Below are 129654 nucleotides of genomic sequence, written 5' to 3' on the forward strand. Positions count from 1 at the left end.
ATGTACCGTGCCCACTAAACTGCATATAGTGTTTCACAATAAAAAGTATGTCATGCCTGTTAGTGATCAGGCTTCTGCTTTAAAGCTAATCAGCTGAAATTAGGTGATAGCTGATAAGGACTCAAAGGATGAAGACACTGCAAACTGAGAGAATAAGACATTTTTGCTTTTTTTTTCTTTTCTTTGTTTTGATATTTGGGGTATTTTTCCTGAATGGGAATGCAACCCAGATACAGCATTTTGGAAAAACAGAGCAGATAGAATCATCATAACTGCTTTCTTTCACCACTGTGGCACAGTAGTTTAGTGTTATTGCACTGAATCACCGAACATGTTCAATGGTATTAGTAGCTCTGTAAAGATAACGCAACGACCAACAAAAACATTATCCTTATTGAAGGGAATTAGGGTAGGGTTAGTTGTTATGTAAAAACTGGATAAATCTTTCTCCTCATCAGCACAAGAAGAGGGAGAAGAATGTTGACCTTCTACATATCAAACTAAGCTCAGAGGGACTACATACTGGGGTTGATGTCCTATACTTACCCTAAAATACAGTTATTTATTCACACAGTAGTTTTTTAGAAGGTAACTTCTCTTTTTATCCCTTGCTGGTTGCTTTCTTACAGCATTTGTTAGGAAAAAAAAGTTCAGAAAATATTCTTCACTTTTCTTCTTTACAGTGTTACCAGGGATTCATCTCATTTTCACATTTTATCTGCCACTGAGTATTGTACAGTTGAGCTAACATTTTAGGAAATAGCATTTTTACACACATTGTACTCATGTAATAATCATTCCATCTCCCATGTTTGCTGCTTCTGTGATGGTCTGTTTCGCATCAATTAGCTCAATTAGCAAAACATTCAGCAATAGGTTGATCATACCTTTGTTTTTCTTGCGAAGTGACAAATCCCATTGCTATTATTAGTTTAATTACAGTCACTCTTCAACATATATTGGTAGTTTCTCGGCCTTATCAGTACTACCCCATTAACATGGCCATATACATTAGTACATTTTAAAATCACCAAATTAATACCAGTTAGGCGAGTGGTGGCAAAATGTAACTACTGTAGTCTTTTGTGCTACCCAATAGGTATTCTTCACAGAGGGTTACGTACATAATAAACTAGCCATTATGTGGATATTTGTGATGTTGCATATTATTAAGAATAATCACTCTTCCCCACAATACTATTTCAACCCACTTCAGGTGACAAAATTAAATTCCAAGATATCTAAGCTGCCTACTTAGCATGAGTACCACTGCTGAGTTTAACAACTGACGCCAGCAGATAATATTTGCAGAAAACCAACCGTGATACAGGGAATGGTAATGCAATAGCAAGACAGAGACAACCTGAGCCCTTTGTTTAAGAATGAAGTAGTGTTTACTGTCTTGTTCTCACTCTTTCTCTCTCCTCCTCATCCACCACATCTATATAACAAAGTGAAACTACATCACCTGTATACATAATTCTCATTCCATTGCTTTCAAATATTGAATAAGCAATGCTGAAGAGCTGTGCCACCTTTTTTGAAAATGGCAGCTAATCCTATTCTGAAGAGGAAACAACCCAGCAGCTGTGGTTTGGCTGTCTTTCCAGCCCTTGAGCAGCACAAAAAGGCTGAATCCAGATTTCTCAATCCAATTTTACAACTCTATGCCATCTCTTTGAAACTATGTTTTACAGGTGATGTTGTATCATATATTCTTTTCCAAGATCCTTGTAAGTTTCATTTCCTGAAAGAAATGCAATTCAAATACACCTCCACTATGTATGACAATAGAGTCAAAATCTGCACTATTTCTACACAGTTCACATCTATGTGCTTTATCATAGTCCCTCTGGGAAAATTAAAAATAAATAAATTTTAAAAAGGCACATTTTTAAAAGTATGGAAGTTGTTAGAAGCTACCCAGTTTTCTTCATTAAGGGCACATCAGGCACAAGTTCTTCTGTAACAGAAATATTTCATCTGTAACATAAATATTTCGTATTGCTACTTCAAATGTATACTTTCAGGGCATCATTACAGGAATACAGTTTTTATAGGTCTACTGCAACCTACTAGTAGACAATAAGTCTTTTCTTTTACAAGGAGAAAAAAAAATATGGCATAAGGCTGAGAAGTTCATATGGCTCTTGGATTCTGTATTGCACCATTTACCAGCAAGAATGGAATACATCAAAAAGAAAATCATGTGTCAGAGGCTTTTACAGTTTTCATTTAAACTGATCAGAGAATGACCTGACATAGACTGATGCAGTGTGCTATATTTACAGTATGCTGATGTTCAATTCTTCATCAAAGAGCAACAACATTCTGTTAACATATGGACATGTGGTGCTCCACTAGCCTGGAGTACTGGCACATTTGCTACAGTCATATGCCACTGAAGAAGGTTCCTATCATGGAGAGAATCTGGGACATAATGCAGCAGCAGTACCTGTCAGTACTGCAGAAATCATCCTGCTGCTCACTGAGGTACCTCTAGAAAAATTTGATGATGCAGCTGCAAGACCAGAGCAGATACTTTTTTTTTTCTTTTAGCAGTGACAACAGAAGGACAGCTGTCTGCAAACCAGCTTCAGCATCACAGAATTGGATAACACACAGGCAAAAAGCAGTTCTCTCATTAACTTATCTGTAAATACACCCTTTCAGAGAAGAGGATGTTATAGCACAGAGAAGGTTTGGATACTGCACCTATTTGTCCTTAATTAATAAGCATAGCAAATTAAAAATTAAATCTGGGGAGTTAGCTTATAGATACCTCTTTTGTTCATGCTGGCATGGAGGTCTGTATAGTCTGCATAGATGTGAACAAAATACATAAGATTCCAGTAGATGCTTCTCAAAAATATGTAACATACTTCTTGGCTTGGAAGGGCTGAAAAACTGGAAGAGGCATTAGAAAGGCATTACTAGAAGGAGGTTAGATAATCCATATGTTGTTTCCATCAGTAGCTTTGATTCTTGAGCACATGAGAGATGCACTGGCTGTATTGCCAGAGAAATCACCAGGTGGTTTTGTAGTTGTGGTTTTCTAAGAAGCAGATGAGAAAACCATTGGGAGGCCTGCACTGCCTGAGAGAACAGGTTGCACTTGCCAGCTGCACAAACAAGAACAAATGGAACAGGAAAGTGAAGATTCACCCTTGGTTCCTCTAAAACTGAAGGAACCCTCCCTGGAGCACAGGAATGGTGTGAGGAGAAGCAGTAGAAAGAAACTTCCAAGTACTGAATATATCCCCCTTCTCACGCCCCACCACCCCTCCTGTGTCATGTGGAGGTATGGGTAGAGGTGTTGGGACTGAAGAAGAGAAGTTAAGCCTGGGAAAGGAGGGATGAAATGTGTTGTGTTAACATTTGTCCCCATGTTTCTCACTAACTGAATCTACTGAATGGTCAGTAAACTAAAATAAGTTTCCCCAAGTCAAGTCTTGTTTGCTTGTGCCAGTAACTGTTAAGTGACCTCTCTGTCGTCTTCTCAACCCTTAAGTTTTCTCATCCTTGTTTCTCCTAACAGCTGAAAAGGAGGAGAAGCAAGTGAGCAGCTGGGTGGGTGCCTGGCCCTTATCCCAAGGCTAACTCTCCACACATCCATAGGCTTGAAGAGAGGCCAAAACCAGGGCTCTGGTCAGGTGTCTGGGTCAGTAAGCCTGTGCAGAGGCTCAGCAGAAACTGCTTCTTGAATGAATGACTTAATGCAGTACAACTTGTATTTTAGGCTAACTTTCAAAGAGAAGCCCCTGTTTTCTTCTTTGCTGATAATCTTTACTATTGCTAGGTTTGTCTTTTGTTATTGATTATGACAGCATTAGCATCTAGCCTCTTGTTGCTCAGTTCCAGTATATGTCTGAATAATGACTTTGCATTTTTTTCTTTCTATGCCTTTCTTCCCTAAATTCATTAGCAGTGCTCTAGAGTGGACTCACTTTATTAGACACACATTGAAAGACTTTTCTGCCAGGCACATTCTTGCATTTTACGTTATGCACGCTATTAAAATTCAAGGTTATAATAATGAAAACATGTTGACAATGTTAAGAGATGAGGAAATCAATCCAACACTGGTGGAGAAGTACTGAGAGTTAACTTTATTCTAGTAAGCAAAGTGTAGATACCATAGAGAAGATTCTTCTGACATGCCCAGGAGAAGCATTCTTTGAATTAATTTCTTGCTGTAACGGCTGCCTTCTACTAACAGTAGCTGGTCATTTTCACATTTTTCAGAATACCTTCACAGCTAGAAGAGTATCTTACCATGTTAGAAATTATTCACATCTCTCTGATGAGCACAATACACTAACATGGCTAACACTAAGATATGACAATTTTTGCATTGCGAATTAATATATGAAATTTGTTAATGGCTCATTGAAGTTCCAGAGATTGCTTTTCTCTTTTGTTTAATTCCCAGGGATCATCTTTGAGGTTGGAATGTCCCTATGGAGTTTAAGATGTTCAGAATACACATTCTGGTGAATATTAAAGAGAATGCCATCCCCTTCCCTATTACATAAATATGGACATTGAAAGAGCCCAGAGGAGGGAAAAATGTCACTTGTAGACAGGTAACAAAATGACTGCAGTTAGAAAGCTGATATGTCAAGCTGAGGTGAAAATATTCATACATTGAACAACAGGATATCCATTTTAATGACAGCAAGTTGCAAGAAGCAGAAATTCAGTACATCTGGCGTTTTACCCTACCCTTGGCACTTTCAATAAACACAAGACAAGTAAACTAAATACACAGGTGCATCACACCAGACTTTTCCCAGACAATCAAACCAGAGAGCTATCTGAAAGACTGCATTAGCTTGCCGTTGTCTTCCATGCTACTTCAACAAAAACAAGTTCTAATATAATTCCTAAAGCCCACTGAGGTCTCTACAATTGTTTCAGTAGTAAAGCTATGAAGGTTCACAATTTTTGCAAGAGAAGGATTTACACTGGCAAAAAAAGAGTACCCATAGGAAACAATACAATTCTGAAGAAGATACAGGCTTTTTTTAAAAAAGTCTACAAAATTAGTTCATCATTATGTATTTGGGCATACTTTCAAATAGACCACATATAGTTAATTATAACATCTAAAAGGAATGTTTCCACAACTTCTCACTGCTGTACACAAAAGAATACCACTAATGGATAAGCCACAAAGAGGTATGAAGAATGCAAGTAGGACAGAATTTCTCAGTGTTCACTTCTCATATCACTCCACACAGGATAACAACAACTGTTCCAGTTCAGGATATCTTATAAATTCATCATTATGACATCTTTCTATCTGAACTGTCCTTAAATTTTGTTGTTGTTGTTGTCAGAAAAAAGGAATCTCATGTTTAATTATTCTACTAAAGTATTCGTTCTTGCAGTTCAATACTATGGAAATGAAGAATAGAGTATCTGAGGATCATCATCAGGTGTCCCCCACTTTACTTATCCTTAAGCTAAACATGATGAAGCTGTTCAATCTTTCCTGAAAGATCAGGCTTCTAGACATCTTGAGGGAAGAGCCATTCCCCTAGTTTGTCAAAACAGTTTTGAATTCCACCCATATCCCAGTATGTTTGTAGCTTCTCCTAAATTAGTGACATTGGCAAATTCACCAGGTACATTCTCATTTCGCTATCTTTTAGAGCAGTTCACAAGTTTAGCTTCTAATCTCTGTGTTGGAATTCAATTCTGGTTGTATAAATTCTGAGTTAAATAAGTCCTCCGCTCTTTGAGAACACAATTTGGGATACAAAGGTGAAAAAGGGACAATATTATTGAGAAAAACAGAAAAATAGATCTATACAGCTTGGGTGGTTCATGAAAAAGCTGACTGTTTTCTTAATCACTGGGGATCCAAATTAAACAGGTTACTTCAAATATGCATGTGGGAAGTTTCACTAGAGTCACTAAGGTTGCTCAATAAGTATTACCTACTGAGAATAAAATTCAGTTCACAAAGTATAGCCCTGACTATTCTCAGCTAGACTATCACATAAATGCTAATAATTAATATTATACTTCATACTTAATGATAAAATATCTTAGAAATTAGGGCTCTCATTCAGGAAAAATGAAAACAAATCCTTAAATGCATTAATGAGGATATGTGACAAAGTGAATAGAACCTAGCTAATTTCAGGTACTACATTTTCAAAGTGGTATATGAAGAGAAATATGGTCAATGAGATTCTGTTAAAGAATCTCCACGGCACAAAGGAAACACTGTCCAACTGACATTTGATGTTTCCAAAAATGCCCAAAGGGCAGAGACCAACTATATATAATCTGTACAATTTTTTAAAAAGTTCTAGACCTATGTGTTTTCTTGATAAGGTGAGCGGAATTGAGCCCAAATTATGGATGAGACAACAAGGAAACAACAGCATTAAGAATACAGCTATGCATTACAATGAAAGTACTGCACAGAAATAGCCAAACCAACTTTGAATAAAGTAATTTCAGAGAGTAAAAGTATAAGTGCTCTGCCATTCCCAAGCTAATTAACCTGCTAAGAGGCAGCATAATATTGCTGTACAGGGGCTGTAGTGTATTAGCATGGTATTTGACTGAGGTGTCCAGTTGGTGCTGAGCTAGGGATTTCTAGCATGAGACTGCACGACAAGTTGTAGGTGTGTGGTAATATTCCAAATCTGCGGGAGAACCAGCATCGAAACTAGCTAAAAAGTGTGTGGGCTTTTGTTTTTAAGTGCTAAATCCTCCATAATTTCTCCTTTTTTTACCATTTAAAAGCCAACTGGCCAACTGTCACCCTGTCTATGCAGGGTGATATGCTATTCTATTCATGATATTCTATTTTTCATCTGAATACAAGGTCAGAGAAAGATATTTCACCAAATACTGAAAAACAAGTTTTATTGCACTGACTTTCTGTATTTAGTGTTGGTTGTTGTTTTGGGGTTTTTTTTGTTGTTGTTTTGTTTTTTTAAAGTATTTTCATCATGAAGAATAAGCTACAGGAAAAAGGCACATTATGCTGCTGTATTTTAGTATTAACGCTTTTAAATAGAGTTTAAGTACTCAGCTTATAAGAAAAATATAAATATATGTTATCTTTTAATCTCTAAACGTTACCTTATAACATTTCTTTGGACTTCATGTCATTGGTATTAGCATTTAATTTCCATGTGTGGCTTATTTATGACATTCATTGGCATTTTTGTAAATACCTAATGCTTAAAACCTCTGATCACCAATACTGTTAAGGCCTCACTACAATTAGGACCAAGCAAGAAAAATGAAAATACCATTGACTTGATTTGCTAAAAAGTTTCCTTACTTATTTTTTCTTCTCTTGAAGACACTAAAGAGTGTATACTTTGGGGGAAAAAAAAAAAAAAAGGCAATATTGGCAATTTGTTGTATTTTACTCTGAATCAGAAAATACTGCAGACTGTTTGATTGTCTCATGATCCAAACAGGCAACAAACAAGCCCACAAGATGGAAGTCCTGCTTTTTCTTTGTAGAAACATTGAAGCTGAATGCCTCAGGCCTCTTTTGGTTGCACCCATACTTCATTTAATTAGGATTTTTCTGAAGTACAACAGTCAGCTATGATGCTGTGTATGCCATCATCACACACCTTTCAGCATATAATCCACTTTGACTTGGCTGTCTCAAGCACACCACTGTAACTCCTTCCAATAAGCTGTTTAAAGAAACCATGTCCAATAAAGTCCCTAGTCTCTTCTCTGAACTCCCAGCAGCACATTTGTCCATGTTGCATTAGTGGAAAAACTTGGGCCTCAATTCCTACCTCCTGCCATCTATACCCCATACATGACAGGGCAAAGTACAGACAATTTATTAATAAACAACAAAGATTCACAGAAGAATTTCAAGTGGTAGATACCAAGGGACAGGCCTGATATGAGCATTTCAATATCACAATGATCATCAGTCTGCTGCAGTCTGCACAGCAAACAGAGACCTTGAGTGACCTCTTCTACCAGAAACACACACAGCAGCACAGAGCCCTTCACAATCCTTACATATAACTTAACACAGCCCTAAGCCAGAAGAAGTATGTAATACCCATGCTCAATTTTTAATAAAAGCCATACATCAGTATACCCCACATGCATTTGATAATGTGTCTTGTGCTAAGCCCTGTCAAGATTTGTCACCTCTGTTGGATATACAGTGCCAAATGCCACCTGTTGCTGCTGCTATGCATAAAAAAATTAATTTTGTCAAGGCATTGTTGCTCCCTATTTTGTTGTCTGGGTAGGTGCCGTGTCTTCACAAACTTTCTTGGCTACCCTCTTTAAGAGGAAGAAAATATCCACACCTAGTCCAGAGATCAGGCCCTGTTGTGTGACACTGATAATTTCTAGCAGAAATTCTCCCTAGCTGTGCAGCTATGCAAAAGTAGACAAAGGAGGCTTATTCGAGGGCCTGTTAACAGCCTCTCCCTCCCACAAATCACAATCCATAGAGCTGGTTATTCCAGACGGTTAGATAGTGCCTCCACTGATCACATTCCAAAACACAGGTCCTTACATTATCAGTAAAGAACCTAATTTTCACTCAAGTTGAGGTTTCCAGGACAGATTGTACCACTAGGGTACATGACATTAATGAAAAAGTCAGAAGGAAGGAAAGGCCCTGTCTCAGGTTCTATACTCAAGGCTAGCGTGGTCCTTTGGAGGAGGGAACATCCTAAAACCATGCCTCATGTGGGCGTCTGGGAATGTCTCACAGTTGAAGATCCCAAGCATGTTGGACTAGTACAGGCGTATGTGTTGAGCTGCACAAAAAAAACAGTCATGGCAGATATTTTTAGCTTTTAATCGTATGTCAGTGCTGTGTAGCCTGCCTCTGCTTGGTGTGTGGAAGTGTCTGATTATCAGTCTTGGCACTTGGGACAAGCCAATCTTGACATAGGTAGTGTTAGATAAAAAGTGATCTGGCCAGACCTGAACTCCATTTCTCACTCAGTTTCTTGCAGACTATAAAGAGGGTAGTAATCTCCTGGCCTCTTCAATACCAAGACTCTTTCTGTCCAGCAGTGAAAAATCAGCAGATTACATCAATGCACTCTGTAAGAATGGTGTTTGTACAGCATGATGCCAAAGGTTCATCTGGCACAGCATGGTGCATGGCACAAAGCCTGCTGAGATGATATGAAAGAGCCATGCCAGACGGAGCATGCCAAAGCAGCACAGCCTTATCAGTTCTACTAATTGAGGGCATTTTAACTGCCAAATCATACCCAGGGAGGGCATTGGGGAAGGCTTTGGTTGGCATACACCAAATTCATGCCAAGAAGCACTCTGTTTATTAGCACAGATGAATGTGTGCCAATGCCAGAAACCATTAATAGCACACTCAGAGTCACGTGCACAGACAAAACCATGACACACTGATAACTTGAGCCTACTCCCATGTGTCTTCTCATGTTTTCTCATTTAATCTCAGAGTCCTCAGGTTCCAGAATTCCTCTCCAGGTTCATATTTCTTTGGTTCATTTCACACAAAGATTCCAGAGGTTTTACATTTACTGTTTATCTAGTTACACTACTTATCTAGTGCTTCTCTCTTGCATGGGTTTTGTACATTGATTTCAGCTGGTAGAGGCTCTGAGTTTGCAAGGCTCATTCTGATCTAATGATGCATTCTTATTTAGGAGATAACATTTATTTTTTTTCTCACAATGTGGGAATGGATTTTTAAAAATTCAGGATGCAAATAATTTTTTTTTTCAGTATTTGGAAAGAGAATAAGAAAGTCAAAGCTGCAGATGGAAGAACTAGGTAATGTATTATCTTTGCAGAGTAAAGTAATGGCCTACAATTTGCCCTTGAAATGCAAATTTACTTGCTTAGATGTAGAAGAAAGTCTAAGTCATCAAAACCACTGCTTTGCAATTACAAAAAACTGCATGATATGTAATTTATAAACTGATCAAATTTCAACAGAAAGTTGACTAGAGGCTTGCTTCTACTACATTCCTCAGAATCAGAAACCTTGTCAATCCTGCCTCCAATAGAAGCTGTTGTCCAAAGTTAATTAATGGGCAATTTCTACTCTGCATTTTTAGAGATGCAGTTCCAAGGTTTAAAATGATGGAAAGTCCTTCAAGGAAAGGATTTCACCCCTATTCACATGAATGGTACCTGAATCCTGACCAATTCTGTTATATACAACTAATTTAATTAAAGCATGACTTAGTGATACTCTTAAACAGAACACACTAAAAATCTTAGTGCCTCTATGTTAAAGTAAATTAACATTATAGAATCATATTGCAAGACAGAGGTTACCAAAAAGTTCAAAGTGAATGGTGACATAGCTCTAAAACTGTAAATAACAGCTGGACTTCTGAGATTAGTGACTGTGAATAAATCAGTGGTAGATTAAAATACTAAAGGTCTTATTCTAAGTGGCAGAAAATAATGTTTTACTGCCACTTGAATGCACTTCAGTCTTTCCTTTTGTATGCACTCATTAGATTTGAGACCTTTTTATTTCTCAAAAAGAGTCATTTCAGTCACTTTTTAAAGCGCCTAAAATGCATGTATAACTGATAGGCCATAATGAATTTTTTTTCTCAAACCATTATAGACTACAGAGTAAATGTGTATTTTTGAAAAAGGATCTAAATGTTTATTAACTCAGTTGATTACAAATTCTACAAATGACTGTCATACCAGTTCATATTCCCCTAAAAGCTTTGCTCTTTTCCAAGCTGATCATTAATACAATGCTTTCAAAATGAAAGAAAACTCAGAAATCAGAAACCATGCCTACAGTATGCAATGCAGAAAGAAAACAGCTAGTTATTTACAGTTAATTTTGTTTTGTGGTTTATATTTTTATCATGCAACATATGTAAAGATAACAACTGTAGGATAAAATTCATATATTTGCTTGCATTTTGTGAAGTTTAGCCTTACCTTCAGCATCAGCTGCTTACAAAACTTAATCATTCTGCAGATTATCAGAGTGGACTACAAATTACTGATAAAGTTAAAAAAAAATGGTTTATTTTGCTTAAATAACTTGCCATGCAGTATCTGTACCTTCTTGGTACTAGTTGTTTGTAATATCGTTCTTGGTAGTTTCTGTTACAGAAAGACAGAACAAAGGAATTCAATCTTTTAGCTACCTGGCATCCTTCATTTACACTTGCATGGCCTTGTTCCAAACCTGGGAAAAACAGGCTATTACAACTTCAGAACTTGTACCTTGTACCTCTTTGAAATAGCCTCGTAATCACTTTCTTTCACACCATGCTTACTTTTGGAACATATTTATACACACAGAGTTCCCCGAGTCCTTGTATTAATCGGGTTACCCTTTATTATTTTTCCACAGTTCTAGAATGCTTTCATTTTATCAAAGTACACATCAAAGCATACCAGACTCCAAATGCAGCTTCATGAGACTAATGTTGCCATGTTATGTTTTATATAGCTATCTAAGTAGCCTAGAATTTTCTTTGCTTTTTGCTGGTATTTGATGAAAATCTACTATACCCTCCTCTTGTTTAACATTTGCATCACAATCACAGAGCCTATATTTTCTCTTTTTCCTTGTCCTTATCTGTAGTTCTATCTGACCGCTTTTTTCTTTAAATTGCATAAACTTCATATCTACATTCATAAAGACAGGCACCATCTTGAACTATACAGTTTTTGCAAGTAGTTTGCATTACCTACTACCATGCTTTGCTCCTGGCTGCACACACAAATGGCACAGGAAAAAAGGCAAAAGTCTAAAAACATGTCTTATGATCAGTGGGAAAATTTCCCCAGAGAAAAAGCTTCCAGTTTCAAGCTAATTTTGAGACATGGCATGATTATTCTTCTAATAGCAACTGTGTGGCAAAAACCTTAGTAACACATGTATATTCAGTAACAGCAGACTTCCACTACAGTATTTGCTCCTTTTTTTTAACACAAACCTACTTGAAATGTCCCAAAGTCATTCACAACAGCAGAAGGAAAAAGAAACAGGGAGCTGCAAAAACATACAATGATCTATAGCATGGCTCTGTCCATAATTCAAGAAACTACTGCTAACAGTTTAAAGCAGTCTCAAGATCCAGACAACTCCACACTTGAACATGTGCCTCTATGTATTTTTCCAGATTTTGGTCCACTGTCTTCAGGACTACCAGTCCAGTTTCTTTAAAAAAACACTGAAGTAGACTTACACACAGGAATCCTGTGTTAACAGACTATCTATACCTTACTGTTTACCTGGACTGCTTACTTAATGCCCTGCTTAACAGTCCTTTCCACACCAGTCTTTCTACAGCCTATACATCTACAGCCTGACTTTTCACTTCCTATTTTGCCTACGCTGCAAAACTTTTTTTATGCTGAGAAGATAACAAGGTCTATCATAAATGCACAAGCCTGTCACAGGACCTACATTTATAACTGTTACTTTCACACACAGTACCACACAGTATTGCTATGATGGTGCACCTGAAAATGAAATTTACAGTCTCACATGTCTGGACTGAATATTAACATCCTCCCAACCAAGAGTAAAGAACTGATCATTCTAATTAAAACAAAGCTACGCATCTATAAATAATGAACACAAACACTGGTACAAATGTATCTACGTTTGCTCTCTATGAAAAGTACAAGTTAACTGTATTCTCTTCTATTTAATCATCAGGTTTTGTAATTCCATAAGACTGGAATATTTCACAAGAAATTTCAATCAGATCTATTTTCCTTGCATCAGATTATAACAGCATTTCAAAATTCATTAGATATTGTACTAGTTATCAGTTCTGCACTTGCTAGTATGCCTGTTACTTCTGTCTTCACTTTGTCTAAAATAAAAAAAAAAATCCAATACTGTCTTCAACTAATACTATGTGCATCTCCATTCATAAGAATGTGAGAAATCATAACTCTCCATAAAGAAGAGAGTTAAAATGAACTTCAGTTTTCAATGACTGACTGACATGAAGATATAAAAAGGCATTGCATAAAACCATGGAAGTTATATAAAAATGAGTTGTCTTAATACGCTATTGCAATCTTCAGTGTTCCTTCCATATTCTAGATATTGGCCACTATTCAAAACACAGAATACAGCTCATAAACAAGGAGAGGTAGAAAAAGATAGACACACTTGTAGCTTCATATCTTTCATTGCAAAATAGTATTTAGCAACTAAGATGCATATTATACTCCAACAATACTGTAGTTTTCCTCATCTATGACTACAATCACTTTTCAAAATTTCTTACTCTTGTACACAGTACTATGTCATTCTTTCATATATTTCATTTCTCAATTAATTTTAAAATAAGGATGACATTTGAAAAAAAATAGCCCAAGATACACACAACATCTACAAATTCATTTGCAAGTGTTATTCCTGTAAACACCAAAGAAAATGTAAAACTTAATCTGTATTTTTTACACCTACAGTCCTATCTCACATTTTAAATTAAACTTCACCCTTTACAGTAAGGAGAAATTCAACTGCACCAGCTATAGACAGTGTGTTTAATTGTATCTAGTTTATTTCTTTCTCTCTGTAAGCATCTCTGCTTTTGTAACTGAAGTCTAGGTCTTTTACTTTGCCCTTGGACTTCAGTTTCTCTTCTTTTTGATGGACTGATAGAGAAGATTTTCTGAGGTTTGGGGTGAATTTTTAGTGTATTTGTTCAAGTAAGGAATTGATAGTGGTGGTTAAAAATGCCAGACGTAGTACTAGCAGATGTCACACAAACTTCCCTGCAGAGCTCTGTGAATGCATTTCAGTCCTGACCTATAACACCCCTGCTATTCTTGATCTGGACCTCTCCTGTGCAGGGACTGACAGAACCTATGTGGCATTGTGGCTCTGTGATTTGACCCCAAATGTCATCTTCACTTGTTCAATAAGCCAGTTTTGTGATCAGATCTAGATTATGCAAAAGTTAATAGTAATTGTCATGAAACAGTAAATATGAAATTGTTTTTCAGCATCTGGACAGGCTGTGAAAATGGTAAAAACAATTGACTTTAAAGGCTATTCACAAACACACACACAAAAAAAAAATTAAAAGAAACCCATACTCATCCCCCAAAAGGAAAGGCATTTGGAATTAAGGCATATAAAAGCAATATTTTTTTCCTGCAGCTATTTGGTACCTTTACATTCTGCATACAAAACACCCATGGAAAGTTTCAGCTTGTGCTTACAAATGACCCATTGCAAGAAGTCATTGGTGTACCAGTACTGTTTACACAATGTGTGAATTATAAAATATTTTAGATTATTTCCTAGCAGCAGAAAAAAAAAAAAAAAAGTTTCAAAGTGCTAGAAGCTATACATAAAGCATTACTGAAAAATAATACTGTCAGGAGTGTTAGTTTGAAGTGAGCTTGACAGCAAAGCACCTCACCTCCTGTCCAGTGTCTGTGAGACTGTGGAATACGTTAGGGAGAACACAGAAAATATCTAGAAACAGACCAGCAGCATATCTTCACTACTGTAAGCTGCCATAGATGTCTTGATGTCAGAGCAATGACAGCTTACACTTGCTGAGAATTTGTACCTAGTGCAGTAAGCAAAATACAGTGCAAGTCAGGAGAAACAAAACAGATCCCCAGATGCTTATTATGTAAGTGCATGTTTACGTTATTTCTAGAAATGCAAGTTAAGCACATCTAACCTTTTGTCTCTGTTATCTTTGTAATATGGCACAGTTTTGCACTTAAAGATATAAAATTCAAATAATGATTTAGCAGGTTTCAAAATCCTTAATGAACATGTGGCCCTTTTCCTTGGGAATAATATTCTATTCCCACATTCAAGATATGAATACTAAATTTCTTTAGATATTATGTTAATGTCTAACTTATAAACCTTTGAAAACCTTTTGCCAGCAAAATAACAACACAGTTTAAGTTATACTTGTGTGAACAGTGTCACTGCAACAGAAATTACAGTTTTAAGTACACTTCTTTCAAAACAAAATAGAAAATATTGAAGAGGTATTTATAGCCAATACCTGTATAATGAAATACAAGATGCCGCCATGGGCAATAGAGGAGATACTAAATTTGAGTTATTAGTTATTCTAAAGTACAACAGTAAGGTCAATCAGTAACGAGTGTCCTTGATTGATCAATACAAATAGAGCAACTGGAGTGAAACCTTACACTGAAGACATGCTTTTAACTCTGTGTCAAAAGCCAGCTGATGCATTATAACTCCTAAAATGTATGCAATACATTTAATTTTTTTTTCTTAATCTTGTAATCTTTGAATATAGAAAACTGTCACTGAGATGGCAAGAAATGTGTAAGCAAGAGGGTGATACCGTTTGTACCTCAATAGAATTAATGACAAATATGAAAAGTTTTCAAAACTATTTGAACTCTATTTGCATCCTGATAGTCCCACACTAATATGAAAATATTTACTCTATTTTTTTTGACAGTATAGCTACAATCCAATATTTCAGGCACTTACCTGGAAAACATGTATCATGGAGTAAGTCTCTTTTGAAGTACGAAAAAATGTTCACAGAAAACATGGTAACATTACATAAAGAGAATAAATGCATTTCTGCACTTAGAACATTATCTTATTTCCCTTAGTTTGGGGCCTAGACAAATTCAGACAGCCTGGCAGCATTCCTACTCAATTCTTCATACAATTCTTGTAATAAAAAGCAAATCAATATTTATATACGTAATAACAATCTCTGAAACCTGGAAATACAGAGCTTCATAAAAGATTCTGATATCTTACCATGTGTAGAAAGACAATGAAGTACCGACAGCCATTTAGAAGTGATAATACTTTAAAAGCCCATAAAGGAAGTTATGGTGGGCTGACCTTGGCTGGTAGCCAAATACCGACCCAGCCACTCTTGCAGCCTTTCTCAACAGGGTGGTGGAAGAAAATAAGACAGAAAAGCACATGGGTCACAATAAAGACATCATGGGCGAAACAGACTCAACTTAGGGAAAAATATGTTATTGACATTTATAATAGAGTGGATTCTGAGAAACAAAACCAGAAAGCTAAAATACCTTCTCCTCAGCCTCCTTTTCCTCAGGCTTATGGTTGTGACACTTTATTATGAATAATGACAAATTTGAGAAGTTTTCAAAACTATTGGAACTCTACCTGTGTCCTGTCAATAACATGTCAAGATGAAAACTCCTTCAGTCCTGCATTCTCAGGTTGTCTAGAACTCTACCTGTGTCCTGTCAATAACATGTCAAAATGAAAACTCCTTCAGTCCTGCATTCTCAGGTTGTCTAGGAATGGGGTTTGTGGTCAGCTGATAACAGATCCTCTCTGCCACTTCTTCCTCCTCACATTTCTCCCTCCTCTCCACAGGCCACAGTTACTGTCAGGAGAACCTGCTCCACTGTGGGCTCTTCATGGACTGCATCATCCTTCAAGGCATCTCCACCTGCTCCAGCATGAGGTCTTCCAAATGCAGCAGCATGGATATCTGTCCTGCATGGTCCTCCACACATAGCAGGGTAAAAACAACTCCAGTGCCGAAAGCACTTTCTTCTCCTCCTCCTCCTACTTTCATCTTCGTGCCTGTAGCACTGTTTCACATTTTTTTCCTCACTCCTCTCTGTCACACTCCGCTGTACAGCATCTTTTACCATTTCTTTAAATTCCCACAGAGGATCTGAGGGGCTCAACCACACCCTGCAGTGTATCCACTGGAGCTGGCTGGAACCAGCTGTGTCCAGAACCAGACAGTCCTAGCCTCTCCTCACAGAGGCCACCCCTGCAGCCACCCACTGTCACTACCAAAACATGTATTCATATGCCCTACACAGAACTGAAAAACGTAAGAAGACAGCATTTCCTCCGATCTCACTATTCAAACAAAGAAACAAACAAACAAAAATACTACACACAGAAAGAAACAACAGAGTATTCAACCTTCTGACAGCATCTCCATCAACAAGCACACTTAATCAAAGCTTTTCTGTATGATATTGTTACATGTAGTGAGGATTCAAAACAAAAAGGGACTTTAAGCCTATTCAGCTTTGGATTACCCCTAGCTTGAGCTTGAAAGTTTTTTGCATTTTTCCCAGCTTGTTTTGGTTTTAGGTATTTACTCCTTTTTAGCCTTAGTCCTTTCATATCTTCCACTTCATCTTTGCAATCCATAAAGCAAGAGCACCAATCCATCTCTAGATGGATAGCACAAATGCTAAAATTTCTGAAGAAAAATAATTACAATTAGCCAAGTGTCTTACCCAGTAAGCTGCTGTTCATGAAACACTGTCTCCAGGCAATGGTCTTGAGAAGTATATTAATTTCAACTTGAAATCTTTATGAATAGCGAAATGGATTGGCATTGTAAAACCACCATTTCCTTCCAATCCATTGTCCAGACGTTTGTCACACACAGTATGAGCAGTAAAGAGCATTTTTTCCATCAAAGCCTTTAAGGAGGCAAGAATTAGGAACTATACAGCATGATACAAATATGAAATCAATAACAGGAAAACATAACTTGCCACCTACATATAAATGAATCTTACTCCTGGCATCTGCTAGTCCAAAGAAAATACTGAAATACAAATATACCATACAGGTGAATTCACCATTTTTTTTTTTTTTTTTTTAATTTGTTACACAAATTAATGACAAACATTATTTTGCTGAATTGAATATACAGTTTACATCACTGTTCAAGATGATACAGGACATTTATTATTTGTACATGAGACTTACATTCTAAATTTTTAAAAGTTAGAAATAGCACACTGTGATCATTACTTTTAGACTAGTGTCGTGTAACAAATGTGTTGCTACTGTTAGTAATTTGTAATGTTCTAAACCATGAACTCAGGTGTTCAGAAGGATATGAAAAATTAGAAAATCATTGGTTATGTAACTGGCAAAAGAATTTCCCTGTTTAGAAGAAGAATTTATGCACATATTTAGCTTCAAATATGTGATTTATTTCTGATTTGTCTTCTCAATTTTATTACTTCTACTAATTTTCATTATTTATCTAGCATGAAGCGTGCTACATTTTCTGTATACATATTAATTCAATCTGTTTCCCACTTCAGTAAAAAATATAATAGGTTCATGCGAACTCTGCTTTTAAATTACCTGACCTCAAAAATAGAAACTTGGCTTACAATCACAGGTCTCCAGTTGAGAAAAGATTTCTTTACAGCTTTGTGATACAGCATCCCAGAAACCGTTTTGCTTCTCCTTTTGTATCTTGTTTTCAAATGTGCAAAAGAACACCTGATACAGAATGCTGAAATCTCCCTTGTATTTTGATTCAAAAAGAAAGCAAAACTCATGAGAATAAGAAGCATCCAGTTCATTACATTCAAAACATTAGGAGAAGTTGCCTGGTAGGATATCGGAGAAGTAAGTAAATACATTTTCTTTCAAAGTTGAATTTTAGCCTTTGTGAAATGTGCTGTATGGAATGCTGGAGATGAATCATCCACACAAACTGTAAAGAATAAGTACAGTTTGAGAAACAGCAGTGAAAAATTTCCTGGGTGTTCAAATTCCGTTCTAGACAGAGTGAGATTTTGTTATTTTGAGACTCAGGATTTTGACAGAAGTGTATTAACATTAAGAAAATACCAACACGTTAAATAACATTATTGAATACAGGTGATTAGGACTCCAAGATGCAGTATGGTTACTGGACAATACATTGCTAATATTCACATAAATTGAAAGAAATGGTGGGAACCAATCATATACAGAAGTCTAATCTACAACAATAACTTAATAAACAAAGTCCAAAAAAAGAGCATACTGAAGCTTACATTATTGATCAATATTGTTGTTGTTTACTAGCCAACTGAAAGCCTACTTTAAATGTGCATGTGGCCTAACCAGTTATGTAATACAAGTCAAATCTAAATACCTGCACTTTGGTGAAAGCCACTAGACATCTCAGAATTCTGAGATAAAATACCTAAAAGGCCAAGTTAATTCACCACACTATTCAAAGACACTTGCCTTAAAATAAAGAGTAAAGCAGGAAAACTCTTTTTGAAGAGCTCTATCTTCCAGGATAAAACAGAAAACTCATATGCCTCAGTATGTGTGTAAGAAAATCTATAGACACGATACTGCAAGAAGCACCTGGAGCCAAGCAGAATGGCCAGTGCTTTAATACATATCAATTCAACTCCTCATGTCAAGCCTTCCCTGGAGTTTGATCCTACATGGATGACTCACAGGAATTATTTAGCCAGTGTAAGAAAATGTAATACTAATAAAGGACAGCATCTGGGTGCAATAGCTGGTGTTAGGTAATGTCAGCCTGTGTCCAGGCTTTATCTTATTGAACTATTGTACTTCTATAATCAAGAAGCTTGCATAACCATGAAAGGGCAGAACTATTGAGTGACTTGGTATATTGCTTCTTAAAGAACTTGCTTAGAAACTGCTATAGAACGTGCTCATCATAACTCATTTAGCTGTGAACTTTCACCTAGATATGTCTTTATCTAGTTAAAAAAGATGAGCCCTCAGTCACTTCAAGCCAAAAAGATAGGGGAGCTATGATTGTGTGCTGGTTTCACTGAAAATGAGTTAATTTTCTTCATGCAGTTAGAAACCTTTCTTTTTCATAGCTATCACAGTACTTAATTAGACTTAGTTTGAGAACAAGAAGATAACACCCCAGCACAGAGTTAATATTTTTAATTGCTCTGGTCTGAGAGCCAAGGATGCTCTGAGCATTCTACCCAGATGTGTGAGGCATCGAGGAAGGGGGGGCATGGATGGGGCAGAGCTTGACTGACACCCAGAATGATCAATACGGGTATTCCATCCCATTAGCACCATGCTTCATATTTAAGGAGAGTTTGGATCTTCCAGTCTCTCTTGCACGTTCTCTCTTTTCTTTGCTATTTCAGGGGCGAGGGGAGTGAGCAAGTGGCTATCGTGGTTGTATTACTAGCTCAGGTTAAACCATGACAGACTGTCAGCAGAAGCTGCATCCATCCTTAGAGGTAAGAAAAAGAACATCTAGAGACAAGCAACAGCAGACGTTAACTAGTTAAAGTAATTTATCTCAAAAGACAAATAGCAAACACTGCATTTCTTATTCTATTTCAGAGAGGATTTGTCTTGAAAATCACCTTCTTTTTTTCCTTACACAGGTCACTGGTGCAGCTAGAAACTCAGATGAAAAATCAGCTAACAAACAGTCCCTGAGACACATGTGTTCAAAACGTGCTTCATCTTCAGTTGCCACCCAAGGAGACACTAGTTAAAATCTTGACAGATTCAACAAATGGTGGCAAAGTATCTTTTGTTGGCAGTGCTGTAAGCTGCTATGTGTATCAGTCAGCAGAGGGGGAAAAAAAGCCACTATTGGCTCCATGTTAGAAAAAAGTGTCAGATACAGAATGTCAAAAGTTCATTAAACCAAATTAATTAAAAAAAACCTCTCAAGCAAATCTTAGGTATCTATGGAAACATATATACTCTAAGAGTGACTTTATGTGTCATAATAGTTTTCACATCAGATAAAAGGACAGATTCTACAATTCATATTGCTTACCTCCAGAAGAGTCAAACTTAAAACAGCATTCCAGAATGGTCATCCTACAGATGCAGGAAAAGAAATAAGCCTATTTAAAAAAAAAAAAAAAAAAGTTTAATAAGATGACAAACAGTATTATATGATATGCTCAGACATCATAGCAGAGGTCTGTACTTGATGATCCAAAGAGTTATTTTCAATCCAATTTCCTACATTGCACTAACATATATTAATGCAAGAAACATCCAGGACTAATCAACTACAAGTGGATTGGATTTAATGGAGTATGGATTGGAGACTCTGAATACAAAAAAGGGTGTGTTTGCAAGGTATCTGCAAGCATAATAGGAAAAAAAAAAATAAATAGTAATAGCCTCTCCAATATTTGCTGTTTCTTCTTGATCTTAGTTCAGGTCATAAGCAAGTTTTCTCAAGCTGAACATCAAGACAGGTGTTTCTCCTACTTTCAAGATCTTCACTGTCTTTAAAACCATTGGTCACAATCTGTCTTAACTATAAATCAGAAGTTGCTCACTTTGGGCTGTCCTTGTACCAACAAACTTTGAATTGGCTTGGACTGAAGATGTTCTTAAACACTTGGCCAATGTATAATTAAAAAAAAAAAAAAAAAAAAAGGCATGTCTGTAGGGATTATGAAAGGGCCTGTGAGTATGTGGCACATAATTTCACTTCACAATTTTTCTTCCATAACCCTCTTCAGAAAGAGAACAGATAAACTGATAATCTAAAGACAAACAGAAATGTCCTACTCTATTCACAGTTGCATCAAAGACCATAAGCCTCCCACAAGGCCATCAGAACTGAAAAGGAACAAGGTATGTGTGATTCACCTCAGTTCTGTTATTCTGATTCAGAAATCCAGATTGTTCCATGTATAGCATGCACTTCTTTGTTCTGGTTTTAAAATGTTTTTTTTCATGGTTAAAGATTCTCAATCAGTTCATTATCAGTCCATTTCCTTTCATTATATGTATGAAAAAATGGAAAAAATTGTATCAGTACTGCAATGAGTCAACAAACTTGCTTGCATTTCTTTGTACTCACAAATTATACACATTTATGCCTTACAGCAATCCAGCATACTTTTTGTTCCAAAAAGTAAAAATCTCCAAAGTATGTTTTAAAGTTCTTTTCAAGAGACAGTTTGACTTACTCTCTTTTCAAGTTCTATTCTACTTCCTGTCTGCCAAGGTATTCCAGCTTACCTGCGTGCTGATGTACAAGAATCCAAGCATTTGACAAAGTAAAAATGCTTCAGAAAATGCATGTGGCATTCTACAGCCACAGAACAGATATGCATATATGTGCAATTACACAGTGAGTATGCCTTCAGACTAGACAGGTCATCTGATGGACAGCAACCATAGTGCCCACCCACTGCCTTGGAAATGTACCCTCAGCTAACCTTCTCTGAGCTTGGATTTCTCTGTGAGAGACACAGGCCTGGCTGTAGTAAAATAACCTGGCATCTTTCAGTTCAGAAACAGTCAAATAAACAGAGAAATACTGTAGAGCTGTGCTGGGAATGTGTTACAGTCAATCTCTGTGTCAGAGAACAATGAAGTTCAGTGTAAAAAGTGATCCTCACAGTCACAGCATAGGAACTTTACAAGTTTTTCTTCTGGAAAGAGCAAAGATGAGTACTTGTGAACACCATTCCTTTCTGGAGGCAAGTCTGAAAATTAAAGCCTGTTTTCCTATGTCTAATTCCAATCTCACACTAGAGAGAAGACAATAACTGATATTTTCCATGAAGCTGTGAAGAATCCACACCTGAAAAAGACAGTCACTCTAAAAAACATAGAACAGTAGGCATGAGGAAAGACTGGCTCGATTCCAGGTTCCACTTCTAACATAGAGTTCTTTTAACTATTATATAATGGTATTACATTAAATGGTCTTGTAGCAAGTTTGAAATGGGTATTTTAATTCAAAAACAAGTTTAGTGAAGAGAGATACAAGTCAAAAATATTCATCTGCCTCTCCTCATTAAACATAAGACAGTTTAGATGCTCTGACCATAGGCATGCTTAATAAAAACAATGTTAGCAATCACAGGAATTATCTGGTTTTAACAATTTTTGTAATTTTTAAATTTTCAAATAAAACTGATAACAGGTGTGTTCAGAAAAAAAAAGGATGCTTTTTTTTTTCTACATAAACCTTCAAACTGTGTTGTCAAGGACCCACAATACTCGATCTTGATACCAATCATCACAATATTAAGTCATTAATTATATTAAAGGAAAAATATTTTTAATTCCTTTACCTTAATCATGGTTTTATGGAATTACTACATAATTATTCATCATAATCTTTTATTCATTTACTATGGCTGAAATTTCTTACAAGGAAAACTAATTATTTCACTTCTACAGCATCTTACTTAAAGATCTCAAAAAGTTTAAAATTGTCAGCTAATTAATTCTAATAACATTCACATACTTTGGCAAAGGTTATATAATATAAGCATCTCTTCAGCCACCTCTGATGTAAAATGCAATAGCTGACTGAAAGGTCTCAGCAGAATAATATTTTGGGTCTTTTTCTACCATGTGCTCAGCAGTTTCCATTATCCATTTGTAGATTGTTAAGGACCTTAAAAAGACAGACATTAAATTACTTTAGAGAACACATACCTTTATGTAGAAGGGGTCAAGAAGCACACATGGCTCTCTACAGAAGGTGTAGACTTAAAAAGTTAGCAAAATGACTTATCTGTAGTGTTTGTTACTTTTATATTCTGGGAACTTTTAGTGCAATTATTGCACTAGTAATTTAACTATTACACCATCAACTTGCAAATGCTATCTAAAATTTCTAGCACATAGCAATATCTGAAGGTTTATAAAAGACATGATAAGTCACATGCTTTTGGCAAACACTTCAAAAAAACAGGTTCATTAAGCATACATTTGGCACAGCCAATTATAGAATTAACTACACAAAATACAGGAATGCAACAGATTACATTCTTGAACCATCCTGATTTGCACTGGGTATAAACTCCAACATATCTCAAGAAATATGGCCAACAAGCCATCCTCCTTCTGTTAAATAAATAAATAAATAAAACACTAAGAAAATAACTGTCTGCAAAACTATCTCAAACGTACCAAAACTATGGAATTTCTTATAAATCTAGAACCACAGGTTATGATTCTCAGTGATACCACAGACACATTGCAGCATCACTGTAGCCACAAGCAGTCACTACCCATTTTAAATGATAGGCTATCTTACAGGCCTCAGGTCTACTAAGTTGGTGCAAAAGTTTTTGCCTTGTTGAAATCTACTGTTTCATATTGGATACATTCTTAAATAAATGTGGTTATGTTATACATCATTTTAATGCGCTTTTCTCACTTTAAGTTTTTTTGCTACTGACTTATTTCAGACTACGGAAATGATGTTAGACAAAAAGCAAATTCGAGCAATTTCTTTATTCAAGTTCAAAATGGGTTTTCACAGAATCACAGAATGTTAGGGATTGAAAGGGACCTCAAAAGATCATTTGGTCCAATCTCCCTGCTGGAGCAGGAACACCTAGATGAGTTTTAAAGTAGTGGAGACAACTCACAACATCAGCAACTCATCTGGCCCAGGACCTGCTAACGAACATACAGTGTAGTGGTAGTTCAAGAAGTTTCACAAAGGAAACAGGAGCCTTGAGGATGAGAAGCACAGTGGCCGGCCATCAGAAGCTGACAATGACCAACTGAGAGCAATCATCGAGACTGATACTCTCACAACTACAATAGAAGTTGCTGAGGAATTCAACCATTCTATTGTCATTCAGCATTTGAAGCAAATTGGAAAGGTGAAAAAGCACAATAAGTGGGTGCCTCAAACAATCATCATTTTGAAGTGTCTTCTACACAACCATGAACCATTTCTCAATGGTATTGTGAGGAGTGATGAAAAGTGGATTGTATACGACAACTGCTAATGACCAGCTCAGTGACTGGACCAGCAAGAACCTCCAAAGCACTTCTCAAATCGAAACTTGCACCAAAAAAAGGTCATTGTCATTGCTTGGTGGTCTGCTGCCAGTCTGATTCACTACAGCTTTCTGAATCCTGGCTAAACTATTCCATCTGGGAAGGATGCTTTGCAAATTGGTGAGATGCACAGAAACCTGCAACGCCTGCAGCCAGCATTGGTCAACAGAAAGGGCCAAATTCTTCTCCAGGACAACACCCAACTGCACATCACACAAGCAACGCTTCAAATGTTGAACAAATCGGGCTACAAAGTTTTGCCTCATCCACCATATTCACCTGACCTCTCACCAACCGACTACCCCTTCTTCAAGCATCTGAACAACTTTTTGCAGTGAAAACGCTTCCACAACCAGCAGGATGCAGAAAATGCTTTCCAACAGTTTGTCAAAACCCAAAGCACAGACTTTATGCTACAGGAATAAATGAACTTATTTCTCGTTGGCAAAACTTTGTGGATTGTAATGGTTCCTATTTTGATCAACAAAAATGTGTTTGAGCCTAGTTATAGTCATTTAAATTCATGGTCTCAAACTGCAATTGCTTTTGCACTAACCTGATAGTTTACAGCTACTTTCAATTTTGTTCCATGCCTAGATCTGGCACAGAAGTCCTGAAACATCTAATCATTTCTTATGAAGAGAAAAAAGCATAAGTTCTTCATTTGGGACAAGCTGAATCCTTTGTCCTAAGCGATCTGTGCTGTTTTCTGGAGTGTATAGTATACTTTCTGAGAGGAAAAGAACACAGGAAAATGTTTCAGATGTCTTTTGGTCATGCTGCATTTTTAATTGCTCTAATATAAAACATCCTCTCAATGGTACTGCTGGAGTGCACAACATTACAAAGCCACACAGACACCGCCTTTCATTCTGTCTTCAGTCTCTTCCTTTTACTGACTCTCTGATTTGAAATTGTATGGAGAAACTACATGGAATAGATTATATATATTCATATAGCTTATATATATTCATATAGCTTACTATATTCAATTTAGATATTGTAGTTACTGTGGCTTTTCAGAGTTTGAAAATTGTACACTGTTTAGGCCTCATACTATATAGGAATGGCAGACCGTGGCTCCCTAGAAATACAGTCTGAAGGTCATTAAAGCTTGATCAGTTCCATAATCACAGTGCAGTCCGTTCTCTGAAAGAATAACTCTCCCCTGTACCACTTCAGCTCCAACAGCCACACAACGCAAAGATCAGAAAAATGACCTCTATAGTGCATAGGTCTGACTCAGCCCCTGGGCCAGTTTTCTAAAGTGCTGTCAGGGTGTGAGCCACTTATTAAGATCCTGAAAAACACTGTGCAGGGTGATCATGAATCATCATGGCAGTACTAAGCAAAAGACAAACAGTGTGAAGCAGGTGTGAGCAGGAGAAAGATGGAAAGAAAAACAAAACAAATACAAGTAAACAGGTGAAAAGCGTATTACTGCATTCGTTTCCCTCTCTACTTTTTCCAAAATGACTTTTTTGGCAGCTGTTTTCCTGCTATTTCGTGCCTCCTAAACCACTTTAGTGCTAATCTCAACATGAAAAAATATGCAGAAAATCTGCAAAAGGACAACCTTTGCCTCTTTTCAGGAAGGACAAAGAAATACTTTTTCCCTCCACACTCCAACCAGGGAGGGAAGCACAGCAGTGAAGAATTTTCTTGAGACTTCTTCAGTTGTTTTTCTAATATAATGAAAATGTGTCTCTTGCTTTCATCTTCTCTATCTCTACTCCTTCCCAATGTTTGCTATGTTGTTGTGATAAAATGGTGCATATCATTAACAGTCTTTAACGGACTTGCTATATTGTTTTGTTTTTCTTTCTTTCAGTGCTGCAGTATGTACCTGCAGCTGTTTACAAAGTACTTCAAACAAACTAAAACAAGTGGCCTAAATGATTCAAGATTATTGGGAAGGGTACGCAGAGCCTTTCAACTCCATAAGAAACAATAAAATGCAACATAAGAGCATAGTGAGGAAAACCATAAGCAGTTATGTCCTGAAGTTTTCTATTAAACAGATGTGGTATGCTCAGTGATCTGTTCCATATTGAGAAACTCACTGCTTGTGGCACTGGTTAACAGGAGTTGCCAGTCTCTGAAGAATGGTTGCAGAACTAGTGGTTTATTAAATGAATTGCTCTTTTAGCCCTGGAAGAAGCGCTTTAGCTCAGAATTTACACACTGCATAATGATGTGTTAGGTAAGCCTTTATTCAAAGGGGTAAGGATGTGGACGAATTCCATGACTGCTTAACTCTTTTTTGGTGCTCAGAGTTCTCTGTGAATTTTAACAGTAGGAATATTCATAGTACCAGATGGTCTGCAATTTAACTACATTGAGGATGGATTGGGAGGGAAAGGAATAACCTCTACCTTCACCAAAATAATAAAACTATATAATACAGTTTAGTATGGGGTTGTGCTTTTTGTTGGCTTTTTTGTTTTGTTTTGTTTAATTTTGCTTCCTTCTTCTTAAAAAAGTCACTGCCAGCAGGCAGCCTTGATAACTGGCTCCAGGAAAACAAAGGTGCCAAGGCACACAGAGAAAGGTGACCTGCTCTTGGACTGAGCCGGCAAAGGGAAAGATATAAATACAACTTATGCGTGCTCAATCCATCTGGCCACAGGTTCCTCACAATTACGCTTTCTGAAAATGTTGTAGAAAAGAATACATGGAGATCATCTCAGTCCCTGGCTGGTTATTGCTACAAGCCCTCACACTCTTGAACTCATATATGCAATCCTTTATAGCTGACATCCACAGGTCAAGGGTATTGGCCTCTGAAGAATACCATAAGAAAATGAGCACTCCATGTAGCCATACATTTCACATATCCTCCAGCTGGTTCTGGGCATATGTCTTGCTTCCACCAGAGACCCTTTAATTAGTTGCAAGACAGAAAATGAAGTATTAAAAGGTGTCTGGAATGCCTCATATCAACCAGTGTAAAGACCAAAAAATCCGCTAATAGACAATTTTTGCTCCTAATTTCTTATTTCATGTGTTTCTGAAACTCTGTGCTGGTTTGACTGAAAATGAGCTAATTTTCTTCAGGCAGTTAGAAACCTTTCCTTACCATAGCTAGCATAGTCATTTTTTTAATTTAGTTGGAGAACAAGAGATAACACCCCAGAACAGAGTTACTGTTTTTAATTGCTCTTGTCTGAGAGCCGAAGACATTCTGAGCGATCTGGCCACGCCGGGCAGGGAGCGTCATGCTTCATATTTAGGAGAGCTGGGATCTTCCAATCTCTGTGGTGCGTTCTCTCTCTTCTCTTCGCTCTCAGAGACCTGTTTGGGGGAGTTCTGTTTGGGATTTCATTAGTTCGGCCTTTTGCCATCCTGATGTTTTCAGAGGCCTCTGGGCCTTTCTGCCTTTTTCCTCTTTTCTCTCTTTGGGATTGGCTGTTGGGACCAGGTGCTGCTTCCTGGGACTGGCTTCTCAGTGCAGATGGAGTTCCTGAGGAATTGCACTGCGTATCTTTTCTATCATATTCTATTTATATAGTATATATATATGTATATGTATATTTAACAGCAGTGTATTAATATTTTGTTATTTTATTAAACTGTGTTTTTCTCAATCCAAATTTCTCCCTTTCCTTTCAATTTTCTCCCATATTTGTGGGGAGAGGATGGGAGTGAGTGAGCGGCTACAGTGGTTGTATTGCTAGCTCAGGTTAAACCACAACAAACTCAAAACTAAATTCAGAAAAGCAACACCATTCAGAGATCAACACCACAAAACATGTACTTAGACACCATCCAGGAATGAGGATCAAAACAGCCACACTCTATAATTCAAATTATGCAGTAATTTAAAAAAGGTAGCGATCCTATTCATCATCTGCTATTACACTTCCATTTTTCATTTTATCAATGTTCCCTGCAACACCTGCACTCCCATACCTATTAAAAGTGAGATTCCCATGGAAGCTGTATAAGTAAACTCTAATCATTCAGTAATTAGCCATATTCCATGCAAAGTGCCTACAAAGTTCAGAGCACAAAAGGAAATATAGCTAAACCTATCATAGTCAATTAAATTCTTCTTTGCTTCCAGTGCTCTTAAGGAGTGTTAAGCATATTTTAGGCTTGCAAGAATAAACAGTGACATCTTGTTTTTCAGAGTATTTGGGTAAAGAAAGCTATCATTAAATCCACCCAGAGTACAGTCAGCTGTAGAATCAGACATTCACAGGAATGCTCTGGGAAACTTTGAATGCTCGTTGAAATCTTAAACATGCAAGGTTCCTCAGACATGTTTTTCTGGGCTCTTGTAGAGCATGGAAGTAGTGAAGGACTTTGAACCCCCTTTTTGCTATTCCTGTGCATTGTGCACCCTCTAGTGGGAAGAAAAAAAAAATATTAATTGTTCCAACCCTTTCTTGGCTTTACTGTCAATGCAAGGAAGACCTTTTATTAAATATATCTTTACCTATTTTTCCCAGGTATTTCAGCGCTCTTTCATTTTGTGTCACACAACAGCTGAACACATTTATATGACTTTTAAATTAAGATATTAACACCTTAAGTAGATTGTCACAATGCTATTATTGTGCAGGTAGTATGTGATTTTATGAGAACTCCATTGTAATCAAGGTCACTTATGCCATCTCTGTATTAACATGATACTTACTTCCCCATAAGCAATAAACGGCTCCCTTAGGTACTTGAAATCTCAAAGCCCAGTCCATTTGCTGCAGACGCACCATGATATCCCTTAGCTTAGCACAATTTCAATGTAGTTTGCACAATACTGCATAGGATTTTGTCTGGATTTTTGGATGTAATTAGAACACAAAGTAATGATAACCAGGAAGTCCAAAAGTTAGAGAAAATAAGCAATAAACAACTCACCAAACAGGAACTTGTCCTAACCATACAAAGAAAAAAACCCATTATTATACCTTAAAAAGTAGTTGTAAGCAAATTCAGAATTCTGGATGAGATAGAACCAACGAAAGCAAAATTCTAACTACTGCTCCCAATTAGATGAAGGTATTCAGAACAAATATATCCTCACCCTAAGCCAAAGGGATTGGCAGATGTCTTACAGAGGGTTAAGGGATGCCTGCATTCAGGTATACACAGAAAATCTTGCAGCTGGTCTGCAGTGTGTCTGCGTCAGACAGATGCATTCTGAGAAGGCAGAATTCCTGTCAGTTCTATATAACATCACATCAAAACAAAGAGACTATATCCAATTAACTTTTACTAAAGCTTGTTAGTAGTCATATCGTGCTGTTAATTTATATTAATGGGACACAAAGGCCTAGTTTTAGAGGTGTACGTACTTAAAATGAGTTGACGAATACATGCACACTTGGCACCTCCCTAGTAAAAGAAAATATTTTGCTGATTTCGACAAGAAAGGGTGTCTTTTTCACACTACTACGAGTTTTTCAACAATCTGTACCATGAACTGCACGCAATTATTTTTATAAAAGTATTTCATTCAGAAGCAGGCAGCATTTTTATTTTCAAAAAAAAAAAAGAATTAAGCCCGTTGTTTGTTTTGAATATATATGTGTTTAAATATGTGTTCCCATAACAATTGGTTACAACGTTGTCTTATAATAGTTAAAATGGATTATCATTAAAACGAATTTACACCAACTCAAGCATTTATATAGAATTTATAGAACTGGGCCTGATCCTAGGCTTTTATGAGTAGCATTGTTCCCTGTACGTCCATATCAATTTACTGAAATCTCACTGTGAGACAGACATGCTGCATTGAGTAGTGTTAAGCAGAAATGAAGCAAGATTTTGGTGACAACAATAGAATTAATTTGCTTTGTCGCATATGGTTGAAAAAATATTTTAGCAAATATCACATGTATTAATACTGTTAAAGCTACTGGTTTTGCATTATATCATAATGACTTTATGTACCTGAAAATTATGAGTTTTACTTGTACATATCATGGTCCTAAAAATAAGCTACATTCTCTCCCCTCTTATGTGTGCTATAACATTGTTATATCTTGCATGTGTGAGAAAAATTATAAGCTCTTGGACTCATGAGCAAAATTCTTATACTTTGATGCCTAGGTTTCTAGTTACAATGTCTATCAACTATCTGGAATGATTTCTTTGCTGCAAAATAAACAATTATGTAAACATTTATTAATTACTGATTATGCCTTTTTTTTAAACCAAAAACCTCATCTCATTTGTACCTTCTTCCACAGTCATAACGATGAAAACACCTAACCTAAATTTCTTCATGCTTTTTAAGTATAACTGGAGATTATGTGAATATTCACAGGGTACATTAACTTGTTTTCTTCCTGCCACTTTTCCTCTCGATCTTTTGCAAATGTCTCTCCACAGAAATAAGAATGAGAAGTTTTCCCTGACAAGTACTGTTTGCGTCAGATTTCAATAAAACAAATCATCTAAACCGACATTTCAAAAATGAAACATAATTTAGTATTTGCAAAGAAAGAGAAAATCACACTCAAGATAAGGTACTATTTAGATTCTTTACATGTTTAAGATAGTGACTTTAAACTATAGGTGACAAATTTGGAACTAATATATGTACCCAAAGCAAATACATATCATACCTCTGTGTATACAGAGATAAACACACACACACACTGCTTTGCTGTCCTTTAGCCTATTTTGCTTGCTTTGTAGGATGAGAAAACGCATACACAAGTGTTCTTGGTGTCACTGTCTTATACACATACAAAACCACATAAATGCATACTCCATAGCTTCTGTATTGCAAACCATGATTTTTGTTATAAAATGAAACCAGCACATATAATGTCAAAAATTGATTTTTTTACACATGGAACACTTTTATCTGGGATGTTATTTTTGTTTGCTTTAAGCAAATTTCTTCAAAAGTTACACTAATCCACTGGTTTGTACTATTGCAAGTCTCATGGGCACCCTATATTGTCTGAGGTTCTCAGACCACGCTGCTGATTTGCAATGGTGAATAATTGTTCATATTTTTAACAGTCCCCTAACTTGTCCACACATAAACAAAAACACATAATTAACCATTATTTTTTTCCTAATGATTCATTTATACTGTTTGTTGCTAGCATTCCTTTAACATAAGTATGTACTAGCATCCAAATTGTTCATGCATCCCAAACATCAGTTCAATACATGTTGCAACACACATAGCATAGTACTATCACATGTGCTCTACCGCTAGGTTACACTACCAGTTTTAGAGGAGCTAGTTAAAGTACTAGTGGTCTAACTGAAACCATGTTTATAACCAGCCAGTTTAATCTAGCTTTCAGCTGGGTATGGCAGCTCCAATCAAGAGTTTACTAGTGCTGCTACTTTAAAAGCTGGGAGTACCTAGAAGGCAGTATAGGGAAACACTGCCTGCACAAAAACACCACTAAAGAAATGAGTAAAAACCAAGAGACACTCACTGTAAGCAACTTAGTATTTCTGTGAAAACCTTGAAATTCCTTAAATCATCCATTTTTTTCAGATATTTAGTTAAAACACCTGAAAAAGTTTAAATCAAAATACAGCATACCCTGCTTTCTCACTTACTGTATTTCATACAAGAAAAAATATCTTGGAATACATTGGAATACATTTTGTATATTTTTGCTTTAACTTACATTTCTACCTTTTAAACTCAATTTCAACCTAGTGAAGAAGCCAACAAATATAGATTTAACTATACAGAAAAGATGCTTTAACTGCAGTGCAAATTCAATACCAAAAATCCAAAGAAAGCAGCCCTGCTTGAAAAGTGTACAAATCAATTCATTATATTGATTTGAAAAGACCTGTGTTTTAATTTAATACAAATATTACCAAAGGCCAGAGTTTATAAAGTCCTATATTTTGGTGGGTAAGCTTTACTGAAAAACCAATCATCTGTAAGACATCTCTTTTTTTATTCTGTAAATGGCACAGCCATTAGGTTCCCCTTAAACTGCTATTGTTAATCACCTTAAACTGTCAACTACTGGAAACTTGAAGACAATTTGAATTCAAAGCAGAATATTAAGGATCATCTGACATTTTACAAAAACCTTGAAAGATCGTAAACACTGGCTGATTACACACATCAGAAACAAAAATCTTGCTAGCACTGACAACTGCTGTTGATGTTAATTTTGTTTCCTGCTCAACAATTTTAAACCACCAATTTTGTATGGCTAATTTCACCTAAGCCATAAGACAGATAAAATCAATATTGATTTTTTTAGCCATTTTAAACACTTCTCATTGTTACAGTTTCTGCCATTAGCAGGTGCAGAATTACCTTCTTTTCATGCTTTTTAAGCACACAAAATAATCACAATGAAGAAGTAAAACCTTCTGTCTACTTTCAAGTTGTTTGTTTAGGATCTGTATGTGTTTCTTAATAGATTTTAAAAGAATAAAAGTTAAAACCAACTAATTACAAATTTATTAAAATCACAGGTTATTTAGTTTTTTAAACCCCACAAACCTAGCACAGAAAGGCAAGAAATGTTAAAGAAATAGGTTCTACTATTATTTGGAAAGTAGACCTTCTAAATGTGTATCATTATTTCTTAAGTTAGGCCTTCAGTTCAACACCATCAATAGGACGCTGATACTTTAATCTGAGGCAGCCATTGTCCAACAAAACACAGTCTACTATGTGTTTCCTTTGCAACTGTCTTTGGAACTATACTGTTTCTGTATAGACAAACATACAGACAAATTAAAGAATAACTTTATTTCCAAAATTCAAACTTTTCAAATGTACATTCTTTAGTTTTATACATGTGTTTGTGTTATTTCATTTTTTTTTATAATTACATATATATTTAATGTATATATATTTAAACATATAATATGATTCTAAATCTACTACTAAATTTCAGGGGGTAGTAGGTTAGCCATGCTAGCCTGATGGTTGGCCTACACTGTTCCTCAGAATATAGAGTTGCAAGGGAAATCTTCCTTTTCCAGTGCCTGGTCTTGAAGGCTGAATTCCAGGAAAACGTTCATCACTAAAATTGTTGAAAAAAGATGGACTGTAGGATAAACACCAACTGACAATCTTTTTTGGGCAGATTTGGGGAATCAAACTGAGGATTTTTTCCTACTGCATATGTCATCTCTTTCTTCTAGTCACTATGCTAACTGTAAAGAACACTTTAGGTATACTACTTCCCCTACACAGACCAGGAGTTGCAGAAAGATGGCAGAGGGACTGGGCTGACACAACAAGAACATTGGCAATGTTAAGACATTACGGGAATATAAGTGACATTTAAGAAAAGAGTAGATTAAGCAGCAAATATGGTTATGATAACACTCAGCTTCAACTATTTCTTATGAAGAAGAGACAGTGAATACAACAGAGCTGTACTATGCATGGCATGAAATAGGTAAATGAGAAATGACTGTTCATTCTCTTCCAATACAGTAAGAATCAAATGAGAGTACTAAGCAGCAGGTTCAAAGTGAAAACAACAGTAAAAAAGAGAACATTTTTTCCAAACAACTTACAGTTAAGCTGTGGAGCTCGATGGCTACAGTAAGAGTATGTGAAAGGTGTCACCTTATTTAAGGGTATCTGTTCAAAGACGTTTTTGAATGCAACAAGAGAAAATCAGGAAATGAGGAAGCCATAAACAGGAACATCCAGGGACACAAACCTGACCAGTAAATTATAGCAGAGGCCATGATGAGAATCAGATCTGGTCAATCACACAAACTGATGAGGGCAAGTGAGAGTGCAGGAATGTTCATTCCAGCAAAGTTATCTTGACTGTAGACCTAGTCAACTGGGAAATCAAGGGGAAAGCTAGAAACGAAAATACACCAAGACATACACCTGACAAAGCAAACATAGAGACAAAGACAAAAAACAAACCTTGTCAGTCACACTAGCTGATGAGCTATCAAGAAACTACAGCCACAACTTTGGGGAACATCCACCTCGAACTTGCAACTGTTAAGTTTGCAAATCCACATGCCCTAGGCTGTGAGGGTGCAGGAAACTATAGAACTGCACAGACCCATGGAGGGACACACAGAGGAAAACTGGAGCAGGAAGGAATGAAGAGGGGGCAGATGGAAAGGGGTACAAAGGGGTCCAGTCATGTGTAAAATAGGGTTGGTCAGTACACTTGTCTGGCAGAGCCCCACACCTGATTGGCACAGTCTGTCCTCTTCTTACATCTTCGTATCAAAACTTTTCTTAACTACCTCTCTGTGTAAACTCACACTCTATCCCATGTATTTGAGTGCTGCAAGGACTAAGTGCCAGATGCTGGGGGGGATCTGTGTGTGCACCAGTGGAATGTGGTGGCAGCCACTGGAGTCAGATTGAGGGTGTGGACACCCCTGGCCTGTTGTGTCAGATACTGGAGAGAGTGGTGGTATCCCAGTGTGAGCTACTGGAACAAGTAGGGGTCTTCAACCTCCGGCCATGGGGCAGGAACCATGTCTGTTCGCAAAATCAGCTACTGGAGGGCACCGGTGTAAGGCAAGTGAGGGCTCAGTGCCAGTGGCTGTAGTGGGACTATGGGTCACAGCTCATGTGCCTGGTGTCAGCTGCATGGGAGAGTCTGTATCCACACCAAACCTGGTGCACATGAGGTGTGCGTGTGTAATCACCAGCAAAAGTCAAACTGGACAAGCCAGTGAGTAGGGGATGCCAGTACTCAGGAGATCTGCCAACAGGCATATGCTGCACTACTGACTGTTGCCCCTGCTAGCCCAGGAGGTGGAGGGCACTGGACACTCTGCCCTTACAGTTGTGGGAGTCCTCCATGGGGTGCTGTTGGAAGCAGCACCGCCTCTATAGCAGTACAAGTGACCATCTGTGTCAGTGTCCTCTGTGTATTCATGTATGTGTCTCTGGGACATGTGCTCAACTTCCTTACTGGGTGAGCCTTCAACACACAAACATCACCCTCATACCTCTGTCTGGGCAGAGACCCTGGGTCCCCAGCTGGGCAGAAGGCCTTCACTGGAGGAAGCAGTAGTACTCCCTACATCACTTAACAGTTGTCTCAGATAGCTCTTCCAAAACTGAGCTAGAATTATTTCCCTGTTTATAGGGAGTACCCAGTGACTAAACTGTTTCTTTCTGATGCCAGTCCATTCAATAATCATCTGCATCATCAGTTGAGACAGCAAAAATATTTCTGGTGAATCTTAAGGTGCCAACTCTACTGGTAAAAATACAAACAGTATTTTTTTTTCCACTTCTCCAAAGAAAGAATAAGCTGAGCTTCGCAAGTTTCACATATAGATACAAAACCCCCAAAGAAACAAAAACCCCATCATGAGATTTGAATAGTGTGAAGCAAAACACTAAAACTAGAAAGTGTCATAATTAATGACACTTTAATTTATCATATATATCGTAATAGGACTCCCACATGACCACATACCCGTTTTTCATGGCAGTATCTTTGCTACAGTATGTGTACATTTCTGTGTGCTCTGGGAACAAAATGAGGCTTTGTTTTGGAAAGAGAAAATAACTTGCATGTTTCCTGTGCCATATATTTTGGAAATAGATGGTGAATATGATGAAGGCAGAGAATTAAAGCAGAGAAGGAACAGTTTATGAAAGCTGCTACAGAGAGCTCAATCTTTATCCTTGTACTGGTTCCACCATATCCCACAGATACCTAGCGAGCCTAGTTTTTCCCAAAACAAGTAAAAATAGTTTCCTAAACTCTCCTTTAATATAAGTGAAGTCATCCTTTGGATTCAAAACAAGGTAATTATGCATGAAGGTAATGATAATGAAAAAAAAATAATTTGCAGGTATCAGTTAATTTCAGTTAAAAAACCCAGAACACTATAATATGATTTTAATACTAACTGTGGCCTCAGCAAGTAGTCTACAGAATGAGGAGAGTAACAATTTTCAACTGAAAATTGCTGCAAATATTTCACTACTTATGAGGAAGCGCTTGTAAGCCAGACACTGACATATTATTAAAACCACTCTTAATAACTGACCCTCATTAAACAATTCAAACACCAATGTAGCCACCACCTGAGAAAACTGATAAACTAAATAACCCTGTCTAGTACTCAGGGAGCCATTCTGCCCCATTCATAAGCAATCAGTTAAATGCAAGTGGTTAACAAAATGAACCACATCAGAAAACTGAAAACACAAGAATAATTTGAAGAAAACTAAAAAAATCTCCAACTGTCAGCCACAAAACATACATAGTAATCTTACCCATACCCTATCCCCCTCCCTGCTCTTACGATATTACTGCTTTTTTCTGTAGGCTTATCATAGGCTAAGGGACTCTGAGGAATCCAGCAGACTACTCTACTGTAAATGTTCTTGCTGCCTCTTTGGGTTAGATCTTTGAAAAGGTACATTTTTATTGCCTTCATCTTTCTCCGATGAATCAATATTAAATAAGTAAGGTCAAGGAGAGAAAAATGGGCTAATGGTCAGGTGTTTGGTCTGACAGATGACGCAGCTGGAACCTTTCAGAGCAGTGATGCCTTCTGAAAAGCCACTTGCTGAAAAGCTGACACCCCCGCAGCTGACAGTCCTGATTACCATGCTCCTGCCTTCCAGTCCTCCACATAGTGCATACTATCCCTGCCAATTTAACTCATGCACATTTCTTAAGTTTCTGCACTCCTCTTCCTTGCCCCCAGTAACATTATCTGGGAGAAATTTGCTTCACTAACCACCATGTCACAAACCATCCACTTTTCAGGAACACATTCTGAGCAGATTGGTACTGCTGCATTCCTTTTTTATTGTCAGGCACAGCACATATTGCAGGACATATCATAGCTAAAAACAAACTTTCTGTAAGACAATTTAGCTGACTGAAAATGTTGAGTTGAAAGAACTCTGGCCCTGCAGACTGCTAGCTGAGGTACAGGGTTAGTATTAAAAACAGTTAATAGTGTTTTGGGGGTTTTGTAACTGAAATTAACTGATACCTGCAACAGATTATTTATTTTTAATAATAATCATACAGCTTTGCCACAACTCTTTCCTTCAAGAAAATGAAAATTCCCATCAAACTGGCTCCATTTCTTCAGCACCAAAAGACTCTTATTTATGCCAATGGATTCCAGGTCAGGTCCTTTAGCATTTGTCCAAACAGTTCTTAGCAGTGACTTCATGGAAATGGATCAGGAATACGCCTGAGGCTGGGAGGAAGTTAGATTGTGACAAAGGCCTGGTTGGAAACACCAAAGGAGGCTATTCTGGAATGCTGCAGTGCCAATTCAGGCAAACTTCTCAAATAATACTGATTTATGCTTGACACATAACAGTCTTGAATCCCTAATATAAGCTACATGTGCATTAGAACTTTATTTTGGAGCCAAGAAGTGCTAAAAGCTTAATCTACTATAATGCACAGAAACTAAAATGTTTGTCAACACTTTCCTTTGACACATCCATTTGTTACTGCTGAGCAGGGCTTACACAGAGTCAAGGCCTTTTCTGCTTCTCACACCACACCTCCAGCAAGGAGGCTCTGGGGTGTAGAAGTTCAGAGTGAATACAGCCAAGACAGCTGACCTCAACTGACCAAAGGGATATTCCACATCACATGACATCGTGGTCAGCATATAAAGCTGGGGCAGGAAGGAAGAGGGGGACATTCAGTGTGACGGTGTTTGTCCTCCCAAGTAACCATTACATGTGATGGAGCCTGGCTTCCTGGAGACGGCTGAACATCTGCCTGCAATGGGAAGTGGTGAATGAATTCCTTGTTTTGCTTTGCCTGTGTGGCTTTTACTTTACCTATTAAACTGCCTTTATTTCAACCCGTGAGTTTTCTCACTTCTACTCTTTCAATTCTCTCCCACATCCCACTGGGACAGGGAGTAAGCAAGTGGCTGTGTGGAGCTTAGTTGCTGATTGGGGCAAAACCATGACAACAACCTCCATAAAACATGTGGAAATTAAGAGGTAAGAATGGAGTACAGGCTCAAATAAAAAACTAGTAAGCCTTCTATGACATTGCTACTGTTCTGTTGAGTCTGAAGAACATTAATAGTTATTCTTGTGTGCAATCTAGCCCCAAACCTAAAATGGGATCAATCCCAGTTCTCACTCTAAAATAATATGAGGAGTTTTTACACTGTTTTTTAATAAATCTTTTAACGTAAGTAACTAAGCTAGTAGTTTTCCCTAGTCCAGAAAGAACGGATAGCTACTGAAGTCCTTCCAGACACCTCCCTCAGCACAATTCATTAATTCAAATAAAAATACTTAAAAGGTATCTCAGACCAGAGCTACATTGCATGATAACATGGGCTTCAAAAACAGATACCTCATTTCTACGTCCTTCCCTTTATTCCAATTTTTTTTAAAAAAAGCATTACTGGCCTATTTCTTTACAGATGTTAGCTGCTTAGGCAGAGTTTATCTCTGAATAACACTTCTTACATGGTCAGACAGCCCAAGGCTCATTAGGCTTAAGAAGGCAGCACAATCTATTGAAGTCAAATCATAGGATTAAGTAACAAGTTACATTCTCTTTACTCTTGTGTACTTCTGGTTTGCATATAGGTTGTGGCTTCTACAGATGCAGTATCTTCATAATGCCATCTGCATACGGGAAAGCAATAAGTCCTTCAGATTCACAGCTCTTTAAGATCTCATGTTTAAGGACAATACATTGCAAGTCTCAGATCCATCTTTCCCAGGGTGCATAGTCTCAAAAGTATTACAGTGTCAGGCACCTAATTTCTACGGAGTTAACAGCCAGGCATCAAAACACCTGCATCTCACAGCAAGGTCTGATTACCACGACCCACCACAGAAAAACACTTGCTGCTTGTACGTGAGATGTGACAGCATGCACTAATCCCCAAAAAAAGGTATTCCGAATTCAGTAGTCCATAATGCCATTTATTTTTGCAGACATCTTCTAACAACTAATTTGGAAGAGACACACACAGGCTTTGAGAGTCTGAAAGAGTAAGATTCCAGAGATACTGCTTCTAAGAATGTTCAGTGAGGGAGGGTCACAAGCCACACATTCAAATGTTATTTTTCCTTACATATGCCACATCCACTTCAGACAGAGGAAGTTCAGAGTATTTTCTTAAACCCAAACTTACAGTAGCTTCTGGTTCGGAGAGGTCTCTTCTGCAACTTCTCCATAGTACTACTAGCTCTAAGAGCCTGTTTTCAAAATACCTGTAAATTGCTAAGCTTTTGCAGGTAAGTTTGCAGGTAACTGGGAACTGCTTCTCTCCCTTTTGTATTATCATTTTGCCATCTTTTAGGCTAACAGAAGCAGTGCTGTCTCACACTTCTTGCAGGCACTCCAACTCTATTTTACCCACACACTGCAGTGCTCCCAATGGCACTTTGGTACATTCTTTACAGCACATGCAATTTTTTCAACAAGCTGCAGCAAAAAATGAATAGGGCGTCAGGGCATTCAGATATTACTCCCTATTTGCTGCCTGGAGCAGTCAGCAAGCATTTTGAAAATCCTATCATTAGTCACTATCGATACAGAGCCACCAGAGCCTCTTTCAGGATGAGAGTAAATTAGTGGCACGGCATTCATTTCCATTCTGACGACCTTGCTCAAAATCAACAAGTCTTACAAGTACACCTACAACAATGCTTCCCACTACCGAAGAGCTAACAGACTAAGTAAAAGCCTATACAAGCCAATATTCATTTATTTATTACAGAATTCAAGAATCAAGGAACACCCAAGCCCAGCGCCACTTTAATCTTCTCAGTGAGCTTTATCTACTATAGATGTTGAATACATCAAAGGAAAAAACAGCTTTTAAAGCAAATTACCACTGCATATTTTAGAATCACAGAATAACTGAAGAGAGACCCTCAAGATTATCGCGTCCAAACATAACCTAACTCTAGCACTAAACCATGTAACTAAGACCCTCATCTATATGCCTTTTAAACACCTCCAGGGATGGTGACTCAACCACTTCCCTGTGCAGCCTGTTCCAGTGCTTTATCAGCCCTTCCATGAAGAAATGTTTCCTAATAACCAATTAAACCTCCCCTGGCACAACCTAAGGCCATTTCGTCTCATCCTGTCACTTGGTACTTGGGAGAAGAGATCAACACCCTCCCTGCTACAACCTCCTTTCAGGTAGTTGTAGACAGTGATAAGGTCTCCCCTCAGCTTTCTTTTCTCCAGGCTAAACAGCCCCAGTTCTCTCAGCCGCTCGTCATAAGACTTATGCTCCAAACCTTTCACCAGCTTCATCACCTTCCTCTGAATTCTCTCCTAAGCAACTCAATGTCTTTCTTTTAGGGAGGGGCCCAAAACTTAACACAGTATTAAAGCTGGGGCCTCACCAACACTAAGTACAAGGGGGACGATTACTCCTCTAGTCCTGCTAAGCACAATATTCTTCATGTATACCAGGACGCTGTTGGCCTTTTTGGCCACCTGGGCACACTGCTGGCTCATGTTCAGCTGGCTGTCAATCAACACTCCCATCTCCTTTTCTTCCTGGCAGCTTTCCAGCCACTCTTCTCCAAGGCTGTAGCATTGCATGGGGTTGTTGTGACCCAAGTGCAGGACCTGGCACTTGGCCTTGGTGAACCTCATACAACTGGCCTGATGATCCAGCCTGTCCAGATCCCTCTACATAGCCTTCCTATCCTGAAGCAGATCAACACTCCCATCCAATTTGGTGTCATCTGCAAACCTACTGAGAGTGCATTCAATGCCCTCATCTAGATCACTGATAAAGAGATTAAAAAGAACTGGCCCCAGTACTGAGCCCTGGGGAACACCACTCGTGATTGGCCACTAATAGGATTTGACTCCATTTATCACAACTGTTTAGGCCCAGCCATCCAGCTAGTTCTTTACCCACTGAAGAGGACACCCATCCAAGTCATTAGCTGCCAGCCTCTTCAGGAAGCTCTGTCAAAGGCTGTACTGAAGTCTCAGTACACAACATCCACAGCCTTTCCCTCATCCACTAAGTGCATCACCTTGTCATAGACGGAGATCAGGCTGGTCAAGCAGAACCTGCCTTTCATAAACCCATGCTGACTGGGCCTGACCTCTTGGTTGTCTTGTATGTGCTGCGTGATGGCACTCAGGATTATCTGTTCCATGACCTTTCCCGGCACCGAGGTCAGACACACAGGCCTGTAATTTCCCACATCATCCTCAGCCTTCTTGTAGATAGCTGTCACATTCACCAACTTCCAGCCAACTGGGACTTCCCTGGTTAGCCAGGACTGCTGATAAATAATTGGAAGTGTCTTGCTGATCACCTCTGCCAGCTCCCCCAGTACCCTTTTAATTCTAAAGAACCATTAAATTGCTCTCAGAAAAAGCTGCTTTGTGATTATGTGAAGTTCTACACATTCACAAGAACTTGTAAAATTCTATCCAGCACAATAACTAAACCTGTTAGCAAAACAAAAACATATTCAAACTCATGAGTTGGTACGTTATGATCATTTTAAAATCTCACTCAATTTTTTTTCATTACAGTCACTGACACATGAAACAAGGGGTATGTTATTTTTGCAGTGATGCACTGGGAGATGGTGCAAATTCCACTTCAGGTATTTTCAGTCATGCCATTTGGGGGCTGCTGAGATGATGCCAAGACACAGAAAATGTATCCTCCCACCTGTGAGAAAAAGATTGCTTCCTTTATTTCTGATCATACATTCCCAGCCTCACGATTGAAAAACGACACTTTCCTTGAATAACAGGTTCGCATGTGCAAGCAGCAGGGGAACAGCATCACACACCCCCTGATATTTTAAATATTGTCATTTGTGTAGTACACAAATTTAGAAAAGGCACATGGTTAGGGAAATGGCCACACAAAAATTTCAAAATTTAAACCACTACACCAAAAAAAATTAGTGTCCTGAACAGCCTCCACTTTGCAGAGTCACCAGCTACAGTGTGACCACACTAGCAGTTCACACACAACACAATGCTGATCTGGTGAGGAACCACACGGCTGGTATGGACTTTTGGGTGACAATACATTGAAACCATAACCAAATCAAATTTAAAATGACAAGGCAATATATAAATTTTAATTAAATACTATTCACTGGGAAATATACTGCACAGTAACAAATATCAACAGAGAACAGACCAGGACATGGTTTTGCTCTAAGGTTATTTAACAGTAGAATTTATAGCTTAATGGCATCAAAATCTCAAACTATTTCCATATTTCCACATAATTTCAATCATGTGCTTAGAAAAAAAGCACTCTTCTACCTACAGATCTAACAAAGATTAAAACTAATACATATACATAAATTTCTCTCTCCAGCTAAAGCTCTGTTTCTAAAATGAAAACTTGATGAGTGGGTACATCAAACAATCTGAGATACACATTTAGAAACAAGCTAACAAACAATAATTTTATTTAGTATTCGAAAACATAGTGAACAATTTAAATAAAACATTCAAACAGAGATCCTTGCAGGTTAGTTATTCCTGTTTAATGCAAATGAAAGTGACAAATCCAAAAATGTGATACAGTTGGGAGAACTGGATTTAGCTTGTGTGTCCCAAATGAAGTAACTTGAATCAATTTTGCAAGATTTTACTGCAGCTGTATCACTATTGTATTTTGACTTCTCAAATAGTACCTTCTCTTTTTCTTTTTAACATATGAGAAAGCACATGGGGAAGAATTAAAAAAATGAAGTTATACAATTTTTGTATAGCAATTAATTTGAACTCATTACACAAATTACATATTCTAAATAACATGAACTTTGCTCTGTTGCAAAGGGATTTTTCTTCCAAAATGGAATACACAAGAAGGGTGGGGGGAAAAAAAAAAGTATTATCCACCTTGTACTGCACTTCTGGAGCATGTACAGTACTCTGGGAAAATTAAAAACAGGAACTCTTCTGTCCAAACAGTTTATCATCCAAGAAGAAAATCATGCTTCACATTGTGCAAATTGAGAAAGCCTTCAACAATACTAAAGCTATAGCATTTGTTTCACCACGCAGCAGGATACAGTAACTTGCTGACCAGTGAACAGTGCCAAATTCTTGGTATGTATATAGTTTATATATAAGCAACTTATAAATACATCTCATTATCTTGAGTATGAATGTCAAAGATATGGCATATACTTTACCTCATAAAACCATCAAGTGATACACTTCTTTCTGAATCCCAAAACATCCACTTTTCAGCTCAGCCCCCTCCAGGCACACTGTCTACAATTCAAAATGCTTTGCTGCTTCTTGAGTTTTACACACAAGGAAAACAAGTTTCAAAGCTGTTAACAGGGTACCCTGAGTTAGTCAAGTAAAGAACACAAAGACTGTATTAGCCCACCTAAGAAAGCAGGGCATTCATTACAGAGATCAGGATGTAAGTCTCAGCTGTCATAACTTCATAAATGGCAGACTTAAGACATTGCTAAGAAGCAGAAGAATTGTGCCTTTGTCTATTACAGGGATAAAGCTCTGCTCTTCTTCAGCCATGAATCATTACAGGAAGAAAAGAACTACCATGGACATTAGCTATTGAAGGGCTGATGACACCCCTTCACCAGGTGGAAACAATTGCTTATGGGTACCTGGCTCAAATCACAGAGGATATGGCTATTTTTCAGCTGAGTGAATACCATTAAACCCACATACCTTTTTCACTTGTTCCTATCTGGAAGAATATTCTTATCAATTCTTCATGCAAATTCACTGGTTTGCATAGGCAAGTTTTACCTCACACAGCTGACCTTGTCTTGAGGAAGATTTAATAAGAGTAGAGAACTTAAGAACAACCATGGACTTTAAAGCTTGCTTACTGAGGAGTGATAAAGACCCCACAATACATGCATAAACTTTATTGTTTATTATGTTTAACAAATCACTTACTATGATGCATGAAAGCTAACTTTTAATGGTGGCCATCTAAAAACACGTAAACTGCACGTGCTGCAAAAAATAATTTACATGAGGTTTATAACCTACAAAAATAACACATAAAACCAATCACTTATTATTATGAGATTTATACATTAAGGATAGATCAAGCTTTCATATCTATGACTGAGATATAGCAATTAGATGTGCCATTACTGGGACTGACAAGACCCAGTCACAATTTCTCTCCTCCTCTTCAATCAATACCAGAAATATATAGCAGTATAGTGTGAAAAATGCAGTTGTGATTCATGCTAAGATGTTTAATGTTTACAGGTATAACCAAACGAGGCACGGACTCTGAACTTGGAAAAGGGAAAGGTGGTTAAGTTCTATGTAAAAAGTTATGAAGCTTGTTTAGGAAGTTATATTGATATTGGGAACTAACATTTTAAGGGTTAAGCAACTATGTAATAAGGGCCTACTAACAACCTAACATTTTAAACCACATTATTAATATCTAGTTTAGAGCTGTATGTAAGTAATTGTGCTAAAAAAGGCAGGACTTCATTAAATGCCGAGATAAGAAGTTTTACAGCACCAGCTGCAACCTTGAGGAGACAAGATAGCCAAGATTTACAGCAAAAAGGGGGCGCCAGTCTGGTTTCAGTTGGTTTGGTAGCTTGGGTTCCAGCCAGTTCCTCCTAACGAGCCAAAGGTAAAAAGTCCACTGTGACAAAGCTGAAGAAGCCTTCATCCAAAGACCCCTAAAGACCCTTCCTTAAATTCACCAAGTGACATTGCGCAGGCGCAACAGGGGAGGGTCAAGGAGGGGAATATGTAAATGGTTATCTGAGACTCATTTTAATAAAAAGCGGGAAAGGTCATGAATACGTATAGGCGTTTCTGGGGTCATTATGAATATGCAATACCATACTGTATTTAAGCACTCTTCTTATTGTTAAAAGTGTGCGTGTTGGGCGGAGTGAATCTCCCATGCACCCAGCGCTGTTTTGCTTATGCTTTAATGAACACGTTTAAAGAATACAATTAAGGAATTGGATTAAACGTTGTTTATCCATAGAAAAAGCGTAAGTTATTTATTTCAATAGCAATATATGAATTTTGAAATATGTTTTCATAAAGCACCAGGAACAAAAGCTGTACAGTTCTTCTGTTTTTGAAGATACATGGTGTTAAAGAAATTTGGAGATGTGAATCATTGTACCTCAAAAATTCAACGGCAAGTAAAAATAAATACCAGTATTTTTGTATTTTCATGTAACCAGATTCTAAAAGAATAGGGTTCTTCTTCTCTGAAAGTTCAAGGCCAACATCAAGACTTGAGACTACCTCGTGCTGGACTATGGTTTGCCACTTGCTAACAAGTTTTGTAAACTACACACAAAGCTTCTGAAGTACTCACCAGAGGTAAATATATTGAAGTAACAGTCCCAAGTTCGTTTCTCTAGTACTTGTACAGCCTTGATTTCCCCAAGCATTCCTTAGGCTAATGCCACACAATATTTTCTGGCTTGTATAGTCACCCTAACTTCCCTGCTAACTATTCTCTCCTGCCATGTCATCTCATTTGCCCCAGTTTTCGCACAAGCACTTGAATATTTTGTGCTGTGTTTGCCTTCCCCTAGCACAGTGAAGCAAAGCAAAAAGAGTATGTTAGCTTTTTGTAAACACAAAATTTCCTGCCTGAAATACAAAACTGTTCTTTGCTCTGTAACCCGTCCAGCACGTTGGCCTAACTGACAGCAGCCCCCAGGTAACGGCTGGCGGCCCGCCCGCTCCCGCGGGACACTGGCCCCCAGGAAGACGCCGCCATTGCGGCCCAACGGCCACCGCCTACCTCGGGCGCTGCAGCAGCGCGCACAGCCGGACAGCGGGGCGGGCCTTCCGGCAGCCCGCCGCTCGCGGCACACCCCCGGCACCGCTCGCGCCTCGCTCCCTTCCGCCGCAGCGGAAGAGCGTACAGAGCGCAGTCTTCAACGTAGGCTGCGCCGACCCGGCCCTTCACGGTAATGGGGCCCCCTGCGGGAGCCAGGAGCTGCGCCAGCGGCCAAGCCAGCAGCTCCTGCGCGGTCTCGGCGCTGCCCGTGACCGCTGCCCCGAACGCTCGCTCCGCCCGCTGCGGCTGCTTGGGGCGCAGGACGCAGCACAACCGCGCTGCCACAGAGGGCGCAGAGAGGCGCAGCGTGCGCCTGCGCGGCAGCTGCGTCGACACTGCGCATGCCCGGGCCACGGAGTCAGTGGGCTGGTGCTGGGACGTCGGGTGCGATGGAGGAAGTGGGGTCTGTTTATGCGTGTCTTTAAGGAGTGACCGTGCAGAGGGCAGTGCCTCACTGCGGAATGTAAACTTATGCTTTGGCGCGGGTGGCGGGTGGCAGCAGCGGTCACAGCAGCCCGGCCTCGGACGGGCGCCGCCGGAGGCGTAGCGGAGGTTCCTGTAGTGATCTGGTACTGCTGGCGGAGTCCGGCAGCCTGCAATGGGATTTGCCCCCTTGCGGTTATTTTTCATCCTTTCCGAAGCGTCTGATACTCATTTCTTGGAGTTTTGTACTGTTCTGTCTGGCGTGTTCGAGAAGCCAGAACGTGTTTTTCACCTTTGAATAAGCTTCATTTTCATAGAAATATCTTTCTCTTCTTAAGCCTATTTAAAACTATATTATTAGGGTAAAGTTTCACTGTATTTGGAGATGTGTGGAACTGTGATTTGATTGGGAATAACAGTATCATCATAAGAATTTAACTGTTGTGTCCGTACTTTTGGTAATAATGTTGGTTAACTGTACAGCATTAAGCTTAATTCTTAAATCATTTTACTAATGTTGCCTATGTTTTCAGGCTTTTTTTCTTTTTTGCTTAGTTAACATGATGACAGACTTTGAAAAGAACCTCCATCAGGACATGATTACTCAACTGCATAATTGTGCTGCTGTTGGAAATGCAGCCAGACTGAAAGCATTGCTTAGTCATTCTCCGTCACTTATCAATGCAGCTGCAGATAATGGCTGGACAGCTCTCATGTATGGTGCCAGAAATGGACACCTTGATGTTGTGCAGATTCTTCTGGAAGAAGGGTAAGCTGTTTAGCAGATCCTGTTGAAGAGCTCTAATCTGAATCCATTTCTGCTGATTTCAGCTTCATCTCAGAAAAGTAAATTTACCTGCCAGACAGTAGAAGAATTTTCAGGATTAAAACTAAGGAAAATATGCTTTGTGTCTGTTTATCACTTGATTCTGCTATTGGTAAGAAACTCTTTAAAAATCTTGAGCATCTCTAAAATTATTCCTTTAATCTTCAGGGATATAATGTCACTCCTCCTGGCGACCAACAGAGTAGAATGAAGTTTGTGTCCCATTCCAGCCACTGCACTGAGTATAAATTTGGTATATTTAATTTTTCCAGTTAGACTTTTTCTCTAAACTTTACTTGTAATCCACTTTAGTCTATGTTACAGTGGAGAATGTTTGGTGACATGCTGGCTGTTCAGTAGGACGTGACAGTCACACCTTTACCAAAGTTACTGATTGATGGGTTTCATTTGTCTATCCTTTTAACAATTCACTTCCTCATTGAGTTGTCACATTATTTTCTTCAGTCAGTATGACATGCACATGTTCATTGCTTGTTAGAAACTTGCTATCATGTTGTCTGTCTTCAAGTCAGCTGTTGTAGTTTGTCAAGACACTTGGAAAAACCAAGAATGCTTTGGAGTTCTCCTTCAGAACCCAAAGAAGATTCTTCTGAAGCCTGAATAAAGTCAGGATCCAGATATTTCAAATGGAAAACATTTCAAAATGAAGGATGGGAGTCAGATGTTGTGGTTCAACTGAGCTCTACTTTAACAAAGCCCAGTCTATTCCTTTCTGCACCACTAGTTGCAGAACCAAGCAAGTATAGTTCATTCTGTAGCTGTGAGGAATCTCAGGCATAGCATTTCCCAGCCTCTAGTAATCATCCCACCCTTTTTCAGTCATGCCCAGATTCTGTGTTGTCTGCTGTGGCTCAGCATGGAACACTAGATGAACTGCAGTTTTGTAGCATAATCAGTACATTCCAGCAAGTAGAGGAGTACCTCAATGCCAGTTTTAGTGGATTGAAATCATCCATATATTGAGGAATCTTTTGATATTTTGGGGAAATTGCCAGTTCGGTAAATAGGATAACTGCTTTTTTAAGTTATGCTTGCTATTAAAAAAAAAAAAAAAAGAAGAAAGAATATCCAAATTTAAATGTCCTTTTCAGGGCTGTTCTCAGGCAGTTTATTGTGGCTGCTGAGGGGATACTGTGGCCTCATCGATCTCATTTTAGTTATGCTTAATCACAAAAATCATTTGGACAAATACAATTGCTGGATATATAACCATGAATGTCTAAGAATGTAATATTACATAACATTCCAGATGCTAATCCTGGAAAGCCAGTTTTTTGTTTTGTTTTGTTTTGTTTTTTAATACTCATCTGTGTTTGAGAAAACCTAAGGGGAATGTTTATAAATGGGAAAAAAAAATGTTAGTGACCTAAACAGTTCATGTTACTGGTCACAGTCTGCTTGTACCTCAGCAAATAAAAGGTGGAAGGCAAAACCAAGACAAAATTCAGTGGCTGAGAGGCAATTAAGTAGAAAATTAGGCAAGATTTTGCCTAAAGGAGACTTAATATTTAAATATAAATGGGCAATCATAGTCTGTTTTGCACCAAAAATGTGTAATTCAAGTTTTTAATGCTTTTCTAAAATGTACTCACACTCTCTCAAAAAGTATTGAGGTTAATATAAAATCTCAAGTAAAAACAGTCTTACCTGTGGTACAGTTATCTGTGTATCAGCAACTTGGATATATTGGTATCTTCTGGTTTTAAAAACTGATGAGTCTGTCCCCACATCTACTGTGTAATTTGTAGTTTACAGTGAAACTTCTGGTTTACTTATCCACTTGAGTTAAAATTGACAAAATATAAAAGCTCACTATTTTTGACCTGTCAGTCAACCCTAATCTCTTTCAGACTTGCTTTTTTTTCTGGTTAATATTTAAATATATATCATGAGGCAGTGTTCCTTTGTATGTGTCATTTTCCAGACATTTTAGTTTCAAAGAAGTCCCTGTAGGTACCAGCACTGCAATTGTAAGGGTGTTATTTCTTTCACTAATCAGAGGCTGCATTCTTGATCCTTATTCAATGATATTTTCTTGTGAATGTTTTGATGCTGCTTTCAGTCACTTATTTTTTTTATTACTGGTTATTCAGAAGAGACCTGTAGCCTGGCTTTCCAAGTGCTATCTGTAAACACCTTCAGCCTTTTTTTTTTAGTGATGCGCTATGTGAGAATTTAGTTAATTCACTGCTCTTGTAATACTGCTTGAACCTTGGTAAGTGTTACCTAGAGTAGATCAACAAAGATGTGGGATCTGGCCTTAGCAAAAGAAAACAAAGTATGATTACTTTTCATTAACATAATTCTAAGTATTTAGCCTAAACAGTGTGCCAGTATTGACAGCGTCTAGAAATTCTTGCACATTAATACTGTCAGATATATATGCTGGAAGTAAGAATAATATGGCATCAATACTCTCCTCGAGCATATTTACCCTGGTAACCACTGTTTTCTATTTCTCTAGGTGTGACAGGTCCCTCATTAATAAATCAAGGCAGACAGCTCTGGACATTGCTAAATTTTGGGGGTACAAGCACATAGCTAATTTGTTGGCTAATGTAAAAGGTGGGCAGAGGCCTAATTTTCTGTCAAATGAAGTGAAAGAATATGAAAATTATTTTGGCTTGACACTTCTGGACAGAAGAACTGAAAAAAGAACAGATTCAAAATGGCTAAGCAAAAAACAAAGCCATCCAACTACAGTATACATCCTCTTCTCAAATCTAAGTCCTTTGGTTACTTCGGGTAGGGAAATAGAGAGCTCCCAGCAGCCAAAAGTAAAGCTTTGCAGGCTGCACCACAAGGATGTGGAGCAATATATGAACCAAACTGAAGAAGACATCTTGATTTTTCTTGGAGTTGAACTTCAGTTCCACATGAACCTGCCGATTGCTTGCAATGGAGGAGCTTTGCAAGAAGGTGAAGAGGATGGGTTAGTTGCTTGGTTTGCTCTTAGTGTAGATTCTGCTTCTGCTGAGAAATTTAAGCAAAAGCATGAGGACTGTTACTTTCTTCACCCACCAATGCCAGCACTGCTGCAGCTACCTGAAAAAGAAGCTGGTAAGATACATAAAATTCAGCAGTTATCAAATGTGTAATCACAAGGATATGCTTTGGGATTCACTAATTCACTAATGCAAGGACAAACCACTGCGAAGGAATTGAGTATTTTCAGTGGCTTTAGAAATGTTTTAATTTTAAAAGCCAGTGAGTGGTTTTGTGAAGAATTTTGTATGTAAGAACGTTTGTGGTTGCAAAGCAGTATCATCTGCAATGGCAAGTATTAGTCTTTAAAACCTGTTGGTCATAATAGTTTTATAAATGGTACTATTTGAATATTAATGTGTGCATGTTAATGTTCTAAAACAACCAAAAAAACCCTGTGATTAGTGAGCTTTCACTGCAAGAAATAAAACTAAGTCCTTAATAAGACTGTTGGATAGCCATCTGAGAAGGGAACTGTGAGCAAGTCTTGGAAAGTCAGGATCTGAAAGTGAATGAAAGTCATTATGGACAGCTGGTGTTGTAAGAATGTTGCTTTTATGGAAGGATAAAGGGCAAGCCTGACTTGCACCTGAAGTTTAAATGGAACAATGCATTATTACATCAGTACCTTAGTAGCCCTAAAATGGTCATCTGTAAAAAGTGTCATATATAGTTCTGGCACTTTTCCCAGTCAAAGTAACTTTTCTGAGAAACAGGGTCTGTTGATCCAGATGAATTTGTTTCTTGATACATAAATTGGTCTGTAGCTACGTAGCACTGTGTTCTGTTGAATGTGCTGTGCTACAAGTAAAAGTATCTGAATAACTCATATTGCTTGATTTTTCTTGTAGTAAATTACAATTCAAGCCATAATCTTACTTTGATTTTTATCTTAAACTTTACGACTTGCCTTTTCTACACTGCTAAAAGCTTACATGAATTGATATTTGATTGTGTATATTTTCAATGTATTCTTTTAAAGGAGTGGTAGCCCAGGCTAGATCTGTTCTAGCGTGGCACAACCGCTACCGATTCTGCCCAACATGTGGAAGTGCAACCAAGATTGAAGAAGGGGGTTACAAGAAAATTTGCTTAAAAGAGGGTTGTCCCAGTCTCCAAGGTGTTCACAACACATCATATCCAAGAGTTGGTGAGAATATTGTAGGATAAACTTGGTCAAAAGTAACTTGTTTGTACTACTATATAGATGTAAATCAGTTTCTTTGTAGTTATTTCACCTGCTTGCTTCTATTTCAGGTCTGTCTTGCTTATCTCTCCCCTGGGCATGTGTGTCTCGGCTTTATTTAGGATTAAGTAGTTCGGGCTTCTTTCTTGCAGTAGTCTATGACAAAAAATTGCTGTGAAAATACGAATTTGTATCATTTAGAAGTTTCAAGAACATAGATATTAACAAGACAAAGTGTCACATTTTACTTTTTTTTTTTTTTTCCTCCTATGTGTTGTTTTCTCACCTTCTGCAAGCCCTTTGAGCTTGAAATAGCTCTCTGTCATATTTGGCCCTGGATCAAATTTCTGATACAGTTCTGATTTTTCCTGTAGAGCTACTTTGATTGTATTAGCCATTTTCACTGTCTTCCACTATTCATTGTCAGTCACAAACTGCCAGGCTTATTTCTACTCAGAATATAAGCTTGTACAGACAGTCTTTTATAGCTCCTTTTGTTCATATGTTGCAAAGGAAGTGTACTATGTCATTGATGGGGAACCCAGGAAGGAAAAGCAGCTTTCCCTTTTTTTCCTGGATCATTTCTTGTCTCTTTGACCATCTTACCTTCCCCTACCCCGCCCTCTCTTCTGCAGTTGTAGTTCTGAATGTTGTATATGTGTTGTGTTTCTGAATTTCATAATCTATTACATGCTCTAGATATATATTAGTAATCTAAGTAATTCTGCCATATTCTTCTGTCTTACAGACTATAGTGAAGCTTGCTAAAATACTAGAGGCCATTTTTTTACATTCTCTAGCACAACAAACTTAGAGAAGAAATGGGATTATATAGGGAAGACTGATGAACCAGCATCTAGTGATGTCTTTCTCTGAAGAAAGTCTGTAGACAGCAACACTGAATATAATATGCTGTGCCTGTTCCAGGTGTCTTTGTGCAGGACAACAATCTTTGAATTTATTCTTTATAGTGGTTGCTGAATCAAGGCATTTCATCGGAGAAAATACAGTGTTTTGGACAAAAAAAAAAAAAAGAGCAAGAGAAAAAATATATACAGGCAGAGTCAGAAAAAAAAATAAAAATACTGAGATACTTAAGAGCTAGGTAACAATAAAAAAAGGGGAAAAGATCGTAGATGAACAGTGAACAGGAAGGCATAACAGAAATAATTATACCAATAAGGAGAAAGTATTAAGCAAGAAAGAAAAAGATACATAAAATGACTAGAAATGAGAAAGTAGATAGAAGTGCAACATCAGATGAGAGATTGATAGCAAACAGTCAACAAAGTCAAAAATGGAAAGTTTAGTCAGTATTTACATTTTAAGTGGAGTATGTGGCTCTTCCTTGGTATTTCATTCAAAAGTAAATTCTCAGACCTGTGGGTGTAGACAAGGTGATAATAAATTGGTTTTGCTGCAGAAATTATTGCTATCTGCTGGATGTGTAGCTAGGTTAGTATTGCTGATACTTTTACCAGACTGTGTGCTTTGGTTGCAAGTAATACATGTCCTTCATTTCAAGCCTTGGCTAGTGAACTGCTTCTGCTAAGCATGTATGTTGCAAAACAAAATAAACAGATACCTTGCAGGGAAAAAATTACACAATTCTGATTTCAGTCACTTAATGGTATCTTGTTTGTATTTATGTGCATTGGTATCGAAAAGGCTGAACTTTGTTACTGCTTTTAAGTCCTTCAAATGTTGAAATATATTCTTTTTATGTCCCTTGCAGATCCTGTTGTGATAATGCAGGTCATCCATCCAGATGGGAACCACTGTCTTTTAGGAAGGCAGAAGAGGTTTCCCCCAGGAATGTTTACCTGTCTTGCTGGATTTGTAGAACCTGGTGATTAATTTTGTTTTCTTGTACTAAATGTTTTTTCTCAGATATTAGTATTGTACATTGAAAATAATATGGAAATATGTTTGATGTTATGTCAAATGAATGCTTCTGCTTCTTGTTAGGTAAATTATTGTAACAAATATGCCTGGTTTGTACTTGCCAGCAACTAATTTATAAAAAGTTTGGAGAATTGTCTGTGTCTGTTAAGACAATGAAGAATGAATCAGGTGAAGTGAATAATACAACTCAGGAATGTTTGCAAGTCTTCTTTAGTCTCTATTTCCTTACTATTGTCATTTAAAATACTGATTTTCAAGTTTTATTATATGCTGTTATACTGAAAATCTAGAAAGTAACAGTGCTATTTATAAGTGAACAGAGCAGTGTTTCAAAAGTAATTAAAAGAACAAGGTATGTCCTACCAAGTTTTTGATATTTTGAGTGTGGTAATAATAGTTTGCATGTATGATAAATTATTAATTCTGTAAATAAACTTTATAATGGAGAAATCATCATACTTTATTTTCAAAGGTCCATTATGCTTTGGTGACTAGTTTTACCTTACCTAGACTACTGTATCTTAATGTCTGCGCCCTGATCTGTGAACTAGATCTCTATAGATAATTATCTAGGGCAGTTTCAAATCTTTTGAGTCAGTTCAAAGCACAGAACGTAATCATTGCTCTGAGTATTTTCATCAGCTGCTTATTCTTTGCTCTTTTTGATTAGGTGAAACCATAGAAGATGCTGTTCGAAGAGAAGTAGAAGAGGAGGCTGGAGTCAAAGTTGGACGTGTTCAGTACGTCTCCTGTCAGCCATGGCCAATGCCGTCCTCCCTAATGATTGGCTGCTTAGCTGTTGCAGTGTCTACAGAAATTAAAGTTGACAAGAATGAAATAGAGGATGCACGCTGGTTCACTAGAGAACAGGTAAAGTTCAATTTAATTTCCTTCTTGTATTGATTATTCTGTGACTGTGTATAGATACTTGGTTTTTTCAGCAAGTTGAATTAGTGTTTATGGTCTCCGTTTTATCATACTACAAGTGCATTATATTGTTGTTGTAGATTACACACAGCCAGAGAAAGGCAGATATTCACGGTAATTCCTGAGTCCATTTTATGACATTTTTGCCAGTTAGCTCTTCAGATTTTTCTTTGGGGAGATGTCCAAGGTATTGTTATTTTAAGTGACTTTCTTAGCAAGCTTGTGTATTCTGTTTTGAAAGAAGTAGTATTTAATAGCTTTCATCATCTGAGTTTCTCCAAACAGCCATGCTGCCAAATTTGCTGGCAGTGGGGAGGTTTAGGTAAAATGCTGGGAATTCATTAGTTTGAACATCTTTTTTCTGCAGTACTACTTTAATACTCTGGTATGGAATGCAGTTTACTATGCATTGATAGGAAATTCTACTACTTAGCTTTCCTGAGTATTTAAAATATAGTAAAATAGAAGAAAAAAAGATTTTCACAGAAAGAGAGGTTTAAGTTCATAAGTGGAAAAAGGAAGGGCTGCTTACAAAGTCTTCACAGGTTTTTCCACAGGCTGCTTAGGAACTAAACTTCTGGTAACACTGTACTTCTGCCTAGCAGTTGCAAGTCAACTGTTTTAAGTCAATTTGAAGGTAAACTTGGTCACCTACAATCTCATACTGTATTCCTGACAACACTGAGAGCGTTGTTTTAAATGCATATGAGTTCTGACTACAGGTAGTCAAATGCATATTGTGTTACAGTTGGAAATAAATGTATCTGAGAAATGAACTAAACTAGAAGTGCACTCTCATGTTCAAAGTGCTTCAGAAAACCAACAAAACACATTTTCCTCTGCACTTCATGGGAAGCGGAGAGGAAGAATTATTTATGGAACAGTGCAGAGCACCATCTGGTGGTCCTTACCATGGAGAGGCTTCACAAAACCATTGTTACATTAACAGTAAATCTCCACGATATTAGAAAGAAAGTATTTTTTGAGGCACATTTGAGGTAAAAAATGTCGGCATCCACACAGAATGCTGTGTGTGTCTTTCTCTGCATCTGTGATGGAGAATATGGTATTGGGTTAATAGCTATGGTAATGATAGACTGATTTATCATTGTAAGATTATTTCTGCATTGATATTAGATTCCATATAGCTCATAATATTATATTCTAAAGAAAAAAACTTTCTTTATTGCAGGTCGTGGAAGTTCTCACTAAAAGAAGTCAACGTTCTTTCTTTGTGCCACCAGGTCGAGCTATTGCACACCAGCTAATGAAACATTGGATTGGAATGAATCCTAATCTTTAATTCAAATAATTCATTTCTTTAAGTTAAATTACATCTTCTAGTGAATGCTAAATTAGGGATAAATTAGAAAGAATTGTTTATCTAGGAAGTGTGCAACCATGTGAATTTTTGAGCCTTTCCTTTGGTTCCTGAGCTAAACTATACAGACTTTTGTAGGATTTTTCAGATCTGAATTAAAACTGAACAACAACACAGTGATTATCCCAAGCAAGCACGCAAGAAATAGGTGAAATTGGTGCCTTGTTAACCTGTCACCCACTGGAAGAAGTCACAGCATTACAAAGAGGCCTGACCTTGCCTGCTGTTTGAATTCTGTATTTACATCTTCCTATTTTGTCTTAATAGTTTCTTTCTCAATTTTTCCTGTCTCCATTCTTTACATTCTGTCTGGCACAAAAATCAACATTCAGTGCTGATAGTCTTACCAACAATGTTTATTTTTAAGGTAATAGCATATTTAAATGCTGAATATTTAGTATTTTGTATCTTTTACATTAATAGCCCTTTAAACTGAGTATTTATTCTTCTAGTCTCATCTGGCCTGCACTTACCAATTGTACATCAGCCTGAATCTAGAGTTATAATGCAATATTCTGTTTCTGAAAAAGGTATTGGCGAATCGTCCCAAAAAGCCTAAATATTAATATTAGATGTTTTTATAAGATATTTTACTCTAGGCAGTGAGTTATTCCATTCTCTGGTAATCAGAAATGAAACTGTAGAGTAATGGAGGAAAGAAATAGATTAATCAAACAAGACAACATCTCAAAATTTGTACAAAGTTATTTTATGGAAATGGAGACGCTAAGATTGTTAGTGCTATTAAGAATTTTACAGTTGAAAGATATACATTAACCCTAGCTGTAAGACTGGGAAAGCAATATATGAATTAAAATATTTACTTGTGTATATTTAATGGTAAAGTTCAAATTTGTGCCTTAATTTATTGTGTTACTGAAAATAATGTTAATATTATTTCAAAATTTAAGGTTGTGAAAACGTATTGGTTTTACTATTAATGTCATTATGTAGTGGTTCAGTTGTCTGTGATTACAGTCATTCCAGTGATACAAAAAAAAACGCAAATGACCAGAAGGAAATACAATGATAAAGTAATAAATATTAATATACTATCACATGGTGATTTGTTTATTCAGATTAATTTGAACATTTTTTTAAATCAATTAATTCTGTCAGATTTGTTTCAAAATTCTCTGCAAACTGGAATCAATAAAAATGTTTTAGAAATCCTAATAGTTATTTTTTCTCCATCCAGTGACATACTTTCTTAGGCAGTGGATATCAAACGTTAAAGCAAAAAGAATTTCTTAACAGAGCTGGAACAGCTGATAAATCATTACATTGCTTTATTCTCTCCCTTGTTTCAGCTCTACGTACAAATGAAGAAAATCAGGTGATCAGTTGAGCCATCTGGAAATGAGAAGATATACACAGCTTCCCTTACAAATTGCTTTTGCAGAGAAGGGGAAGTATGAAAAGTTGTCATGGGCTAAGGCTACCAGCAGGCCTGCATATTGTCAGTGGAATTAATCTTCAAAAACAAATGTTGGACAGAAGGAATCGTAGTTTCAGGTTGTTCATACAACTAACGGGAGAACATTGGACAGTATGCAAACAGTGTTGGAAGATGAACAAGGAAAGAATGAGGAGCAGATGGGAGAGCATAAAACAAAGAGCAAATAAGGTAACATAAAGATATTGGCTTGGTGCAAAAGTAATTGCAGTTTTGGACTGTGAATTCTAAATCACTATAACTAGGCTCAAACACATCTCTATTAATCAAAATAGGAACCATTACAATCAACACAATTTTGCCAACAAGAAATAAGTTTGCTTATTGCTGTAGTGTAAAAATCCATGCATCAGAATTCAATGAACTCTTGGAAAGCATTTTCTGCATCCTCTGGTTGTGGAAGTGTTTTCCCTGCAAAAAGTTTTTCAGATGCTTCAAGAAGTGGTGGTTACTTGGTGAGAGGTCAGGTGAATATGGCAGATGAAAGAAAACTTTGTAGCCCAACTCGTTCAACTTTTGAAGTGTTGGTTCTGTGATGTGCAGTCAGGTGAGTGCGTCAAGAAAAATTAGGCCCTTTTCTGTTGAGCAGTATGGGCTGCAGGTGTTGCAGTTTTCAGTGCATCTCATAGATTTACTGAGCGTACTTCTCAGGTGGAATGGTTTTGCCAGAATTCAGAAAGCTGCAGTAGATCAGACCAGCAGCAAAATGATGATTGTTTGAGGCACTCACCAAGGTTTTTCACCTTTCCAATTTGTTTCAAAAATGAATGACCATAGAATGGTTAATGTTGAGTTCTTCAGCAACCTTTTGTGTAGTTGTAAGAGGATGAGCTTCGATGATTGCTCTCAATTGGTCAATATCAGCTTCCAATGGCTGGCAACTATGCTTCTAATCTTCAAGGCTTTCGTCTCCTTTGCAAGACCTCTTGAACAAACACTGCACTGAACGTTTGATAGCAGTTCCTGGGCCAAATGCATTGTTGATGTTGTGAGTTGTCTGTGCTGGTTTATGGGCCATTTTGAACTCGAATAAGAATATTGTTCAAATTTGCTTTTTGTCTAACATCATTTCCATAGTCTAAAATAAAGACAAAATAAACAGCAAGTAATAAGTCAGTACCAAAAATGTAAAGCAAGAAAAATGCATTAAAATTATGTATGACATAACCATATTGATTTAAGAATGTATCTAATATTCAACAGCAAATTTCAACATGCATAAACTGCAATTACTTTGCACCAACCTAATAAGTAAATTACGACATCGAGGTAGCTAGAAAATAATAGTATTAGGATGAGACTTATATAGGTTTTCATGTAGGAAATAATGGTGGATTGCTGTAGAGATAGGTTTGTAACTGCATAATTCAGAAGTATCCATAACCAATACAGATACTAAGAATCAGACTTTTTTTAAATTGAAAATCTGTATAAATAATACATATCTGCATTTACAATGCTAATAAATAATTTGGAAATTTTCATTCTGCATGAAAAAAGAAGAAAAATGGTAGTTTGAAAAAGAAGACAACATTTCTATAATCTCAGAGTTTGAAAGTAACATTTGTGTGATCTTTCAGTACTAATAAATTCTGGTGTTGCAACAATTTTTAGTATATTATACATTTTTAAAAGCTAAATCCACAGTCCTTCTTAAGCTTGCTTTTCTTTTTTCCATCCCCAACAGATTAATCATTCATAGAGAAGGTGAAAGACACCCCTTGTTTAAGAAAATGAATTTGATAATTTTAATCTCCTATTCAAAGGAAGACTTTTCCTGGTTTTTTATTGATTAATTTGACCTGCTTGTAGGTCATAGCATTGAGCGATAGCTTGAAAACACCACTGCACAGAAATTTTCTGAAGCAGAGTTATTTTTTCAGATTACATAGAGAATATATAATTGAACAGACTTATTCTGTAGCTATTTAGCAAATAGAACAATTTCAAAAAGTGCCAGATTAAGTTTAGCAACCATTAAAAAGATAGTGGAGTGATTCTGACTGGAATATAATTAGGGCAAAACTTTGTAAGATTTAAGTTGTATGCCTTATCCAAAAGACTGAAGCTCTGCAAGTAGGCTATTTCTTACCATTAAGTTAATGCAATACATTCAGAAAATTGTATTTCTTAAACCACTAGAAAGAGAGTTTTGTTCACGTTGTGTAATATTAGTGTCTCACTCTTTTCTCCCTTGTACAATAGTACCAGAGCAAAAAGAGTACTTATTACATGTAGATGTACAAGGCAGAAAATATTCTAGAGATTCCTTTTATCCCAATTTACAGGTACACTAATGGGAGTTAACTTCTGTTCAGTATATAATTTGTAAAGAATCTGTATTTTATCATTTTTGAATTTATTATAATTTACAAGTAATAGAACCAGTAATTTAATAAAGTGGAAAAAAATAGATAAGGTGTTTAAACACTAAACAAAATTGATACAACTAACCAAGATGTAAGCTTCCAGTTTTGATACTATAGCATGACCGTTATATTTTGTGTAGGAATATGGTCAAGATGGTGAATTATTATCTTGAATTGTACAACATGTGAAGGAAAAAGAGGTGGGTATCAACAGGCTGATTAGAGGTAGACCAGTCATAATGCTTCATGGAATTAAATATAGTAATCAGATTCTGAGCTTAGGAGACAGAAATAGAAAAAGAAGTGGAGCAAGACTGTGAACAATGTTGCTCCTGCTTTTATCTTACGACTTTTCAGGCAAACCTGACATTTTGTAAAGACCTGGTAAGTTGAGTTGTTATTTTTCTTATCTGCTTTAGTGATTAAGAGTTAAATAACTAGTAGTCCTTTGTTGTTTAAGTGGTTGGAAGGATATACGTATACAGCATGTCATTGCTGACCAGGATTGACAGTACAGAAGTGGCTAAGTCCAAAGGTAAAAAAAAAAATAAACTTGTTATCCTATTAAGCCTTAGTAAGACAGCCAGCATATCCTTCATGAGGTTAGAAAAGCAAACTATTCACAGGGAGTCCATAATAGCAAGCAAGTAGCTATCTGAGGAAAATTAATATTGGCTCATAGTAACAGTAAGTAAAAGAGGTTGGGATTTTTTTTAAATGACATCTTGTCAGGTAGTATTCTGTAGATACTAATTGTTGTAACTCATCACAGCTTTTATAAAATATGAGATTTCTGCAGGTTTCTTACACAGTAGATACAGTTTAAAAATTTCAATTACAGTTCACAATATAGTTTAGTTTTATGAATAAACAAGATTGATAACTGCCTAAATTGAAGGGATTTTTCAGATTTTTTTTTTTTTTTAAAGTAAATAAGAATGTTTTCCTAAATAACAGGGATTTCTAAGATTTTTTTTGATCCCTAAGACTGTATCTGTCATTTTAGCACATAGGGACTCAAAGTGTTGTAGTATGTAATTTTAGAAGTGAAAGCCTACCTGAATGTACTTCAGTTTGTTATTTGTACTGTCTTCCTGCAACTAATTTCAGATGTGGAATGTGAGGAATGCTATGATAAGGCTACAGGATTATTAATCAAGAAGGGATATATATATAATGGAGTAGAGAAGCTTACAAACTCAGTTTGCAACACTTAAATAACCCTGAATGGTAGTTTTGTTCTCCCACTGTTTCATTGTCCTCAATGCTAAGCTACCTTTGGGGAAGTATTTTCTTATTGCTCTTGAAGGAGAGAAGCATTCTAACACCGGAGCTCTCCCAGGTTAGTGAAGAAATGTAGACATTTTCTCAATATAGACATTTTTACCTGCTAAACTAAACTAAATTTTTACCTGCTAAAACTAAAAACCTACAAAATATAAAACATCCAAATTTTTGTCATTATAAGTGCAAATTACCCTGATTTTATGCAGTATAAATTGTTCTTCTGGAGAAAATGACCCTGGAAACTGCATAGTCAGAAAATACAGAATCTAAGTTTCCCCACTTTAGATGACGTAAATCAAATCCTACAAGCTAGGATAGGGTGATTTGCCCTTTTTGCATTCTATGAGAAATTTAAGATTTTTCTTACTTAAATGTAATTTGCATTTTGTAGCCATAGCCATTTTCAATTAAAATGTTACAGTGTACAACTATTGTGCAGGTTTCTTTTGTTGAGCTGAGTTTCAAGGGTAATCAAAGATTTTGGATTTACCTTATTTGTATTATGGATGCACAGTTCTGAAGCTCAAAAAAGTTGAATAATTCAGCTTGACAAGGAATTGTAGTACTTCATTGACAGTATACTATAGAAGGTATATTTCATTATTGGAAATGGTCATGTCTTATACTGAGTTTTCTATTTATTTCATGACCAATTGCCACATCATGACAAAAGGATATTTCACTTACCTGTTTGATGCTTACAAAGCATGAATTACATGCCAAAACAGAAACAGAAGTGACTAAAATGCAAGATGTCACACCAAATATCCGAGTGACAAATTCACTGACAAGAAAAGGATTAATCCAGCTAACATTCAAATTAACAGTTTTTCCTTTGGTCTCTAAAACAGGAATAGCAGAAGTCCAACAACAGAAGAAGAAATGGCAATTAATGGGGTTTTTTTTACTATATTTTCTGAACTTTTGATGCAGACAGAATGATCTTACCCAATATAATGAAGTTATAATGCAAAATAAAGTATGTTCTCTATGCCAGTTTTTTAAAGTATGCTTTTACATACATGACAATAAATACATGAATATCCGTTCCGTTAAACTGATACCACTTGAGAAATCTGATCAGTAAGTACAAATAATTATGATGTAGTACTTGTTTTAAACTCATCATGTGATCTCTTACAGCACAGAGGCTACATAGTGGTTCTCCATTTTGTTGCAATGGAAAACGGTGCATGCCTTTAAATTAGGGTTGTTGCAGAAATGAAACTTCTCCAAAATATGAACTAAATGCTTGTCCTTATTAATATATTATTTCTTCTTTTTGTGGCAAAAGCTCAAATAATTAAAATTAAAACAAGGTTAGCTTAGTAAGTAGACAAAAGCTTTATAAGAAGATGAGTTTTATATATGATTTTGCACAATTTAAGAACTGAAATCTGGACCTATAACTTGTCTTTTCCTTGGGAAGGAAGAAATGCTTGTGCATGTACAGCCCATGATAACTATTAACCATTCTTAAAACTGAAGTGAAGAGCATGCTGCCTGTAGGGAGGTATCTTTAACATAATAGCCAGAACAGTATATCCACCATTCCTTTAAAAAAGAATGCTCGAAACCTACTTAACACTTTGTCTGTTGTCAGTTGTTGCTTATACAAGAATCCAAAATAATGTAAAATCTAATTGCATGGGTTTTGGATTTCCTGGATATGCTAATTATGTCATAAGTGATGTTCTTAGTTGTGTAGACAGTAATCTTCCTTGAGAATCAGAACTGTAGAAATGTTACTGACCGGTGTTTGCTATAATACCTTCTCATTAACTGAAAAAGCAAGATCATTATTCAGTGTGCTCATTAAAAGTCCCACAGCACATTTCATTAAATAAAATGGTTAATCACTGAGTCTAGTACAATACTTGTTGCAAATTAATTTCACTTACCTGTGCTTTTCTAAGTGTTGAATTTGGATATGCTCTTCTTATAGCTAACTGCATACTGCCAGATAACTACTGAGTTCCATTTGAATGGAATCTAATTATTTGCAGTGATATAATTCATGTTTTCATTAATTTCGTAAAATTCTTTAGGGTCCTGCTACAGGCCCTGTAAATGGCTGCCAGCTTCCTTTGGTCTATACATTTTGCAAAGACATTTTTAGAGATTAGTATTTTCTCAAAAACATATAGATGAGTATTTTCTGGAAAATATATAGGTTAAACTATAAAGAAATAAAAGTAAGATACATACCAGCTGAGGCAGAGATTAAGAACCACTACTAAGACAGGCATTTTTGATAACACATTGCTTTTCTTGCACATTTTTCGCATAAAATTTGTTATTTGGCAAGAGTACTACAGAAATATATGATCAGAAATTATTCAAATAAGGAAACAGTGGGAGCTTGATAAAGAGATTTGGAGCATCTTTGTAGGAAAAAAGGCAAAAATTGAAGGTACTTCCATAAGATATACCTGAATGAGCTAAATAAGAGATAAATGAGCCCTTTTTGCATACTCCATGGAACAAGTAGGCTCTCACACACAACTCGTTCTAATGACATTGTCTCTGTTAAGAGCAAATAATCTGTGGGGCATCTGCCTCCATGCATAAAAGCTAACACAGGTAATATGCCACAAGTAAGGAGGGTAAAGGAAAAATTTACAAGGATAAAACAAGCCTTAAGAATAATTTTATAGGATGAGAAGAGGAAATAATCAGTGGGAGACTGGGCCTAACACAGTTAGTAACTTGAGGAGCAAAGTTAAAGCAAAGATTAGTATGGAATAAAAGAATATTGAGAAACACAAGAAGAGACACAATGGAAGTCAACGAGAATAAAATTCAGCGTAGTTAAGGTCATCTAAGGCAATGGAGACAAAAAGTAGGGTTCTGTATCTAGACGGAGGAAATGAATCGAAAGGGCTTGTTGCAGTTGAAATACAGAAGTAAAGAGCAGTAAAGGTTCATGTTTCAGAAAGGCTTGTTTGGGTATTCTGTAACATAATTCTTTCACAGTTTGTGAACAATATAGGATTCCATGTGGCAGTATTCAGTGAGCTGCCACTGAATATATTTATAGCCGTGCCTTCTACAACCTAAGATACTGAAATTATAAGTAAGAGACTTACCTCCTAAAATGGCAATGTTGTTATCCTGTAAGACCATGAAATATTTTATAAGTGTATCACCACATCATTGTGATTCAACATTATTAAATATTTTCTTGATTTTTTCTTTTTTTTTTTTGTTTATATTTTCTGCCAGTCTCATCATTACTTTACCAGTTCACTCAATATGCTTGTTTAAGAAACCTTAGTAACACACATAAAATCTCCATTATTTAAATATATGAAAACTAAGTAAAATAACTCTTGTGTTTTCAGTTTTACTTCCAACCGGTGTTTTTAAGGCAACTTTTCCTGCGTAACAAACATGATCTCAGAGGCAAATGTTAGAAAAATATTTTATTGCCTTTATTATCACAAAGCTTGTCATTGCTTGCATTATCCTGAAGTAAACACTATTATGGATGTTATTCACAGTGAAAATGAACACATTCTAGACAGAGCTTCTAACTATGGTTATGGTAAGGAGTGATCTTTCACTCAAAATGAAGTTATTATTCTGAGTTAACGCAAGCACTGCTGTTTGTAGTAAGAATAACCTGTTGCATAGAGCACTATGTCAGTGAATGTTGGCTTCCATCCAGTAAACTGCTGAGTGCCTCTCTTCTCATCTAGGCTAATTGGACTAGTGTTCATCTAGTGCTCAGCAGAGGACAAAATAGTCCCTAATGCAGGGTCTTACCCTGCAGTCCTTATGAATACAACTAATCCATACTCGAGTCAATGGGTCTACTCATGTGACTAGGATTGAAGGTGATGAGAGTCCTAATTCTTTTAGCACATCTCAGCTGTAGGACCAACAAAGCAAGAATAGACAAAGACAATGCAAGGAAAAGATGCATAGAAAAGATGAGTGAAAAGCAAAGAACTGGTGTCTCTTCAGACATGGTAAACCTTAGAGGAGAAAGCATAAGCTGAACATACAGAAATGTAGCAGAGACAACAAAACTATTTGTATCATAGAGGTTCTTCCCAATGTTTATGTGAAAACTGCTTTAAGATATCAGCAATTTAACACACTGCATGTACAGTTAAAATCAATAACATCATACAAATATGAAAATTAACATCTGAGAGATAGTAGTCTTACAAATGAACAGTGCAAAGTCATTCTGTAAAATTCGGATTTTCTTTAATCTGTAGTGCATGCAGCTGTACAGTTAACCATCAAACACAGAGAGAGACTAGAGTAAAACAGGCAGCTGTTCTTGATCTGCAGAGAATTTTTGACAGCATTTTAGCAATGAAGGTTAGCAATCACATTTCCTATATTGAGGTTAACCGTTTCATTACTGGCCATAGAAAAGGGAAAAAGGGGAAAAACATCAAAGACATGGGGAAAGACAAAAAATAGTATAGCAAAGGAAAGTATGTTGAAAAGACAACCATGGAGGTAAATAAGGGGAAGGGGAAAATAAGGAGGAAGTGGAGGGGAGAAGAAAGAGGAAAGAGAAGAGGAAGGAAATGAGTGTGTAGCATCTTCCTTAGGTTGAACTGAGAGCATTCCTAGAAGTAAAAATATTTTAACAATTACAGCTTAATGAAATGTAACTGAAACATGAAGTATCACAATCAGATTGTGGAGCTCTGTTAGAATATTGGTCTTATTGTCATAAATATATGTACCAATCTACAGATTTTACATAACATAGGGCACCTCTAAATATTAATTTGATACTCTTAGCATACTTGCATATGTAACTCTCTAAGACAATATTGATTTGTAACTGAAACTGATAGTCACTGCCTTATATCCAAGACTACAGATAAATATCAGTTCCAGCTCTTGCCTCTGTGTCCTTTAAAGCCCTGTATTTGCCTTTAAGATCATTCTTCCCATTGAGAACAGAGCTCATCTGGCAGGTTTGGCTGTCTGTCAAGCTTTCTCTAAAGACACCTGGAAAAAACAGAAAGGTATATTTTCACTCTGAAAATTAACAATGTAGACATTTCAAAGTGTTTGTTGTGAAACAAATACAAAACTTTCTCAATCTCCCAGGAGTGTCTTCCAAAAAGACGGGAGAATGCCTGCATTTTTGCAACTAACTCATAGATGTGTCAGTGCACTGACATATTCAGTCAGCCTCACGCAAAATTAAGAAGTTTTCAGAAGTAGAATCAATAACTGTGTCTTAAAAGAGGAATTTTTTCCCACTTATTTGGCTATCTATGTATCACAGCATACAGTGACACGTAACGTGAGTCCTATAATGTCAATGCAATGATTTAGAAACTTAATCCTCATTTTTATTATAAAATCTATACATCCCATTACACCAGGTAAGTTTGCAGCCTGAAAAATTCACTCATGCTCTTTCCACAGTGGCATAGTCGATTTACTAATGAACAGTCATCTAAAGATTATTATAATTAATAACACTTACAGTTAGTTGATTTTTTCCCAGATCTACTGATTTTCAAGACTTTCAAATACTTCTAATTTTAAGCAATGTGAATTATCTATTCCAAGGTCATTTAAAATACAATAGAAAACCTTTGGATTAGATAAATAGAATCAAATCCTAACACATTGACTATTCTGTTCAGTTCAATATAAATTTAAGGTCTCACTTCAGTGATCAGCTGCAAAAAATGATAGATTAACTAAACATGGATGCAAAGTTTATCCCCTAGTTGGGGATTTAGGTATTCTTTGTTTGTCTCAGGTTTCTGAGGGACACAAACAGTAGCAGGTATAGTGTTTCCTTTTGGTTGAGCCTTCTTTGATACTGTGTTTCTTAAAGCCTGTTAAATTGAGACAGTTAAGTTTCCCATAGGCCGATGTAGAAACACAAATATTTTATTTCATTGATTTTGTGAAAATAATAATGTTTTAAAGTTAATTATTAGAGGTCTTCCACTGCCATTTAATTTCAAGTCATACATGCCTTCAGTACTAAGTCAGAATTAACTGTTAATCTTACATTTAAGAATTTTGCCTATGAGATGAAAAAATCTGACAATTTTCTTCTTCCCAAAATTAAATGCAAGGGACAACCTAAACTGTTATATATATTGGTCTTTGTTTGCTCTGCATGCATTTCTGTTACCCACTTTTATTCTCTTACATTAACTCTGATTTTTTCTGAGGAGAAAAACAATTATTATTAAGTATTTTATTATGTATGTAAATAAGATTGAATTTTAAATGAATGCGTAAAACAAAATATAAATTTATAAAAATCAGAATCATATAAAACCATAGGTTGGAAAAGGTCAGCCACAGCTCAAAGACTGTTGGTTCAGACTCTGTAGCTGAGGTCATTGGACCTCGATTTTAAGCTATTATTTAGAAACCTTTGAAAATTTGGTCCCAAAAAAACAAGAGAAGAAAACAATTAGTACCTGCTATAGCACTTCTCTATTTTTTGTTATAACCAGTCAGTTCTCACACAGGAGAAAAGCCAAGATAGAGAGCCTGGGAGGGAGAGATCAAAATTATTCCAGAGAAACTGTCTTATTATCCACTGTTTTCCCTCCCACACAGAAGAGTGGAACTGAGATGCTTTCGCTTCTTAGGAATGAGTAGAAAAAGAAGAAAAAGCTGCAAGGGCAGAAAGAGCTCTGATTCCAAAGAATGTAAGTTTACAGAAATGTTTAATTTGAAGCAAAAACACCAGAAACATAGATGGTTATTCTGCATTTACTCATCAAGACAGACTTCCATCTTTGCATCAAAGCTATTTATCAAACTGAAAATATTTACAATCAAGTGTGGGTGCATACAAGCAATATTTTGATGAGACTAGTTGCTTTATTTTAGTTGAGCTTCTATCCTACCCATTTCTGGCGAAGTCTTTCCAAAGATGATGTTTAATTGCCTCAAATTTTCAGCCATCTTGCTGTAAATTCCTCTAGTGTGGTTTAACAGCTTGTTCTAATCCTGCTTAGGTATATGTCACTGTAAACTGTCATCCTCTAATGCACATGATCTATTCTAAAAAAAGCCCAAGCAGGGCAGAATTTTATGTAATTGTATGAATGCCATGAAATCTTGCCCAGTACAACTCCCGCTAGGAAACAGTATTTTATTCTGCTCTGAACAGGGACCTGTGGCTCACACCTCATGGCAATGTGCCACTGATCTGTTATTTGATTGTGACAATATTCGCTAATCCCTTTGTTTGCCCATCTGTAAAAGGATTAGAAAATTCACGTTTCATGTAATTCACCCTGAACTGGAAACATGCGATGACATATTGATTTGTCCCAGTGTGTTCACAGGAATGAAGCAAATGCTGAGAGGAGTAATGGAAGCAAACAGGACAGATCTTTCTAAATGCAAATAAAATACCTTCTCACCTAGCAACTGTAAAACTTTCTGAGACAAAAAAAAAAAAAAAAAAAGAAAAAGTTAATATGTTCATTTCCTTCAATCAGAGTCAGTTAACATGGTGTACCCCATTTATCTGGCTTCACATTACTTATCAAGTAATTAAGACAAAATAAGTTAATATTGAAGTGAAAAAATAATACTGTGGAAAATACACTACACTTTAAAGATAAAATAGGCATTTTCTATGAAAAGTGTCTTGAAGCTAATCATACATTTGTGATAATGTTTACCAAATCACGGGAAACCTGTTTTTTCTTTTTTTCACCTTAAATTAGATGAACAGTTGTCACCCATTTGTAAATGCCAGCAAAATGTAGGAAGCCTTGAAAATAAAGCAGATGAAGCTCTGGCTCACTTTGCTGAGCCACTGCATGTACTGAAGGGTACTGAAGAAAATGGAAATGATCATGAAAACAAGAATCACAGTGGCTCAGATGCATCTGAAGACAGAGACCTTGATAACATATCAGACAGCGAAAAAGAAGGAAAGAAGCAAAAAAACTACCCTCATGCTCAGCAAGATGAAATCTTAGCTTCAGTAACTTTTGGTGAATCAGAGGGCTCATGCACAGGAAAAATTACACTGTGGAACAAGACAGACTCTGCAGAACCTGTTAGCTTGGCTATTGGAAGAATTACTGCAGAAGTAAAATATGGTTCTTTTAATGTACAAGTAGAAATTAAGAATGTTTCTTTGTTTGATTCTGGAACAAATCTTGTATCTGAAAAAGGTAAAAGTTCAAAGAATAATAAATGTTGTCATGAAAGTCAATACCAGAAAAGCCAGTGTTCAAAATCTTCAAAGTACCAGTGTCCTTCAGCTGACCGTTCAGCAGAACACAGTGGGAGCTATAGGGGTTCCTCTAACCATAAAACTCAAACTGCCATCAACAAAAATGCCTCCCTCAAAATGAACATTGAAGCAAAGGAAATCAAAGTGGAATATACTAGCAGAAAAAAAAATCTAAAGGTTAACATCAAACCTGGTAAACAAACACAGCACAAAACTTGCAACAGGGAACATGAAGATACGTATTGGAGTGAAACAGATTATTCTGTAACAGAGGCACCTTGCAATGCAGATTGTAAGTCATCTTTTAGTTTTCATGAAAAAGTAGATTTTGCATTCCCAGATGGATGTACACTTATCCCTCCACCTGAAGAATTTGCTGATTCTGACAAAATGCATTTGGATACAATTGCGGAGGGGATATCTTTGTACTCTGTTAATGATGGAAAGGAATCTGACAGCCTCTCTACAGCCTTGAGAATTTGGGGGCAAGAAAATTATTTCTGTAAACATAACAAAAAGGACTGTGAAGACTACACTAATGAAAAGGAAGACTTTTCAAAAGATACAATGCTTTTCTCAAAAATAAAAAATACAAATTTCCTTGTAGCTAGTAATACCTTGAATAACCCAGACACTGGGAAAGGACATACCAGTAAGAACAATGTATTAGGTCAAGAAAGAAAGAACTGTGACAAATACAAAGACACAGGGCAAAAAACAGCAAGAAGAAGGTCTTTCCCAGATACTACCCTTGAAGTACCATCACCAGCTCACCCTAGAAGGGATTCTGGCTTTTATTCATTGCCATCCTTAAAAGTATTACCTAAGGAGATCAGAGCAGGAGATGTGTATAACAGGAACTCACACGTTCATACTAGCTATACAGAGCTTTGTAAATGTCCTGACTTGACCTCTTCAGTGAGAAGTTTGAGAAGTCTTAAGTCTTCATATCAGTACGCTTTCACATCATTTGATCATAATATTACTGTTTATCCATCTGAGCCTGAAGAAAGTCTAGAGGACACTTGTTTCCTGGATAACTATGCAGACTATGTGGGGCACAGTGAAGAAACAGAAGAACCGATAATGGAAAGTCTTCATTCCAGTGGTACTATAAATGAAACAAAAGAAAATGGGCATGCAGAGCCTCTGAGAAACCTAGCCATATGGGAGGAAGACTCTGAGTCTACTGAAGACGCTTTAGATGAAGGGACCCTAGAGTACAACCATCTAGAAAAGCACATTGAACTGCAGAACGAAGCTCAGATGGTACAGGTCTCTTCACATTCTAGAAGCCCTTTGAGTGAACTTATTTATGACAAGGAAAGTAATAATTATGCATCTACAGAAAGTGCCCCAAACCAGCTTTCAGCTTTACAGCAAAATGTTCACCCAGTCCCTGCAGAGCCTGAGTTAACAAAGAAAAGGAGAGGGTCGGTAATGACTGTGATAACTGGAGAACTAGAACGAAGACTTATCCAAGGCGACACTAAATTGGTAACTGATTCCTTCAGCTCTGCAGTAAGAAAAGGGCCTAAATTTGCCTGTAGTATACAAGAAAAATCCTTGCTGTCACCCTTGCATCCAGAGGAGCATGACATAAAAAATGAATCAGAAAGTTTTTCTGACATACAAGATGTGTCTGGAAATACTCTTCTTGAATCCAACTGCCATAAAGATTCAGCACAGGCTGTCATGTTACCTGCCTCTTCAGCACATACAGAAAAGAATGAGGATTTCACAGAACATTCAAATGTCAAGGAAAGACTAGATAACTTTTGTGGTAAACAATCAACTGATGATAGTTTAAGGATAGAACCTGGAGCACATCAGCTGCCTCAGTTAGCCAAATCCAACTCTGATGAAGTTGAAAAAAAGATTGAAATGAAAGAAGATTTTAATCAGAATGCAGATATCCCCCCATCATCAGTAAAACAAATTACTCATAAAGGTAGGTGTTTTGAGACTTTTGGCGTTAATATCCCTTACACACCTCTCGCATAGGTGGTTTAGTGCTTTGGTGACACCTGTTTTGGGAAAATGAAATTATAACTTTCCAAAGAAATTGTATTGGCATGCTTGACCGTTTGGTTATATTATGCAGTTATTGTGTTGAGGATCCTAGGAGCCATCCTGTAGGGCCAAGTAACTTAAATTAAAAAATAAAGACGATTTTAATGCATCTTTACTCAAAAAGTGGGTTTCCTAAATTAAGCAGTAAACCCATTTTATACATCTAGTGAGAGAGGCAAACACTGAAACAGGAAGGTTTTTTTTTGAAGTTGACATGTGTCATTAACTCAGAGCTCTAGTTAGTGTTTAAAACTTCATCATCTGTTTCTGGAATCCGTGTGATCTGAGCAATTACTGAATTCTAAGTACATCTCAGTCCTAATTCTAGCTGAGCCTTTATGTGTCAAGGAATGACCATAGTGCGTCATTTAACCTTCTTTTCTCCTCTCTTTGTAAGTTAAGACAACTGTGAATGAAAAAGAATTATTTTTAATAGCTAATCTTTTACAAACTTTCTTGTCTTGCCTTCTGTAATCCAGCTACCTAATCCATAACTGATCATTTAAAATAAGTGTTTCAAATAATAGAAATGTAAAGCCATACTGGGACACTGCACACTACAATGAAAACTCTTTACATCACGAAAATATACACACATGTGTGTGTTTTTGAAATATCACTCCAAACAATTAAATTTTAATTTTTTAGTACTAAGCAAGTTATATGCAAACATAAATTGGATTGTCCTCTACAGGAGAGCATGTTCCCAGCAGGTTTGAAGGTTAGGACTTTTATACTTTTGAAAAACACATACTTTCTTATGTCTTCAAGGATCTTAGTAAAAAGCAACACAATGTTTTTAATTATCTTTCTAGTTCACAATACTTTCAGATAATACTGGTATGTCTGTCTTAGGGCTGGAAGACATGTACTATCAGGAGTGGGTAAAGACTTTGGGTTTGTCTAGTTTCATGAAAAGGCTGCTAAGCAGGTGACCTCATTGCTCTCTGCATCTTCCTGAGGAGGGAAAGTGGAGAGGATGCTGATCTCTTCTCCCTGGTATCCAGTGACAAGACACGTGGGAATGGCTAAAAGCTGCATCAGGGGAGTTTTAGACTGAACATTACAAAGCATTTCTTTACCAAGGGACTGGTCAGCCACTGGAACAGTGAGAGGTTGTCAATGCCCGAAGCCTGTCAGTGTTTAAGAGGAATTTGGACAATGCCCTTCATAACATGCTTTGACTTTTGGCCCTGAAGGGGTCAGGTAGTTGTGCTAGTTGATCTTTGCAGATCCATTCCAACTGAAATAGTCTATGCCCTCCAAGGTTGTCTTGTTTGGCACTGGTAATGGAAATTTCAAAAATATCTGAAGTCTATATAGATCACACAATCATAGAATGGTTTGGGTTTGAAGGGACCTTAAAGATTACCTAGTTCTAAAGCCCCTGCCATGGGCAGTGACACCTTACACAAAACTAGGTTTTGTTGCTCAAAGCCACATCCAGTCTTACCTTCCAGGGACTGGACATCCACTGTGTCTCTGGGCAACCAGTTCCAGTGCCTCACCGCCCTCACAGTGAAGAATTTCTCTCTTATCTAAATCTACCCTCTTTCAGTTTAAAGCCACCACCCTTTGTCCTATCACTACATGCCCTTGTCTATATACTATATAGGTAGATATTGCTGTATAGGTCAATATCTAAAATACTAAAATAGAGCATTGATTAAATCAAAATTACTTTAGAATAAAGTACAGGAAGAAGACACAGAAGGAAGTCTGCATGCTCAAAAATTTTGATTTATCATACATTAGACCTCAGTGGTTAAACACACTGCACAGAAAGTGAGTTGTAGCTATTTCTTGCATTTTTATTTTATTCTCTTCTTTTACCTTTTGCCCTTTGCTGAGAATTATCTATCTGTGCTCTTTCTCTTATCTATCACCTCACCTGGTCTATAATTTTGGCCTTCTTCTGGTCTAGGGTCGTATTTTGATTTTCCATCTGTGTTAACAATGCTGTGGAGGTCCTACTTTAAATGAGTAAATGTGTACAACCAGAAAGAAGTATAAACATTTAAAGTTTTGAAACTCATTAATATAAATCGAAGTCCACTTGTAATGTGGGAATACTAATGTACTTCATCAAGTCATTGGGCAAAAGGGACAATGTGGCACTTCCTGTGCTCTGAAATTCAGTGACAGTGAAAAGGAAATGTGCCATTTCTCAACAAAGAGTGAGAGCATCTAGAACAGAAGAGGAAAACAGATGCAAGTGTTATAAACAGGATGGGGGAGAGGATTCCAGGCAATCTAGAAGTCTGCTGGTGTTGTGGGAACTTATTATCAGAGGAGCAAGGACTCGTGCGAAGGGCACTACAAGAAATCAGTTTTCTGACTCTGAACAATAGTCAGCTGCCCTGCAAAAGTGACACAGGTCCAACTGAAGCCAGCAAGAGGCTATTGAGCCAAGAAAACACTCACACAATCCTGTAGGGAGCCTCTTGAGGCTGGGCTCACATTCTCCATATCTGACCTTGCCAGTGGATACAGTTGCATTTTGAGAACAGAACCTAATACAAAGTCTGTTTTCCAATTTTTCTTTTAGCTAAAATACTAATACAAAAAATAAATTGCTACTGCCCTACCTGGAAAGAAACCTAAAGTAGAAAGGTATATCCTCCTTTTATCTGCATGTTTCTTGCAAGATTTTTAATTAGTTTATTTTAAACAGCACTTTATATATCTATATACTGACCACTTCAAAAATGTATAAGCATCTGTAAATAAAATCCATAAGTAATTTACATGTTTCTGCATAAAAATGGTGCTGTACAAATGTCTATGTAGGTATTTAACTGCACATATGACTACCACAAGCTAATCACATGTGATTTGATCTGTGTGAAGGCCTGAGTTAGTCTAAAATACATACTTTATGAATATTTTCAGTATTATTGGTTATTTTCATTTCTATGTTTGGTTAGGTTATTCTTGTGTTTAGAATGTGAAAATTTGAAACAGTATAATTGCTTGAGTTGTCTCACACATACCTCACAAACAATTTCTGGTTCTAATTTAGACTTGAAATCAGAAATTAATAAAACAAGAAAACTACCTTCGATGAAAGACACCAGAGCAAGCGACAGTTCACAGGAAGATGCAATAGACCAGTGGGCCAGGAGGCGGAAGCAGTTCAAAGACAGCAAAAAATGCAGCTCAGCTGGAGGAAGTTCCATAAACAGCACAATCACTGAGGGATCAAGTGAGTACATTAGTCTTACGATTGTATTTATTTGTATTCATTCTCCTTTGTGTGAGTGACACTCTGACAGGGTTGGCAGCTAAGAACATTGATCTTCAGTTCATAACATGAGTCTCTGTCTTAGTCATCATCATGAGCAAGCACATCTTATTCAATTGAACTATTCCTCACTATGGAAGTGAGTATCCTCTGTCTTTCATATAACCAAGTGCACAGGCTGACTGGAAAAAAGTTGATTGTACCATCCTTGTCCATATGCAATTAATGTTAAGACTAGTTCTAGACATAGACAAACAGGTGACCACTTAGGGCAGCAGCTTTGAGGGTGTAACAAAAATTATAATCCTGATGCCTACTTTGCTTATGTCAAAGCCATGGTAAGCTGGGAGTCCTTCACACTAAAATAACAACCTGTCCCTCCTGTTCCAGCTACTGGAACAGCTAGTTCCATAACTGTCTCATAAAATAGCCTGTCACCTCACCATATGCTTGAGCCTATAACAAACTCATCAGTTTGAACTACATGGGAAGGAATTTTAAAGATGAACTGCTTAATGGATTTACATTTCATGCAGGTGGAGTCTCCAAGCAAGGATTGCTTAGTCTAGGAGAGAACATATGTGGTACTTCTTCATACCGCCTTTGCCTCCTGTTTTGCTATTTTAGTAATGTGGGAGGAACTTTGTGGAGATTAAGAAATGTGCATTTCCCTGTGGAAATATTTTGTCATATAAGGCTTACTTTTGGTGAGGGAAGTTTTATTTGTAGATATATAACCTCCTTTTTGAAGAAGGTTAAATGCAAAGCTATAGAAGGCTGACAACTGTAGGACTTCAGTGCAGGTCCAATACAAGATAAACTGTTAATGTCTTTTATCCCTGTACTGAAGAGTATACATACATATATATATACTCTTGTATATGTATATATGCATATATAGATATGAAGACCTACGTCAGCAGGGCCTTAATTCACTTCCTAAGCATAGGTGTCAGTTGCCAGCTGGGACACCAACAGGATTCTGAGATACGTGACCTACAGCAGAGCCATGCCTTTTTGAAGCAGTAACAGGACAGCAAGTGAGATACCCTAAATCATCTAATGTGATACTAGCCACCTGTGTTCACATAACTGAGTCAATCTCTAATCTTTTAATACCTGTTAACAAAGCAGCAGGGATGAGTGGCTTATTTCATGTGGACATGAAGAAGCTTTTTATTAGAAGCAGTTTCCATTTTTTGCCCCTAAAAGAGATTAAAGTCCATTGCAAGGAGATTAGAAAGTTACCATGTCAAACCACCAGAGCTCAAAAAACCTATCAGGAGAAACATATATCGAGATAAATTGTTCTTTGATTTCAACAGTAATGTCTCTTGAATATAAGGTGGGCCATAAATTTTACTAGATCAGACACACACTGGTTTCATGGAGAAAATATGAAAAACAAAACAACACAAACAAACAAAACCAACACAGGATAAAGCTGCAAGAGCTAGAATTGCTTTCCTTGAGACAACACATGGCATGAACCTATAGTGGTCTCCAGAACAGGTGAACAAGAAGACAATTCTGCCAAAAATCCTGGTATCTAATAATTTTGGATAGTATGCTACAGACCTGAGACTTCTGTCCATTTTCCTTTGGTAGTCAGGCTGTTGTCTGGTATTTGCAGACCTGAGACAACTCTAATCAGTGTTTGGAAGCTCCTTATGTGCTTACTTCCAGCAGCTGAGAAGAACCTAGATGCAGTTTGTTCCTGACACTCCTAAACTGCTCCATTTGACATCTGTGCTGAAAGCTCAAGGAGGGCAGATGGGAAAAAGACACTCCAGAAGTGTCTTGACATAACTCCAAAATGCCAGTGTGGCAGCATTTATTTATGTGTTTTGCCTATTTGTCACATTTCAAGCTCTACTACAATTATAATGATTCAGTATTAAACTGGCAAAATACAGTGCTGTACTGAATTGCTTGGTCAAATCTAGGTTTCTTAATTTATGAATTCATGGTAGCACGCTAAGAAGTGCTTTAAACGTATCAGTCTAGTAGTATTTATTTGTTTTCTTATTTTTATTTAGTTACTACTAGAATTTTATACAGTTTATCGTAGCATTTCATATTTTCTGCTTAATAAGGCAGAAGCCAGTGGATGTGGAGTATTTGTCTACACAGACACAGTAAAGCAAACTGTCAAAGTGAAAAATGACTGCCACTGAGATGTATTCAGGAAGTAAGTTGCTGAACAAAACTAAATGAAGGTTAATTTTTATCTTTCACATTTTGAAATGGGGAATCATTCTGCGTAATTGCCACATCAAACACAGAGCAAATAAAGCAATGAGATCCTTACTCCAGCTGCATTAAGTCTGGCAGCATTATACCAAGCATTTTTTAATGAAAGGAACATGATTATTTTTTCCTCTCAGCCAATTTGCACAAAAGCATTCTTTCAGTTTATCTGTTAGCACAGTCTCTGATGATTTACGCTTTTATATAACTTTCACCATCCAGATTTAGCTTTGAAGTTCCAGCTCCCACTCTTCTTGGGAAGCTATCATTCTATTGCACAGCCTTTTTCTCCACAGCCTAATGATGCAATACGAATCTGAAAATCCTCATGATAACACATGTAACATCATAAAGTTGTTCAACAGCCTAGGACAAGCCAGAAGTTCTATATTCAAAACAGACAAACAAACCTATGATTTCTTCACCTCCTTTTTAATAAAACTGTATACGCCTGTCTGGAAGAGCTGAGATTAAGCAAACAGCAAATATGGTCATCATTACCTGGGTCATGTCAGTTAAGCTTCTCATTTGCACTGAACCTATACTAAATTTCTTGAAAAGTTGATTGGTTTCCTGATCAAATGAGCTGCAAAAGAAAGCTTAAAAAACGGTCAAAGACAGACTTCTCTTAAAGAGGTGCAGTACCTGTTTTGACCATTTGCATTAAGACTTCCCTCGATATTAAAGTTCAATATGCAATAGCATCCAAGATCGTGATCTTATATTCGGACATGTTTGCAGACTGCCCTTTAACAGCAACAAAATTGCAAAAGTACAGACATGACAAACAGTTCATTAAGAAAGTTGTGGCACTTTTTCCATGCTAACTGGCTGAGGAGGTCTGTTACTTTTCATGCATTTTCCATACTGACATTATTTTCACTTGTTTTATCCTCATGACAGTAAACTCAGAGGATGCTCGATCAGTAGATCTCGGACTACATTCTGAAAATGAGGACAGAGGTTTTTATACAGAAAACTTTCACTCTGCTTCCTGGGTTTTCAGAGGAGATGATGTCTCTCCAGATAACAGTCCTAGATGTCTCAGCAAAAGGCCTAGACCAGTGGCAAGTAAGTTGTCTAAAGCAGCAGGTAATAAATGTCATAAAACTATTTATTTTGGGCACTCTGAGGTTTCCAGGGGAGCAACATTTTGGAAAATATGCTGGACACTTAGTCTGAAGACAGGAAAAAGAGCAACCCAAGAAGACAAAAGTTTATAGAAAAATGTAAGTAAGTAGTCCTTATTTAGCTACTGTCTTGTAAATATCATATTTACTTGGCAAAATTGATACTGATGAAATGTCACAATTAAACCGCATCTCTTGCTGTATGACAAGGGTAGAAGCAATGTAATTTCATAGCTTTTTCAAGGATGACAAAATCATAGAGACCTATTTGTGGACATAAAGTTTTACAATGGTCATAAAATCTGTTCTTTATCAAACTTTCATACATAATAGCTCCAGAAAGAAAAGAATCAATTTTGCTATGTGTAACAAGGTTCTATCTGTAGTTTAAACCCTGTCCTGTTGAACAGATGTAGTGAATAACTTTTTCAGCAGTATGGAAGGTTTTCCTTCACTTTTAAAACGTTAAGTTACTGAAAAGGAACACAGTTCAAAGAACTAAAACAAAGTGAAACACCCCTGTATCTTTCCAGGAGATAGTTCTTTGCTGGAGATCCTAAATCATTCACAATGTGAGAAAAAACAAGTGTACTTCATATATCTTCAGATATGAAAAATCTCCCTTAAAACATATTGAGAATATTCTGGAGAGCTGTTTTGGTTGTCTCTTCTCCCAGGGGAGAGCTCAGAAGTTCAGCAAGATAGTTAAAGTAGATATTGAAGTATCTATGCTCTTTTAGACAAGTAACATCAATTAGCATGATATAAAAGTACAGTAAACTTTAAAGTAATTTCTGTCTTCCAAATAGTACACAATTTGAAGACGAAACATCATAAATTATTATTAAATTGTCCTTCATTAAACAAACCCGCTAAAACAGTCAAATGATCAAAAGCAGACAATTCAAATTTACACTGAAGTCCTTCATGAGTTTGAGATCTACTAATAAGCCAGACCATTTGAGATATGATAATACTACTAGGCCCTGAGAAAAAGTTTGAAGTAGACAATTAGACCCTGATCTTCCTTTTTACCTAGTGTAATCCCTTTACATGTCAAATTATGCTGAACTGAAAGCAATTTCACGTGGGTAAAGGCACTGGTGGCAGGAGTTGCTAGTGTGGTTGCGGTTGGACTAGAGAACTGGGAGGAAGTGGAGTGGGAAGTTGACAGGAAAGTGTAGATGAAAAAAAAAGAAACAATTGATATCCAAAAGACATGTACCTTCAAAAAATATAAATAGAATTAAACTACAAGAAGCACATTTAAATTCATTTGAGAATTTAGAGTGTATTTTGTATTTGCAGCTCAGAGGTCTGACACAGAGAGCAGGAGCTCTTTTGTCTCCCAGAATGCTGGTTTTAGAGTAGAATATCTGAATGCTTCTCTTCCTCTTTATTACAAGGTCCAGGCACTTAACTTGAACAGCTGATGAAAGAACACTTCATTGATGCTGTCTGTCTTTCCCCTAACATGAATGACATTCAATCAGTTGTGGCATGAGGGGGTGCACACTGGCAGAGGCGCAGCACCGAACAACTAGGAGTCATAGGAGTCATACTGAAAGCATCCCACTCATTTGCAGAATCATTTAGACAAAGTTTTAAAAATAGGCCACTGATTGTTAAGTAGAACTTGACATGTAGAGAAAAATGGATGTCTGTTTTCCTCTTTTGCAGTTCGTGAAAGAACAGTAAAGATCACTAAAGGAACTGGCAATTATCCTTGGGGTTTCAGGATCCAGTTCTCAAAGCCTATTCTTGTGACTGAAGTTGACACAAGTAAGTTGTGGTTGCACTAGTTATCTTCTCATATGAAAATGTATTAAAAATAAATAATATTTATTATTATGACAGCATATGATATATATAATATATTGCATTTGTTTTGCAATTATATATATAATATAAATGTACATTAATAATTTTCCATAATTAGTGAGTGTACAGTGTTTAATAACATGTCCTTGAACTGCTCATGCCAAGCTGTCTTAGATCCCCACTATGCCTGTGGGTAAACAAGACTCTCCTGTTTTGTGTCCTTCCATGCCAGCTGATACCTCATGCAAGTGTCTGCATCCTACCTCTTTTCAGATGTAAAGCCTAGAACACTTGGGGACTGACATCTGCTAGTGACAACAGGCCTTCTAGAATGAAATAGAAGATGCAGTGATCCTCATAACAACATTTCCAAAAGCCTTGTTAGCTGGGGACACTTCTGCTTGAAAGGGTTTCAGTTGGGTCATCTATAAATTTTAGCAGATGTGCTGTTAATTTCTGCAGGGTAATCCAATGATTGTGAGGAACTCCAGAAGCAACTCACAAAACTGAATGAATGAGAAAAAAAGTGGCAGATGAGTTTCAAAAAATATCAAGTGTAAGGTAAAGCCTGTAGAGAGGAATGATCTATACCAGGCCTACATGACAGAGAACATGGTATTGGCAGTTACTCTCAGGAGTAAGATCTTGAGAGTTACCACTGAAAGGTCTCTGAAATAATCAGCTCTTTGTGCAATGGCAGCTTAGGAATCTGGCTAAAATTTGTCTTCATCAGTAACAGTAGTGAGAATGAGACATGGAAGCAGTGTCTTTTTGCTGCTGCTTAAAACCGTGGTTCGCCGAAATCTAGAGTACTGCTTGTTGTACTGCTCTCTGCATCTGAGGGTGGACACATTAGAATTAGAGAAGGAGCAGAAGGCTCAAGAGACTGATAGACTTCTAATACCAAAGGCAGATGAAATGAAAAATCTCATCCTAGACCATGAATGCTACTGAGTGCCCTCTAGCAAGGCATCTAAGAATATCTTTGTCACTTTGCCAGCCTTATGTCTGGCTTCCTGACAACGTTGGGAAAGCCTGTGAATTCAGAGGCCTGTCAATCCATTACATGAACCCATTGTTCTAAAACTGCCTGCTGAGCTACTAAATAGGGTCATCATTAACTCGACTAGGAAAGATCAGAAAAGTCAGAAATCTGAGCAAGGGAGCAACATGCAGTGAGAAAAAAAAAAAAAAAAAAGAGAGAGAGAGAAAAAAAAATTGAAAATGTCAACACTTTACCAACACTTTACAACTCTAAGACTTCTATTAGAAACCCATGCATCTACCTAAGATCTGAACATAGATTTAAATTTATACCTCGGTCATGCATTTTGCATGATGCTACTGTTCAGCCCTGAAAGTCATTCTAACTGGTTGCCTCAGAGCAAGTGTTCTACATATTAGATACTAAAAATTAAGCCTTCACTGCAGAAGAGGAAGTCAGGCAAAAGACAGGCCTATTCAAAAGAAATAAGGAAAAACATTGGAAGTGGTTGCTTTATTTTCTATATGGCTATGTTATTGCTTATCAAAGGATCTCTTAATCTTTTACTGTAAATTGCGTGAAAATAAACATGATTTTGACACCAGATCCTATAGATAATTCTGTATTTATACATCTGAATTCAATGAAGATTTTCCATTATCAATTGAAGCTTTGCCAGTAATGTAAATCCAAAGAAACTTTGCCTACACAATACTATACAAAGGACTTAGTAAAATTAAATTGTGGTGAAAGTGGCTGTGTAGTGTTCTTCATCCTGAAACAGATACCTAATTTTAGTCCAGAATTTTCTTTAATAGTCCTTGAGACTAGATAATCTTCACAGAATAACCTATATGAAAAGTGTTTTACTGTGAATCTGAGGAAGTAATTATGAATGAAAAACTCATTCTCTTCATCTTATTAAAATGTTATTTTTGACTGCAAGGTTAAAGATCAGTATCATTCATTACTGATTATTTAAGAAAACAAAATTACTGGGCTCAGCATTCGTTTGTCTAAATAGCACAACTGTGAAAATATGTGTGTGCTTGGACAACTGCCATTTATTTTCAGATAGCTGGGAATTTCAGTATCTATTGATATATAGTTACCTCTGTTGCAAAGAAATTTTCCTTCTTTCTATCAATAAAACTTTTAGATTATTTGCCAATTGTAAACATACACATTCCCTTAGCATTCTTAAATCAAAGAGTATAACCTCATTCAAATTAGAATGTGGGAAAGTTTCTTACCTAAATATAAATAAATCATAGGTCCTGCATACAATATTAGCCCTAATACCTGCCAATTTAGCCCTGTAAAATCATCTTTTCTCAAAATATGACTAATTTCATTAAAACAGACATAAAAATTGCATTTGTATCCCTTTTTGGTTGCATACTGAGACCTTATTTTGTAATACTTTAAAGAACACTTTGATTATAAAGTCTTGTATGAGATCCTCAAGACCAGCGCAAACCAAAATATGCTGGCCTTTGCAAATTTGCAAATGATTTAAAGTACACATGAGGGTGAACCATAGTTTTTTTGTGTCTCATTATTATTGAGCTTTTATTAAGCTCTTCCCTTCGACTTCTAGGCATTCTCAGAAATACACTGAATGATCACATTTACTGCATGATAACCTAAAAAATGTTTTAAAATGTGCATTAAATAGTATGGACATGGGACAATATTTTCAAAAAAAACCAACTTCTTCACAGAACTTTAGGAATGCTTAATTATAAAGAAGAAGGAAAAAACTGTGTCTGAGAAGTTTGTAGCTGGGATTTAAGTAACTGTGTATTGCAGCCTGTAAATGGAGCAGGTCTATCACTTCCCTAATGTGCCTCCATTCCTGACTGGCATGTGTCTGAGTCCTGTTTTATTAGGAGTGCATGTACTTTGCAGCAGTTAAAAAATAAACAAAAGGTTGATCTATTGTAAGAGCGAGATAAGGACTCAGCAAAACAAGTCGATTCAATGTGAATCACGCTAAGCCATTTATTACAGAAACAAGTCTCCTTATATACGTAACTATATTCTAATCACGCATCCACGCTCCAAGCATGGATTCGCTAAATATTGTGGGCTGTCCATGCGCTGGAGTCTCACTGATGATACGTCCTATGATTCACGCCACGCCAGGACCCCGGTGATTGTGGAACGCCCCTCTCTCTCAGAGCAGATTCTGTTCTCAGCTTCTCTAAGAAGCCTTGAGATTCCTTTGAGCCTGACTAATTCAGCAACAAATCTTTATCTATCAAAACCCCTCCACAATCTATTAACAAATCAGATTCAGTCCCTCCTTCATTTACCCTTTGTTAACTTATTGTGTTAATTCCTCCTAAAGACAAAACTCACAAAATACTGTAGCCAAATTTGGTTAACCAGAAATATCAGCATAGAAGGTAGTCTTTTGGTCTCAACAGAATAATAGATGTTTTTTCTAACAGCTTTACTGAACATTGCACCAAATCTTTGTATGCAATTTAGGCTGAAACTATCAGATACTGAAACATGTATTTACATCTTAAAGCTTTTAAGTCCTACTGGCATTTTTAATGACATTTCCCCACTGACAATGATTATCTAATGTTGAACCAGTGCCTAAATCCTGAAGTTTCATTTACAGATGACTAACAGATTGTTCCATCTCCAAGTTGACATCATGAAGGCCCCAATATATAGTCCTTGACTTGCTGGACAGATATATGTATCGCTAGAAAAGCTTGCTCACATAGACATGCTTGATATCCTAAAGCTAAATAAAATGTTTTATTTTAATTCTAGACAGTGCAGCTGAAGAAGCAGGACTTCAGGTTGGGGATATTCTCATAGCAGTCAATGGAATTGATGTCACCAACATGCCACATTCAGAAGCTGCCAATCTGGCAAGGAAAGGTAAGTTTGATATCACAGTATATTACAAGTGTGGGTCACAATTGCTGTATAATGCTCCAAATACATCCAGACAAGTTGGGTGAAGAATGCAGCAGAAATCTTAGTTAACAGTTTAGTGCATCAGTCTTTAATATGACAGTATTGCGTAAGTCACTTTTCATCTCAAACTTGCTCAGAACACAGAAGAAAACGGGCATACAAAATATTCCCCAAAGAGTACATGTGACAATATTTTTGCTCTCCTGCCTTAAAGAATGTGACCTAGAAAGTCCTCAAAGTGACTGTAGAGACATCAATACCTTATTTATAACTTATACTTCCTCAGAGAGAGACTTCACAGCTTGGTTCAGTGCACCCAATGGTTATTTCTCTGTCACCAAGACCTAAAGTCTAGTCAGGAGAGCAAAAAAGCTGTTTCATGAGGCATCCTTTTGCAGCACCACAAAAACAAGAAGTCAGTGATATTAATCTGTATATTCTTCCTAGAATTTTGATGACTAAAATCTGAAGATAGCCATGTTTGCATGCCGAAAGTTAATCTACTGCAGCTCTTTTATTTCTACCAGATATGGTTTTGAAAAGGGCTGATAGGAAATTCCAGAAATTAGAATTCCTTTACAAGACATTGACACATACAACTTAACACATACAAAGTTCTTCAATTATAGAGATGCCATTGCTATTGTTATATTTAAGTGTATGTTGAGTCTTATAATAGATAAATCTCTGATTACTGGGTATTTTTAACTCCTCGGAGAACATCCCCTGGCCTAAATCTTGGCACACAGACAGCATTCCCAAAGTCAAATATCCCCAAAAAAAGAAACCCAGCAAATGTTTTGCTAATGAAAATATGTTGTACTCACATTGTCAATCCTCTTCAAGGCGTTGCCCCCTGCTCTGAATTCGTATCTGATAGAATCAAAATTTCAGGCTCTTATGGTCAAAGATGTATTGATAGCACCAGCAAATTCTATTAAATTGTACCTCGTTGATAACAATAACACATTTTCAGACAATCTTGCAACTGAACATCTCCTTTGAGCACCCACCTTTTGCAGATAATAAGCAGACACTTTAGCACAGATTAGCCTCCAACAGCAAAGCCCCTCAGTGAGGGGCACAAATAGCAGAAAAGGTTAGTAGGCTCCAAGATACGGAAAAGAAAGAATTCTCAAGGGCCCTTGTAAGCTGACGGGGACTGAAGGTGCCCCTAAGAGCATTCTCATCAATCTTTGTCTAAACCACAATTTATGTATAGCCGTTTGAGCAAGGAAATCCAACCAATTCTTTAAATTGCTAAAATATGCAAGCACCTAAGCTTGTAAAGTTAGGTCACAAAAATTGTTTTAACAAGTGTTTTCAGATAGCTGGTTCCATTACTAGTCCTCAACAAAAAATTAGTTTAATTTCTGAATTTCTGTTAGAGGGCAAATTTTGCTTGATTTAATTCACCATTTCTGAGGCTGCTTTGCTCATTGCTTCTTCTATAAGCTACATTAGGAAGAGAAGGGCAAGAACACTGCCTTCCTGCTCCATACTGTGTAGGAGTATCAAAAAATATTTACAGACTGGATTAATTTTAACCTATGTTTTCACATTCTTCATGTAATATTTTAGGTTCTGATATCCTGACTATGGTGGTGGGATCAGATATCAGCCGTTACCCTAACACCCCCAGACCTACCTGCCGAGGATATTTGCACAAACGAACACAGTCAGCAATATTGAAGGGCTGGAGAAAGAGGTGGTTTGTGCTGAAACATAATGGCTACCTACACTATTACAAACACAAGAAGGTAAGGAGGGAGGGTGGTGAGGAAGTGAGCTATTTCCTGAACTATAAAGTGCAGCAGTATTTTACTCAGATTTACAGATTGTTATCTTGCTGCGTAGTATTTACATAACAGCACCAGCACTAAAGATGTTTTTATATGTGGTGTATAGAGGACACTTGTTGAGCAGTTACAGAATCACAGAATCACGGAATCACAGAATGTTAGAGATTGGAAGGGACCTCGAAAGATCAATCCCCCTACCGGAGCAGAAACACCTAGATGAGTTTACACAAGAAGGAGTCCAGGCAGATCTTGAATGCCTCCAGAGTAGGAGACTCCACAACCTCCCTGGGCAGCCTGTTCCAGTGTTCTGTCACCCTCTCTTCTCAACTTTAAATGGAACCTTCTGTGTTCCAGTTTATACCCATTGCCCCTTGTTGGTTGTCACCGAGAAGAGCCTGGCTGCATCCTCACGACACTCACCCTTTACATATTTATAAACATTAATGAGGTCACCCCTCAGTCTCCTCTTCTCCAAGCTAAAGAGACCCAGCTCCCTCAGCCTTTCCTCATACGGGAGATGCTCCACTCCCTTAATCATCTTTATTGCCCTACACTGGACTCTCTCCAGCAGTTCCCTGTCCTTCTTGACCTGAGGGGCCCAGAACTGGACACAGTATTCCAGATGCGGTCTCACCAGGGCAGAGTAGAGGGGAAGGAGAACATCTCTCAACCTACTAACCACCCCCCTTCTAATACACCCCAGGATGCCATTGGCCTTCTTGGCCACAAGGGCGCAGTGCTGGCTCATGGTCATCCTGCTGTCCACCAGGACCCCCAGGTCCCTTTTCCTCTCTAATAGGTCATTCCCCAACTTATACTGGAACCTGGGGTTGTTTCTACCCAGATGCAAGACTCTACACTTTCCCTTGTTATATTTCATTAAATTTTCCCCTGCCCAACTCTCCAGCCTGTCAAGGTCACACTGGATGGCAGCACAGCCTTCTGGCATATCAGCCACTCCTCCCAGCTTCATGTCATCAGCAAACTTGCTGATAGTACACTCTATTCCCTCATCCAAATCATTGATGAATATATTGAATAATATAGGCCCCAGTACTGACCCCTGAGGCACTCCACTAGATACAGACCTCCAACTAGACTCCACCCCGTTGACCACGACTCTCTGGCTTCTTCCCTTCAGCCAGTTCGCAGTCCACCTCACTACCCGGTCATCCAGACCACACTCCCTCAATTTAGCTTTGAGGATGCTGTGGGAGACTGTCAAATGCCTTACTCAAGTCAAGGTAGACCATGTCCACTGCTCTGCCATCATCCATCCATCTTGTTATGTCCTCGTAAAAGTCAATGAGGTTGGTCAAGCATGCCTTCTCTTTGGTGAAGCCATGTTGACTGCCCCTAATGACCCTCTTATCCCTGCTATGCCTTGAGATGGCACCAAGAATAAGTTGTTCCATCAGTTTCCCAGAGATGGAGGTGAGGCTGACTGGTCTATAGTTAACCGGGTTCTCCCTCTTGCCCTTTTTGAAGACTGGAGTGACATTTGCTTTCCTCCAGTCCTCAGGCACCTCTCCCATTTCCCAAGACTTGGCAAAGATGATGGAGAGTGGTCCAGCAATTACCTCAGCCAGCTCCCTCAGCACCTGTGGGTGCATCCCATCCGGCCCCATGGATTTATGGATGTCCAGATTGCCTAACTGCTCCCTAACCCAGTCCTCATCAACCGAGGCAGACTCCTCCATTGTCCTGCCTTCTTCTGGGGCCTCAGCAGTATGGGGGTGCTTTGTGAAGAGAAATATTTTACTTGGCTTTAAACTGAGGGTCCATTTCAATATGGTGTAATTTACAACCTTTATGTTGTATAGTGAGTCTTACTGGCCCATAATCAATAAAGACATTACATGTATAAAGAAAAGGGAAAAACAACAACACACGAACAAACACCAAAAACAAAAAACAGAGTTTCTTCTTGAAGCAGCTCCCTCTGGGGGTCTCTGTCCACCAGGTTCAGGTACAGCTCTGGGAGGCAGAAGCAGGTGCTGGCCATCCCCATCCCACACCCAGTGTGGGGGATCCGCAGGCAGCGGTCAGTGGGTGGTGGGCATGGCTCACTGTCCTGGCCATTGCAGAGCTGGTGAACTCAACTGCCCTACAGTATCATTTTACTATAGTGAGGCAGTTCAGGGAGTGCTGCATGTTATTACAAGTTACTAATCTCTCCCCCTGTGTGGCTTAGTGATTAAGTTATGTCTGTAAAACTAAATGGATTTCAAAGCCTGTGATGTGTTCAGCACTTTTTTTGTGGTAAAATATTTTACAGCTTGTAAAAAAGATTAAAGTTTATCCACTTAGCATTCGTTTTAACCTGATATCAAGATAACTTAGTGAGCCTGATTTATCGTTAGATGAAGTCCATGTAACTTCCAGGGAATCTCCTAGGTAGCCAATCATGACACCAAGCTGGGAGGAGTGGCTGACAGGCCAGAAGGTTGTGCGGTCATCCAGCGAGACCTGGACAGGCTGGAGAGTTGGGCAGGGGAAAATTTAATGAACTATAAAAGGGGTAAGTGTAGAGTCTTGCATCTGGGCAGGAACAACCCCAGGTTCCAGTATAAGTTGGGAAACAACCTGTTAGAGAGCAGCATAGGGGAAAGGGACCTGGGGGTCCTGGTGGACAGCAGGATGACCATGGGCCAGGACTGTGCCCTTGTGGCCAAGAAGGCCGATGGCATCCTGGGATGTATTAGAAACGGGGTGGTTAGTAGGTTGAGAGATGTTCTCCTTCCCCTCTACTCTGCCCTGGTGAGACCGCATCTGGAATATTGTGTCCAGTTCTGGGCCCCTCAGGTCAAGAAGGACAGGGAACTGCTGGAGAGAGTCCAGCGTAGGGCAATAAGGATGATTAAGGGAGTGGAGCATCTCCCGTATGAGGAAAGGCTGAGGGAGCTGGGTCTCTTTAGCTTGGAGAAGAAGAGACTGAGGGGTGACCTCATTAATGTTTATAAATATGTAAAGGGTGAGTGTCGTGAGGATGCAGCCAGGCTCTTCTCGGTGACAACCGACAAGGGACAATGGGTATAAACTGGAACACAAAAGGTTCCATTTAAAGTTGAGAATAGAGGGTGACAGAACACTGGAACAGACTGCCCAGGGAGGTTGTGGAGTCTACTTCTCTGGAGACATTCAGACCCTGCCTGGACTCATTCCTGTTTAACCTCATCTAAGTGTTCCTGCTCTGACAGGGGGATTGGGCTAGATGATCTTTCAAGGTCCCTTCCAACCCCTAACATTCTGTGATTCTGTGATTCTATGAAGGGTATCTGTGGAAATATAAGCTGGTTAGAAACAGGTAGAAATGGGTTTGTCTACAACAAACAATTGGAACACATACCAATGAAATACACCCATGTCCACCCTTAATCAAAACTACATGATAACCTGACTATGACACCAAGTCCTTGCCCTGTAAATAGTTCTTATCTTTGCTAACATAGTCACACAGCTGCTGGTCAACTCAGCCTGTGAAGGATGTAGACATACATGTACACGCATACACATGTAGACATACCAGCACAATTTTGCCATATGATCTAGACAACAAGATACTGTAAAGGAAGTTCAACCAACAGAAGATAATATGGAAGTTAATACTGCAGAGTTCACTACTGATCATGAATCTATCTTTATACTGTTTTTTTGATACTATGTAATCTCTCTTATTTCATACATCAATCTACCGTCTACGTATTTCAATTTTGATGCTCACACATATTAGCCTGTTTGGTCATTTTTTTTCCATGAATAGTAGAGCCACTCCAGTAAAATCCTCACTTGAAAATTTCCCTTTTTAGTAAAAACTAGAAAACAAATTATTTTTACCTCAGAGACGCTGATGCTATGATTACCAAGGACTGTAATTTGAAGATTGAAAGGGTTCATCTTTCTCTATAGCTCAAGATCTCTGATACCCTCCACAGTGCATTCTGGTCTCTCCTGATGATTCTAAGGACAGTTTTTCAGGGAAAATACTGTAAAGATGAAGAAAATAATTTGCATGAGGCACTGAAGCTTCACATCCACGCTGAAATTAATCAAGCTTTTGATGTTTAAGTTTCTTGTTCAATACCAAAAACCTCTGTGGGAAAAATCATTTTGTAAGAATTAGAGTTCTAGAAAAAGCTCTCTTTTCCACAGTTCTCTGTCAACTGGACATTTCCAGCAGAAAATGTGATGGGCTTATTTCTATGCATATGCCATGATAGACACACTACCCATCTAATCAGGATTATGCTGTAAAACCATTCAGAATACAACACAGCAGTCTGACTTTTGACCATAGTCATTTAAACACTACTTATTCTGGACTCAAAACAAAAAAAGATAAACAAATCACACAGTAAAAAGAATACAAACATATAGGCACATTTGCTAGGAGACAATTTTATCCTTGTCAGGTCCTTCATCAAACTCCTGAAATGTATAAAAAAACCCTGTAGTTATGCCTTTTAAACACTCTCCACTTTCCAGTCAATTAAGTACCTCTGAACACAGGGAGTGTTAGATAAATGGGATTGAGGATTAGAAGGTTCTCCATAATCTTACATTCAATATTTAAATAAATATTATTTCTTTCAACTAGCAGGTTTCCTTTTAACTCTGTCTTTTCTTCCTCAGCCTTGTTTACTGCACTGAAAAAATAACTATTTCAATCATAACAACCTTTTGTTTTGAAAGTAGTTCTTTAGTCACTGAAAGCATGTGTTTGGTTTTGCTTAAAAAGAGAAAATAAATTTAAAGCACTGCACAAACATCTTATAGCAATAACTACTGCTTGTTTTCTTGCATTATCCAAGACTAGTCCCGTTCAACCACTTTTCAAATTATTTCATGCCATTTTTTGCCAGTTTCTCTCTGTTTCTGAACTCCAAATAATACATTGAAATGCTGCAATACTATTTTAACATCTGAAAGCACAGGGACCTTCTTTACTGCCTCATGTGCTTACAGAGTAGTATGAAGAGTAGTTTAGTAAGACGTAAGACAGACACCTATATACAAATACATTTCTTCAATACTGAGAGATCCAATGCCCAAATGAAGTCAGAGGAAACTCAACTGGACTTGTTGGCACTTCTCTCAGTATGGTTTCTATCAGGGCATAAGAAGAACAATGCATACAGATGCTGCTCATCCCACTTTATTTTCTAAGAGAATTACCAATAATGTGCTTAGTTTAACACAGCATTAATGTAATAATTCAACTGCATGATTAAGTTGGAAACGTTATGTTCCAGACCTTGCTTCACTCAGGAGGAAGAATTTTTCCACTTAGTGGATATAAGATGGTCTTTGAAACAGTTCATTGAAGGCAAGAATAATTCAGGGAGACAAAAATATTTCAGGATAATCTCATGCCAGTATCCAACAAACTAACCAGAGTCATCAATTTTCAGGTCTTGATTTTGGTGTTAAGAACAGCAACTTACATTGCTGTAATTCCAATTACTCTAGCAAGGTCATGCCCGATTTTCCTGTGTAAGAGACAACCAGGCGTTTTATTTATGCCTGAAGGGGTGCATATAATGTTTTGTTATGGAGAAAGGAAAAGGTGTTTCATCTTCTGATTTAGCCCATATTAACAAACATAGAGAGCTACATTTCCTCATCATTGCCATTTACATGCAGAAATTATCCATTCTGAGCTTTCCTTTTCTAACCTGTCTTAAGAGAGATTGATGTTTTCAGAGCTTTTTACATATTGACTGGCCCACGTAATTGCTGCTTGTTTTAGACTCATCTCTATTCAATCACATGTTAATGAACTGATAGCTGTTGCAACAGATTCGGTCAGTTTACATACAATGTCATTTTGTTTTCCCTCAAAGAGATGCTGCTACTGACTTCGACGCTACAATCCATATAAGTAAATAGAACATGTTTTTCATCTCAGTGGACGTAGCTAAATTTGCAACCTCAGAGCAGAAATATTGGACACATTGGGTGAGAACCTTGTTTTTTGTAAATTAGTGAGATCTGTGGAGATACAATGATTTCTCATATTTTTGCCTACACTTAGCAGCAGTGGAGTTCCACTAGGCGCTCTTCAGTTCTGACTTCCCATTGTCCAGATCACTGTATCTGCTCAAACATTGCTATTTCCTTATTTGCCAATGTGCCCAGTTTTTCTGCGAAAGGAAAGGTATCTGTACATTGTGAGGAGATAGACAATGGTGTACACTTAGGTCCTACCCCGAAGAGAATATAAGCAACTGAGTTTCTTGTGCCTGAACTTACACACGTTTTTTTTCAGGGAAAGCTGAAAGTATGTCAGCATAGTCAAGCATTGATCCTTTCTTTACAGATAGCAGTGCCTGCTGCTCTAAAACTAGCATTTGCTGCTCAGCACAGTAAACACAAAATCACCACAAAAAAAGCGTGTGGTCAAAACTTCAGTGTTGGACAGAGAAACCTTATTCAGTTTTACATGAGACCAGTTAGATAACAAAGTCAATTTAGCTGCAGCAGTAGAGCATCACCTCAACAAGTCAAGTAAGTCCACACAGATCTCTGAGCTGCCATCACCAAGTAGCTTTGAGAACCTGTCAGCTAACTTGAAAACTTTACACCATGCTGCAGCCTTCAGGGTAAAAAAAATAATGATCTTGCAAAACCATTGAAAAGAAGGAACATAATTCCTGGGACCCAGGAACAAATGGGCCAGTAATGGGTTTAAAATCCATGGAGCATGCATTCCTCTATCATGAAGACATGCCTGCTAGAGAGCTAACAGTGTTCTAGGCTCAATAGGAAAGCACCAGGATAAAGAAAACGTTATAGCCAAAAACATGTTTCCCAAAATTCCTCATTAAAAATACCCATCATGGAAGGAGCTCAGCTAATTAAATGCTGAGATTTATACAAATCCACTAAAAATGTCGGTCAATTCATTGTTGATTTCTTGCAGTTTCTTAAGACTGGATTAAAATATGTATAATAAGTGACTTGTGGGGGTCAAAAATAAAAAAAATAAAAAAATAAAAAAAGAGAGAGAAAATAAGTAGATTTGATAAATTTAAAAGAATTAACAAAATATCGTGTTTGTAACAATTCCTTAGTTCCTCTCTGCTTTGTGTCTTGCTATGTTCCTAGGAATTATTTCCAGTTCCTTTTCCACAAATAGACCCTGCGAAAGCAGATAGTGAGACAGATAACTGATCTAGTACCTGAAAAGGAAAATATTAAATAAATATCACTGAGGTTATGGTCTAGAAGATGCTGTAAAAGTGATTGGGTCCAAACAGGAAAGTGTTATCAATGTATCTCCTTTGGAGACTTCCTTTCCAGAAAAAAAGAAACTGATGTATTTTTGTCAAATCAGCTTTGTCTGTAAGGTCCTTATATTACTTTTGTCATTTATTCTGTTTGTCTCTCCAATTGCATCAGCTTAGAACTATGTGGAACAATAGTATTTAGGAATAAATGTCTAAACAGCTTGACTTTACTGCCAGCATTTTGTCTGGACTTGAAGAAAAGTCAAAAGAAGAAACTGTGACAGGAACAAAGTAGAGGCAGTTAAGTTACAAGGAGTAGTCAAGGTGTAAATCACTATACTGACAGTAGAAAAGAGCATGCGTGCTTTAGAGATTCAGATGTAGCAGGAGTTGGAACTGTGAATAAAGAGAAAACTCACCTTCTTGTCTAGCCCAGGCCTCACAGAAATGACCTTCATTTTAATTCAGGATTGTAATGCTCTGAAATATGCTGTAACAAAACTGCAACACATACTCTTGAGAAGTGCTCTCACTGAAGACAGTGGAAGCAAAGGGGAGAGATGTGCTTTGTTCAGTCTTCATTATGATTATATATAAGAATGTCCATTTAAAAAAGAATTATGATTTCTTAGGCTTAGCAGTTTAATGCCTTTAGGAATCCCTTAGGCACCATGTGAGTGTCTAAGGCAAAGTTTCTCAAAGCTGAGGCACAGGCAGCTGGAAAAAATGTGCATTTCTTAACATCCAAAAGCAATTAGACTCCAGCTTGGTAAACAGCTGTTACATCACCCAAATGATGTTTCAGTTATGAAGCCAGTCCATTTCAATAGCTCAAAGGAATCTTGCCTTCTCAGCTTATTGCAGTTTAATGCAGCCAGCACACTGGCAATTAAGTATTGCTCAGATAATTATACAGTGTTATTTACATTCAAAGGGGTCCGTAACCTTCACTTTTGCTCCACAGCAGAATGCTTTACTCATTTATAATTCTTTAGTGCTGTCTGATTGAAAGAAATTACTGTTCCTTAATTGTCTCTATTAGGATAAATTTGTGTTCATAAATTGTTCTTTTCTAACCCTCTGCCTTATTCAGAACACTGGGAAAATGTATAACAATTTGCTATTTCTTATTCACATTAAGACATATCATTTTGCACCCAGAACACGTCACAGAACACATGTCACAGAACACATGAAAGCTCTCTCTAAACACAGAGAGGAAATTTACATATAGACCACAATGTTCCCTTGTCTTTTTACAGTTGTCTTCTCTGTACATGGGAACAGGGCATTTTACAGAAAGTGCATTTATATCAATTTTGTAACTCAGATACTACAGTGCATGCTTCGGGTTGCTTGTCTGCACCCTTAGGACTGTTAATTAGAATAGAATAGAATAGAATAGAATAGAATAGAATAGAATAGAATAGAATAGAATAGAATAGAATAGAATAGAATAGAATAGAATAGAATAGAATAGAATAGAATAGAACAGGACAGAATGGAATAGAATGGAATAGAATAGCTATTAAATTATTTTAATTTCTGTGGTATATACAGAGTCCGGTTATTATAGCAAAAAAGCAATCCCCTGCCTGCCATGTGTGGATACTTCACACTATTTCAATATATGACGAACAGTCCTTGTTGCCTTGAGCAGGCCTGTGTGTTCATTGTTAAGCCTAAGCACTTTATATAAATGGCTTTGCTATAAATAGATTTAGGTCTGAGCCACTGCTCATAAAGATACTGCTTCTATTTGTTCTTCATTCTTGCCTGGAGCTTTATCATCGTGATCTGGGAGCTGTCACATAATTTAGAGCTGATATACAATCTGGTTTCTTCTCAACATTTTCTATTATTTCCATGGCTCTGAGATACACTTTTCAATTTACATTTAAGGAGCTGCTGAATCCAAGGTTTCCAATACTTCCACTGTATTATTTCTATTAATAAATCGTAAATAAAACTGGCTGATATGATGCGCAAATTAAGTTTGGACTACTAACAGATTGCATACCCTGACCCAGAGTCAGATACATTATTTGACCGGATTCAAGTTGTTCAAAATTTTAATCCAATCAGTAGTTCTTCCTGCAAGGCTAAGTCCTATAAACTGTTCATTACCTTTTGTGCAATTAATCGCATCAAATGACTCAACGTCAACAAAAGAACCAACCCGAATTTGAAGATTAACCACGTTACAAAACCATCTGATTGTACTTTGTCTGACAGCCAGTACAGTTAGGTGTAGGATAATTCTTCAGTTCAGAGGATTTATACGTATTTTTTCCCTGTTGTCTTGCTCTTCAGTATGTTTCTACTCTCTCTAGTCTAGATGTAAATTTCTTAAAGCAAAACAAAATTAAAAACTACATAAATTTAGCTCTACTGGCAAAAAATGACATACAGACAGTTATGAAATCTAGAGCTCTCTGTTCACTGACGTATGCAAGTCCTTTCCTCACAGGGGAAGGAAAGATATGTAGTGGGAAAAGACATGAAAGCTGTAATCTCTCCTCTGCACCAATGTGCTCAGCTCAAAGAAGAAATGTAAACAGGCACTAGCTATAATTTCCTAAATATCTGAACAATGAGGCTACCACAAAACACAGCAATTAAAATTAAAAAAAAAAAAAAGATAGGGGAAGATTTTAGAGGTACTACCAAGCCTTGATGGAGAAAGGCAAATGAGAAATAACATATAAAAAGAAAAATAGTTCATTTTCCTATCCTATTTAACAGATCAATAGTTCAAGAACACAGGGCCACATCCAGGAAGACATTTTTGAAATACAGTAAAAAATGTCATCATGCCCCTACTGACCTGAAACCGATATAGAACCAGTGACCTATGGGCAACCGCCTTACACTTTCCACTGCCAGTCTCCTGAGATAGCCAGTTTTTCATTTCTGCTTTCTAGCACTGCTCAGTTTTCACAATGTGTTTTAGATTTTATTCTGTTATTTCTTCTAGGATTTGATCTTGTTTTTTGTAGTTACTTTTATTCCATTCTTCCCATACTTGCAGTCTCCTATGTAGCTAAATTTTAATCTCTTTACATAGTTATTCCTGTTGTTAATTTTTATTTCTTTCACTGCAAATAACACAAAATGTTCATATATCTTTTCAGCTTCTCCTTTCCAATAAACAAAGAAGCTTAACTAGAAAAACAAATATAACTCTACTCAAATAAAATTCTTTGAACACAGGGAATCATTCAGGAAATACTATGAATGTCCTTTGTTTTCTGGAAGTATTTATACCAAATTAAATAGGACTGATTTGTGATTTGCCAGTGTTTAGAAAAGAAGTTTGTAAGGATGTGTCATAATAGTGTATCTGCAGTGACTGTTGCCTTCAGGCTAGGACAGTCAGCAGAACCCAGACCATAGACAGGATCCTATCCCACGCTTCATCAACCTAGCACTTATTATTCTTTCCACTAGGAATGCGATTTGGAGCCTGAATACATATTTTGGCCATACTGTCTTTGCAATGTACACACAAGACTGATGACTTTCTGGATAGCCTTTATCTTCTCTACTGTCTTCAGTTTTGCACTTGAAAAAAAAAAAAAAGGCAGAAGAATCTAGGAAATGCGTTAATGAATGTTTATTTACACTGTTTTTTGATATTAGGTGTTTCCTTCCTACAGAAAATTCACGTATAACAAAGTGATAATTACATGTGTCAATGAGCATACAAGTGACTATTTAACAATCTAATATGCACAGGTGCGTATTTTATTCACGGAAAGATATGTATGCTTATTTTTAGGCTAATTAAAAAAACTGCATGTGGCATTTACAATTGAGCTCCAACTGACAACATTTAATTAACTCCTAGTAAATGACTGACTTTATTCTATGACACTTCATCATCTGTGTATTTTGCAAAAGGCACTAACGTTCTTAATATGTTGCAGCATTAACTCACCTTTTCCATTTTATTGCTGCCAAATTTGATGCAACTGTTGGAGCTCCAGTCATAGCTTTTCAAAGCAAGTGGGCTAAGAATATTGTATAAAACACAGGTAGAGTTCACTGTCCAGATAGGTGCACCTTCATTTTGAGTTAAAAAATGTCCTTTGGAGCTGGGGTGGAAAAGTGACAGCAGGAATTGCTTTACCTACCTAACTGCATTAAGGAGCCAAATGGCTTCTTATAACCGACCACAGAGATGGACATTGGCAATAGCCTTCAGTCTCAAAGAGCTTTAACTTAATCGTGAACAATATGGTGCAAAAGATTTGAAATGCTTTCCATTTAAAGTCAACTGAAATGAGTAGGAAAGCTTATGAACATACCAATATTTATGGCAACTTTGCAAAGGAACTGAAATCCAGCCTTTTAAATTATGCTGTTTACTGAATGTAAGCCTTTGTTCCCTCGATCTGCACATACAAAGTGAAGTTTTCAACACAAATCCAGACTGCAAGCAGCATTGCTTAGTAAAGCAACTCATGCTCCTAAGTTCTTTGGTGCACATTGAAAATCCCATTCTCACTCAGATGCACCCTCAAAAGTTGAAATATTTACAAAAACCTGGTTAGGCTTCCACATTCAGATGTGACTTCTGATGAACCATAAACAATTAAGAAAGCAAAAGTAGAGATGCAAATTTGGGGTGTGTTTGACTAGTTTATCTTCACCATATTTTCTGGAGCTGCTGGTCATTAAACCATACGACGATTTGCATCATTTCAAAAGTGTAAGAGTTTATCACCACCTTCTACACCTTTGAATATTCCCTGCGTTTATCCCCATCTCAGAGGAATCAGTTTCATTTTAGTTACGAACTTTGGCACTCTTTCACTCTAATTGCAGAATGAAGGGAAATGCAAACCTCTGGAAGTAACAAAGCTGGAAGGAGCAGAAATTAGTGTTGACACCAGTCTGGGTAAACCATTTGTTTTTAAATGCATACCTCAAAGTGGAAACAGGATTTTCTACTTCTGTGCAACTTCCAACCAAGAAATGAAGAGGTAAGTGATCTTTCAGTTTTACAGGGTCAGTTTTGTTTTCTGGTTTGGGGAGAGGGATTATGAATTTTTGGAGGTTGTTCATAATGCCTGCCTTAATCAGTAGGAAAAAAAAAAAACCTGTCTGCTATTGTGGGAAGATGTTGTTTCTAATTTTCATTTGCTGAAGTTTCAAGAAGTATTTTTCAATTTCTTAGATTTTTCAATGAGATGTTTTTTTCATAAAGCCTTTAATATCCATGCTTTTCTCAATATTGCCCTGGATTCTTGATTTATCTCCATCTGGTGGTTTAACCCCAGCTGTCAATTAAGTACCACAACAGATGCTCACTCACTACCCCCACAGCAGGATGGGGGAGAGAATTGGAGGAGTAAAAGTGAGAGAACTTGTACATTGAGATGTAAGCACTTCAATAGGTAAAGCAAAAGCCACACACACAAGCAGAGCAAAATGAGGTGGGTGTTCAGCCATCTCCATAAAAGCCAGGCTCCATCACATCTAACAGTTACTTGGGAAGACAAACACCATAACCTTGAATATCCCCTGCTTCCTTCTTGCGACAGCTTTGTACACCAAGTATGACATACGGTGCAGAATATCTCTTCAGTCAGTTGGGGTTAGCTGTCCCGGCTGTGTCCCCTCTCAACTTCTTGTGTGCCCCCTATATTATTTTTGCATTTTCCAAAGACTATAGTGGACAAAACAAAGAGACTAAAATTACCCAAAACACAAATAACAACATTTTAGGCTTTCATTTCAAAATATACTGAAATCTAATCTAATTTTCCTCTTTGTTTTATTGTGAATTATCAAAAATATAAAACTATGAATTAGGATGTCATTTAGAATTCATCCACCCGTCTTTTCTAACATCTTATTACTTAACATAGCACCCACCATTGTAATATCAGAGCATTTTCCACTTTCAAATTTTATACTATGCATAGTGCAAAAATAATAACTTTGCCAACAAATAGCTTGGTTTATTCTGTAGTCTTGATTTTGGGGATTCTTTACATTTCCCACAAATTCCTTACCTACATTACAACAAAGACACAAGAAGAGTGATCATTTAGTCTGACATGTTGAACTATATTCAAAATATATAGATTCCCTTGTCTGCAATACTGCCTTAATCTATTACATCAGTTACACAGCAAGCTTTCAGACTTACTTTTCTGTGAGTTAGCAATATTTATTTAGATTTAATCCAATACTTTTCTATCTTGAAGCCTTGAATGTGTCCTGAAAATTTCACATCTGTTTAGATGCTGTCTATGTCAGCAACACTTAAAAGAGGCAGTGAAGCACATTTATTCTGCTCTACCAAACTAAGCTATTCTCATTTTCTGTCATATTATAGGTGGCTGGAGGCTATGGATAAAGCAGTGCATCCTGTCCATCAGGTAATGCTTTTTTTAGATAAGAAACATATGTATAGCAGATTGTGCAAAAGACTCAAAGACAGTAGGTGTATTTGTACATGGCCAGGTGCAGACAGCAACATGGAAGCTGCATACTTTTGTTCTGGGCTGCTGGGATATGAATCAGATCCAGTCTAAAAGCCATATACAGACATTACTGAGACTCAAAAAATATGCTTTGCTGCCTTATGGTGGAATGAATCAAAATGCTTCCTTTCCAGATATCAGCAGTTTTAAGCTGGTTCAGAAGCATAACCTAATATGAAGGCAGTGGAAAGGGAGGAAGGAGAGAGACAACTCTCAGAAACACACATTCTGCTGTAGGTAATAATGTTCAGAGTAAGGGGAGAGAAGGACTATGTCTTCTGAGGTATTACATGCAAGTCTGCCTTGGTTGCAAGCTACTTGCTTTCTCCATCAGGGTATTAGTAGTTGGGCTGAGGGGGAAAAGGGGTTGCTGAGTTCTTGTTTTCTGTATTTTCAGAGATGAAGACAGATAAGTTAGCTGATAAACTTTGACTGACCTGTTTCTTTATACAGCTATACTCTCTGCTGGACACTGTGGCTGGGAGAAACATAGCCACAGTTGATCTTGAGCTGCTAGAGAGATCTTTTTCAGGCCGATGTAATTTAGCACGAGTAGTCCCTGGCTGTTCCCTGAACGGAGAAATGCAAAGCTAATCTTTGTGCTTCAAGGATTGGAAGTATAGGGGTCAAAGCCACTTTAGCGTGCCCTTTTTTGACCCCATGGTTCCTGTTCTTTCCCTCTATAGGCCAACCACCTATATATGCTGTTGATCTGTAAAATCTTTCTAAAAAAGGTTTAGCTCCTGAACCAGCTTTATTTTTAGCAGAAAGAATGTGAGGCTCCAATGCAGAGTAAGTATCAAAGTTTATGGTTTTTTGAAGATGAAATAACATCATCAATGAAAAAATAAGGAAGCTGCAAGGTACAAATGATAACCTGCATTAATGCAATTACAAAAAAAAAAAAAAAAAAGTACTTTCCTCCTTCTCTCAACCCATGGCACATGAGTGACTCCTTCAGCAGTGTGCTTTACTGATGGGTATCCAAACAGTGAAAGGTGTTTATTGTTACTTTAATTCCTTTTCCATTGAAATAAAGTTGATCAAACATATACTTCTTTTGGCTTCAGCTTTTAGATGAGACTGTAAGTGCAAAACCAAGTTTGTTTCCAAGCATAGTCTCCCTGACAGTGTTTCTTAAATAAATAAATCGGGTATGCCAGAATCACAGACTCACAGAATCACAGAATGGTCAGGGCTGGAAGTGACCTCTGGAGATCATCTAGTCCAACCCACCTGTTAAAGCAGTTTCACCTAGAGCAGATCGCACAGGAATGTGTCCAGGCGGGTTTTAAATGTCTTCAGGGAAGGAGACTCCACAACCTCTCTGGGCAGCCTGTTCCAGTGCTCTGACACCCTCAAAGTAAAGAAGCTTCTTCTCATGTTTAGATGGAACCTCCTATGCTTCAGTCTGTGCCTGTTGCCCCTCATCCTGTCATTGGGCACCACTGAAAAGAGTCTGGTCCCATTTTCTTTTGATATCCACCCTTGAGGTATTTAAAAACATTGATAAGATCCTCTCTCAGCCTTCTCTTCTCCAGGCTGAACAGACCCAGCTCTCCCAGTCTCTCCTCATAAGAAAGATGCTCCAGACCCCTAATCATCTTCACAGACAGCTGCTGGACTCCCTTCAGTAGTTCCTTGTCCTTCTTAAACTGGGAATCCCAGGACTAGACATAGTACTCCAGATGCAGGCTCACCAGGGCAGAGTAGAGGCAAAGGATAACCTTCCTTTATCTTCTGGTCACACTTCTCCTAATGCACCCCAGGATACAGTTGGGCTTCTTGGCCGCATGGGCACATTGCTGACTCATGGTCAACCTGTTGGCAACCAGAACTCCGAGGTCCCTCTCTGCAGTGCTGCTTTCCAGCAGGTCAACCTGTAACCTGTACTGGTGCCTGGGGTTATTCCTCCCCAGGTGCAGGACCCTACACATGCCCTTGGTGAATTTCATCATGTTCTTCTCTGCCCAGCCTGTACCGGTCTCGCTGAATGGCAGCACAGCCTTCTACTGTGTCAACCCTTCCTCCCATTTTGGTGTTATCAGCAAACTCGCTGAGGGTACACACAGTCTCGTCATCCAGGTCATTGATGAACAGGTTGAACAGGACTGGACCTAATACTGACCCCTGTGGTACCGCTCTAACTACAGGTCTTCAGCCAGACTCTGCACCATTGATCACAACCCTCTGAGCTCTGCCATCCAACCAGTTCATAATCCATCTCACTGTGCACTCATCCAGCCTCCACTTCCTGATGGTTGTCATGGGAGACAGTGTCAAAAAACCTTGCTGAAGTCCAGCTAGACAACATCAACTGCTCTCCCCTCATCGACCCAGCCAGCCATAACTTGAGAGAAGGTTATCAGGTTGGTTAAACATGATTTCCCCTTGGTTAATCCATACTGACTACTCCTGATAACCTTTTTTCCTTCACATGCTTGCAGATGACGTCCAGAATGAGCTGTTCCATCACCTTTCCAGGGATGGAGGTGGGGCTGACTGGACTGTAGCTTGCTGGGTCATCCCTCTTGCCCTTTTTGAAGACAGGAGTGACACTGGCTTTCTTCCAGTCCTCAGGCACTTCTCCTGTTCTCTAGGGTCCTGAATTCCTGAGGGCTGGTCTTAGCAGTAACGATGGAAGTGAAGAAGGCATTCAGTAACTCTGCCTTCTCCATGTCATCCATCACCAGGGCACCCACTCCGTTCAGCAGTGGACCTATGGTTTCCCTAAACTTCTTTTTGCTGCTGATGTACTTGAAGAAGCCCTTATTGTTGCCCTTGACATCCCTGGCCAGATTTAATTCCAAGTGAAGCTTGGCCTTTCTCACCTCATCCCTGCATACTCTAGCGGCCACCTTATATTCCTCCCAGGTGGTCTGTCCCTTTTTCCACATTACATAAACATCCTTCTTCCACCTGAGTTTTGACAGGAGCTCCTTACTCATCCATGCTGGCCTCTTACTCCCTTTACTTGATTTCTTGCTCATAGGGATGCACCAGTCTTGAGCTTGGAGGAAGTGATGTCTGAATATTAGGTAGCTCTCATGGACCCTCCTACCTTCTAGAGCCCTGAACCATGGGATTCTTCCAAGTAGGACCTTGAAGACGCTAAAGTTCACCCTACTGAAGTCCATGGGTTTAGTCCTACTTATTATCCTGCTTCCTCCACACAGGATCCTGAACTCCACCATCTTATGGTCACTGTATCCAAGGCTGCCCCCAACCTTCACATCTCCAACCAGTTCTTCTTGTTTTGTTAAGGCAAGGCCCAGCAACACACCACCGTCTGTGTCAAGAAGTTATCATCAATGATCTGTAGGAATCTCCTGGATTGTGTGCACTTATCTGTGTTGCCCACCCTGCAGATGTCAGCGTGATTGAAGTCTCCCATGAGAACCAGAGTGTGTGATCATTAAGTTACTTCTAGTTGTCTGTAGAAGGCCTCATCAACTTCCTCTTCCTGATCAGGTGGGCTGTAGTAAATACCCACAACAGTGTCCGACATGTTAACTTGTCTATTAATTTTTACCCGTAAGGACTCAACTTGTTCTTCATCTGCCCTACCACATATCCATAATAGCAGTGAGACCATGGCCCTGTGACCACACATAGATATATAATTCTTCTTGCTTATTTCCCATGCTACGTGTGTTGGTGTATAGATGCTTCAGAGAAGTACTCAAGCATGTGGGTTTCTTCTGAGGGGTACAGAAGGATCCACTGCAGCTATATATATCCTTGAGGTTGTTGGCCTTCTGGTTCTTATCTTGGGAGGCAACTAAGGAGTATTTGTTGTTGCTCTGGTTGGCCTGCTTTGTTCCCCAGTTGAACGTGATGGCATGACCATGGCCACTTGGGACCCCACTCCCTGAGCTCCTCAGTTTAAAGCCTGCTTCACCTCACTCATCTATGCTTGGTGTCTCATCCCACAGCATGTCACAGGTGACCCCAATATCATCCCCCTCCCACATCATGTCTAGTTTAAAGCCCTATCAATGAGCCCAACTAGTTGATGTGCAAAGACCCTCTTCCACCTGTGAGAAAGGTGAACTCCATCTGACACCAGCAAACCCTGTGCCATGTAGGCCACCTTGTTATCAAAAAAGCCAAAATTGTGGCGGTTACACCAGTCGCAGAGCCATGTATTAATGGACTGTACTTGTCTGCTTCTTCTAATGCCACTGCCCGCAGCTGAAAGGAGAGAGGAGAAAACTGTGCTCCTGATTCCTTCAACAACTATCCTAAGGCCCTGAAGTGTCTTTTTAATCTCCCTTGGACTACGGGTCACAACTTCATCACCACGCACATGGAAGAGTAGTAATGAGGGCTGCACCAACCTGGGAAGTTTCCTGGTGATGACCTTAACCCTGGCCCTAGGAAGGCAGCAGACCTCTCTAAGAGGAGGGTCCGTCCAGTATATTGGACCCTCTGTACCCTCCAGAAGGGAGACACCTACAACTATATCATTTCTTTTCTTCCTTGTGGGGGTGGTCATAATATGGGGGGTAGGCCTTTCTGATGATGTGAGCACCTGCGGTGTAGATGGACCTTTGTTTTCATCAGTCACTGGCTGGCCTTCTACATCCAGAGCCTCGTACCTGTTATACAGAGGCACCTGGGATGGTGGGGTGGGCAAGGGGGGCTTCACCTGCCACCTCAGGTGTGGACCTGTTTCCATTCACCCCTTTTACTTTATTTACTACCCTTGACAAGGCAGGGGTAGGGTACAGGACTCTCTTGGTCTTGGTTTCTTCGTGGTGGCATTTCATGTTCCAGGGATGCCACAGCTTAACCCCACCAGTCTATTTCCTTCTCTGACTCCCTAATACTTCTCAACCTTTCTACTTCCTCCTTCAGCTCTACCAGCAGGCTGAGCAGGTCATCCACTTGTTCACACCTCACGCAGCTGTTATCTCTCCTGCCATCCCATACCAGTGAGACGCCCTGGCATTCCCTGCAGCCTGAGGTCTGGATGGCTGCATGTTTCCATGGCAGCTCAGTCTGGGTTGCTGCCTCTTTCATGGCAAGAGCAGGGGACTTACCTTTACTTTTACCCTGGGTGGATACCATACTCAGGATCCTCCTGCAAGGGTAATAACCACTAACTGAACTAATCTCTTGAGCTGGCAGATCTTCCTTGCCCTTCCTTCTCACCCTTCCATGCAAACTGCTTCACTAACCCTGTTTGCTGGCCCTGTTCGCTGCGGTCCTGGATGCCTGTGCTATCAAGGGGCTTTTACGCATTCTTGACAACAGCAAAACAAAACCAAATCAAGCTATTTAAAATGTGCACCCTAGCTAAAACAAACAAAAAATAACCTGAGCCAAAAAGGAGGATAAAGGCACACATACACAAAGGAAAACACATTGAAGGTTCATTTTTCAGTGTAACAAACATAAATTAAGTTATATAAAAGTTCCAACATTACATATACAGAAAGATCTCTCATGCACTCACCCATTAAGAAAAGAGTAAGTTGGCTTCTTTTTGTGCTACTACTTTATCTTTTCCAGTTTTGTCTTGGAGCAAACAATGTCCTTTTCTGAAAGAAATGTTTGATTTAATATGTTGCTTTCATTGCCTAACTTCTTCTTAATGAACACTGTATTTGTTCCTTCCTTCTAGCTAGACTTTCCATTCAGTTGAACAGAAAAAAACTTGTATTTTCCTTCTTTTTGTTTGCTACTCTGTCTTTTTGCATATATTGACACTATATTGTCTTAATGAATATACAAGGTTAACTACTTCATGAATACAGCTAGTATTACTGAAGTCCTCCTCTGCACTTTGCTTCAACAAAGCTCAGCAAGTTTCCCATTCATAACAAATACTGTTAGCTGCATTGTACCAGGTCTTTTTTCCATCTCTACTTTGTCAAAAAAAAATGCAAAAGGGAACCCCTGTGGAAACAAGCAGGATGCTATTGATATTGCACACATTGTCCACATGGATTTCAAATAACCATGAGACTGGCTGATGTAGAATTTGAAATATTTATTGCAGATAAGCAAAACTCACTAGTAGAGGCTAAGTCCCTAACGCCTCTCAAATTTAAAGGAAAAGAATAAATGCTTTAATCTTCCATCAGACAACTTGGTCTTGTTAAGCAACAGTTTATTTTTCCTTATTTACTTTTTGGTTTATTTTATCATACAAATAGCCTATATAATGGCAGTCTGTCATGGCTTGAGGTTTTTCTTCACGTATAAATGACAACAGGATAATTTTAGTAATGAAAAAGGCTCCACTTTCCTGAAAGGGATGGGAAGGCATCCATAAACATTTTGTGTGTGGTAATGCTTCCATCCATGTCTGAGTGCTGTATTCTGGCCTCAGACATCACCACATTTTTTCTGGAACTCAGAGACTAGACAGTGAACCTTCTTTTGCCAGATTACACACAGTAAAGAATACTGAAGTCAGGCAATCAGAAAGATAACTTTTTAAAAAAAGAATTATTCATACAGCTGTTCCTACCAGCAAAACTTATACTGAAAAAAACAAAACTGATGCAGAAAACCTAAGTTATTATTGTAAGAAGAAAGTAGAAGATGGTCACTATTTGCCATCAAATATAGGTTTTTCTATTTGCATTTTCAGTGTTGATTTTTCGAATTATTTTCACAACAACAAAAGCTGATGTCCTAGCAGGGGACTAGAGCCTGTGTATTTTAATATTAGCAGGTCCTGTTTAATTTCACACAGAATCACAGAATCACAGAATCAACTGGGTTGGAAAAGACCTCAGAGATCATCGAGTCCAACCCTTGGTCCAACTCTAGTCCGTTTACTAGATCATGGCACTAAGTGCCATGTCCAATCTCAGTTTAAAAACCTCCAGGGATGGCGAGTCCACTACCTCCCTGGGCAGGCCATTCCAATGCCTGACTACTCTTTCTGGAAAGAATTTATTTCTAATATCCAGCCTAAATTTCCCCTGGCAGAGTTTAAGCCCATGCCCCCTTGTCCTATTGCTAACTGCCTGGGAGAAGAGACCAATCCCCACCTGGCTATAACTTCCCTTCAGGTAGTTATAGAGAGTGATGAGGTCACCTCTAAGCCTCCTCTTCTCTAGACTAAACAACCCCAGCTCCCTCAGCCACTCCCCATAGGTCTTATGTTCAAGTCCCTTCACCAGTCGTGTTGCTCTTCTCTGGACCCGCTCCAGCACTTCAATGTCTTTCCTGAACTGAGGGGCCCAGAACTGAACACAATACTCCAGGTGTGGCCTCACCAATGCAGAGTACAGAGGAAGGATCACTTCCCTTGTCCTGCTGACCACGCTGTTTTTGATACAGGACAGGATACCGTTGGCCTTCTTGGCCACCTGGGCACACTGTTGGCTCTTGTTGAGCTTCCTGTCAATTAGTACTCCCAGGTCCCTTTCTGTCTGACTGCTCTCCAGCCACTCTGCGCCCAGCCTGTAGCGCTGCAGGGGGTTGTTGTGACCAAAGTGCAGCACCCGGCACTTGGCCTTATTGAACTTCCTCCCATTGGAATCAGCCCATTTTTCCAGTCTATCCAGATCCCTCTGCAGAGCCCTCCTGCCTTCCAGCAGGTCGACACTCCCTCCCAACTTGGTGTCATCAGCAAATTTGCTGATGATGGTCTCAATCCCCTCATCTAAATCATCAATAAAGATGTTAAACAGGACTGGACCCAACACTGACCCCTGGGGAACACCACTAGTGACTGGCCGCCAGCTAGATGCAGCCCCATTCACCAGCACTCTCTGGGCCCAGCCCTCCAGCCAGTTCTTAACCCAGCGTAGAGTACACTTGTCCAAGCCATGGGCTACCAGCTTTTGCAGGAGTATATTATGGGAGACAGTGTCAAAGGCCTTGCTGAAGTCCAGATAGACCACATCCACGGCTTTTCCCTCATCCACCAGGTGAGTCACCTGATCATAAAAGGAGATCAGGTTGGTCAGACAGGACCTGCCCCTCCTAAACCCATGCTGGCTGGGTCTGATCCCTTGTTCATCCTGAAGGTGCTGTGCAATTCCATTCAGGATGATCTGCTTCATAACCCTGCCAGGCACTGAGGTCAGGCTGACAGGCCTGTAGTTGCCAGGGTCAGCTCTGCAGCCCTTTTTGTTGACTGGGGTAACACTGGCCAATTTCCAATCATATGGGACCTCCCCAGTGAGGCAGGACTGTTGGAAGAACAGAACTTTTCATTGTATGCTTACTTTACAGAACCATGTGTGGGTAGATGTCACACTGCATAACACTACACTTCCACCCTTGGCTATCAAAAACCCAGAGTGCCTGGGGCTTCTCCATCAGCTGGACAGAATCAAAGACATCTGGATGCAGCACTACTGCATTCTAAAAGACGGCTGTTTGTACTTTTATGCCACTCTTCGCTCAACACCTGCCCAAGGTAAGGATGGCTGATTTTAATTTTAAGCAGAAATGTTTCACAATAGTTTCCAAATAGAACTTGTATCATTAATTAGAGTTTCTTATCAGCAAACTCATTCTGTTCTGTGAAGGTCAGTGAAAGAAGACATCACTCAGTCTCTGTTCGTAAAATAGCCACCTGATTCCCCTTCATCTTCTCTCCTTTTCCTCCCATGGTCTGAATTTTTCCTTATGGAATGGAGCTATCCAGGATCTCTGCACACTACCTCAAGAGCAAATATCAGTGACAAGAGCCACCCTTCCAAAGCACTTCACAGTGGCTTGAGCCAGTCCCACTGTTTGCAATGTGTTGAAAGCTGTCAACTCCTCCGTTTTAGGTAGCATCCTTGGAGGGAGGGACATCATAAACTTGGACTAGTTTCTCTACTGCTACTAGGCATTCACATGGCCTTGGCAAAGCTAGTCCACCAAACAACAGGCAGAACTTCCCTAATCCAGCAGAGATTGATGCTCCAGCGTGTGGCCATGGTCATTTGCAGCTAAAGCTGCCACCTAGCAGCTTTTCCCACACCAGAGTGGGTGTCTGGCCACTCTCTGAAGACAGACACATGAGGCTACTGGGGTCAATTACAAGTAGAGGAGCTGAGTTTCAGGCAGGGAGGAAAGCCTGCAAGCACAAAGTCAGTATTTAAAAACAAACAAACAAAAAAAACAAACAAATAAAAGGGTGCACCAGAAACAGGGGATGGGCCAGGACCTGCAAATGTGCTCGCCCTGTGCTAAGGAAGTTTGCAGTCAGAAGAATCAGAAAGAAAATGCTATTGTACTTTTGCTTACTAGCTAGCATTCAGATCAAAAGGGAAAACTTTTCTTAGGGTTTATGCTTTTTTGCCACATAATCAGGCAACAGGTGTTCCGCTTTATAGTCTATACAATTTACATACCATTTTTCATCTACCAAGGGTCATACATAGGAAGTGATCAGTGGTTTTCTCTCTACACAGAACTGAAGCTAAGGCTTGCCCAGAACTAAGCAATGAATTAGTGGAAAGGCAAAAATGAAGTATCCTGTGTTTATGACATCTAAGCCTATGCTCCTACCGCTAAATATGTGACTTTGTTGTTTAAATATTCTACTACATAAAAATTCTTGTGTACAGTAGTGCTTTCTTTCATGTTATTGAAACTATTGCTTTTTTCTAATTTTGCTACAGATTCTCATTCTCCCACATCATTCTCAATGCTATAACATTAATTTGATGCTCTTGTCACTAAATGTGAGAACCGAACAAAAATGCAGACCCAAAGACAATAACAGGAACATGCAGCTGCTGTTAATAAGCTTTGCAGGTCTTTTTGGCTGTTTACCAGTATGAACTGACGTCTAGGAAAAAAACAAACAAACATTCAAACAAAAGCTGAAATGAAAATGTCGTGAAGACCAAATTCTGTCTAAGGCTTCACAGCTTCACAGCTTCACAGCTGATTAGTGTGGCCAGCAAATGACAGTCCAGTTACTAATGCCAGCAAGGGGGACCAGTGATGACTCTAGGAATTTTTTTAATGTTGTTATTCCTAACCCTTTAGATTTCAAAGGAAAGAAAAAAATAATAATTAAAAAAAAAGCTGGGAAAAATATTTTGCTGCTTCTTATTTAATGAAAAGCTAAATAAAACTATACTGCTGATAATTTGTTGCACAGGAATCATGTTTTGTACTACTTTCAAATCAATTTTCAGAATGAAACCCAATATTTCACATTTTGAAGTATTTTATACATAAATTCTGTACAACTTCGTCAAAACTCCCAGCACAAGGCATCTGAAAATCCAACCTGAAAGAATTGTTGATATGCTTGTAATTGGCAGTAATTTCATAAGTAGTATCTACACTGTACATTATGCATGCTATTTTATTCTGTCCAGGTGGCCTTTACCTACAGGGATATACTGTGAGTGAACAGTCTCTGGGCTCCAAGAGATCTGTAATTGAACTCAAACCTCCATCTGAAGAATTTAAAACTTTTTACTTATGTGCAGAGAATGTAAACGAAAACAAAAGGTAAACCAAACTTTTTTCTTTTTTAAATTTTATTTGCTAGATTTAGGAAATCGGGAACACTGTTCCCCCAGATTTCCTTTTAATTGCAGCTTTAGTCAACCTGCAGTAGAACATGCTGGAGTGAGTCGTGTGTTCTTCTATTGTCATGCATGACATGGCTTGCAGCAGTTCACAAAGAAACCTTGATAAGGTGCTTATCACAATGATGTGTAGGTGATTAGGCTAAACAGCAGAGCTATGGTACCTCTTATTAGAGATAATTGAAATAATATCCTCCTCATTCCCAAGGATGGTTTACTTCCAGAAATTACCATTAGAAAAAATAAATTTTAAAAAATAAAATTTTTAAAAAGCCTATGAAATCATGTTCTAAAGGTGAATTCCCTCATCATAATCTAGCTTAATTCTATGTCTGTCAGTGGGAGTTCTAAAGCCTATTAATTACAGGATTTGAGTTTCAATTTAACGAACAAAGGACAAAGGTTTTCAGTATGTTTGAAACTGGTCTTAAGATATGTTGCAGCTATAGTCAACTCCTCCATCTCCTGCCTCTCTCCAATCCAATTACTATCAGCATGCATAGGAACACTGATGTACAAACACTGTTTATAAAAGGCATGTTTCAAAGAATAAAAAAATATATGCATAACACTAGATCAGAGTCAGTTGTTGGTCTTTCATTTCTTCTAGGTGGATTACAGCTTTGAAAGCTTCAATTAATAAATGGTTACCCTTACACCAGGCAATCCAAGATTTCATGAACAGACCACTTGAGGAGACAAGGATGTGAGAAGAAAACTCACTTTTTTCCCCTCAGTTTCTGTTTTCTATTAAAAACTCCATGGTATATCTTATGGTTCATCTCAAAAGATGCTCTAGCAGCAAGTAATTTTTAGTGTTGTTATGTATTCACAACTTTTGTAAGCATTAGTAAATAAAAGTAAATCAATGTTTCCTTCTTTGTGGTAGTCTTTAATTTGTGTTTCTACTTAGAGCAGACATAAGGTCTGTTTTACAGCAGTGAACTGACATCGATATTTATCTGATCAGACAAAAAAGAAAACGCTGTATTTCAACATATATTTTGTCTTCACTGATGTTTCACATCTGCACCCCTTTTTTTTTGCAAATGCATCATTTGCAAGGATTTCTGCTTTTCCATCCAGAATTTTCATATGTGGGTTTTTCTTTAAACTTCTAGATGGTGGGTGGCTTAAATTTGGGACAGCCTGGGCTAACTTAAAGGCTAGCAGCTACATACCCTTACAGCACACCTGAAGGAATGGAATAAGTTTGTAAGATTTGGGTGAATACTTTTGTTCTTGTATGTTCTATTTCAACATTAATTTTAATTTTACAGTGGTTTTGGTTTCACCATTTGCCATTACAGCACAGCACATTTGTGGAAAGAATCAGTTCAAGAATCAAAGATACTGTTTCCTCCCAAGTTAGCAGTAAGAAACAGCACCGCAGATCTTCAGCAGGGATACCAGGGTCAGACATCTGTGTTTATTACAACCAGTCATATACACAGTGTTTGATATTATTCTCTAACATTAAAATAATTCCTCTCAGGAACAGAGCTGATTATTCAGTTTCCAAGCTTCCCAAAGTACTAATTCAAGTAAAAGAACAAAGGTTAGTTCCATTTATTTATTGAAGCCACATGCTAAGTAAATATCTCATCCTACAAAATTTACAATTTAATGCTGCAGCAAAGTACAGAAAGGAAAAGAATATGCCACAATACAAACAAAAATTTGCCAGCTTGTGAGGTTATATTACAAAGGCTGTGATACTTTGTCTTCTTATCACAGTCCTTAGACCTTGAGATCATCTGAACACACCAGAACCTCAACTACTTGCTTGCTTTTATTATTAGCCTGGAGAATAACAATTTCAATGCCATAAAAAGCTAAAAAGCAAATGTTACTCCCCCAACCACCATAAATGTATTTTTTTAAGACAGATTCATTAGTTTTAGGTTCTTGAAGCGATAGTATTTCAAATAAAGACATTTAAAAGTCCAAATGGTTTGCTACAGCTTGCATTGTATATATTAATATCTGTGCTCTGAGGTAAAACATATAACTGTTTGGAAACAAGCAGCCATCACAGTTATATGCTGCGTATGCTGCTAGTATTTTGAAATTTTCATTTTCAGAAATACAATTCGCATTTGTGCTACAGCAAGTAATGAAGTAGGTATAAATCACTTTTTTTTTTTCTTACTTTTTTACACATTGGAGAAAACATGTATGGGTCAAGTACGAATGCTGTTTACTTGGGACTAATAACTGTTAACATTTCCTAAGGAACAGTTATCCAATTCAGGGTGACAGTTCACAGCTAGAAATAAATGCAAACAAAATGAAAGAGAACAAATGTGCTTCACATTTTAAAAATAAATAAATATATAGACAAATAAATAAATATATAAATAAATGAAATTAAATTAAATTAAATAATAAAATGAGAAGATGAATTGTTATTACTATGCATCAAGTGCAGAAAGAAGAGATGAAGATGTTTTGGGTAAGGCTTTTGTGGAAGAAAGTAAAAAACAACATGGATCTCTTGGGCAGGGAAAGGGTAAGGCACTGGATAAGGTGTTTTAATGAAGAAATTGCAGTTGTTTAACAGAAAACAAAACAAAAACAAAATTTCACTTATCACAGGGCAAACTTGTCACCTATAATATGTGCTAAAGTTACTAGATGGCAGGTATGGTTAAATATGGAAGTAACTGCTAATTCTTTTCACAGGTAGGCATTCTATTACATGAGTAACCTTACAACATGCATTATTTTAGTACCCTGCAGTTTATGCTTACCTAGTTGTGATCTTTAGAGTCACAAAGATGATTAAGGGAGTGGAGCATCTCCCATATGAGGAAAGGCTGAGGGAGCTGGGTCTCTTTAGCTTGGAGGAGACTGAGGGGTGACCTCATTAATGTTTATAAATATGTAAAGAGTGAGAGTCACGAGGATGGAACCAGATTGTTCTCGGTGACAACTAATGATAGGGAAAGGGGCAGTGGGTACAAACTGGAACACAGGAGGTTCCACTTAAATATGAGAAGAAACTTCTTCACAGTGAGGGTGACAGAACACTGGAACAGGCTGCCCAGGGGGGTTGTGGAGTCTCCTACTCTGGAGACATTCAAAACCTGCCTGGACACATTCCAGTGTAACTTCATCTAGGTGTTCCTGCTCCAGCAGAGGGATTGGACTAGATGATCTTTCAGGGTCCCTTCCAATCCCTAACATTCTGTGACCCTGTGGTCTTTAAATAGGAATGTTTTATGGCTAAATAAATAAACTAAATGCCTTTCTTAACAAGGTAGGACAAAGCCACAAGCAAAATTGCTGCATCCATGCTCTTCCTGGGTAAGAGCATATCTCAGCAAAAATCACACTGGAATGTCAACATCTTACTGAAGAACTACTTTTTCCTCCACTTTTCTTAACATAATGCATACAGTCTGAGGGCTCAGATGTGAAGTCTGCGGAATACTCCAAATCCAGTCCCACCAGTCAAACAGATGGTGTAATTCTTCTCTCTCTTTTTTTTTTTGTTAAGGTAAACATACAATTAGAAATTAGGATCATGCCTATGGTGCTTAGCACTTTGCAGAATCATGTCTACAACAGCAATTTGCATCCTGTTGATTACACTTGTGACTTTGAGACAAAAAACAAGAGCATGCCTTTCAAGCTAGACTAGAAAATACCTAGCTAGCTGTTGAAACAAAAAGTAAAAAGTCATGGGTTCAAAATGGGTTAGAAGTGAGTCTGGATGCACACTAAAGAAACAGTTTTCCCAGTACTATTTTGTCTGTAGGTCATAAAAGGTATTTTAAGAAAATTTCTTGGTTAGTAATCTTTCAGCATGAGAATTCTCATATTTCTCAAACATATTACAGTTAACCTGTAACATATCTTACAGATCATGTCTACAACGCAAAAAGAATAAATAGAGGTGTTTGGTTGTTTAAAAAAAATAAAAATAATAATAATAATTTAAAAAAATGAAACCCTGAGCATCAACAGAAAACGTGTGAACTTGTCAATCAGTGTTAACTTTATTAAACAAAAATGTCCAAGGATGTACTGGTCTTGCATCACAACGTTGTAATTTGCTGTTGATCTCCGGTTGAAGCAATAAACTGCAAAAACTGTGGCAGCTTACCTGTTTTTACCCCAGGTGCTTGTTGTCATCCTCACTTGAGGAATAGATATACGGTAAAATGCCACATTTTATGAACCAGAAGAACTGTGTGATTCCTCATTTCCTCTTGTGCAAAATCAGTTGGCACATTTTAAATGGCCACTAAATCTTTAACTTTATCTTCATACGAAAAAAATGTTGTGAGAATAGTGAGAAAAATGTGACCAAAGGGAAAACTGTACCTCCATCCTGAGAAATGCAAGCGTTTCTTGGCCTTCTTGGCCTTCCCATGGAACTAAGAAAGAGACTCTTTGCTTGAAAGAACATGAAGTAGAATGTTACTTTTTCCAGTCCTCACGTTATTCCAGTAATGTCAACTGAATGCTATTATCTTTATACTTACAATGCTTCCAACAGGAACTCAAGAAGGTAGGTTGGAAATATTCCTGAAGAATCAAGAAAATAAATATCTTCAGAAATTAGACACATCTTGGATAATATAATTTTTAGAAGAAAAAACATCTGTACATAGTTAGCTTTGAAAAGGTACAGAATTTTGATTTAGCCACCAAAAAAGTAGTAGTCAGCCACAACATCTCAAAATCCAGATTTCTCCAAAGGTCACAGGAGTTTAGATTTAAAACTTTAAATAAAGTTCCCCTTTGGAATCTAAGTTTTCATTGTTGTTGCAATTCCTTCAAAATAAAACATGGGAGGCAAAACTGAGGCATGCTGCTTCACTGCTGTCTCCTGTCAACAAGGAGTCAGCATGCCCGTGCAATCACTCTATTGCCGGTATCTCACCATGGCTCATTTGTTTGCATTGGAAGACTTCATTGCTAGATACAGCTGCATTCGAGTTTTTTCTTTCACTGCCAGGAAAAAAGATAACTGTATTGAAACCAGAACACTTCTGTTAGTAGACTATGCTATTCCACTGAGAAGAAATTGGGTCATGTACTTGAAGCATGATTTATTCAGGTTGTTTGCTGCACTTCCATTGGAGCTCATTTTCTTCTCTGTTCAGCAGAAAACAACTACAAGATTCTGCAGAGGGAAAGATGCAGAAAGTCACGAAGGAATTTTCCACCAAGGGCTGAGTTATTTATCAGGAAACACTTAGAGGCCACAAAAATATTTTTGCGAAGTGCATCATTCCCTTTTGTAGTATGTTTCTGAAGGACAGAGGTGTTTGGGTTAGTTTTTCCCTTTTTCTCACACCCTGGAATCTCATTGATCAGAAACAGAAAGTCATTTTAGTGGAAAATATTTTTGAATTTTCCAGACTTAATCCACCTTTCAACTACAATGATAAGAAACACATTAGCCGAAGTTGAAACATTGCAGCATTCTAGAAGAGAAATCTGACTGCCTAATAACCAGACTGTGCTGACATGTGAACACTCATGCCCATTGCTTCCATTGGCACTGTACACATTCACAAGATGACATACTAATTTTATGTGAGTGAAGGGGAAGGATTTTGGCAGTATGTAAAATTTGATGTCTCTTATTCAGGATGATCTCAAAGGCAATGTATGCCAGCCAAACCAGATACTACTACAGATTAGTGCAGTGGTGTGCTTGGGCCTCTAGGTGACAAGCTCCCTCCAGTATATCTCTCTAGTGATGTATTGTGCATGCAGGCTTACCACCAAGTCTGCTGGTGCAAGGCTGAGCTGAGGCATAATGGTCTGGGACCTCCAAGCCCTTGTTGATACAAAATGAAAGTTTGCAAAACGTGTTTTCCCTGTGCAGTGGATTATAGCCCACTATAAGCAGGTGCAAACCCTATTTCCTATTAACAGAAAGTTGGTTTCCTTTAAAATAGTTTGAGATGCTGCATCTAGAAATCTTAAGATGAGATTCTTTCTTAAGAAAGATTGGACACAGCACAGTTAGTAAACCTGTCACAGAGCATTGCAGTGACAACAGACAGACAGTATAAAGAAAATTTGTTAGTAAAAATGAATAGTACAGTAATCAAGGCACATTAACAAAAGGCCAGTGGGAAAAAGCAAGAGGGAGAGTTGCTTGAACTGTAGATACTAAAGCAGCATAGGCAAAACTCTACCATTTTTTGCTCACAAGAGGGAGGAGAGATGAAGAACAACGGGAAGTGTAAATCTGGAGTTTAATCATCAATATACAAAGCTATCTCATCACATTCATCATGACAACATTATGGAGTGTCTACATACAAGGAGAGAACAGGTGAAAAGAGTAAATGTTATATAACCTTGGAAGGACTGATAAGGACATACCATGACCCATTTGTAACCAAATTATTTAATTGTTCAGACAAAAGTAGACTGCTACCAAAAACATCCTTTGTTTCACAGTGTCATGAGTTGCTTTGCTCATGGTTTGACCAAGGCAATTTAAAATATTCACAGTCAACATTATACATGCACATGTGCACTCTGGAAGGATTGTACTTCTGTCAGTACCTTTAGTTTGAACCTTATTCAAGTCACCCTAGATCCTGTGTGACTGTGCTGTTGCCTACTCTCTAGTAGCTCAGACATTATTTTCTCTGGAGGTAGCTGTCCAGAAAGAGCGTTTCAACAGAATGGAAACTCTCCACTAAGAAACCCCCAAGGGAATAGTTTGAAGATCTCAATACTAGCTGTTGAGAGGACAAAAGTGTATAATAATAGAATATCAGACCTCTCCTAATTGAAAACATGAATTTGTTTGGTTTCCATTTATGTGCTCATGTGTTTGCTTAGAGTGCAAAAAAAAATATTCGTACAAAAGCAGTGAACCCAGAAATTTCAGTTCAGAGATGTGCAGCTTGATTGAGGGAATTACACAAGGAAAGCTTTTTTTTCCTGCTCCTTTGCAGCTTCAATCAAATTGCTGTCTCAGTGGAAGAACAAAAGCTCACCAGAAATACCCACACATATCCGTAGTGTGCTGCTGCTTGCCCTGAACATCTTGTAAATAGCAATGCAATTAAAAATAAAGCTCTCACCTTGTAGGAGGTAAGATTGCAGTGTAAAACAAGGAGGGTAATTATTTGGGTTAGTCACTGAAGGTGACAAGTGATGTACTGCGATTTGTGAAGATTGGGGGAAAATAAATTTTAAAGCATTTCACATCATGAAGGACCTGCTAGGGATGCTGCAATTTTTTATATACGTGAGTGCACTCCTCACACAATCATAAAAGGTGTCCTAAAACACTAAAAGGGCTTTTAAACTGCACTTACAGCCTGATGAGTAATTTCTTTCCTAAAGTGATTTATTGTTGCTATTCATGACCAATAAAATTTATAATAATTTAAGCATTTATTTAAGATTTGAAAGCTTTCAAACATCTTTTGTGCTAAACAAATTCAGAGTGGGTGCACTGAGTGTGATCTTATTTATCAGTTGTGAAACAACCTTACTGAAGGCCCATGCCTCCAGGGGGCTTTTTCTTGGGGTCACTATTCACAATAGTGGTCATACAGTATCTGATCCCATGATATTCACCAAAATCACACTTTTTGCCTGCACTAGCATCTGAGATCGTTTTTTGTTTTAATTATACAAAAAGATTCACTACTTTTGCTGGTTCTTTTCCCACCACATGACTTTCCCTCCTATTAATTACTCTTTCTCCTGCAAGGGAAAATTAGAAAGCATTAAGTCACACATTAAAACGATTTATTCTTATACAAATAAAAGTACGCATGAGCATCTCCACAGGATTTTTTTCCAGTGGTTCTAACCAGCAGCAATTTAAACTTTTTTCTCTTAAGCATGCCAGAGAAGGATTCACCTCAGAGGTGAAAAAGCTTTCAAGTCAAATGTGGGGCACATATAATGAATAGCAGAGAGCAAGCAGTTCATGAAAATGCTAATGCATTAGTAATGTAAAGGCATTCAGACCATAGCACAAGAACAAAAAACTTCGTACAGGAAAAGCAGCTAAACCCAGCTACATTTTAAAAACAAAAAGCATGACAGTTTCCACAGATTGAACAGTTCTAGGGTGCCAGTCTCAAAGGGATTATATGCTGTCTGAACATACACTGTGCACATAGAACCTCATATACAGCTTTGAGAGTGAAATCTAAGCCTAGGCTTTATCACCATTAGGGCAAACAATGGTAACTCAGCTTCAAAGAGTACAAAGGATTTGCTAGGAGGTATGTAAAAAGGTAAAGGTATCTGACAGATGCAGTAAGAAGTCTTTCAACAAGTCAGCTTCAAGCTTTCAGCCTTCTGGTCCCAGCAGCACCTCCACTTGGTGTCCCAGTATGGGAACAATAAACTGTTCTGGCCCCATGTGCTGTGAGTCAGCAAGAAAGTGTGAGGAGGATGCAATCATTAGTGGATTCTATTTAATTAATTAATTGGTTTGACCAAGATATCCCTCTCTGATCTCTTTTAAATCAAATTGCCACTGGTGACAACGAAAGGAGAGATACAAATATATGTGCGTCAGCTGCTGCATTGGCTAGCTGACTGAACTGTCAGAATTAAACGCATGAAATATAGAGTAGAGCTATAATAGCTTTGTATCTTTGGTGAATTAAGGGCATAAAATGCACCATGATACTGCCATCACCTTCAGCAACATGCAGATTATTCACAAACACAGATTAATGTGTTTTCTGTGCCATAGGTTGTCTCAGCATACAACAAACGTCAAATGGAAATGGGAGAGGACAGGCACCCAAACAAATGAAGACTTCAGGTGAGGCAAATGGACCAGAACAGTGCCTTGGAAATAGCTGTAAGGGTTTTGGTGATGGTTAGGACATGTGACAGATACAGGGCAAAGAGACTGCATAAGAGAAAGTATCAGCCAGAGATTACAGGGTGACAAGGGTAGGCAGAAAAAGGGAAGAAGCAACAAGAGCTGAAACAGACCAGGGAAGAAAAGCAACACAAAAGTAAATAGAGAATTTGTGGAATACAGGGAAACACGGTATAGGTGAAGTACAAAGCCAGTGAAGATGTTGTCTCAAAAATGGGTTGTTCATGCAGTGAACACTCTCTACACAGAAAATTGAGAAATTTGTTTAGTTACAATTCTGTGCAGAAAGAGGTGCTAGGCAGTATTTTGCTAAAATAGCACACCTTAGTTTCCAAGACTTCGGTTATTTATACATTGGTCTGTACATAACCGCTCCTTTCTAACATATATGCATTACTACTTCGGTGTTAATTGGCTAAGTCTTCTCGCCTTCATTTAAAGATACAGAGTCTTAAAAATTCATTGTGCATGTTCGGTGGGCAGGGGGCTTCTTTGGTTGGTGGGTGACTTCCAGAGTAGAGGTCTAGAAGAGGTCATCTTATAACCTTATAATTAGTTCATTCACTTTCAGGACACCAATTTGTGGAACTTTGCTGACTTATCAAATTAGTTTAGGTAAGGATGCTGACATTCAAGGATATATGTTTTAAATCCTTTTGACCTTCTAATCCTTGTTATAGATATCCTGTTACTCATTATCTTCAGTACATTTTTTGTTAGAATAAATAACGTCACCATAACTTCTAACAATTAGTCACCAAAGACACCCGGGAAAGTGGTGCGGTATGCCAAGCTGCAGAATCTAAGTCCTTTAGCAAAGCCGCTGTTCCGTGTGGACTGGGGGAGCAAGACTGACAGGAATATAAAGTGAGCAAATAAGATATTACAATTATTGCATGAATAGCGAAGACATGTTTGGTTGTTTCAGGCAATGATGGGTGAGAGCAACATTCTGTTTTGACAGATTCTCCTTGCTTGAGACACACCGTCATCTCTGTATAATGGTGGATACCACTAAAACCTGAAGAAATTGGTAACCTAGAAAGTGTCTTCAAACTTTCCTCTGTACAGCAATTCTGGAAAGATAGCCATTAAACCTGTAACCTATTTAACTTAAATAGGTTAGCTCGCTTAAATAGTGTCTCACTGAATAAATGTTTGAATTCTTATTTCAGATTCTAGATGACCCTGGAGTGTCAGTATAAATACATGAATATGACAGCAGGTTACATGCTGTAGAATGAACCATTTTTTTATCAAGCCATTATCAATTAGCCTGGTAAAAGCATATGACCTTCTCTTCTGAGCAGTATTATTCCAGTCATTCGTATCTTTAAACATGTCTGTGTACACTCAGACTTCATTTTTTTATGGCCTACACTGCCAACAGTGATCAATACCTCACATCTACAGATTATCTCTAGTGCTACCTCATTCCCTTGAGTCCTTCTCAAAAGAAGGAGTTTGTGTTTTGTGTCTCTCTCCTTGAGGGTGAAACACAAGATTAATCCCTTATAAACAAGTAAACAGAAAGGGAGCTGAAATGTTAAAGGGTTTCTACATCTGTCACGTCACCAGAAAGCTTTTCTTGCCCCCTGTAGAATTTTATATTAAATGCACTTAGGTAAAGAGCCAACGCAGTTGCTGTACATATTCCTATACCTACATACCTGTACAGGCATCTTACTATGCAGACAGCTATTCTTAAAGGTGGCGGAAAACAGCAGATCTGAGCTTCATCTTTGAGTCAAAACCAATCTAGTGAAATTCAACAAGAAAGTAATGCTATGTGCTCTAGTATTAGACATAATTTCACTTTCCATCTTGTAACCAGAAAAACTAGACCTCAATTAGGGAACACTCCCTAGTCTACCTTCTTCAAAAAACAATCAGCACTATAATTCCAGTTGTCAAACCATGAAGGCTTGGATGGTGTCCTAAAGGGGTAACATCAGTGGCAGGAGAAGGTGCAAGTAAAACTAGGCCAAAACCACATATCATTCATGTACAATTCAAAATGCAGACAGCATTCCCTAGCTACTGAAAAAGTTTATTGAGCCTCATGATCCAGGTAGCTGACATCATACTACATGGTTATGCTGTCCCAATACACTTTCCAGCGGAAAGCTTGAGTACAGATTTCATTTACCAGACTGGCAGCCACAGAAGAGAATGATGGGAAACATTGAAAAAAAATCTCTGTAATAACAGCCCAGACATGCAAGGCAATTAACCTCTTCCAGAATGTGTTGCAATCATCCCTGTTTTCCACGTGTTTTTAAAAGTTCACTCTACTGCTCTGCAAATTTAATGAGTTATAATTAGCTTAGCTGCAATGTCTCACCTTAGGTTTGGATTTATAGCCTTTAGTGGAGATATGTGAGACTAAAGGTTTTCCCCTGTCAGTGTTTTTCTAATAGGAAATCCAAAATTTCCTTTCCAATGAAGCAAGGGTAACATAATCTAGTTCAAGGCAGTATACCTTGTATATGTGACCCAGAAATATGTGACAGATTTTAATGGTCTTCAAATGAGAAACAACAGATACTTACATTGACATCAACTTAATATATTCTGATCAAAGGTTTCAGATAGTTTATCTTAATTATTTTCATGTCTGTATTTTTAATTGGATTAGGCAAGTAGCATGGAAGGAGACAAAATTGAGACTGAAAGAAACTAAACACTTCTTGTTACAGAAGAGATCTTCAATTTACACAGCTCCTTATCATACCAAAACACATTTGTGCAACAGCATCATCAGTAATAACAACAGAGGTCTTGAAGGAGTAGTGTTTGTTCATTAACAGTTCCTGCAGAATCATAGGATGACAATACATAACAAATTGGATTTTTTCTGGGATCCACTGAGCTGATGGCCAATACTTTTACTGTATTTAAATTATTGACAAACAAGCAATGGCCACTTTAAAGATATCTGTGGCAGACACTTAGAGCCAAGTTTTTGGGAGTGCTGAATATCCCCCCCCAGTAGGAATCAACAGGACCTCCAGGCACTTGGTCTCTCTAAAGAGCAGTGGTATACATTTCAGTAGATTTTCTCACTGTGCCATTATAACAAGCTAAAGTAGATCACAATTTCTACCTATATTGCCAGTGACCTTTTATTATTACATTTTCAGTCTTTGAATAACAATTGTTTTCCAAAAAAGCTGAATTTACCACAGTTAACATAGAGAACATATGTGCATATATTATTAATATATTTAAGTATCTATTAACTATATACACAAAATGACTAAAAGGAACCATAAATGATAGCAACTCTTGCTCCAGTACAAATATGCCTCATTAAAAGCTTAATTATCATATACAGAGGGCTTTTTTTATTCTCAGGGATTAAAAGAAACTGATTGTGAACTAAGCATACATCCTTTCCTCTACTAACATACATCCTCTACTAAGCATACATCCCCCCTCCACTCTGCCCTGGTGAGACCACATCTGGAATATTGTGTCCAGTATCTGGGCCCCTCAGATCAAGAAGGACAGGGAACTGCTGGAGAGAGTCCAGCGCAGAGCCACAAAGATGATCAAAGGAGTGGAGCATCTCCCTTATGAGGAAAGGCTGAGGGAGCTGGGTCTCTTTAGTTCAGAGAAGAGGAGACTGAGGGGTGACCTCATTAATGCTATAAATATGTAAAGGGTGAGTGTCAGGAGGATGGAGCCAGGCTCTTCTCGGTGACAAACAATGATAGGACAAGGGGCAATGGGTACAAATTGGAACACAGGAGGTTCCACTTAAATTTGAGAAGAAACTTCTTCTCAGTAAGGGTAATGGAACACTGGAACAGGCTGCCCAGGGGACTTGTGGAGTCTCCTTCTCTGGAGACATTCAAAACCCACCTGGACGCTTTCCTGTGTAGCCTCATCTAGGTGTTCCTGCTCTAGCAGGGGGATTGGACTAGCTGTACTTTTGAGGTCCTTTTGAATACTTAACATTCTGTGATTCTGTGAACAAAGCCAAACTCACTGTTTTGAAAATACAGCTCTTGGCCCCATAGGTATAAATTCTGAATAGTGACTCAGATATGTTACTGTTAGTCATCATAGCCTGTTCATCACAACTCATGCAACTGTAAATGTTGCTCTGTATGGAAAGATATCAGTAAAAATCTCGTGAACAAATTCATTCAAATGCTGCCTCACTCACGACTGAGGGATCAGAGACATGAAAATTCAATGTGACTTTTTCAGAAATATTGCCAAGCCTTAATGCAGTAGATGGGTGTCAGCTGCCTGTGCAGACAACAAGCAGCAGAATCACAGAATCACAGAATGTTAGGGATTGGAAGGGACCTCGAAAGATCATCTAGTCCAGTCCCCCTGCCAGAGCAGGAACACCTAGATGAGGTTACACAGGAAAGTGTCCAGGTGGGTTTTGAATGTCTCCAGAGTAGGAGACTCCACAACCCCCCTGGGCAGCCTGTTCCAGTGTTCTGTCACCCTTACTGAGAATAAGTTTCTTCTCAAATTTAAATAGAACCTCCTGTGTTCCAGTTTGTACCCATTGCCCCTTGTCCTATCATTGTTTGTCACCGAGAAGAGCCTGGCTCCATCCTCATGACACTCACCCTTTACATATTTGTAAACATTTATAAGGTCACCCTTCAGTCTTCTCTTCTCCAAGCTAAATAGACCCAGCTCCCTCAGCCTTTCCTCATAAGGGAGATGCTCCACTCCTTTTATCATCTTTGTTGCCCTGCGCTGGACTCTCTCCAGCAGTTTCCTGTCCTTCTTCAACTGAGGGGCCCAGAACTGGACACAATGTTCCACATGTGGTCTCACCGGGGCAGAGTAGATGGAAAGGAGAACCTCTCTTGACCTACTAACCACCCCCATTCTAATACACTGCAGGATGCCATTGGTCTTCCTGACCACAAGAGCACAGTGCTGGCTCATGGTCATCCTGCTGTCCACCAGGACCCCCAGGTCCCTTTCCCCTACACTGCTCTCTAATAGGTCATTCCCCCACTTATTCTGGAACCTGGGGTTGTTCCTACCCAGATGCAATACTCTACACTTTTCCTTGTTATATTTCATTAAATTTTCCCCTGCCCAGCTCTCCAGTCGGTCCAGGTCTCACGGGATGGCAGCACAGCCTTCTGGCATGTCAGCCACCCCTCCCAGTTTGGTGTCATCAGCAAACTTGAATTGAAGCCAAGACTCTGAAGGTGGAACAAGATGTTAAATTAAATGGTAAATCTTCCATTTTTGACCAACAGAGAAAATACTTCATTTATGAAGACCACAATTCTGCACCTATTGGCACTTGCCACCTGCATGTCATGTACTTTAAGACCAGAGTTACATAATGTCAGTCAGATGAAGCCTTCCATTCCTGTCTGCAAAACTTCTTTTTCTGTTTATTGTTATCATTAAAGGAGGAAAAATCCTAGTATGTGCAAAAGCATATGTCTGGGTGAAAACTATCTAATTATCAGCTTGCATAGCTGTAGGCAGACTTGATGAGCACTAACAGAATAGACAGGAATTAAATCTGGGGACGAAGGGATTGTGTTCTGAGAAAATCAATGTTTCATATAGATTTATCTTTAGGCTTTACAGCTATGATTTATGAAATACATTTAAAATACATCATTCACAATGTGTTCACATTTAATTCTCAAATACTTTATGAAAAGATTCAACTGAAGAGAATGGGCAGGTTTTGTATTACACCCAGATAGACAATGACTTTTACCAAATCCTTCAATATTGCTAGCTTTTCTGAGATAAAAGTGAAGTGAAATCAGTTTTTCACAAATGTTGTTATTTTCCTTCATGGCTGCTGTTGATGGTGCTCGTGGAATGATGTGTGAAAAGACAGGCTGAACAATCCTGACCCCAAAGAGCTAGGCTCTCTAGAATAAGGTGTTTTGAAATGCAGCATCACTTTTCTTGAAGATGGGTGGAGAAGAGATTATCGCAGCGTGTTGCTGGCTCACCCTAGTAACAAACTAAACTTGTTTCTGCTCAGCTGTACTGGTCAGCAAGTGTGGAATGGAGCTCAGAGTCTTCTTGTTGCCAAAGCACAGACTGCAGAGGTCATGGTATGCCTGGCAATCCACAAAGATAGACAAAGACAATTCCTCTGCCCCTTTACTTTGGCAACATAAAGTACTAGAACACACTTCTAGTATGCAAAGACTGAGTACCAGTGTACTAGTTTCACCCAGAGAATGCAACCTTTTCCTGATGAACAGTGTTTTTCTTCCAAGTCCTTTATCTTACTGATCTGAACACATTCTGTTATAGGCAAATTTAGCAAAATCTTTTGTGATTTTAACATCCATCTTTTAGAAACAAACTTTTCAGAACACAAAATATTTGACATGTCTGAAATCTTATATCTGTCTCTGATGTTTTATGGATTTCCTATTAAAACTGGCAACTAAGCATCTCATGCTATGTTCTGAAATAGAGGGAGAATACTACAGGTATTTTAGTAAACACTCTGTGTTGAGTGTCGTGGTTGAGACGGACAAACGACATAGACCAAGTTCTTCCAGGATGAAAGTAGTAGATGCCATTTATCGCCACAAGTGCATTTTTATACAGTTTTACCAGTGTCTCTTCACTATTGGTTACAATTTACAGCAGTAACCTCTCATTGGCTATTTTTGCTATCATCAATGTTACTCTTCTACTCCCTTCTCTCTCACAGGTGTATCCTTAACATCTCTGGATACTCCTTTACTCCCATCTTTCTCATGGGTAGGCCTTCATATCTTCAAGGCTAATTTCTGTTCCCGTGCCCTCCATCAGGGAATCCACAGACCCACCGTAGTCCCCCAGAATTCCCCCTTTTTGTTTTTGTGCTAAAAAAATTGCCTTCATTGTCCGCTGCAGGGCCCTTTGCAGCAGAGAAATCATGCATGGCAACATTAGTAACACAACCACAACAATCATCAAAACAATCAGTCCTGTTTTCGCTACTGTAACAACCATCCTAAAAACCCCCAACCACTAAGCAATTTATTTAACAAATCACATCAAAATCTTCACACCCATGCCCTTGAGCTAATAACAAAAAGTCTATTGTGGCTCTACTCTGCCGTGTGGCATGTCTTACAGAATCTACATCTAACAAAAGTCCACTTAAAGCCTTAGAAGTTCTGTTAGTTTGCTCAACTAGCCAGCATCCTAATTTTTCTAAAATATTTAAAGCCTTTAGCTACGCCAACACCAGATACAAGAGATCCTAAAACCCTTAACCCTGATCTCCAAATCCACATTATCATCACATTTTGACTTATATGCATGCAAAAAACGTTTTTCCCGTGTTGCTTTTCTGTGATCTACTATCATGGATACATTGGGCATTAAGAGAGTTAATCGTCCCAAACTACATGGTCCTCCAACAGCGTTAGAAGGAATTCCTGGCCAGGCTCTGTCTCCACAGATCAAGAATACACCATACAGGAGGTTTTGAGATCACTCTCCCACATTATCAATGACACCCCTTGGATCCTTCTGCGAGGCATTACACCATCGAGTTTCATTTCTATAGTCACCAAGGGTAGCATTAATATTTTGCAGTTTATCCATTCATGTTCTCGTATATTGTTCTGACACTTTTCACAAACCAGGTTGATAAAAGCGTCCATGGGCATAGATGCCAGCAATTCCAGTTCCTGTGGTTCAATATCTGCTTCCAGGAGGCAATTAATCCAAAGTGCCATGTTGGTATTATTACAGTTCGTTGCAATGTCTCTGCACCGACCACTATTTTGAAACAGTCATGTGATGCTGCTGTAGTCATCAAGGAAGACACCAACCAAGCATGTGTGGAATGGGTTTTCCGGAGACATAGTAGTTAGGCATATAGAGCCCTGGTCAGTCATGTTGGCTAAAGTAATCCACATGTTAGTCTTTGTCTGTGTGGGCATACAAAACACAGCAGCTGCAACAATAATTGTCAGGAAGATAACACAGGTTTCATGTTTTGTGCCAGCAACCATTGCAGCCCTTGACCTGTAAAGACACAAGCATAGCCTCTCCCCTAGGTTATCAATTGATGTGGCCTTTTCCATCGACCATTAGCTAGTGATTTGGCCATAACTAATGTAGGTTCTTTCTGATTTAGCATGTTTTTGGGTCACACTTGCAAAGTGTTTCATCACAGGACAAATCTGGGCTGCACCACTTAGATATAAGTGATTCATCACATACAATGCTTTTGACAATTGGTTTTGTGGTGTTTTCCCTACTTCTCCCCCCTTTTTTAAAAAACAAAACAAAACAAAACAAAAACACAGTTCAAAATCAGATACGTGCGTTGGACCTTGACTACGTACTCAGAATCACAAATCAAATTTAGAGGTTCCTCCTTAAAAGCTCTAAGTAATTTAAAGCTGCACCAAGTTCTGTTAATTGGGTTGAATCTTCAATAATTTTTACAGAATGATACCAATTGTTATCTTCACGCCAAACCACTACAGCTTTATGAGACTTTCCAGAACCATCAACAAAAACCGTGCAAGTATGTAGGATCAGACCAGACACACATATGGTCTGTGACCTGATGTTAAAGACTTGCAGGTTCTGCAGCAATTTACATTTTACATTTATGCATGCCAAAAGCTGTGCTGTTAAGAAAATCAGCTAGAGCAATTTACAAGGACGTAGATTGCAAATAAAAAATCAAAATTAAATTTCACAAATGGTACATGTATGACAAAAGGATCATAGCCTACTAAGACTTAAATTCATTCCCTGCATTTCTTGATCAGAGTAAGAACTGGTATATCAGTCTGTTAGCAATCTCATCTTACTGTCCCACAATAGCCACATGTTTTTTCTATGTTGTAGCTATAAACAGACAAATCTGCAAGTCCAATCAAATGCAGTCAGCCTGTAAGGTTTTAATAAATTTATTCCTCAAAGTTTCTAACTCCATTTTGGCTGCCATATTTATTGGAATTTTTTTTTTTTTTCTTTACCAGATCGAAGTCTTGTTTCAGATCTATCAGTGTAGTATTTGCTTTATCAAAACATTGGCTGTTAATACTAGTGGAAATACAGCGTACGAAATTTCCTCAGAGATTTCTCACTTGCAGCAAGCAGATCTGCACCATCCAAGCGGCTTCTTGTAGGACATGCAACTAAACATAATTCTCAAAAAATGTTATTTGAGCTTACAATTTACTTAAAAAATCTTAACCTAAGAGAGGTACAGGACTTTCTGTCAACTACAAGAATTCATGTATTAAAACTTTTTTCCAGATTTGGCATTCTATTGGTCTCAAAAAACAGCCTTTCTTTCGTTCTCTCCCATGACCTCAAAAACTAGCATGGTGAATTTACTAAGAAGTCTCTTACAACTAGTTACCACAGAATAAGTCTATTAACAAATTTTTGGTTTGGTTTTCCAGTTTCATTAGAACTACAGGTCTGCTAGGGATGCCTTTAAACTTCACCCTCAGACTGCTCCATTCAGTATTACATCGCTGCAGTGGGGGGGAGATAAAACCTCCCTTTCACGGCTTTAAAAGCGGGCAGCCAGGTTTTTCAATTTTTTTTTTTTTTTCTTTCTCTTCTTGCTGCAGTTTAGATATAACCAAGGCCACGCAGCTGGTATAATCACTGGCACAAAGTAGGAGGCTCTGGTAAACTCCTCAGTTACAATGAGCTGCACACAGGCCTGGGATATTTCGCTCTTTTGTTTTCCCATTTCATTCCAACCATAATACACTTTATATGCAATTCCAAGTAGCTCAGCAATAGTTACATTCCTTAGCTCCATTTACCTTTTACAATTTACAGATGTCAAAACCCAGTATAATAAACATAAATCCATTATTCTATTTTCCTAGATCCAAATCAGTTAATATTCTAGCAACTTTTAAATACAACCTCTTCCAAATTCACATTTATCATAGCATTTAGGTGTTTGTTTTGTTTCTGTTTTTTGTTGGTTTGATTTTGTTTTGTTTTGTTTTGTGTGGTTTTTTTTTTTTTTTTTTTTTTTTCAATGTGAATCAGATTTTAACAATTTAAATTCATTTCTGGTCTCAAAATTGGCAAATTAACTTACAGTACAACACTTCACCAAATTTTTTCCAAAGTTCTGCAAAACAACATTAATTGCAATACAGCACTAAAACCCAGAATTCCACATTTAAGCCACATTTGAGTACAGCATCATTTCAAGTTTTCTTTTTTCAGAATATCTCCCCGAAAGTTACTCTAACGTGTAAGGATGCATCCTAAGGGGGAGCAAGGTGGAATTTTAGCAGTGGAACCAGTTCCCATTTTGTAATTACCTCCCCAAACAAAATTCTTTTGGTACCAAATATATATATATATGTACGCTAACTAAAATACTGAGCTCAGGTATGAAAACCAAATACCAAGTTCAAATATGCAGATGGATCACAGGTACACTTATTCAAGACAAATATCTCAATTTTTGCATTGCACCTTTGAACTGCTTACTGCTCAGCCAGGTAGCGGTGCTGCTGGGTCTCCCTGACAAAACAGGTCAGTGTGTGCTGGAACCCAACCGGCACCTGCCCCCCCGCCGCCGCAGTGAGCTGGACTGGGCAAGGCCTTCTTTTTTTTTTTTTTTTAGTGTCTCATTTGGTGCACTACAGCTGTTATCCCAAAACCAGGATTCTTTCAAATCCAGCACATCGAGATGAGACACAGCCTGTCACAGAGTTGCGCAAGTCTGAATGCTGGAATAAAGGTAGCATGCTAGAAAGAAAAATAACAGCTACTACACACAAAATTTTACCATCACATTCACGCAGTAAAGAACTAAATTACTCATGATCTTCTGAATTATCACAAAACACATGTTTTGAGTCAACAGATTCTCATGATTTAACAGACTGTGAACTTATTGTACCATATAACAAAGACCTTCCAAAATTGCAACATGCATAAACCGATACCCACAAAGAAAACAGGTTAATGAGGAAAGCATCTTGTAGACTTCAGCAAGTTTACTGTGACCTGTGTGTTATCAGTTAACTCTCTCTCAGCTTCTTGAAGTTCAAACTGTTCCAGCTGTAAAACTGTCTGTAATGATCTAATGATCTCTTGTAGAGATTTATT

General features: G+C 38.0%; 2 protein-coding genes and 2 long non-coding RNA genes across 11 annotated transcripts; 2 read left to right on the forward strand and 2 right to left on the reverse strand.

Moving 5' to 3' along the window:
• The first annotated feature begins 46261 nt into the window (after positions 1-46261).
• Positions 46262-57091, forward strand: NUDT12 (nudix hydrolase 12). 8 transcript variants are annotated; one of them, XM_065045430.1, is made up of 7 exons: positions 46262-46391; positions 47240-47453; positions 49996-50591; positions 51499-51666; positions 53438-53551; positions 54278-54477; positions 55727-57091. In XM_065045430.1, the coding sequence occupies exons 2-7, from the start codon at positions 47245-47247 to the stop codon at positions 55835-55837; spliced, it is 1398 nt and encodes a 465-aa protein (XP_064901502.1). In that variant the 5' UTR covers positions 46262-46391; positions 47240-47244; the 3' UTR covers positions 55838-57091. The 8 variants fall into 8 exon arrangements, with proteins under 8 accessions (XP_064901502.1, XP_064901501.1, XP_064901499.1 ...); XM_065045429.1 differs by having other exon boundaries at positions 46315-46391; positions 47218-47453; XM_065045427.1 differs by lacking the exon at positions 46262-46391 and adding an exon at positions 46453-46645.
• A 219-nt stretch (positions 57092-57310) lies between these two features.
• Positions 57311-110616, forward strand: LOC102087994 (uncharacterized). Its single transcript, XM_021288075.2, has 13 exons — positions 57311-57542; positions 67601-67692; positions 68725-71193; positions 74338-74520; positions 77713-77880; positions 79620-79721; positions 83539-83649; positions 85270-85448; positions 97550-97707; positions 99069-99111; positions 107419-107605; positions 109512-109647; positions 110338-110616. Exons 2-13 carry the CDS (start codon positions 67635-67637, stop codon positions 110435-110437), a joined length of 3894 nt encoding a protein of 1297 aa, XP_021143750.1. The 5' UTR covers positions 57311-57542; positions 67601-67634; the 3' UTR covers positions 110438-110616.
• LOC110359106 (uncharacterized) lies at positions 65224-67534 on the reverse strand. Its single transcript, XR_002414038.2, has 2 exons — positions 67459-67534; positions 65224-66010 (listed from the first exon to the last, which is right to left on the reverse strand). It is a non-coding gene; the product is annotated as an uncharacterized LOC110359106 (long non-coding RNA).
• LOC135577260 (uncharacterized) lies at positions 84513-93466 on the reverse strand. Its single transcript, XR_010468855.1, has 3 exons — positions 93139-93466; positions 89328-89476; positions 84513-84561 (listed from the first exon to the last, which is right to left on the reverse strand). It is a non-coding gene; the product is annotated as an uncharacterized LOC135577260 (long non-coding RNA).
• Positions 110617-129654: the final 19038 nt, after the last annotated feature.

Source organism: Columba livia, chromosome Z (assembly GCF_036013475.1).
Source record: "Columba livia isolate bColLiv1 breed racing homer chromosome Z, bColLiv1.pat.W.v2, whole genome shotgun sequence".
In the NCBI taxonomy this organism is placed as follows: domain Eukaryota; kingdom Metazoa; phylum Chordata; class Aves; order Columbiformes; family Columbidae; genus Columba; species Columba livia.

Excerpts from the sequence above, each read along its gene's own strand:
- NUDT12 (XM_065045427.1), top strand. The coding sequence starts at position 46,603 with ATGCCCGGGCCACGGAGTCAGTGGGCTGGTGCTGGGACGTCGG. Across the intron at positions 51,667-53,437 it reads CACATCATATCCAAGAGTTG|ATCCTGTTGTGATAATGCAG; the intron begins GTGAGAATATTG and ends TGTCCCTTGCAG. Across the intron at positions 54,478-55,726 it reads GCTGGTTCACTAGAGAACAG|GTCGTGGAAGTTCTCACTAA; the intron begins GTAAAGTTCAAT and ends TCTTTATTGCAG.
- LOC102087994 (XM_021288075.2), top strand. The coding sequence starts at position 67,635 with ATGAGTAGAAAAAGAAGAAAAAGCTGCAAGGGCAGAAAGAGCTCTGAT. Across the intron at positions 99,112-107,418 it reads CAGTGCATCCTGTCCATCAG|AACCATGTGTGGGTAGATGT; the intron begins GTAATGCTTTTT and ends CTTACTTTACAG. Across the intron at positions 107,606-109,511 it reads TCGCTCAACACCTGCCCAAG|GTGGCCTTTACCTACAGGGA; the intron begins GTAAGGATGGCT and ends TATTCTGTCCAG.